At 48.1% G+C, this 144179-nt stretch overlaps 1 protein-coding gene across 1 annotated transcript; it reads right to left on the bottom strand.

Annotated features, from left to right (window-relative positions):
- Positions 1-26040: 26040 nt before the first annotated feature.
- olfml2a (olfactomedin-like 2A) lies at positions 26041-104822 on the bottom strand. The gene is made up of 8 exons (XM_038782067.1): positions 104332-104822; positions 62729-62992; positions 55222-55329; positions 51806-51985; positions 49079-49352; positions 30988-31224; positions 29645-29830; positions 26041-28556 (listed from the first exon to the last, which is right to left on the bottom strand). The coding sequence occupies exons 1-8, from the start codon at positions 104398-104400 to the stop codon at positions 27955-27957; spliced, it is 1920 nt and encodes a 639-aa protein (XP_038637995.1). The 5' UTR covers positions 104401-104822; the 3' UTR covers positions 26041-27954.
- Positions 104823-144179: the final 39357 nt, after the last annotated feature.

Genomic DNA, 144179 nt, shown 5'->3' with positions numbered 1-144179 from the left:
CATACTGCTTAGCCTTTGGGTTTCCCAACACTTGTAATCCATCAACCTTTGTACGTGGCTTTAGTGACTACAGGCGTATTAGCCAGAGCTTGACTTTACATGAATCGACAACAACACGTGTTAGAAATGCTCAGCAATATATCAGTGTGGTTAATGATGGCACCTTAGATAAATTCTTTGCAGCATCACTAATTAAAAGGAAAGAAGAAGTATTGAAGCAGAGAAGTATTGTCATGAGGATTGTAGACATCATAAAGATGTTAGGCAAGCAAGCATTTCCTTTTCGAGGTCACAGAAATGAATTGGCCTACACTCTAGATAATGAGGTTCTGAATCATGGCAATTTTTTAGCTACAGTGCAGTTGATGGCAAAATATGACCCTATTATGGCAGCTCACGTTTCTGCAGTGCAAAACAAGTCTAAACAAAGAATCACACGATTAGAGCAACAAGGAAAGGCTCAAAGTAAAGGCCGTGGTGGACTTGTTACATACCTGAGTAAAACAACTATAAACATGTTAATAAAAATTATGAAGAATATGATACAAGAAAGAATTAGTCATGAAGTTTCTCAAGCAAAATATTATTCTATTCAGGTTGATTCAACACAAGGTAATTCATCCATCGATCAGTTTAGCATTATTATTCGGTATGTGCCTAAAGGTATTATCTGTGAGCGACTACTTTCAGTTGTGCCAAGTAATGATGGTACAGGACAGGGACTTTTTGATCCAGTGATTGAAACATTACAGCATCTTAAAATTGACCCCCAAAAATGTTTATCTGATAGCACAGACGGCGCTGCAAGCTACCATGGCCAGTATAATGGTTTGCAAAGTAAAATTGCTGATGTGGCTGATCAACATGTTCATATATGGTGCTATGCCCATGTCTTGAATTTGGTGATAACTGAAACAACAAAATGTTGTGTGCCTGCAGTTTTTTTTTCAATTTGCTCCAGAATATAGCAACTTTTGTGAAAGCATCATACAAGACAATGGCTGTATGGATAGAAGTTGTTGAAAAACATCTAGGACAAGAAAAAATGAAACGATTAAAGCTAATTGGTGAGGCCAGATGGTCAGGAAAATCCAATGCAGCAACAACTATATTTGGACGTTTTGATGATGCCGCTGACAGTACTTTCGTAAATCTATTGACATGCTTATCAATGATACAAGATTCAGAAAAGTTTGATGCAAAAACAAAACATGAAGCAAATGTTTTACTTCAAAGTCTTCTAAAGTTTGAAACCATATTGACAGCATTTACTTACTTGTATATATTTGAAACTACAACCCCGTTATCAAGTTATCTACAGACAAGTGGTTTAGATATGTTTACTGCATGGAGTTTGGTAGATTCAGCTACAACAAAGTTTAAGGAACAGACAAGAACATTTGATAACGTTCACAGCAAGGCTTTGGAATTTGTAAATAAATGTAATGACAGGATTTCACAGATGAATATGGATGAAAATCAAACATTGGAAATTGATGCGTTGGAAACAGTATTGCCAGTTAAGAGGCAGAGGAAGAAGAAAAGAATGGCAGATGAGCTTATTGATGATGAAAGAAATTCCTCAGATTCTCTAGCTGATTTTCGAGTAAATATGTTTAACCTAATAATGGATCGCATTGTCCAGTCACTAGAATCACGCTTTGTACAACACAAACAGTTGTATAAAGATTTGTCCTGCTTGGACCCAGCAAAGTTTAAAACTATTGCAGAGAAGGGCCTTGAAGATGAAGCATTGGAAGGTATTATTAAGCTGTTTCCACAAATCAGCAAAGATCAAGTAATATTGGAATTGTTTTCTTTTGCTTCAAACTTTGATGTATTAAAGCTATTGCTTAATGATGGTGAGAATATGGATTCCAGTTGCAACAATTGTAAAATTTGCAGCACTTACCCATCGTGTGTACTAAAAATTCTGGCATCCAACAGACTTCATGACAAGGCATATGATAACCTTTATGAACTTTATAAAGTCATCTGCACACTATCAGTTACTCAAGTCCAATGTGAGAGGACATTTTCAAAGCTAAAGATCATAAAGACAAGGTTAAGAAATTCGCTGTCTGAGGAGAATTTGGAATCATACATGTTGCTATCCATTGAAAAGGAATTGTTAGATGAATTGGATGCAGAAGCAATTATTGGCAGATTCACACAATCACCTAGCGAACACAAACGATTGCTCTTAATATAGTGGACTGCATGCAACGCTCTATTGTGCTTTTGAACTATCTGTTAATGTGTAAATTGTGCAGTGAACTATTTAAAAATATCAACCAATGACTTAAAATTTTAAAAAATAAAGAAAAAATTCAATTATAACATTCTGTATTTACATTTGGTATCTACTGCCGGTAATATGTACAGTACATGTACACTGTAATTACTAAGAAATACACGTTTTTTCCACACAAATTTTAATTGTACCTTTTTTTCCACATGTATTTTTTGAAAATGTTATTTATTCATTATGAAAATTAAATGATAGCATTATAGTTGTGGGTGGGCCCCCTTTGTCTTCTGGCAACCAAAATTTTTAGACCCAGTCCGCCACTGCATGGCATTAAGGGTAAAGTAGTAGCATGGATAGAGGATTGGTTAATTAATAGAAAGCAAAGAGTGGGGATTAATGGGTGTATCTCTGTTTGGCAATTAGTAGCTAGTGGTGTTCCTCGGGGATCAGTGTTGGGCCCACAATTGTTCACAATTTACATGGATGATTTGGAGTTGGGGACCAAGTGCAATGTGTCCAAGTTTGCAGATGACACTAAGATGAGTGGTAAAGCAAAAAGTGCAGAGGATACCGGAAGTCTGCAGAGGGATTTGGATAGGTTAAGTGAATGGGCTATGGTCTGGCAGATGGAATACAACGTTGACAAATGTGAGGTTACCCATTTTGGTAGGAATAACCGCAAGTGGGATTATTATTTAAATGATAAAATATTAAACCATGCTGCTGTGCAGAGAGACCTGGGTGTGCTAGTGCATGAGTCGCCAAAAGGTGGTTTACAGGTACAACATGTGATTAAGAAGGCAAATGGAATTTTGTCCTTCATTGCTAGAGGGATGGAGTTTAAGAATAGCGAGGTTATGCTGCAATTGTATAAGGTGTTAGTGAGGCCACACCTGGAGTATTGTGTTCAGTTTTGGTCTCCTTACCTGAGAACGGACGTACTGGCGTTGGAGGGTGTGCAGAGGAGATTCACTAGGTTAATCCCAGAGCTGAAGGGGTTGGATTATGAGGAGAGGTTGAGTAGACTGGGACTGTACTCGTTGGAATTTAGAAGGATGAGGGGGGATCTTATAGAAACATTTAAAATTATGAAGGGAATAGATAGGATAGATGCGGGCAGGTTGTTTCCACTGGCAGGTGAAAGCAGAACTTGGGGGCATAGCCTCAAAATAAGGGGAAGTAGATTTAGGACTGAGTTCAGTAGCAACTTCTTCACCGAAAGGGTTGTGAATCTATGGAATTTCTTGCCCAGTGAAGCAGTTGAGGCTCCTTCATTAAATGTTTTTAAGATAGAGATAAATAGTTTTTTGAAGAATAAAGGGATTAAGGGTTTTGATGTTCGGACCGGAAAGTGGAGCTGAGTCCACAAAAGATCAGCCATGATCTTATTGAATGGCGGAGCAGGCTCAAGGGGCCAGATGGCCTACTCCTGCTCCTAGTTCTTATGTTCTTATGTCCCCAGCCCTTAACATAGACCTTGCTGCAGGTGACTTGCCACACACAAGGGCCCAAGGAAGGCTGAGGGCAATAGTTGGTGACACAAGGCCTGGCCATTTGTTTATTTAATGATCGCTCTGGAAGTTGGCCCTTGTATCCTGTTTCCATATATTTTATTTATTTCACTTCTCCAGCTTGTTAGTTTCTTCCTCAAGGGTTCGAATCCCAGAACGACAGACATTTGAAATCAATAAAAATCTGGAATCGTAAGTACAGTGATGATTGCCGATTATTGTAAACTTCCATGTGGTTCCATAATGTCCTTCAGGGAAGGAAATCTGCCAACCTTTCCTGGTTTAGCCTAAACGTGACTCCAGACCCACAGCAATGTGATTGATTCTTAAAATGTCCTCTGAAATGGCCGAGTAGGCCACTTAGTTCAAGGGCAATTAGGGATGGGAAATAAATGCCAGTGATGCTCACATCCCCTGAATGGATAACAAAAACTGACGAATTGAACTTAAGTGAAAATGAATTGAAGTTTTAGATGTGATTGCAAAGATATACTTTGGTTCTGAAATTTTTGGGCTTTGATCCTTGAAAAACTACAATTGACTTTTCCAGAAGGGGTGGGATTCTCCGATAATCGGCGCGATGGCTGGGACCCGGCGGCAAAAACGGTGCGGATCACTCTAGCGTCTGGCCCCCCCAAACGACGCAAATTCTCCGGCCCAGAATGGGCTGGTAGCGGCGTAACGCCATTCGCGACGGTGCCACCTGCCTCGGACATGGGGCATTTTTGACGCCAGAGGGCTTCACAGCACAAAAGACACCGTGTCCCCCCCACGCCGGAGATCCGACAAGATGGCCGCCCGCCGCGCAGCCCTGAGTGCAACATTGAGGCGCTCCTGAATGCTGTAGAGCAGAGGAGGGAGGCCCTGTACCCCGGACACGGCCACAGGGCTGCCTCACGTCTCAGCCACAGGTGCAACCAACCCTAACGCTAATGTGCTGCGTACCTATGCCAATATACGCACAACCGCTGGCCTGCATGTATATCCCTGCCCAACACTGTTGCCCTTTATCCACCCCCCCCCCCCCCCCCACAGGAGAAGCGCACACACAACTACAGGGAGTGTGAGAGGACCGGAGGGGGCCAAGCTGATGAGAGACCACTCACCGTTCATGAGGAGAGGGCCCTGGAACTGGCAGGTGGACACGAGGACTGGGAGGTTGCCGATGCAGAGGTTGGGGGCGCACCACCAAGTGAGACACCCCACGGCCCGTCCCCATTCATCCAATATCCTCCCTCCCCCATATCCCCCCCTCCTCTATTCCCCCAATATCCCCCCTCCCCATATCCCCCCATATCCCCCCCCCCCCCAATATCTCCCCACCCCCATTTGCCCCGATCAGCGAATGCGTGTATTGCAGGACCAAACGTCGAGGCACCTGTCCCCACGGATGCCGACCGCCCGCAGGACGCCCCAGGGCGGCCACGAGACAGGGACAGGCCCGGCCCCTCCGGCATGCGACACCTGCAGGACGCCCAGGGCAGCAACGAGACTGGGACAGGCCCGGAACATCACGGAGACGACGCCCCCGTCTCGTGCGAGTGCGGCAACACAGGCGTGTGACACCCAGCGACAAGGGGGGCAGCCACAGGCCCCCGTCGCAGCCGAGCCGGGACACCACTACCCAGGGCAGCCCTACCCAGGACACCACTACCCAGGACAGCCCTACCCAGGACAGCCCTACCCAGGACAGCCCTACCCAGGACAGCCCTACCCAGGACACCACTACCCAGGACAGCCCGACCCAGGACAGCCCGACCCAGGACAGCCCTACCCAGGACACCACTACCCAGGACAGCCCGACCCAGGACACCACTACCCAGGACAGCCCTACCCAGGACACCACTACCCAGGACACCACTACCCAGGACAGCCCTACCCAGGACAGCCCTACCCAGGACACCACTACCCAGGACACCACTACCCAGGACACCAACACACATGGCACCGAAAGACAGGACAGTGACAAACAGCGGACGGGTGGACAAAAACTGTTACCCCAGGGGACCATGGATTCTGGGTCGGACGTTGCTCACGACACAATGCCACTGCTATCTCCAACACCCTCCACCATCGCACTCATCTCGGTTGGGCACTTTAGTGATGAGGCTTCTGGTACACTCACTGGTGCGCACAACACAGCCGTACCGGTACAGCAGGTGGAGGTAGGGGCAGCAGAGGGGCTGGGAGGTCGGAGGGCATCTGCCGCCCCGATGAGTCCCGGGTTCCTGGAGTTACTACACCCACCCATAGACCCGATGCAGTCATGGAACCAGGGACGATCGAAGGGGGTGACGGACGGCTTGTGGCGCCTGCAGACGCAGGTGGAGGAGTGCACCCACGTCCAGGAGCTGGGAGTGGTGCTGGTCATGCGTGGAGGCAATGGGTGCGATGGTGTCAGACATAGTAGTATGCAAGGTGTGGGGCTTTCCGTGCAGGCGGCATCTGTGGCCCAGGACAGATGTCGGGGAGGCATCGGATGGCCAGTCCGTTCGCACCCCTGACCCATGTAGAGGCCTGGGGGCCATCGGGCACCCCGAGGGAGGAGGGGTGCTGGGGCCCGCCCTAGTTCCCCCTGTAAGGGAGGTCCCGGAACACTGCGGCACCTCGGACTCCACCTTCCCCCCCCGCCCCTTTCACCCCAGGTGCACCTGGTGGCCAATGGGCAGGACAGGCTGGCAGCTCGCCCGAGCCGCAGAATCACAGGAGTCCACCTCCAGTTCTGCTGTACCCGTTTGGGAAACCACCTAGACATAGTCAAAGGTCGCGTAAGGCCAAACAATTAGACACTGAGTAAGTTGGCATGGGTGCAGGGCACAGACGAGTTATAGGGGCTAGGGCACGTGTATGGAATGTCATTAAAATCACTTTCACATATACTAATCTGCCTTTGTGCTCTGTCCGAAGCGTGCGGGTGTGTGGCGTGAGATGAGCACCAGTGTGTGTGTGAGGGGTGGTATTATGTCAGCCCCATGTGAGTGTGCCCCTCAGGTCGCCCTCGCCATCCACCTGGGCTGAGGACGGCACCATGCGATACCGTGTCACGGCCGCGTGTAGGGATGCTCCGGGTGGAGGGTGGTACCGTGGCCATGGGTCAGGCATTGTCCAACGATGTAGAGCCAGGAGCTCAGTGCAGAGCGTGTCCACATCATCCTCCATGGCCTGCAATAGACTCGCTTCCACCGGCGACCGTGTGAGCCCGGCCCGTTGTGCCGCAGGTGGATGTGCAATGGAGGGTGGGGTGGGAGTGGTTGGTGGTGGGTGGGTGGCGGGAGGTGAGGGTGTTGGTGGTGGGTGGGTGGGGGGTTAAGGATGGTCGGCTGGTGCCGTGGTGTGCGGTCTGTGCCCATACTCGGTGATTCCCACGCCCCCCTAGTCAGTGAACCGGCCAGCTATCAGCCTGTCCCATGCCCGCTGGCCCAGCCAGTAACGGTGTGCAGCCTCCCGCCCATGTCCAGCCCGTCTGTCCTGACCATTGCCCCCATCCTCCTCATCTGGGGAGGACTGTGCCTCGCCCTGCTGCTCCTCCACTCCCCCCTCTTCTGCCAGCGGCACATCACCCCTCTGCTTGGCTATGTTGTGCAGGACGCAGTACACCACAATGATATGGCCGACCCTATCTGGCAACTGGAGGGTCCGTCCAGAGCGGTCCAGGCACCTGAAACGCATTTTTAGCAGGCCAAAGCACCTCTCTATCACACCCCTGGTCGCTGCATGGGCATCATTGTAACTGTTCTGTGTGTCAGTCTGTGGCCTCCGTATAGGCGTCATCAGCCGTGAGCGCAACGGGTAACCCCTGTTGCCCAGCAACCAGCCACTCAGCCGGGGTTGGCGTCCCTCGAACATGCCGGGGAGGTAAGACTGCGCTAATACGTATGACTCATGTACGCTTCACGGGTACCGGGCACACACATCATGCGATGGTCGCAGACCACCTGAATGTTCATGGAATAGGTCCCCCTCCTATTGGTGAACACAGCCCTGTTATCTGTAGGTGGCCGCATGGCAACGTGCAACCCATCGATCGCGTCCTGGACCATGGGAAACCCGGCCACGGCAGCGAAGCCCGCTGCCCGGGCATCCTGGCTGGCCCAGTCCATAGGGAAATGGATGTAGCAGTCTGCAATGGCATATAGAGCGTCTGTCACTGCCCAGATGCACGGGTGCACCGATGCCTGCGAGATGCCAGACAGGTCTCCACTCGGCGGCTGGAATTACCCCGTGGCATAAATGTTCAGGGTCACCGTAACCTTGACGGATATGGGGAGAGGGTGTCCTCCCCCAATGCCACGCGGTGCCAGGTGTGCCATCAGGTGGCTGATGTGTGCCACGGTTTCCCAGCTCATCCAGAGTCTCCTCCTGCATGCCTGGTCTGTGACGTCCTGGTACGACGAGCGGGGCCGGTACACACGCGACCTCCTCGGGTGTCTCCGTCGCCGTGGCGCAACCATCTCCTCCTCCTCTTCCTCGTCCTGTCAGGCGGGCGGCCCTCCAGCCTGGGCGGCAGCCACCTGCCTCCCTGCGGCAGCCTGCGCCGCCTCCCTGGCACGCTCCTCCTCCTTCTCCTCCTCCCACAGGGCAACATGTAGAAGTGCGGCTGCCGCCACGGCGGCCAACATCGCTGGCTGATCAGCAAACATAACGGCCTGCAGGGGGTGGGGGTGGGTGGGGGGAACGACGACATGTCATCATTGCCCATACCCGACCCCGCAGCCACGTGCCATGGGTTGCATGGGCGCAACTGTTGAAGGCTGGCACCTCCCCCGCACCCGCCTTCCCCCCCCCCTCTCCCCGGCACCCGCCCCCCCTCCCCGGCACTCGCCCTCTCCCCCTCCCGGGCACTCTCCCTCTTCCCCCCCAACCCGGCACTCGCCCTTTGCCCCCTCTCCGGCACTCGGCCTCTCCCCCTCCCCGGCACTCTCCCTCTTCCCCCCCACCCCGGCACTCGCCCTCTCTCCCCTCCCCGGCACTTGCCCCTTCCCCCCTCCCCGACACTCGCCCTCTTCCCCCCCTCCACAGCACTCGCCCCCCTCTCCGGCACTCGCCCTCTCCCCCTCCCCGGCACTCTCCCTCTTCCCCCCCACCCCGGCACTCGCCCTCTCTCCCCTCCCCGGCACTTGCCCCTTCCCCCCTCCCCGACACTCGCCCTCTTCCCCCCCTCCACAGCACTCGCCCCCCTCTCCGGCACGCCCCCTCCCCCCTCCCCGGCACCCGCCCTCTCCCCCTCTCTCCGGCTCCCGCCCCCCCCCCCCCCTCTCCCCGGTACCTGCCCTCTCCCCCCTCCCCGGCACTCGCCCTCTCCCACCCTCCCCGGCACCCGACCCCCTCCCCGGCACTTGCCCTCTTCCCCCTCTCCGGCACTCGCCCCCCCCCCCCCCTCCCCGGCACTCTCCCTCTTCCCCCCCAACCCGGCACTCGCCCCCTCCCCCTCCCCGGCACTCACCCCCCCCCCCCTCCCCGGCACCCCCCCCCCCCTCCCCGGCACTCGCCCTCTCCCCCCTCCCCGGCACCCGACCCCCCTCCCCGGCACTCGCCCTCTGCCCCCTCTCCGGCACTCGGCCCCCCCCCCCCCGGCACTCTCCCTCTTCCCCCCCCCAACCCAGCACTCGCCCTCTCAGCCCTCCCCGGCACTCGCCCCTTCCCCCTCCCCGGCACTCGCCCTCTTCCCCCCCCCCACCCAACCCAGCACTCGCCCTCTCTCCCCTCCCCGGCACTCGCCCTCTCTCCCCTCCCCGGCACTCGCCCCCTCCCCCTCCCCGCACTCTCCCTCTCCCCCCTCCCCGGTACTTGCCCCCCCCCCCCCCTCCCCGGTACTCGCCCACCCCCCCCCCCCCTCCCCGGCACTCACCCTCTCCCCCCTCCCCGGCACTCGGCATATTCCCCCTCCCCGATCCACCCAACCCCCCCCCCCCACCCCCTCCCCACCCCCACACACACACACAGACACACATACGCACACAGACTGTGGCCACGCCATCATTTCTCCTGCGGCCACCCCACGCCATGACCTACCTCCGCGCTGTCCGGCCTCAACCATCAGCACTGGTTGACGCCGTTATATAAGGTGGGGTTTTTTTTGGTTTTTTAAAAAATAATTTTATTGGAATTTTTTACAGAAAATATATAAATATAACAACAAGTAATAACATGCAACTAATTGCCCCATAACACCCACACATCCCCCCAAACCGTAACATCACATGTATCACACTCCCCCCACTCCCCCCAACAAGAAAACTTAACCATAAATTAAAATTAAATAAATCAAATTTAAATAAAATAAACAAACATAGTCATCGTTTCCCCCCCCCCCCCCCCCCTCCACCCTCCCGGGTTGCTGCTGCTACTGTCCCAGTACCCTATCGTTGAGCCAGAAAGTCGAGGAAAGGTTGCCACTGCTTAAAGAACCCTTGCACCAATCTTCTCGGCGAATTTGACCTTCTCTAGCTTAATGAAGCCCGCCATGTCATTGATCCAGGTCTCCACGCTTGGGGGCCTCGCGTCCTTCCATTGTAGCAAAATCCTCCGCCGGGCTACTAGGGACGCAAAGGCCAGCACACCGGCCTCTTTCGCCTCCTGCACTCCTGGCTCTACCCCAACCCCAAAGATCGCGAGTCCCCAGCCTGGCTTGACCCTGGATCCCACCACCCTCTACACCGTCCTCGCCACCCCCTTCCAGAACTCCTCCAGTGCCGGGCATGCCCAGAACATATGGGCATGGTTCGCTGGACTCCCCAAGCACCTGACACACCTATCTTCACCCCCAAAGAACCTACTCATCCACGTCCCAGTCATTGGGGCCCTATGCAGCACCTTGAATTGAATGAGGCTAAACCGCACACTCGAGGAGGAAGAAATTACCCTCTCCAGGGCATCAGCCCATGTCCCGTCTTCGATCTGTTCCCCCAGTTCCCCCTCCCACTTCGTTTTCAGCTCCTCTACTGACGCCTCTTCCACCTCCTGCATGAGCTTGTAGATATCGGATATCTTCCCCTCTCCGACCCAGACCCCCAAAAGCACCCTGTCGCTCACCCCCCTCGTGGGAAGTGAAGGGAATCCCTCCACCTGCCGTCTAGCAAATGTCTTTACCTGCAGATATCTAAACATGTTTCCCGGAGGGAGCCCAAATTTCTCCTCCAACTCCCCCAGGCTCGCAAACCTTCCGTCGATAAACAGGTCCCTCCGCTGTCTAATGCCCGCTCTGTACCATCCCTGAAATCCCCCATCCATGTTCCCCGGGACGAACCTATGGTTCCCCCTTAACGGAGCCTCCATCGAGCCCCCCACTTCTCCCCTATGTCGCCTTCACTGCCTCCAAATCTTGAGGGTAGCCGCCACCACCGGACTCGTGGTATACCTCGTGGGAGGGAGCGGCCACGGCGCCGTTACCAGGGCCCCCAGGCTCGTATCCCCACAGGATGCTCTCTCCATCCATTTCCATGCTGCCCCTCCCCCTCCATCACCCACTTACGCACCATCGACACGTTGGCCGCCCAGTAGTACCCCGAGAGGTTGGGCAACGCCAGCCCCCCCATCTCTACCCCGCTCCAAGAAGACCCTCTTCACCCTCGGGGTGCCATGCGCCGAAACAAATCCCATGATGCTGCTGGTCACCCTTTTAAAAAAGGCCCTAGGGATAAAGATGGGCAAGCACTGGAAGAGGGACAAGAACCTCGGGAGAACCGTCATTTTGACGGATTGCACTCTGCCCGCCAGCGATAGCGGCACCATGTCCCACCTTTTAAATTCCTCCTCCATCTGTTCCACTAGTCTGGTGAAGTTAAGCTTATGGAGAGCCCCCCAACTCCTGGCCACCTGCACCCCCAGGTACCTGAAACTCTTCACTGCCCTCCTGAAAGGGAGCCTCCCAATTCCCTCCTCTTGATCTCCCGGGTGCACTACAAATACCTCGCTCTTTCCTAAATTTAGCTTATAGCCCGAGAAGCCCCCAAATTCCGCTAACAGCTCCATCACCCCCGGCATTCCCCCCTCTGGGTCCGCCACATATAACAGCAGGTCGTCCGCATACAGCGATACCCGATGTTCCTCCCCACCCCGCACCAGACCCCTTCATCTCCCTGACTCCCTCAACGCCATGGCCAGCGGTTCAATCGCCAGTGCAAAGAGCAGGGGGGACAGGGGACACCCCTGCCTGGTCCCACGATAGAGCCTAAAGTACTCCGATCTCCTTCCATTTGTGACTACACTCGCCATCGGAGCCGCGTAAAGCAGCCTCACCCATTTGATGAATCCCTCCCCAAATCCAAACCACTCCAGCACCTCCCACAGGTACCCTCACTCAACTCTATCAAACGCTTTCTCTACTTCCAGCGCCACCACTATCTCCGCCTCCCCCTCCACTGCCGGCATCATGATAACATTGAGCAGTCTCCGCACATTCGTGTTGAGCTGCCGCCCCTTGACAAATCCTGTCTGATCTTTGTGAATTACCTCTGGCACACAATCCTCTATCCTGGTAGCCAGGATCTTCGCCAGCAATTTAGCGTCTACGTTAAGGAGCGAGATAGGCCTATATGATCCGCGCTGCAAGGGGTCCTTATCCCGTTTTAGGATCAAAGAGATCAGTGCCCGCGACATCGTCGGGGGCAAAGCCCCCCCCCCCCTCCCACGCCTCATTAAAATTTCGCACCAACAGGGGACTCACCAAGTCCGCATATTTTTTGTAAAATTCCGCCGGGAACCCGTCTGGCCACGGGGCCTTACCTGACTGCATTTGTCCGATCCCCCTGACTAGCTCCTCCAACTCTATCGGCGCCTCCAGCCCCTCTACCAGCCTCTCTTGAACCCTTGGGAAACATAGCCTGTTCATGAAGCTCTCCATCCCCTCTCTCCCCCTCGGAGATTCCGACCGGTACAATCCCTCGTAAAAGTCCCTAAAGACCCCGTTTACTTCTGTCCCCTGCACTACATTTCCACCCCCATCCTTCACCCCACCAATTTCCCTAGCCGCATCTCGCCTACGGAGCTGAGGCGCCAACATCCTGCTCGCCTTCTCTCCATACTCACATACCGCGCCCTGCGCCCTCCTCCACTGTGTCTCCGCCTTTCTGGTGGTCAACAAGTCAAAATTGGACTGCAAACTGCGCCGTTCTCCCAGCAACCCTTCCTCCGGTGTCTCCGCATATCTCCTGTCCACCTCCAGGAGCTCTCCCACCAGTTTCTCCCTCTCCTTCCTCTCCCTCCTTTCCCTGTGGGCCCGGATGGAGATCAGCTCCCCCCGGATCACTGCTTTCAGAGCCTCCCAGACCATCCCCACCTGTACCTCCCCCGTATCATTGGTATCCAGATACCCCTCAATGCTTCTCGAACCCTCTTACACACCTCCTCCTCCGCCAGCATCCCCACATCCAGGCGCCAGAGCGGGCGCTGGTCCCACGCCTCTCCCATCTCTAGATCAACCCAGTGCGGGGCATGGTCCGAAATCGCAATGGTCAAGTACTCGGCATCCTGCACCCTCGGGATCAATCCCCTGCTCAGGACAAAAAAGTCTATTCGGGAATAAACCTATGGACGTGAGAGAAAAAGGAATACTCCCGCGCTCTCGGTCTCCCAAACCTCCAGGGATCCACCCCTCCCATCTGATCCATGTATCCCCTCAGCACTTTGGCCGCCGCCGGTCTCCTACCCGTCCTTGAACTGGACCGGTCCAGTGTGGGATCCAGCACTGTGTTAAAATCTCCCCCCATGATCAGGCCCCCTGCCTCCAGGTCCGGGATGCGACCCAACAATCGCCTCATGAAGCCAGCATCATCCCAATTCGGGGCATATACATTAACCAGCACCACCTTCTCTCCCTGCAGCCTACCCTTCACCATAATATATCTGCCCTCCTTGTCCGACACCACCTCAGCCGAATCAAACGCCACCCTCTTCCCAGCGCCGGCCCTAGGGTTGCTGGCGCCCCGGGCAAGCTGAACTTCGGCGCCCTTGGGGGGGGCGGGGCCGAGGGGGGGGGGCCGAGGGGGGGGGCCGAGGGGGGGGGCGGGGGGGCGGACCTGAGGGGGGGGCGGGGGGGGTGGACCCGAGGGGGGGGGGGGAACCGAGGTGGGGGCGGGAGCGGACCCGAAGGGGAGGCGGACCCGAGAGCGGGGCGGGGGGGGCGGACCCGAGGGGGGGGCGGGGACCGAGGGGGGAGCGGACCGAGCGGGGGAGCGGACCGAGCGGGGGTGGCGGACCGAGGGGCGGACCGGGGGGGCCGCCCTGGGGAGGGCGGCCACCGCGCATGCGCTGGTTGGCACCGGCCCAACTGCGCATGCGCGGGACCCGAGTCTCTGGCGCCCCCTAGCACATGGCGCCCCGGGCGGCTGCCCGAGTTGCCGGTGCCATGAGCCGGCCCTGCCTCTTCCCCACCAGAATCGCTACACCCCGGTTCTTCGCGTCCAATCCTGAATGATAAACATGCCCCACCCACCCCTCCCTCAGACGAACCTGGTCCGCCACCTTCAGGTGGGTCTCCTGGAGCATAGCCACGTCCGCCTTCAACCCCCTTAGATGGGAAAACACCCTGGTTCTCTTAACCGGCCCGTTCAGCCCCCTCACGTTCCAGGTAATCAGCCGGATCAGAGGGCAACCCGCCCCCCTCCCCCACCGACTAGCCATAGCTTGGCAGATGTTCGCCCCAGGCCAGCACAGCCCGCTCGACCCGTTCCCCATGGCGATAACGACTCTCCTCTTCCCCCCCGGCCCCCATCGGCTCCTTCCTAGTCATTCCAGCAGCAACCCGGTATCCCCCCCCCCCCCCCCACCCCCCTCCCCCCCTCCCCCCCAGGCTAGGACCCCTCCTAGCCGCGACGCACCCTCCATGGTACTTCCGTGAGTCAGCTGACTTCTGCTGACCCCGGCAGCTCCCGCCAAAACCTATCCCCTCCCGGCATGGGGTTATCCGCCTCTTGCCACACCTCCTTGGCATTGCTGTAGCGCGGGAAAGAAGACCCGTAGAGGCCCCGCCCCCACCGCAAGCTCTACCCTCCCTGCCCCGCAGCGCGGGAAACCAGAGGAAAGCCCGCGCTTTCACACTGCCACACCCCACCCTTCTGACGCATTTCCCCAAAATCCAGTTTCACCTCAATCCCCAGCCCTGTACAGAAGAGAACATATAAAACACAAACCCCCAACACTCCCCACCTAACCCACAACCATGCCCAACAAACAAACCCACCCGTAAACAGAGAAAACAGAAAACAAGCATACATAACACACATGTCGTAGTTAAAAAAGTTGAAACAGTTGAAACAAAACAGCCACAACGGAAACGACGGCCAAAGTATGTCCCCAGGCCCTAGTTCGAGTCCAGCTTCTCCGCCTGTACAAAGGCCCATGCCTCCTCCGGGGACTCGAAGTAATGGTGCCGGTCCTTGTATGTCACCCACAGGCGCGCAGGCCGCAGCATTCCAAACCTGACCTGCTTGGCATGAAGCACCGCCTTCGTCCGGTTGAACCCGGCCCGCCGCTTAGCCACCTCCGCACGACAGTCCTGGTAGATCCTCACTACTGAGTTTTCCCATTTACTGCTCCTCTCTTTCTTGGCCCAGCGCAGCACACACTCCCGGTCCTGAATCGATGGAACCGCACCAGCACTGCCCCCGGGGGCTCACCTGCCTTGGGCCTCCTGGCCATCACTCTGTGCGCTCCCTCAAGCTCCAGGGGCAAATGGAAGGACCCCGCTCCCATCAATGAGCTCAGCATCGTGGTCACATACGCTGGGAGATCCGACCCCTCCGCCAGGCCCAGGATCCTCAGATTCTTTCACCTCGTGCGAACGTCCAGCTCCTCCAAGCGGTCCTGCCACCTTTTGTGAAGTGCCTCGTGCAACTCCACTTTCCCCACGAGGACCGCGGCCTCCTCCTCCCTTTCAGCGGCCTGCCGCTGCAAGTCCCGAATAGACACCTCCTGGGCCGCCTGGGTCCCAAGCAGCTTGTTCGTAGTTGCATTCATGGAGTCCAGAAGCTCAGCCTTCAGCTCAGCAAAACAACGTAGGAGGGAGACCTGTTGCTCCTGCGCCCACTTCCACCAGTCCTCGGGTGTTGCGCCGGCTGCCATTTTGTTTTCCTTCCCCCTTTTTTTTTGGGGGAGTTGCTGCAGTCTTTTTCTTCGTCCCACTCCGGGTGAGCACCATATAGTGTGGGGCAAGTTCTTCCAGGCACCTTCCCCCACCGGGATGCATAAGAATAGCGCCGTTTGGGGCCCTCGAAAACGGCCCAACAGTCCCTAAATAGCGGGAGCTGCCGAACGTGCAGCTTAGCTCCGCATAGCCGCAACCGGAAGTCTATATAAGGTGGTTTAATTTACGGCGGCATGACCCATGGTCACGCGGCACTAATTTGGCGCATCCAGCCGGGAGAATTCGGGCTGCCCCAGGGGATCCATAGTGTCGTGCCGGTCTCCGCCATTCTCCAAGGCGGGCAGTGCGATTTACGCCTCGCTGACTTTTGGGGGGTCGGAGAATTCGGAGGACTGCCGGGGTGGGATTCACGCCGACCTCCGGCGATTCTACCACCTGGCAGGGGGGTCAGAGAATCCCGTCCCAAGGTATATGAAAATGATGTTTTAAGACAAAATGCATGATCAACTTTTACACAACATGAACTTTTACACAGGTATATGGGGTAATATTCTAAAGATTAGGAGAAAAGTGAATACCCAAATTATCCTTACTTTACATGTGGAAGGCTGTGGCCTGCATGTTAGTGGTGATAGAGAGCCTCGCCATTGTTGTGAAAAAGGTGAGTGCATCTGGAAATCGAAAGTCATGCCCCCGAACATGACACTCTGCCAATGGGCCCAGGTAGGAGTTTACACTTTGTTATAACCCCCACGAGGCCCACGGGGCAACTTTACCGATCTCCCGTGGCTCGTGGAGTACAAGCTTTCCAGGTAGGGGGTGGAGGCCCACCCAGCTGTGGCTCGTTAAACTGAGCCTCAAAGCTGGTCTGAGCTGGGACCAGCAGGTTGGTTGTCCCAACGAGGACCGTGATTATCGATAGTTATTGCTGTGGGCTGCTTATTCTTAAAAGTAAAATCAATCTTTTCCTTCCTACCGCTGGCTTCCTTGGTCATTAAACAAATGCATGTTTCATGGAGGCAACTGCTCAAATAAATCAGCAGCTGCTTCCACTCAAGCTAGAATTAGATCTCGAGAGTGTCTGAAACACAGTGTGCGCTGAAGAGACCTGGGAGGAGCAAGTCTAAATTTTGTGTATTTATTTGGATAGATGCAGGTAACCTTTGTCTTAACTGCCCCAGAATTGGCCAAAACTCAATTCAAACTGTCACACTTGAACCCAAGGGTGAAAGAGGGTGCATCTCCTGGACTCACAGGGCAGTTTTTTTTCCCTGACTGTCTTTTGCACTCAGCTGCCAGGAAACGTTTTGTGCTTGAGAAGGGTGCATTGGACTTTTTGCGAAGGAAGATACAAGGGGCGAAATTCTCCGACCCCACGCAGGGTCGGAGAATCGGCCGGCAGCGGCGTTAATCCCGCTCCCGCAGGGTTTTTAATTCTCTGACCGGCCAAAAACCGGCGCTGTGCAAATCCCGCCGGCAGCCTCTGAAAACAGCTGGCGCCGGCGGGATGTCATTATATTTTTGTTTCCACAAATCTCCGGCCCGGATGGGCCGAAGTCCCGCCGACGTGGCCATGGGTCACGTCGGCGAAAATCACAGTACCTTTAAAACGGCGTCAACCATTGATGATGATTGATGCCGTTCAGTGTCGGGGGGGGGGGGTGGGGGGGGGGGCGGCATCGGGGAGGGGTTGCGGCATCGGGGGGTTGTGGCATCGGGGGGGGGTTGCGGCATCGGGGGGGGTTGCGGCATCGGTGGGGGGGGGTTTGCGGCATCGGGGGGGTTGCGGCATCGGGGGGGTTGCGGCATGGGGGGGGTTTGGGGGCAGCGGCGTGCAGAGACGGATGCCCGGGGCCAACGCACCGTCGCCCCCCCCCTCTGTACGCCGCTGCCCCCCCCTGTACGCCGCTGCCCCCCCCCCTCTGTACGCCGCTGCCCCCTACCCCCCACTAACGCCGCACCCCCCCCCCCACTAACGGAGGAAGGATGAGTATGGCAGCCTCATAAATAAAAGCAAATTACTGCGGATGCTGGAATCTGAAACCAAAAGGGACAATGCTGGAGAGAAAAGAGCTAAAGTTTCAAGTCCAGATGTCAAAGGGCTTTGACAAAGGGTCATCTGGACTCAGAACATTAGCTTTTTTATCACCTTACAGGTGCAGCCAGACCTGCTGAGATTTTCCAGCATTTTCCCTTTAGATGGCAGTCTCATACATAGACAACATAGAAGCCAGTCAACATGAGCAGTCAGAGGCCAGGTGAACAGCAGAAGGGTCTGGAGGCAGAGGTCCCTAAAGAGAGGCTTTTGCCATAAAGGGCCCTTAAAGAAACCAAATCCTATAACCTATGTACTCCAGAAATGATTTATCTTAGGATATTGCTGTCACTTTTGTTTGCTTCTGGAGTTTCTTATTTATTTTCCATTTTAGGCTGTAAATTCACAGTGCACAATATAATTTGTATGATAGCTTCCGGGAAAGGGGAAATAATCCAGTTCTTGAGTTAACGCCACACTGAATTTTTGTACCATGAATCAATTAATTGTCCCTGAAAAATTCAGATCAATAATTTAATTTACATTTTACCTGAGCTGCTGGTAGATGTCTGATTGAAAAATCCTGGGGATAGTGTAATTAACCTAAAAGGAGCAGGTGCCATTTATGGTATGTAGTGAGTTGCCACCAAATAAATCAGAATCGTATGCTTGTATTAGCTACAGAATTGAATTGTTTTGTAGCCACTTTCCTCACATCAGTTGATTCCCCTATGATTAAAAATCCTGAGAGAATCAGCTTTGAGCCTCCAATTTCACCATTGATTCAGTGATTCTGCCCACTGCATGCAGGTGTAATGAAAGAAAGACTAAACCTACATTTATGCAGCATCTTTCATGATGTCCCATTTTTCTTTACTGCCAATTAAATAATTTTGTTGTGGTCACTGGCATAATGTAGGCAATGTTATCAAAAGAGCTGGACTATTCCTGTACCTAATACGTATGTTCAGATGTCATTCTGGATGGGTGAGATGAGTTGGGCTAAATGGCCTTTGTCATTCAATAACTATCTTGCGAACAATTCCTCTTAAAGTCCTCCAATCTCATAATTACTATCAACCAGTCCCTGGTGAGCAACCTCCAAATAAAAAATATTTTACATTGATGCCACAACTGCTCAGGGGAATACCCCGACCTCAAATCAACAACAGTGAGGTTAGCTGAGTTACATGAGATTGGCTGAAACTCTCACCATCGTAACCATGGGTCTTAACATATTACAAACATACATGGTAAGAACATCTTCATGACCTGACCCCCCCCCCCCCCCTCCAATGTCTGTATGTGCCAGCAAACCTGCAGGTATGGCATGTTGCACAGGAGGAGCCCACAACTGTACAACAGCTCTTTGAAAAACTTACACACCATCCATCCCAGCCAATAGTCCAGTTTCTGAGGTGAGTACCTTTTGCAACATTCCAGACTTCTCTAACCCTTTTTCCTCACAAAACACATCCTCTGCCAAGGGGCAGTGCCGAGGGACGGGTGTTCCTTGGGGCGGGGGAGCTCCATGTGGGGTTGAGTTCCGTGGGGAGAGTGGGGGAGAGCTCCATGGGAGTTTTTGTTTTGATATATATGTTTTAAGTTGAGTGGGGTATGTCCCCATGCCTGCAAAAAAACGCGTGCGAATCACTCTGGACTTACCTGGAGAAAGTCCAGGGTGATTCTCCGATTTGCGGGGGGCTAGCAGGGCCCCGGAGTGCTCCTCAGCGCTCTGGCTGCCGATATGGGGCCCTGCATTTCCGGTCGGGGGTCCGCGCATGCGAACATGGGCGATATATGTCGGCCGCCCTCCGCGACATGGCCAACCCACATCGCATGGACTAGCATCAAAAACATAGGCCCCCTCCCATATCACGCGCGCCCATGGATCTGTGGCCCCCAATCGGCAGACTGGCTGTCCTGGAGGCACCCCTCCGGTGAATGATTCCCCCACCCCCACCAGGGCGGCCGTGGGATGAGTCCACAGCCGCCACGCCGAGCTCCCGCCGTATGGAAGCATGAGAGAACCACGCCGTCGGGAACTCGGCCAGCTGCACTCGGTGAATCGTCGCAGGGGCCTCTTTCAATGGTCCCCGACTGGTGCCGCGTCAACTGGAGAATCGCGGGAGCGGCGTTGGTCCAGACCGCGGGTCTGATGCACATACTCCGCTCCCGCGCCGAGCCCGATTTTGGTGTTGAGGCTTGGAGAATCCAACTTGGGGGCGGGATTCTCCGATCCTGGGGCTAAGTGTTGACGGCGTTGTAAACGGTGGAGCATTTTACGACAGCGTCATCTGCCCTCTAGGATCAGTGAGCATGTGCTGCACAGAGGTCAGCATGGCACTGGAGTGCCTCACGCAGCTCCAGCTGCCGATACGGGCGCCGACGCGAGTTCGTGCATGTGTGCCATGGCTGGCGCGAGTTCGCGCATGTGCGTGAGTTGCCTTCTCCGCGTCAGCCCCTGGGCAACATGGCAGAGCCCGACAGGGGTCTGGCATGGAGGAACATATTCCCCCCCCTCCCGGGATAAGCCCGCCCCCCCCCCGATCGCAGGTCAGGCCACCATGGAGGCTCCCCCGGAGTTGGATTGCCCCCTCCCCCACACCAGGATGGCCCCTGCTGCATGAACGGTGAGGTCCTGCTGGGTAGGACCACACGTGAACGTCGCCAGCGAGACTCGGCCGAACTCGGCGGGCACTCGGCCCGTCGAGCTTGGAGAATCGCTGAGGGGGCCGCGTTGAGTCGGCCAGAGAATCGGCGGACCGGCGTCAGAGCGGCGTCGATTGATTCGCCCCCCCCCCCCCAGCTATTATCCAACCCGGCGCAGTGTCGGAGAAACCCCCCCCATCTTTCAAAAGCCTAAGTTGCTGGTGGGGCAGGCTCAGTCAAAGCCTGTTCTGCAAGTATGATGTTGTGGGACCCACCCCTTCCATTTTTTTCACAAAGTTTGAAAATATGGTGGGGGAACCCGGCAAGGCAGCCAACGCAACACTTGGAATAAAAATTGGAAACTTCTGCCCCAAACCTTTACTTTGCACTCTTTCAGAACAAAAGAAATCTCGGGGGGGCTGGGGCAGGAGAACAGGAAATCATCTCTTCCTGGTCCTCTGACTGTGATGTTAGATTCATTTAACAAATGCAAGCACTGACTCAGATTCATCTGTTCCATGAAATACATTGGAGCATTATTGCCTCTGTTCAAAAATTTGACAAAGATTAAATGGAATTGGTCAAAACATGTGGATAAGGTTGATAGCATTGCCATTGAGTGGAAGCAAGCCAGGGGAACACTTTCTGACTTCCTTTTGGTAACCTTAAAAATACAAACCATTCAGGGCTATAGGGAGGAGTAATACATGGGGCTTTAGAAATCCAGAGGCTTAAAAATAAAGTAAGTATCTAGATTTATTATTTCTTATTATTCTCAAAGTTAACCTGATACTGTCCCACTAAAGCTAACCTTTTATTTCTGCTAAAATGTACAGCAACAGCATTTCATTTTGTTTTAGTCACACATTATCAAGGTCATCTATTATTCTGATTTATTTACTTGCAATTGTAGAACATCACAGACTGTTCCACTATATAGCTAAACCTTATTGTGTAACATACAGCAATCTGTTAGAAGCTCACTTCCCCAGTTGTCCAGAGCTCAGCTTTTATAAGTATGCATTTTAATTTTTAGTCACTTCAAAATGGTTCCATCCCCTTGTTACTATCACTGTGTAAATTATTCTGCTTGATTCAATACTAGTATGGGGTAGACGGAGTCAACGACAGCTGCATGTAGATACTCTGTTGAGTTCTCACCTATCTGGAAGTCTGTAAATTCCAGATCTCATTTGTAAGCAACATCAAGCGGAAGGTGGGATATTTGCCAAAGGAAGGGAGGAAAAATCAGGGACCAAGTAAAGCTGCATTGTTCTTATATCCTAGCATTCAACTTAAGGGTGATATTGATGCACAACAGATCTACCCTCTCATTCAAGCAATGCTGCCTGAAAATAATGGCTCAGAAAGTGAGTCAATAAAAAGGCACTTACTTGATTTTGAAAATTCCAACCACTCGATAGAGGTACCATTGTAATGAACGAAAAAACCCTCATATTTATCAAATGTAGATAATATTTTCAGAGCTTAAATTAATTAGTAAAGCTGGACATAATTGGCCACAGTTACACAAAATAATTGCTAAACAGTTGTAGCAAGAAGAAGGTGGAGGGAGGTGCTCAGCTAATCAGTAACCAAACTTTAATACCTGAGCCTTACAAAGGAGCAGTGTTTCATATGCCTCCTTGAGACGAGAAACAGTCATAGTGCATTGTCACCTATTGTAGCATCAATTAGAGCCCCACAGCAGTGGAAGCAGAATCTTTGAATATTTTTAAGGCAGAGTGAGATAGATTCTTGATTAACAAGGGGGTGAAATGTTACTGGGAGCAGGCAGGAATGTGGGGTTGAAGTTACAATCAGATCAGCCATGATCTTATTGAATGGCAGAGCAGGCTCGAGGGGCCAAGTGGCCTATTCCTGCTCCTAATTTATATGTTGTGGTGAATTCATACTGTATTGTAATTCACACTGTATTGCATTGCATTGTATTATGTCCTTGTGGGCTCTGTATGTGAGCCGTTGCGTGGCTCTGCCCATAGGGGGAGATGAGGAGCTTGTACAGGGCTCCACCCTTGGCTCCGCCCATGGCCCCTCCCACTACCGGAAGTATAAAGTGCTGCAGCCGTGAGCCTGCTCTCAGTTCCTCTGGTCGCAGGCAGGCTCAGTTGTAAGACTATTAAAACCACAGTTTACTTCCTATCGTGTCTCTAGTGAATTGATGGTCACATCATATGTTTGTACGTACGACTTAGTGGGCAGCACTGCCTTTGAGTGGCAAAATTACTGTGATTCTGAATTTCAATGCCACTGGTTAATACATAATATTAGTGATGTTATTAGGAAGGCCAATTGAATGTTAGCTTTTATCCCAAGAGGATTTGAGCACAGGAGTAATGAGGTCTTGATTTAATTGCATAGGAGCTTGGTTAGACCGCACCTGGGGTAGTGTGTCTAACTTTGGTCCCCTTACTTCAGAAAGGATATTATTGCGATAGAGGGAGTGCAACAAAGGTTCACCAGACTTGTTCCAGAGATGGCGGGACTGTCTTATGAAGACAGATTTGGCATACTAAGCCTGTATTGTCTGGAGTTTCGAAGAATGAGAGAGATCTCATTGAAACCTACAAAGTACTGAAAAGGAACAGACAGGATAGATGCAGGTTAGATGTTTCCCCTGGTTGTGAATCTAGAATAGGAAGTAACAATCTCAAAATAAGGGGGATGCCACTAAGGACCGAGATGAGAAGACATTTCTTTACACAGAGGGTTGTGAATCTTTGGAATCCTTTACCCCCTTGGGCTATGGAAGCTCAGTCATTATGTATAGTTAAAGCAGGGATTGAAATATTTCTGATTAACAATAACGTAAAGGGTTCTGGGGATGGTGGGTATAAAACGCATTGAAATGTCCAATCATCCATGATCATATTAAATGGTGGAGCAGTCTTGATGGGCTGAATGACCTACTCCTGTTCCTGTGTAACTCAGTGTTCTGCATGAGGGATGTCCTTAAAATTCTGTATTCCAGGAAGAATGACTTCATCCCTTTCCCATGGAAAAAGCAAAGCAGGATGAAAAACTAGGACATCAGTGTGGAAGGCAGGCTTCCCAAGAGTGCAAGGAATGCACTTTCATGTTTTGCATCAGGATCTGGACAAGTATATGAACAAGAAGGGATTCCATTCTCTCAATATGCAGATACTATCATGACAATCAATGAATCAGTCTTCTCCTGCCTTCCTGGCAGCAGTAAACTGTATCTTCCATCAATTCTTAATTTCACATCTATTCTATTCAGATCATCGTCTGTCAGGCTGGATGCTTGGGACATGGCTTAAGACACCTGTGAAGAACAATTCAAACTAATGTTTGACTTTCTGAAGCAGATGTTTTGTTACCTATCCCACTCTGGAGGAGATCTGCAGCTTAGCCCAGAGTCCCTGTATTCGTCATTTTCTGCTGTACATACTAAGACTTTGTTTGTTAATGGAACCGGCATTCGGAATTATCTGGGGATGATGGTGTGCATGAGCCTGAAGAAGATCATGAAAATGAAGATGACAAAGAAAAGTTGCCATGACAAATCATGTCAGCTGCAGAAGCTGTGAGGCAGCAATTAATTGAGGAGACCAAGATCCAACTAAAGAATCTCTCCCTTCCCATCTCTCCCTCTTACAATTTCACCAAGTTCCCTGCACTGATTATATTAAGGCCCCAAAAGTGTAAACCTTCCAATGTTTCATAGTATCACAATTGTGAGCATTAAACCGGCAGCATAGTTAATAAAAGACACTGAGGTAACTCATTCTAAAATTTATTATTCCACAAAATTAACTATAAAAAGTCAGTATCACCTAGAGAGCATGAGCAAAGCCCGGCTTCCTGACTGGTGCACTCATTTCTCACTTCTGCTGCTTTTATGTTTCTCCAGCAGTTGGAGCGTGGGAAATTAATGACTTCTGAATTTCCAGTGAGGTCACATCGAGGGAGCCATGGTTGAAAACCTCAAAAATCTATGCCCGCAGAGAGCTCTGATTCATCCAGGCAGTGGCTGGAGCAGCTTTTTGCTTGTATCAACAAGGATACTAGATGAGAGGATGGTGGGGTAGGTAGCACCCAGATCATAACATTTAGCTGCCTTCAGCAGTTCCACATCTCCCTCTGCTTATCCTTGCCACTAACTGTTCCTTCCTCAGGTCTCCCAGAATCTTCCTGGGTGAGCTGAAAAGGAGACGGGCAGCACAATGGAAGACAGATTATCACTCAACTTCCCCCTACACCACCAGCCTCTCAACTTGTGCTCGTGTTGGTGCCAAGCAACCAGGTTGGCCAAATACTCCAGTTTCTGCCTGGATGAATCAGTTTGTAGTGGGTCCCTCTGCATCCAAAGTGTTTGCCTACCATGGCGATCTCATGTGACCTCAATGGAAGTTCAGCAGTCATCAACCTCCCAAACTCCAACTGCAGGCACAACACATGATACAGGCATCAAAGGCAAATAGGGGAAAACAAGCTCAAGGCCCTATGGATGCCAAGGAGTCAATATCATGAGATTTGTTAGAAATCAAATCATAGCAACATTGGTGAGGTCAGTAAATGTGTAATATTGCAACCAGGTTTTAAGTGCTTTGTTCCTTGCATTGTCCTCCACAATTACTTCAGAACACTTTCGCCCCTTTCCCCCCCCTATCCAGTGGAACCCCTACCCAGTGGAAACAATCTCCACTTGGACTCCAAACTCAGCATTTAAAAATCCCATGGCTATCACAGTAACTGTTCCTGGAACCTATTAAATTTCTATGAAGTATAGCAAAGTGCACCTTCACTTTGAGAGGTATAGGCTACCTTAAATAACATTAACACACATCATATTCAAATCCCAGATTAGGCAAGGTGCCAATGAACAGCATGAGTAGTGCTGGATGCCTGCCTATTTGATACTAATTGAAGATGGAACCAATTTTGAAACTCAACAGCAGGACAATTGCCCTTCCAATGTTCAGAACCCAAAGATGTGGAGATGCCGGCGTTGGACTGGGGTGAGCACAGTAAGAAGTCTTACAACACCAGGTTAAAGTCCAACAGGTTTGTTTCAAACACGAGCTTTCGGAGCACGGCTCCTTCTTCAGGTGAATGGAGAACCCAAAGGAGATTGAAACATTGAATTTAATTTTTAAAATAAATTCAAAGTACCCAATTCTTTATTTTGCAATTAAGGGGCAATTCAGTGTGGCCAATCCACCTACCCTGCACATCTTTGGGTTGTGGGGATGAAACCCACGCAGACACGGGGAGTAACATTGAATTTTTAACAGTTGTAAGTAACCAAAATCCACTTAATTATTGGCAGTAATTCAATAAAGCTTCAAATGCGTACAAAAAATGTTGATATTTTGGGGTTTGAGGAGATGTTTTTTACTTCAGTGTTTAATGTTTGTAACAAGCAAAGTAGTAAACTCTAGTTTCCACTATAGCTTCAACAGACAAATTGAACAGAAGTTATCATGAATATACTCTTGAAAGGCACATGCTCCTCCCAGTGAAATCTTAAAAAAACATTTAATCGTAGTCAAAAGTTTTAAACGTTCTCAGCACAAAAAGGTCTCTAAAATACAAATGACAGACATTTGGCAATGATAGTTGGCAAACATTACTGTAGTTTATTGCATAGGCTCACATGATTTGGTCCACTTTAAACAGTCAATTCCCATGCAAACTAGGAACCAAACACTATTCCACAATACTCTGTTGTTGCATTGACCAGTCATCTGGTTAATTGTGACCTATTCACTTGTACTTGCGAAAACCTACATATTAAAAACAATTTGATCATTTAATGCTTGCAGTGATTGGGCACTTATTTAAGGTGTATATGAGAATTCAAAGACGTACAAACAATGCATTGCAGGGAACTGTAAGATTTTTATAACAATGATGGCCTATAAATCATGTGCAAAGTCACACATATGATCAGGACCACAAGTGGAATAAAATCATATCCTGCAATTCATCATAATTTGTGTTTACACCACATATTAAAGTTTAAAAAAACTCAATTCACACAAAAATGAAAATAAAAATGAATTTTAAATCTTTGATCAAAGATACTTGCAAAATGAGTTTTCTCAATTCATAGGAGACAAAAACTCATGGCAACATGGTCATGTTTCATTTTCAAACAATTGTAAATAATTAAATGTGCAGATTGAGCTCTGGTTCCAGTGGCATCGTCTCTTTTTATCAGTGCCATCTGTTTTCAAATGTGATATTATCTCCAAACAATGCAAAAAGCATATCACAAAAATGAATTGTGGTATAAACAGCAGCATTTTACAAATTACTGGATTATTCTACAGTATTTGTTTAAGACTAAAACATAAAGCTTTCAACTGAGTTGCAGTTCTGAATTAAAGTAGCTGGGATAAACTAATGAATTGTGAGTGAAGTGGTTTGAGTGATAGCTGGGGCAACTTGTAGTATTGTTGTCATTCATATCAATTTTATTACATAAAATTCTAGATTAAGCAATATTACTTTGACCTGCAAAATCCTGCTTGTACTTATTTCTTTCCAGACTGGTTGTTGCAATGCTGAGGCCTAACATAAAATAATAATCTGAAAAGTATTCTGAAATTACCTTGATAAAGTTACATTTATGTATATCCTGCACTACTGTAAAATCTATATTGCGTATTAAAAAAGCTTTTGGCCTATATAATTCCTTTATCCAAAGTCTACTAGCATAATTACATTGGTGGTTTATATTCATACAAGATTTCTACATGTTTTGCAATCAAAAGGCACTAGTTCAGTACTTGAGGCTTTTAGGTACAACCTGTAGTTTACACTTTATCCAGCAAATTGTATGACAAGATTATACAAACAGTGCAAGTTCTGACACAGTATAATACTAACTTAGTCTCGTGGGGGTAATTTAAGCTGATTTCTAAACTGTTGTAAACATTAAGAAAGATGGTCACATTCTCTATGGATTTAATCAAATAGTTGATCCTTGATGTAAATGTTACTGAGACAATCTTTGAAGTGCAGCCCCATGTTGGTGATGTTTCAAGGACGTGATATATCCAATTTGATTGTTCTGAAGAAATGCAGATGACAGTTTGAAATGCAGCTCATCCTTACTGATATCTGGTACAGTAATGCAGAGGAAGGAGCTTTGTTGTTTTCTCATTTGCCAGTAAATACTGGATGATGTTAGAATGAAATAGAAAGAAGGGAATGCAGTGGGTATGCTTAGTTCTTATTTGTCTACAATGCTCAGTAATAAGTTGTCATGCATTTTATAGAATTATTAGTTATTCATAAGAGAACGGTTGCCAGAGACATTCCAACTATTTAAACCTCTCTACTAGCCCAAGTGCAAATTCCCATTATATGTAGATGATCAAAATAAGACAACTTAAAAGTGCTTTGTGATAGGTTGAGCTTTTGTATAAACTCAGAATGCAAAAATAATTTTGTAGGTGACTTGATGACCATTATCCCATGCATACAGAACTTTCTCTTTAGGGTTGTAGTCAATCTGTGTGGTATAAGTGTATTCATTGATGAAGGGTAACTTTGGATTTATTTCAGTGTTTGTGTGAGTATCGTATGCATAAGACACTTGGCCTTCTTTTTCATTGTAAGTATCTACTGCATACAAAACACCACAAATAATGAAACAGTTGCCATAGGAATTGCGCTTGAGGCCTGTTTTCCAAGTTGTTTCCTTATTCATTGAAAGATCAATAGGATCTAGTTTACTGATGACTATGATTTCATGCTGGGAGTACTCATAATAGGTAGCAGGGTAAATAACCCACAAGCCACTTTCATCAACAGCAAAATCAATGTCTGAATGTCCTCGCCATTTCCATGGCGTTGTGTCTTCATATACCACATCATGAAGAAGGGTCCAGGCTGCCACATACCGCTGCTTAATACCATACTTGATTATATTTCTGGTAAAAGCCCTATTGTAATAGAATGACCCATTGTAAACAACATGGCCTGTTCCAATCCAGTTATAAGGAAGTTTGTACAGATTGCTCCAGCGCCCTAGGAAAAGAAGATACAAATGTTAAAACTGTTAACTAGTGAAGTTACTTAAAACCAAATTACATCCGCATTTAAAAGTAAATCCTTCAAATGGGTGCAATTCAGCGGACTCAAGTTAAATCCGCTGAATGGTACATTTGACGGTATGTTTTGGGGCTGTAGCGCCGAGAATCTTCCCGCTATCCAACTGCACACTTTTGGCCTCGGAGTTTGTTCCCGCCGAGGCTGCACTTAGATGGATTTCCTGTTGGCTGCAGGTTGCCATTTTGTCCAGCTGCCCTGATCTTTCCTCTCTATTTCAGGCCCCCTATGCTCTTTTCCCCTGCCCCCCCCTTCGGGAGGCTGCCAGGAACTTTCCCTCATCACCACCCCCACCCCCTCTGCCTGGCAAGACCCACCTGGGCTCAACCCCTGGCAGTGCCAACCAGGCACCTGCACCCCCTGGCACAGTCAACCTGGCACACTGGCAGTGCCAAGCTGCCCTGTCACCAACTACCTGGAGGTCAAGGGTCTGGCTGACCCCCCCCCCCCCCAGGTGCTGTCGGGACTGGTCCATGTTTGTGTGGACCAGTACTAAACGGCACCCTGGTTAGGTTTCCCAGGTGCAGTCGGTGAGTCCTGAGCACCGAGTGAACAGCTCATTTAAATATCCAGACCTGGATCTTGCCCAGCAAGGGTTTGCACTGGGAGGATCAAATCGGGTGACTCATGTGAGGTTTTGCACCCGGCGGAGCCCAATTTGGGGTTCACTTGTTGCTCCTGGATCAGTGCCGAGCGCGAGGGGGCCACTGAATCATGCCCATAATGTGCTGGATGGAGCCTGATGTGGAGAGATCATTGTTCCATGGATGTGTGGCCGTGTTGCTCCTTGAATAATGTATATCCACTAATGTGAACTTGGAAAGTTTAGCATACACTGATTATCTAAAATTTTCACAGTCAAAGGAGTTAAAACAGCAATCATCAGCTGATGTAACAAATAGAGAAAAACAATCTTAAAATTATGTGTGTAAAATACAAGGGTCATCACTAAGTTGAATGTTCCTGCTACACCAATCTAGTGATTTGTAAAACATGTTAATTCTCACCTTGTTTAAAGTTTTCAAGGTTCCTGAATTCTACCAGGTTGTTTCCATAGTAATAGTTTGTCACATAGATCCTGTTATCTTTGGCTATGGGATCTTTCATCCAGGCACCCTCATTACGGCCGTAATTATGATGTTTCTCAGGAGATTCAATCATTGACAATGTCCCGAAACACTCGCCTTCTCTGACTTTAGATAAGAAGAACAGCAGTATGAATACCAGGTACTTATTGATTTAAAGGATGTGCGACATTGTGCAGTATTTTTCTGCGCCCTATATGTCTGTATTATGCAACTTACAAATCATTTATTATTTGATAAATGTGAGGTAATAGAAATCTTTAAATCAATATATTTGTCCACACTGAAGCAACACAATTTGATATCATAGACACTCGGTATTCTCCATTTAATAAATTATTTCACGGGATATTAGTGTCGCTGGCTGGGCCACCATTTATTGCCTAACGCTAATTTCCCTTGAAAGGGCATTTAAGAGTCAACCACACTGCCATGGGTCTGGACTAGATTTCCTTCCATCAAGGACATTAGTGAACCAGATGGGTTTTTACGACAATCTACAATGGTTTCATGGTCATCATCTAATTCAAATTTCACCATCTGCCGTGGTGGGATTCTAAACCTGGATCCCCAGAACATTACCCAAGTCTCTGACTTACTAGTCCACTGACAATACCACTATGCTATTGCCTCCCCATATTGAGTTCCCAACCTTAGCCACATTATCATCAGTGGGGGTAGTGAAAGGGCAGAAAGAGGTACTCAGCAGAAGTTGGTTGCTGCTCCAAATGCGGAGTGGAAAAATGGAGCAGAGCCATCAACATTAACCATATTGCCTCTGAGCAGCTGATTTAAAGGGAATCTTGAATTCTTGTACTTTGTCTTCTTGCCTTCTCAACTTGGCAGTGTGCATGGCATAGGATGATCAAGAAAGGAAGAAAATAAATGAACAAAGCTAAACTCCAGATAGTGATTTTATAAATGAAAATAGATCAAACTAGTTGTTTTTAAGAAAAAAAATAACAAAACTAATGAACAAGTAAACATTCAATAGTTAAATCTAAATATGTGAAGAAGTGTTATTTATGTTACAATTTGTCTGATTATGTCTGATTCCTGCGAGGCACCTTGGAACATTTTACAATATTATAGGTATTTTTAAATGCAAGTTATTGTTACTCGTTGAAAATTGTATTATTTTCTGAGCTGTTGCTGCAAGTGGGATCTGGGAAACATTACAAAGGATTTTCCATAGAAAATTTATAACCAGGTTTGATTGAAAAGTTAAAACGATTTTAAAATTACTTTGTGCAATATAAATATACCTTTATGTGGCCCAGCTGACCGAGTGCGTGTGTTGGCGGTGAGTGTGGTCGTCTCTATGGTACCAGTGCTTGTAGTTTCTGTAATGGTTGCCGTGGCACTTCTGGTGACAGGGGCTGCAGTAGCTGTTATATTCTCTGTGCTCCTGCCAGCTACTTCGGATTCACGAGCAACTGGAGTCTTTCCTGCTGCTCTCGATTCCTTATCCTCAGAACGTAAAGTCCCTTTAAACGAATTATCTGAGAGTGGTTTAAAAAACATCAATTTGGCTCCATTTCAAACTGCGCAAAGGAAAAATGTCACTAACTGGATTAAACAAACTTACAGAGCATTTATTTCTTATTCCATTGTTACAGTTCACAGGTACTTTTTTCTAATGCACAGATAATCATTTTTCTGATTTTACAATCCTCAAGATACTGGCTGAGGTTTTCTGTTTCTGCGTTCATCAGGCTGATTTTTTGTCCATTAAAGTAAATGGGTGGAAAATTGAAGGCTGGCAGACATAGAAAATAAAACCCTGGCCAGTGTATTCAGTGCCACTGATTTACAATGACTTTAATCAAATTCCATTTTCACAACACGTAATTCTGAAAAGATTATGAGGAATGAATTACATGATTCTGTCCATTTTCCTATGAAAGTCATAAAAAAGCCTTTAGTTATTATTTACTTCTGAACTGTAGTGCATTGTTATAGTTTTGGAAGCATCCTCTTTGCAAATTTCTGGCTCTATAGGGTTTATAATTTGTGCAGTCTCCAAGAAAGAAAAACAAATGTTTTCAAAATGTGAAGGGCAAGGTACATTGGTCTTCTGCCTACGTGAATTTAAATCTAACATATAATAATGGGATTAGAGCTTCTCTTTGAGCAGGAGCTTCCTCTCCTTGGGATGGCAGGCTTGGAGGCCAGGAAAATAGAAAGAGTCCTTGGCAAGCCTGAAGGCAGCCAATTAAGAGGCTCACTCCAGTAAAATTGCTGAACCATTCCCACTGCCAGCAATATAGATCCTGGACCCTCATTCTATCCCAATGTTGGGGTCCCAAAGCTCAGGTAAAATTCTACCATTTTACTGTGGGGAACTTCTATGTGAAAATTGGGTCAATGGTTTCAATCCAACTCTTAATGGGCACGTTTGAGCATAATTCAGCATAAGCGACTGGCCCATAGAAATTCATGGACAATAAAATTGCTGAATATTGCAAAGAATTCTGTGTGCTTTGAGATTTTCTTGAAATTTACATGTCCTGTTCTTTTAATTTAAAAAATAAGATCAAACGGTAATATAACATTGTTGTAGTTTTATCAAATTCTATCTGAATTAGCTTTCACCCATAACATCTAAATCTCAGTTGGGGAGCTATTGGATGGGTCCAAGTCTCGACCATAGGGGTGCTGGCTGGGCCAGAGTCTAGGCCAAGGTGGGGAGGTGAGAGTGGATCCCACGGATGTGAGAGGGGGGTTGGGAAGAGAGGCATTGTCCATGGTGGAAGAGGGGCTGATTATAAGTTCATAAGATATAGGAGCAGTTTTAGGCCATTCAGCCCATCGCGTCTGCTCCACCATTCTATCATGGCTTATATGTTCCTCATCTGCTACCTACAATGTTACAGACCAAGAGCTGATTTGCAAAATCAGCCACAGCATCTCCTCCCTGGAACACATGACCTAGGAGCAGGAGATTTAGCCTCCCATTCTGGCCTCAACACCACTGTCCTACCCATTCTTCATAACCCTTCAACGCATTACTAATTGAAAATATGTCCAACTCCTCCTTAAATTTACTCACTGTCCCTGCATCCACCACACACTGGAGTAATGAATTCCACAAATTCAGAATCCTTTGGGAGAAGTAGTTTCTCCTCAAATCAGTTTCAAATTTGTTACCTATTATTCTAAGGTTATGACCCTTCACTTTAGAATGCCCCACAAGAGGAAGCATTAGCTCCACATCTACTTCATCCATACCTTTTAGCATCTTGTGTACCTCAATTAGATCTCCCCTCATTCTTCTAAACACTAGAGAGTATAGTCCTAAACTGTTCAAACTGTTAATCTCTCCTCATACGACAAACCCCTGATATCTCAAATCAATCTAGTAAACCTCCTCTGAACTGCCTCCAATACCACTACATCTTTCCTCAAATAAGGGGACCAAATCTATGCACAATACTCCAGGTGCAGTCTTACGAATGCCTCGTATAGTTGCAACAACGCTTCCTTACCTTTATACTCAATTCCTTTTGCTATAATTACCAACATTCCATTTACTTTCCTTATTATCTGCTGCACCTGCATGTTCGTTTTCTGTGACTCATGAGGATACCCAGATCCCTCTGCATCGGAGCACTCCAAAGTCCATCCCCATTTAGATAACAAGTAGCCTTTCCATTTTTCGACCAAAATGCATGACCTCACACTTATCCACATTAAACTCCATCTGCCACATTTTGGCACACTCCCCTAACCTATCGAAATCCATTTATAAGGTTCTTATTTCCTCATTGCAACTTATTGTTTGACCCTTTTTGTGTCATCTGCAAATTTGGCTATAGACCCTTCTATCCAAGTCGTTAATATAGATTGTAAATAGCTGAGGCCCAAGGACCGAACCCTGTGGCACCCTACTAGTTATATCTTGCCATCCAGAAAAATACCCATTTATCCCTACTCGCTGTCTCCTGTCTGTCAGCCAGTCTTCTATCCAAGCTAATAAGTTACCCCTAATTCCATGCGGTTACACCTTGTTAATTAACCTTCTGGGCAGCACCTTATCAAATGCCTTCAATAAGTCCAGATATGTTACATCTACAGGATCTCCATTATGCACTTTGCTTGTTACATCTTCGAAGAACTCAAGCAAATTAGTCAAACGTGATTTGTCTTCATAAAACCATGCTATCTGATAAATAGCGCTTTGGCTTTCCAAATGTCCGGATATTATGTCCTTAATAATTGATTCTAACAATTTTCCAACAACAGATGTTAAACTAACTGGTCTGTAATTTCCCACAGTCTATCTCCCTCTCTTTTTTAATAAGGGCGTTAAGTTAGCAGTTTTCCAATCCACTGAAACCTTTCCCGTGTCCATAGAATTTTGGAATATCATAACCAATGGATCCACTATCTCTGCTGCCACTTCCTTTAACACCCTAGGATGTAGGCCCTCAGGCTCTGGGGACTTGTCTTCCCTCAATCCCAAGAGTTTGTTGAGTACTGTTTCCCTATTGATGCTGATTGTTCCAAGTTCCACCCTTTCTATTATCTCTAAATTGCCCGTTCCTATAGGAATGGTACTCGTGTCTTCCACCGTGAAAACTCAGGCAAAGTATTGATTTAGAATCTCTGCCATTTCTGTGCTCCCCAGCATTAACTCACCAGTTTAATCTTCCAAGGGACCAACATTCACCTTAGCGACTCTCTTCCCTTTTATGTACCTGCAGAAGCTTTTGTTATCCTTTTTGATATTATGTGCAAGTAATTTTTGTAATTTACCTTAGCTCTTTTTATTACTTTTTTAGTATTCCTTTGTTTAGATTTGAAATTTTCCCAATCTTCCAGCCTGCCACTGGCCTTACAATATAATATAACTTCGTTTTTATCTTTATAATGTCTGTGTGTGTGTGTCTGTGAAGCCAAAGGAATAATGTTTATTTGATATGTTACCTGAGAAAATGCTTGGAATCATTCAATTCCTTTTTAATTGTTAGATTTTCAATTGGAGGCCGCATTCCTAATTCATTATTTTTTTAATATAAATTTAGAGTATCCAATTCATTTTTTCCATTTATGGGGCAATTTAGCATGGCCAATCCACCTTTGGTTTGTAGGGGCGAAACCCACACAAATAAAGGGAGAATGTGCAAACTCCACATAGATAGTGACCCAGAGCCAGGATTGAATTTATTGACTAAATTTGAATCTTTCAACGTGGGGCAGCACGGTAGCATGGTGGTTAGCGTAAATGCTTCACAGCTCCAGGGTCTCAGGTTCGGTTCCCGGCTAGGTCACTGTCTGTGCAGAGTCTGCACGTCCTCCCCGTGTGTGCGTAGGTTTCCTCCGGGTGCTCCGGTTTCCTCCCACAGTCCAAAGATGTGCGGGTTAGGTGGATTGGCCATGCTAAATTGCCCGTAGTGTCCTAAAAAGTAAGGTTAAGGTTAAGGGGGGGGGGGGGTTGTTGGGTTACGGGTATAGGGTGGATACGTGGGTTTGAGTAGGGTGATCATTGCTCGGCACAACATCGAGGGCCGAAGGGCCTGTTCTGTGCTGTACTGTTCTAAGTCTAAGTCTAAGTCAATTGTGTCAGTTCAGGTTCTTCCCAACATCTGAACCAATCAATCTCCAAAAATAGTACTTATAAAACAAATCATTAGAACTGCTTGACAACAGTAGAATACATACTATGATGAAAAATCCCAAGATCATGGTTCATTTTTAATGTGGGTACAAAGCGCCACAATTAATGTTCCTTTGGTCCCTCCAATATAAGTGCCATTAAGGAAACGTGAGGAGGTACATTAGCTTGGAAATGACGTTGAAATGCAAAGTATATGTAAATTAAACCATTTGTTAGCTGATGGTTAGCTTGGTGCTAGAGAATTAATTTGTATTAATTAATTCATCTGATTCTAATTTTTGGTTTCCTGAAACTGCAACAACAGCCCAAGTGTAGTTTGGCACCAATCCAAACCAGCCAACTAACCTTGACAAAGCTGTAGCAACAGAACTAAAAGGATCCAACAAAACATATTGTCACTGCAACTGGAAGCCAACAAAAAATATCACTCCTGGAACCAGCTTCCTCTGGAAGGCAAGATGAAAGGCACACTCCCAACACTTTATTTCTGTTTCCTGTATATTGAATCCCATATAATGTGCACTACACCCATGTATGAACGTATGACTGTGTTAAAGAATTGCAACAAAAATAGATTCAAGTGGGAAAATAATTGTTCGTGATCCCAGAAACAAAATTAACTTTCAGTACATTCGCTGTATTAATTTATGGACCATTTATTTATTTTTCAAGTGTTTTCAATAGTACAGATTATTCATTATCCAATTGAATTGGAATTAATACCAAGTAAAATACAAAGTTACCTCCTGTCACGAAACAAAACCAAACTCACTTCTCATAGGCTGCATAATTTAAATCACCCACAGAGTATTTTCTATTTATATCACTTTCTTAGAATTTAATTACTCTGAATACTTTTCCGTTCTCACTGATTAATGACACCTGGGTGACAGCAGTACTTTTATCCTGCAAATAACCACCAGTGAATTATCTTACTGCAGGTCAGAATTTGTCAGCTGCACTCTTTAAAGTATGTCCCTGATACAATAGAACTGAATTTAACCGAAGATCAATATCATTAATTTGTATTACTTATTTCCCAATTGCTAGGAAGGAAAAAGATTTGGTAACTTCAGTACCCTAACTAAATCTGCACATAATATTCTGACCAAAGAAATAAAACAGTTATGTAGAATATTTTACATATTTGATAGCGGCATGGTGACACAGTGGTTAACGCTGCTGCCTCACAGCGCCCACAGCGCCAGAGACCAAGGTTTGATTCCGACCTTGGATGTCTGTGTGAAATTTGTACATACGCCCTGTGTCTGCGTGAGTTTCCTCTGGGTGATCCGGTTTCCTCCCACAGTCTAAAGATGTGCAGGTTAAGTGGATTGGCCATGCTAAATTGCCCCTTAGTGTCCAAAGGTGGGGTCGCTGGGTTACAGGAATAGGGTGGGGGCGTGGGCCTAGGTAGGATGCTCTTTCAAAGGGTCTGTGTCAACTCGATTGGCCAAATGGCCACAATCTGTGATTCTATGATTATTAAATGGAGAGAAGAACAATAATACCTCAAATGAGTGATTTTACCAATAATGTTTTTGTTTTTTTTAATGTTGAATGTTAACTCCACTGTATCACTCAGGAATGAAATTTAAAAATCTACAGATCTTCTCTCAGAGTACATACTGCCTTGTTAAATATTACACTCTCAAACAAATGTCTCATTGTGCAATGTTAAAATCGAAGTACTGCATTAATGTGCTTGCATAATACCATTTTGGGTATAGAGCAATAAACTTCATAGCAACTTATTTAGTGTTGTTGGTGACTATCCTTTGGCAACCTATACATCTTTTGGTTGAGTTTCTGACCAATGTTGACCCCAGCCCCAGGATTTTTATGGTTAGGTCTCAGAAATGGTAATACCACGAGATATCACGAGGAGGAGGTTAGGCTTTTACTGGAGATGATTATTGACTGGCATGTATGTGGTACGAATGCTATTTGCCATGTACCAACCCAACCCTAGATACTGTCTAGGATTAGTATGTGCATGTACTTTTTCAGTAGCTGAGGCATCGCAAATGGGGCTGCACACTATGTAACCATCAGCAAACCGATGCAAGGAAGATCATTGAAGCAGTTGATAGTCGTTGGACCTTGAGTACTTCAGTGCTGAACTCCTGCAGTGATGTTTCGTGACTGAGATGATTAGCCTTCAAAAATTGCAACCATCTTCCTTTGTGCCAAGTAAAATGCCAAATTTTTTAAAATTTATTGAATAAAATTTTCTTTATAACAAAATAACACACTATACATTAAGGTACAACACAAAAACAGCACAATCATTACTTAACAACTCCACTAAACCTAATCCCTCAAATATATAACGAAAAACACCCCCCTAATAGATGTTGCTGACAAATTCTTTGAAAAAGTAAATTAATGGCTGCCATCTCGAGTAAAACCCTTCAACCGACCCCCTAATGATGTACTTGACCTTCTCCAGATATAAGGGGCGGGATTCTCTGATCCCCCGCCGGGTCGGAGAATCGCCGAGGGGAGGCATGAATCCCGCCCCCGCCGGCTGCCGAATTCTCCGTCGCCGGGGATTTGGCGGGGGCGGAAATCGCGGCGCGCTGGTCGGCGGCTGCTGGCAGTGCCCCCCCCCAGCGATTCTCCGGCCCGTCATGGGCCGAGTGGCCGCCCGTCTTTGACCGGTCCCGCCGGTGTAAATTTGAGTAGGTACTTACTGGCAGGACCTGGCTGTGCGGGCGGCCTCTAGGGTCATTGGGGGGGTGCGGGGGGATCTGGCCCCTGGAGGTTTCCCCACGATGGCCTGGCCCACGATCGGGGCCCACTGATCCGCGGGCGGGCCTGTGCCGTGGGGGCACTCTATTCTTTCTTCTGTGTCGGCCGCTGCGCATGCGTTGGGATGACACAAAACACGCTGGAGCTCCCGCATATGCGTCAACTCGCACCGGCTGGCATGGCGCCAAGCCCCTTTCCCACCGGCTGGCGCGGCGCAAACCACCCTGGCGCCAGCCTAGCCCCTGAAGGTGCGGGGGATTCTGCACCTTTGGGGCGCCCTGACGCAGGAGTGATTCACGCCACTTGTCGGCGCCAGAGTTGCCCGTCCCACCCAAGAACTCCATTAGGTTACCCAAACAGATCATGGTGGTTAGCATAAATGCTTCACAGCTCCAGGGTCCCAGGTTCGATTCCCGGCTGGGTCACTGTCTGTGCGGAGTCTGCACGTCCTCCCCGTGTGTGCGTGGGTTTCCTCCGGGTGCTCCGGTTTCCTCCCACAGTCCAAAGATGTGCGGGTTAGGTGGATTGGCCATGCTAAATTGCCCGTAGTGTCCTAGAAAATAAGGTTAATGGGGGGGGGGTTGTTGGGTTACTGGTATAGGGTGGATACATTGACTTGAGTAGGGTGATCATGGCTCGGCACAACATCGAGGGCCGAAGGGCCTGTTCTGTGCTGTACTGTTCTATGTTCTATGTTCTATCTCCACCCAAGCACAACCTGCCTCCGGGCTATCAACAAGACAAAGGCGAGGACATCCGCCTTCACCCCCGTCTGCAACGCAGGCGAGTTCAAAACCCTGAAATGGCCATCAGCAGACAAGGTTCCAGCTCGATATCAAGAATCTCTGACATTGTGCTAAAGAAGGACTCCCAGAAACTTTCAAGTTTGGGACATGACCAGACGAACGTGTGGGTATGATTCTCTAGCCCCCGAGAATAATTCCCGCACCTATCCTACACACCTGAGAAAAAAACAATAATTCTCGCCTTGGTCAGATGTGCCCTGTTTATCACTTTGAACTGAATCAAGCTGAGCCTAGCACATGAGGAGGAGCAATTTTTTTCTTAATATATAAATTTAGAGTACCCAATTAATTTTTTCTAATTAAGGGCCAATTTAGCATGGCCAATCCACCTATCTTGCACATCTTTGGGTTGTGGGGACGAAACCCACGCAAACACGGGAAGAATGTGCAAACTCGACATGGACAATGACCCAGAGCCGGGATCGGACCTGGGACCTCAGCCCGTGAGGCAGCAGGGCTAACCCACTGTGCTGCCCTATGAGGAGGTAGTAATAATTGATCCTCTAAACAGCCTCTCTACACAGCCCCCCCATCCAAAACCAGACTCAGTTCATCCCCCCACTTCCTCGTCACCTCATCCAACGGAGCCTGCTCCACAGGATCTGGCCATAAATGTCCAAAATCCTCCCTCCACCCAACATCAGCATTGACAGAGATAAGATCCTATTCAAGAGGGAGGGTGAAGATGCCAAGGGAAATGAAGAAAACTCTTAACCCATGAAATCACAATCTGAAAATATCTAAATAAATTAGTCCTCGGAATTGGAATTTGTCCAACAGCTCCTCAAAGCCTACCCTCTACAAACAGGTCACCAAACATCTCCAGATCCTCCTACCCCATGAGCTGAATATCGTATCTAAACCCGCTGTCATAAAGTGAGGGTTACTACAAATTGGGGCTAACAATGACATGGAGCCCAGTTTACAATGTTGTCTAAACTGCCTCCAAATCCTCAGAGTGGACACTACTGCCAGACTCAAGGTACATTTTGCTGGGGTAAATAGAAGTGAGGCAGTTACCAAAGCCCCAAGATAGAACCACTACAAATGTCTGCCTCCATCTGCTGCCATATAGAATTCAGCTCCTTGCTCACTCCAGTATTTTTTCAATATTAGCTGCCCAGTAAGGGCAGCACGGTAGCACAGTGGTTAGTACTGTTGCTTCACAGCACCAGGGACCCGGGTTCGATTTCTGGCTTGGGTCACTGTCTGTGCGGAGTCTGCACGTTCTCCACATGTCTGCGTGGGTTTCCTCCGGATGCTCCAGTTTCCTCCCACAAGTCCCGAAAGACGTGCTTGTTGGGTGAACTGGACTTTCTGAATTCTCCCTCTGTGTACCCGAACAAGCGCCAGAGTGTGGCGACCAAGGGCTTTTCACAGTAACTTCATTGCAGTGTTAATGTAAGCCTACTTGTGACAATAATAAAGATTATTATTATTAATAAAATAATGAATTAAGCCAGCTGATTGTCTCCCTCTCTCAAGAAATGCCCTACAAATCCCTTGGGTCTTGCCCCCCCCCATCCACCCAAATGAAGGAAGCTATCAATTTGTTGACTCTAACAAATAAAGATTTGGGGAGAAAAATGGGGAGACACCGACAAAGAAATACAAACCGTGGGAGGACATTCATTTTAATAGTCTGAACCCTGTCCGCCAAGGACAAGGGGAGGCTATCCCACTTCTGCAAGTCAGACTTAACCTCATTTACCAAACCAGCATAATTTAATTTATGAAGCAAGGCCCAATTGTGGGCCACCCGGATTCCCAGATAATGAAAGCTAGATCTGGCAAAGCTGAAAAGGCAAAATCCCCAGATCGGCTCCCCTCCCTGGGGGGTTCACCGGAAAGTATTCACTCGTCCAAATTGAACTTGTATCCCGAGAAGAGGCCAATGCTCCTAAGTAGGTTCATTATCTCATCTATGGTGGAGACTGGGTCTGTGATATAAAGATGCAGATCATCTACAAACAAAGACACCCTATGTTCCTTTGTGCCAAGTATGACTCCAACCATTGGAGAGTTTTCCCCGTAATCACCATTGCCTTTCAGTTTGTTTGGGCTCTTATGTTAATTTAGCAAAACCACAACAAGTGCCAGAATAAAGATACCACAAGAATATAATCCATAACATGCTTAAAAGATGATTACAGTCCTAGACCTACTATTGAAATGTCAGCAACCTATTTATACCTGTAAATGGAATGTGAAGGCGTACTACTGTATTCAATACTGCAGTATATAATACTTAGACTAATTCCCAAATTGATTTGATTTTTGGCTTTTCAAATCAATTTAGGCACTTGAAACAAATGGAAAACAGTTGTGGTTTTACTGCCAATCTAAAAGCTATCTCAGATCATGAGGGACTATGAATGCATCTTCCTTGCAAAACAATAGAAAAAACAGATGTACCACTAGACCACCAGGAATCAAGTGCAATACCTCTCTGTAACTACACAAATCACCGTTAGACTGCAAGAAAATTATTATAAAACAATGAAAATTAGTAATATACAATTTATTGAATGCTCTGAAATGCATGTACTGTTGTTATGAAGACAAAGGTGCTGGCCATTTTGTGCAAGGAATGATCATTCACATAGACATGAGATGAATGTCACAGAATCTGATACGGATGACATCATTAGAGGGAGGAATTTTGTAGACCTCAAAGGATCAAACATTTTGAAATAGAATCATAGAATCCCTACAATGCAGAAGGAGGCCATTCGGCCCATCGTGTCTGCACCGACCCCCTAAAAGAGCACTCCACTAAAGCCCATACCCCACCCGAATAACCCCCTAACCTAACCTACACTAAGGGGCAATTTAGCGTGGCCAATCCACCTAACCTGCACATCTTTTGAATGTGGGAGGAAACCGGAGCAGACACGGGGAGAAAGTGCAAACTCCACCCAGATAGTGACCAAAGGCCGCAATTGAACCCGGATCCGTAGCACTGTGAGGCAGTAGTGCTAAACACTGTGGCACTAGACTCTAAAAAAAACCTGAAATGTCTCCTGGACCCTTGCCTTAAGATCTCATTTGAAAAAGGATCTTTCTACCAATACTCTATATTGTTAGTATTGGGTTGGAACTGCAGCTTTTATTATGTGCCAAGTGCACCTCAACCTTAGCCTTGTATCTTACTGTTCAAATAATGGTAAGCAATGGTAAATTCAGACAAGTAGGATAAGGTGGTTCACCATAACACACCAAGCATACTAGAAGATGGATTCCATAAAGTATCTGGGGCGAAATTCTCCCAAAGGGAGACAAACAGCCGACGCCGTAGTGAAACCCAGAGTGTTTCATCCGGCGTCGGAGGCCGCTCCTCACCCCCTAACTGCCACACAACTGCCACCACCACCACCCTCCCCCCCCCCCCCCCCCCCCCCACCCCACACCCCCTCTCCGTGTACACTGCTCCACTTCGACATCACCCTTACCACTGCGGCACAACGGTATGGTACAACATTGATGGCTGGGTCAGCGGGTGTGATCAGTGCCATGTGGAATGACAGTAAGAAGTCTTACAACACCAGGTTAAAGGCCTTTAACCTGGTGTTGTAAGACTTCTTACTGTGCTCACCCCAGTCCAACGCCGGCATCTCCACATCATGTGGAATGACGACAGCCCGCTCTGCGATGAGCTGTGAGCTCAGAATCGTTAGAGAGAGTCTGGCCCATGGCAATAGCTGAACCATCCACCTTGGTGGCCGCTGTGTTTGTCACGGACACTCCATCACGTGCCCGCGTGGGCTAGCTGTGGGAGGGGGGGGGAGGGGACTACACACCCGGCACCGCTCGTCAACCCCAGCGACACTCGGTCACCATCACGATCCCTGTGGCTGTGGAACAATCACACGGTATTACAAGTAAGGTGGAACTGTGCGTTTAATGTTAATAATAATTTACAGGTGCCCTAGCCCCTACAGCTAAACTGTGCCCTTCACCCGTGCCAACTTACCCTGTGTCTCACTTTGTTGCCTTACGGGGCTACCACTGGTGATTCCCCAGATGATACAGCAGGAGTGGAGGAGGACTGCTGCGAATCGCCCCCTTCGACTTGTTTCTCCTTCGGCAAGCGTTTCCTGGGGCGACCCGGCCTTGATGGGCCAGGCTGCTCTGCGGGCGTCTCGGGTGACGTTGTGCCACCCTGCTCTGCCTGCTGCCCACCCGATGCACCAGGGATGGGAGGGGGGAGGCTGAGCATTCCGGGATGTCCCGTGATGGAGTTAATGGGACGGGCCCCGAAACCTCCTCCTTCCTCGGGGAGCCCGGTGGCCCCCGGGCCTCACTGTGGGACAGAGGTGCGAGCGGGGAGGTGCCCCGTCGCGCCACCGACACCTGGCGCTGCCAGTCCTGGAGGCCTGCAACGGTATCCACCAGGATCTGAAGGTTTGCAGAGACAGAGTCCAGGGAGTTAGACATTCCCGCCAGGGACTGTGCGATCTCAACCTGTGAGTGCACGACGCCATCCAGCACGTGTGTCAGGCGGTTGATGCTTTCCGCGACTGACTGCTGGGACTGTGCCATCGACTGCTGTGACTGTGCCTTGGCATGCTGCGACTGGGCCATGACCTGCTGAGACTTGGCCAAGGCCCGCAGCGCGCCGGCAATGTTGTGTTGGCTCTGGCGCATTGCTGCCTGTGAGAGGGCAACCCTGTCCAGGGCCGAGGATGACGCGTGCACATTAAGCCCAACGCCTTGCATAACCTGACCCATTGCCTCCCCCACGGATGCCACCCGTGCGGTGTCGGCCTGGGTTGCTGCCATGAGCGGCACCACTCCCTGCTCCTGGACGCGGTTCGTTTCCTTTAACTGCGTCTGCAGATGCTGGAAGACAGCCCTCATCCTGTCATTGTGTCCCTGGGTTTCTTGATCCATCGGCTGTGCGGGTGCGTTGAGAAACTCCAGGAACTCGGAAAACGTCTGGGAGCCAGCTGGATGCTGGGCCTGGCCTGCCCTCCGCCAGTCCGGGCCCTCGGCTACTCCGACCTCCACCTGCTGTACCTGCTCAGCTGTGATGTGTGACCCAGACTGTGACCCAGGAGGCTCATCACTAAATAGCCCAACCGGAGTGAGTGTCTCTGGGATGGTGGATTGTGTGGGAGATAGCTGTGCCGCAAGCTCGAGGTCATCTTGGGTGGACGCCTCCTCTATTTCATCGGGCCACTGAGAGGCCGCAGGGCGTTCGCGGGCCATTTCTCTCTCTCCTTCCCTCGCCGCCCTCTGGGTGTCCTGCTCCACAGATTCGGTGGGGGAGGATGGGACTCCCTGCTGATTGGCACTCTCTGCCGTGCAGCCCTAGGTGCGATGGGGGCAGATACCTGTCTCTGCCTGGAGGCAGACGGCCCTGGTCGTACGGCATCACGTCCTAGGGAAGAGAATGAAACGGGTTATTTAGAGATGCTCGGCCGGGCGCTGGACGGTCCCAGTGGGCAGAGTGTGAAGGGACAGAGGATGGGGGCGGTGTCCCAGTGGGCAGGGTGTGAAGGGACAGAGGATGGGGGAGGTGACCCAGTGGGCAGGGTGTGTGAAGGGACAGAGGATGGGGGAGGTGTCCCAGTGGGCAGGGTGTGTGAAGGGACAGAGGATGGGGGAGGTGTCCCAGTGGGCAGAGTGCGAAGGGACAGAGGATGGGGGAGGTGACCCAGTGGGCAGGGTGTGTGAAGGGACAGAGGATGGGGGAGGTGTCCCAGTGGGCAGGGTGTGTGAAGGGACAGAGGATGGGGGAGGTGTCCCAGTGGGCAGAGTGCGAAGGGACAGAGGATGGGGGAGGTGTCCCAGTGGGCAGGGTGTGTGAAGGGACAGAGGATGGGGGAGGTGTCCCAGTGGGCAGAGTGTGAAGGGACAGAGGATGGGGGAGGTGTCCCAGTGGGCAGAGTGTGAAGGGACAGAGGATGGGGGGGGTGTCCCAGTGGGCAGAGTGTGAAGGGACAGAGGATGGGGGGGGGGGGGGGGGGGGGGGGGGGTGTTTGTCATGCAGGGTTGTCTCTCTTGGTGCAGCTCCGCCAACCTCGCATTGCACGACCTCCCGGGTGGCAGATCCCCCAACAAGGTCCAGTGCCCTCTGCTCGAACATGGTGAGGGGGTGTAGAATGGGCAAACCCCGTCCAGTCTCGTTCCGCTCACGAGTGTTGTGAGCGGTCTTGTCCTGTTGGGGGAGGGGGCATAGGTAGATCATTACAATACGGCAGGTATCAGCAGTCCGTTCAGATACTGGCACAGGTTGGGGGTCAAGTTGTAACAAGACCATTGCATCTCTCCAGGGGGGCCAGAGCGCTGGGTCTGTGACTACTTAGTGAACCACCCTCCACTCACTCTGCCCCAATCCCCCTCCACCCCCCGTGCCAGGGGGAGAGGTGGGTGATTAAGTAAAGGGGAGGGGGGAGGGATGGTTGTGACTCGGGGGTACCCTCTTGGCACTTACCCTGGCAGCCCTGGTGAGGTCGTGCAGCTTTTTACAGCACTGCTCCCCAGAGCGAGGGGTCTGCCCCACAGCACTCACGGCAGCAGCCACCTCTCGCCAGGCCTGGCGCACCACGCTTGCAGGGTGGCGATGCCCTCTTCTCGGGCAGGTGATGCCCCTCCTCTGCTCCACCTCATCGAGGAGCGTTTCTATGTCGGCCTCAGCAAACCTCGGCGCTGCCCTCCGTGGCTCCGACATGTTTCCCGTCCCGTTCCTGTGCTCGCCCGCGCCTTTTTACGGCGTCGGGCGGCGTCACATGGGCATGTTCGTGGCGTCGCAGCGTTCCGACGTCATCTGGAACGTAATTGCCGCGGCCCCGTTCCTAGCCCATTTCCCGGGCGTGAATACCTCGGGAATGGGGCCGTGTCGGGCCGTCGGCAAATTCGGTCGTTTTCACAGCCGACTTTGCGATTTTCCGCGGGTGTGGAGAATCGCGTCCTAAGTTTCCCACAATGATTTTACCCCTCCCCCCATATGCACACTTGCCCCTAGCTCTATAGATTCAAAAAGTTTATAATCTGTCTCATTCTCACAGCTGGTTAATAATTTTAATTGTATATCACTACAATGCAAAGACTCAGTTTTGTGAGACATAAGCTGCCCATTTGGCCTGGTTGCTCAGTGGCCACGTTCATTGCCACCAGCCAGTTTTACCCATTGTCCCATTCCTGAACTTCTACCTACAGTGGGGCTGGGCATCTTGTTACTGGACTCCGGGTTGAGAGAGAAAGCCCCACGTAGCCAAATATGATGTAGGTTGAACAATGAAATGGGCTGGGATTCTCCCCTACCCGGCGGGGCAGGGGTTCCCGGCATGTCGGAGTGGCGTGGCGAGAATCCCGGCCCATGTTTCCTTCTTACATCACAAACCTTGAACTCCACTATTTTTGCCGCATATGTAATTGAGCAACTTAAGTTGTTGCACAATCAGCTGCTCTTTCAGCATGAATTGTGGTTGGAAATGCCAATGCTTGTTCCAAAAGCAGAAGCTTGGCAACATCATCTACATAATTAGTCTTTCTTTTACTTTGAGAAGAAAATATAGTAGGATAATCTAGTCCAGGGGTGGGCAAACTACGGCCCGTGGGCCGCAAATTTTTTTTAAATAAGGTTAATGGGGGGGGGGGGGGGCTATTGGGTTACTGGTATAGGGTGGATACGTTGACTTGAGTAGGGTGATTATTGCTCAGCACAACATCGAGGACCGAAGGGCCTGTTCTGTGCTGTACTGTTCTATGTTCTATATGAGGCGCCCAGAATCATAACCGGGTGAAGCGCCATTTTTGAAAAGTAGAGAAAAAGAGGGCTAAAGGCAGGATGCCGCCGGGGGAAGCGCTGAGGTATATGCCGCACGCTAATTGGTTACAACCGGGACTATTAATTAATATACTATGCGGCCCTTTAAAATTGTGAATTTCTGAATGTGGCCCTTGCACGGAAAAGTTTGCCCACCCTGATCTAGTCCTTATCAAAACATTTAAGAGGGGTTCTTTTAATGGCCAAATGGATAAATCACCAAAGTGCTCGTTCACTAATTTTTAATCCACTTTTAGACTGCGGTAAGATCAATGCCAACTTCCAATGAATGGTTTTCCACAGTTGTCTGGAAGTCAAGAAGAGCCATTGTTAATGAATTCTGACAAGCTTTTGAGTTGTGGCCAGTTGCGTAAGTCTTGCTTGTCAGGAGGCTGCCCCATACAAAGATATAAAAGCACCCATACAGACCAGGAAAAGATCTGTCTGAATACTTAGTTTGTGTTGAATTAACTTGGTCAGTGTAGCGCGGGAACTACAGTTGACTTCTTCAGCTTTTCATCTGAAGAATGGCCACTTAGATGAGATACTGGATATCTGCCCTTGCCAGTGGACTGATGCCCAACAAGAATTACTGCCTTCAGGAGAGGAGAATTCAGACTGGTGGAAGCGCTTTGAAGAATAACTTGTGTTTTTTTTTACTTAGGTAAGTTGTTTACAAAGCAATAACTTTATTCTGCCTGGAAACCCAGTTCATTTTCTTACTGATTAACCAAGGTGCATTGAAAAACAGTTTGCACTGCTAACATCTGTTAACTATTTTTCCTCCACAAATTGCTTCAATAAATTGTTGTGTTTGATAAATCCTCTTATCTGCTCCAAGCAAAATTTTACTAAGCTTTAAAAATTCTGATTTAGAAAGTAAATGGACTATAAATTGAATTTGTTCTGCTGCTGTTCACTTTACTTAAAGTGATTTGCAGGTTAAAGCTTTGCAAAGCTTGAAGACATCTTGAAGACATGCTTGAAGAAATTACGGCGACACAGTGGCAGAATGGTTAGCACTGCTGCCCCACAGCGCCAGGGACCCAGATTCAACTCTAGCCTTGGGTGACAGTGTGGTGTTTGCATGTTCTCCCTGTGTCTACATGGATTTCCTCCGGGTGCTCCGGTTACCTCCCACAGTCCAAAGATGTGCGGGTTAGGTGATTGGCTATGCTAAATTATCCCTTAGTGTCGAAAGATGTGCAGGTTAGATGGGGTTGCGGGATTAGGGTTCCGGAGTGGGCCTAGGTAGAGTGCTCTTTCGGAGGTCGGTGCAGACAACATGGACCAAATGGCCTCCTTCTGCACTGCAGGGATTCTAGGGATCTATTTCATTCATATTATAAAACAATTTTTCATTCTCAATAGCACATATCCTAATTTGGGGAGGGGTAGATGCTTCACAATGGATCACGAACGTGTAACACAGGTGTTTACTCATTTTCACTCGTAGTCTGGTATGTGAAGAAATAAAAATCAAAAATCTCAAAGCAAGATATCTGCTTTAAAGGACCATCAGCATATTTGAAAGCAAGCGTCGAGCTTCAACAGACTGATTAATCTACAGTGACTGTCAAGTCCAAAGACGTGTAGGTTAGGTGGATTGGCCATGCTAAATTGCCCTTAGTGTCCAAAAAGGTTAGGAGGGGTTATTGGGTTACGGGGATAGGGTGGAAGTGAGGGCTTAATGTGGGTCGGTGCAGACTCGATGGGCCGAATGGCCTCCTTCTGCACTGTCTGTTCTATGTTCTAAGTTTAGGAAGTTGAATATGAAATCAAAAAGATCATACACTAGAGCTGTTAGGTGCACAGATGTTTCAGAAGTTCCTTCACCAGATTTCCTGATAATGTTTGAAGTAAAAGTTCTAATTTTACAGGAAGGACACAAACATATAGGAAAATAATGTATTAAATAAAGTAATCTGGTTATAATGAGACAGTGATTCTAGTTGACCATGTTGGACATGGGAAATGTTCACATACATAAAGCTGGATAAGAAACCAACTGAATCTGGTTGAATGGCATCAATGACTTCAATGGAGAGTCGGTGGCTGGGTGTAAAACTAGCGGTGAGCTCAATTTCATCAGTTTTTTGATGGATGGGTTAGGTAAACATTTCCCTGGTAACTTGTTTATCTACTCAAAGTACTATTTATATGTTATTCACATGAAACAAATTCTCTTTTCTCTGTTATATAAGTAGAGATGACACAATTCAATTTGATGGATACTTAGCAAGTTTTACATCACCAAGAAAACAGTATCACTAACCTGTGCGTGTTGCTGAATCAACGTCTTGATTGAATTGAAGTTCATCCATTTCATTTGGAAAATGCACAATTTTCTAGATTAACAAGGAGCATGAAAATATGAAGAATTTGGCTTTGTTTATACTTACTCTTGCCACCATTGCCCATGTCTTCAAGCCTTCCTGCTTTGTAGTAGGTAATACCTTTTATAATAGCTGGCTGATGGATACCAGGCTTCGTCTTGATGGTGGGCTGTGGTAATTTTGGTGATGGAACTTGTTTTGTTTTTGTAACTGGCTTCTTTGTTTTAATTCCTTTGTCTTTCAGTACTTTGGGAGGAAGTTTTCGAACTGCTGTTTTTTTCTTGTTCTCTGCTTTATTTGAATACTTCTTCACAATCTTGGCTGGTGCTCCAGAGGTGTCCTGAAAATAAATGTCATGCATTTGGTTATAACTTAAAAACTTCACAATTGTCAGGGCTCTTTGCAGGTACTTGCTTTCCTCACAGTGCTTCTCTGTACATCCAACACACACAAGGGTCTGGGTCTCTGGCACTTACCAATTAGGATTACACATCCCTGCATCCTGAATTCTGGTAGATATTCTTCCCTGTTCTATCCCTGTGCCAGTTCTAATCTTCAGTTTCTTGGAATCTCACAGACATTCTCTTCCTTGGTCCCATTTTCCTGAACTCAGTTTGGTGATTCTCCTACATTTCCTTTCAGCCTTGCTGGTACATTTTTTAAAAAACTCTTGATTTTCTGCAGTCGATTTTCCACATTAGTTACAACCCACCCAGTTGGCTCCTATGCCCCTCTTTCCTCCTGTCTTCATGGCTTCTAGCTTTTCCTACCCGAAAAAATCTAAAAGCTAAGGACCAAAGTTAGGATTTAAGAATGTGGGACCATTCCAATTGACTTTGGCTCCATGTTAGTCTGGCTGTATCTTGGAAATATCATCCTTATGTAGAGATGGATTCTCTAAGAATTCCAGATTTTACAAATCATGAATCTATTCATCCATTATGCTTTTGCCAATGTTAATTCTTCAACTGGAATTATCTCACATTGAGGTTATCAGATGATTGCCTTTACCCTGTTTGATGGGATGCTTGTTGCTAGCCAGTGGCCTACATTCCCACAGTTGCAGTTAAATCAGCTGCTCCAAATTTTCCAGACCCAGTGAACACTCAAATCAGTCATCATGGCTCCCTGAAGCATGGGAAATCTGTTAATTTAACTACAAGTGTGCACAAAGTTGTGCAAATTCTGCCAGAAAATCCAGCCTGCATATATAAAAGTAATCTACTTCATCGTACCTTAATATTAATCATGGTCGACCTGGGAGTAATCAATACTGGGTCACAAATTGGAAAACTATTCCATTGTTTAGCACTGACGGTATGTCATGCCACTGCTCCACACATTCAACACAAAATGATCAGAGCATTAAAAATTTATATTTTAATTGCGTATCATAAATGCCAAAGAATAACTGACAGCTGGCAATGAACAACAATTTGATTCTCAAAATGCTCAGTTTTTAAATTATACTCAGTTATATTACATTAACAAAATAATTTGATCAGGGCAGCATGGTGACACAGTGGTTCGCAAATTCTGGCAACAAGTTGAGATCCCAGGTTCGATCCTGGCTCTGGGTCACTGTCCATGTGGTGTTTGCACATTCCCCCATGTTTGGGTTTCGCTTCCGCAACCCAAAGATGTGCAGAATAGGTGAATTGGCCACACTAAATTGCCCTTTAATTGGAAGAATGAATTGGGTATTCTAAATTTATTTTAAAAAAGAATAATTTGACCAAATTGCTGCCTTGTAATTCACTGTAAATCATCGACTATGATAATTGTGATGTCTACATTCACAGGGATACTCACAGCACAATATTTAAAATTGTTGTTGTCCTGTTTGTCTTATATGGTAACAGATGGACCATAAGGCATAAGACATAAAGCCATAACACATAGGAGTGGAATTAGGCCACTCAGCCCACAGAGTCTGCTCCGCCATTCAATCATGGCTGATATTTTTCTCATTCCCATTCTCCTGCTTTCTCACCATAACCCCCTGATCCCCTTATTAATCTAGAACCTATCTATCTCTGTCTTAAAGACACTCAGTGATTTGGCCTCCACAGCCTTCTGCAGCAAAGAGTTCCACAGATTCACCACCCTCTGGCTGAAGAAATTCCTCCTCATCTCTGTTTTAAAGGATCGTCCCTTTAGTCTGAGATTGTGTCCTCTGGTTCTAGTTTTTCCTAGAAGTGGAAACATCCTCTCCACGTCCAATCTATCCAGGCCTTGCAGAATCCTGTAAGTTTCAATAGGACTCCCCTCCTTCTTTTTTTTAAAAAATAAATTTAGTGTACCCAATCATTTTTCCAATTAAGGGGCAATTTAGAGTGGCCAATCCACCTAGCTTGCACGTTTTTGGGTTGTGGGGGCGAAACCCACGCAGACACGGGGAGAATGTGCAAAGACTCCCCTCCTTCTAAACTCTAATGAGTACAGACCCAGAGTCCTCAACTACTCTTCATATGACAAGCTCTTCATTCCAGGGATCATTCTTGTGAACCTCCTCTGGACCCTTTCCATGGCCAGCACATCCTTCCTTAGATATGGTGCCCCAAACTACTCACAATACTCCAAATGGGTCTGACCAGAGCCTTATACAGCCTGAGAAGTATGTCCCTGCCCTTGTATTCTAGCCCTCTCGACGTGAATTACGTTCTTGTGATGAAAAGCCCACCGTTGTATGGTTGCATAATAAAGTTCTGCGAGTTAACCATAAATTACCTTTGAAAAGACTCTTTATAAAATATTGTCTCAATTGTTTCAGGTTTATAAAAAAAAGACTACCTGTTGTTTATCTTCCACAGCTGCATCCTTCTGCAGCAGCTGCAGGCTCAGTTTCGAAATTTCCTTCTTTACACTCAGCATAATATCGGAGTAGTTTTCATACCGTTTCATTTGGTCAGAGAGGGTTTTCACACTTTCTTTCATGAAGTCATTCTCTCTGGTCAGATTTGATTTGATGGTCTGAAATGCAAAGTAACATTTAAACAGTCTGTTCAATCCAGAATCAAGTTAATCCAGTTTCAGAGTTGCAATCACATAAGCAGCTTCTTCAGAAGAACAGCTTTCATTACTTGTCCCAAGTTTATGGAGGAAGAATGATCTCAGGTTAAATTGACACCATTTTCATTTCTCATTAGTTACCACTTTCTTCGTGTGGAAATTGTCAATATCGGACATTACAATATTTTAAATGTGATTCATAATCATTTGCATAAATATGTTTTAAATCTAATGCATGTATACAGCATCAACCAAAAATGAAATTTGCTGGAAATACTGGACAACATTTTCTGTTCCCACTAGTGGTGGAAATTGTGGCCGGCAGGGGCACTAAATTTGGGGTGATCGAAAAGTCAATTTCCCGCCTGTAGAAGATTAGTTCGGAATTTTGTTCTTCCAACTTTGATGTCAGATTGACGGCAGCTCGAGTTTCCCGCTGACCTATGTCTCGCGGTTTGGAGATGCGGATCTGGGGAGGCTCCCAAATGCGGTCGAGGCCAGGAGGGATCTCCTGTTCCCCCAAGGGTCCTGGAGCGTGAGCCACAGGGCTGCCAGTGCAGCTTGGGATGAAGTGGCAGCGGCTGTCAGTTCAGGAAGTGTCCAGTACCCCAAGAAGGTCAATGACCTACACCGGGCCACATGCATGAGTTAACACCACACCTCCTCTCCCCAAACCTTCCCATCCCCATGCGGCCAGCCCCCCAACCCATACTTCATCCCCTCCCTTCACCCCTATCCATTCATCCCCTCCCTTCACAACCATCCCCAAACCTTCCTTTACTCCACCCCCTCCCCAACCAATGTGAACCATAGTTGCGGCTAACGATGCCCTTTCTGTCTCTGCAGGAGCTGTCCCACAATTGCCAGGAGACGGCCCAGACTGACGGAGGGGTGCTGGATATAAGAATCCTCATGACATTGTAAGAATGGACCCTGGATGTTACGGGGCTGCCGGAGGACAGAGCGGTAACCAAGGCGGAGATCGGCGCATGTTGCTGAGGTGAGGTTTTACTGAACACCACCCAGAGGACCTGTCAAACGTGAGTTGTTATTGCCATACAGACTGACCCATCCCTTCCACTGACTACATTCTCCTGCAGATCCTCCAGCTGAAGGGTTGACCCCTCCCCTGCCTCCCATGAGACCACCTTGGAGGAGAGTTCCGAGGATGCCACAATCAATGTGTCAAAGCTGTCATGCCCACTCTCCCCCAGCGCAGAGACACGCACCTTGTTGGGCAACGTTAGTGGTCAGGCATCTGGGGCATAATCTGATGAGTACCACACAGTTGCTGATGCACATCTGGTGGAGGCAGGAACCCCAGGCGAGATATCAATCGGAGTTCTGCTGCATTCCAGAACCCAGCTGGGTCCCAATCTGATGCTGAAGCTATGGAAGAGGTAAGCCCGGAGCTGATGGAGACGATAGAGAGCAGTCTACATTTAGAGGGTGATGTCAGGGATACTTCAGATCCATAGCCAATTGGAAGATTCCCAGAGGCAACTGGCGCAGGATATGTCGCTGGCAATGCGTGGCACCGAGGACAACACTGTTAGCGTGATGAACCATGATGCATTTTTGTTTAATAAATTTAGAGTGTCCATTTCATTTTTCCCAATTAAGGGGTGATTTAGCGTGGCCAATCCAGTGTGGCCAATCCACCTAGCCTTCACATCTTTGGGTTGTGGTGGCAAAACCCATGCAAACACGGAGAGAATGTGTAAACTCCACACGGGCAGTGACCCAGAGCCAGGATCAAACCTTGGACTTCGGCGCCGTAAGGCAGCAGTGCTAAGCACTGTGCCACTGTGCTGCCCTAGACCTATGGTGCATGATATCAGCAGCATTAGTGCAGGTGTCCAAGGAATGGTGCAGTTGGGGACGGCCATGGCTGAGGGCCTCAGCAGGATGTCCGACTAGCTGGGGGACCAATACCAGGCTGACCTTGGTGAGGCATTGAGGGACATGTCCCAGTCCCAGATGGAATGGCCGAGGTGCTGCGGAGCTTGACCCAGTCGCAGGTGGGCATTGCCGAGGCATATTGCAGAGCATAGCCCAATCATCGAGAAGCATCGCCGACAGCGTCAACACCATGGTGCAGACATTGGGAAGCCACCAGAGGTGGGAGAGCTAGATGACATAGGGGCTGCCGGAGCCCAATCCAGATGCCCCTTCATCTCGGGGTCCTATGGCCACTGAACGGGAGGAGACGGATAGAGTGGCAACCCGTATCCATCCTATGCTCTGGTGACGGTGGCTACCAGCTCCCCTGAGTTCCACGACTCTGATGAGACCACGTCTTGCAGCCAACAGCCAGAACAGGGCCCCAAGCCCACAGAAGACGCCTGCCAGGGGCATCGAAGGCCATGGGACAAGGTAAGAAGCTGACTGCCTCCACCTCTGATGTGCATCCTGAGGGTACACCTAGATGTAGCGGTAGAGCAAGGAAGGCCAACCAGGTGGAGGATCACAGAGAGGACACTGGTGGGAGGGAGACAGGGGGGGGCGGGTAAAGGAATGGAGTGTGCATTGGGGAGGGGTGTTGTGGGAGTCAAGAGTGGAGTGGCACCATCGGGAGAGTGGTGTACACATGTCTGATAAACATTAAACACCCTCACTACAACCAATATGACGCCTCTGGCTCTTTGTTCCGCGAAGGGGGCCGACCACCAATCCCATGCCCCATCCCCCAGACATGCACCCCCATCCGACGAACCCTGCCCACGCACGCCCAGTCATGGACATATGCTCGAGACTGGGGCCCATCCCATGGGTGATCGAAGGTTGGCCGCCGCCCCGTGTCAACTAGTTCTGCCAGCCCTGATGGCCCCCCAAATCTGCAACATGGTGCTGACCCCCTTGGTGGCGCTGCCTCCCACAGTGTTCAAGCGCAGTGTCCATGCATCAAGTTGTGATTGGAATGTTTTATTTAGAACATACAGTGCAGAAGGAGGCCATTCGGCCCATCGAGTCTGCACCGAGCCACTCAAGCCCTCACTTCCACCCTCTGGATTGAAAGTAATATTGCTTTCTTTCACTCAGCTTATAACTAGGCTGGGAATTTGTCTTATGTCTCCCTTTGGTGACTGCTGTTTGGTAATTGGGCACAAAATTTGAAATGCTAATGCACCACATTACCTTTTCCATGGTGTCACCTGTCCTAAAATTGATACTATAGCTAATTTATGTTATATCACCTCTTCAAGGTTGTTCATCTGTGTTGCCACTTTTCGTATGTACAAGTGAACTTTCATCATATCGATGCTATATAAGGTTCCTTCCAGCAGGTCAACCAGAGACTGTAACTAGAATAAGACCATAAAATGCTAGGTTAGACAATGTGGAGCATTTAGTTTTACAAAGGATCATTTTTAAAATGTTGCCCAATGAGCCATTCTTCATGCATAAAACCAGATAATGGTGTCAGCAGGCTGTTCTATTATAGAATCATAGAATTTACAGTGCAGGAGGAGGCCATTCAGCCCATCGGGTCTGCGCCAGCCCTTACAAAGAGCACCCTACTCAAGCCCACATCTGTACCCTATCCCCATGACCCCCACTTAACCTTCTTCGACACTAAGGCCAAATTAGCATGGCCAATCCACCTAACCCGCACTGTGGGAGGAAACCGGAGCACTTGGAGGAGACCCACGCAGACATGGGGAGAACATGCAGACTCCACACAGACAGTGACCCAAGCCGGGAATTGAACCTGGGAACCTGGAGCTGTGAGGCAACTGTGCTAACCAGTATGCTACCGTGCTGCCACCACTATGCTACCATGCTGCCCCACTATGCTACCGTGCTGCCCTACTATGCTACCGTGCTGCCCCACTATGCTACCATGCTGCCCCACTATGCTACCGTGCTGCCCCACTATGCTACCGTGCTGCCCCACTATTCTACCATGCTGCCCCACTATGCTACCATGCTGCCCCACTATGCTACCATGCTGCCCCACTATGCTACCGTGCTGCCCCACTATGCTACCATGCTGCTTGGGGGGTTTCATAGCCAAACCAAATCCTGTCCTCACCTGATGTCCAAATGTTCAACTTTCCCAAATAGGCTCTTAGCTAATGATCAGAAATAGGTGCCACAGCTACTTACCTTAGGCATGGGGAGTGGATGGACCATAAAGTTACAGGGGAACAGAAAGTCAGGACTCCTGAGCATGCTGTGGAGTTTTAACAGTGTACCTGTGACATCACCAATTGGTTCCCCTGATTGACTGACTTTGCTTCAAGTTCAACAGAGTTGATGTAGGCTACAGAAACAGGTAAATCCATGGGACATGGTGGGAGGTCAATTGAATGGGTTGCTAATTTGTCATAGAATTTACAGTGCAGAAGGAGTCTGCACCAGCTCTTGGAAAGAGCACCCTACCCAAGATCAACACCCCCACCCTATCCCCATAACCCAGTAACCCCAACCAACACTAAGGGCAATTTTTGGACACTAAGGGCAATTTATCATGGCCAATCCACCTAACCTGCACATCTTTGGACTGTGGGAGGAAAACGGAGCACCCGGAGGAAACCCACGCACACACGGGGAGGATATGCAGACTCCGCACAGACAGTGACCCAAGCCGGAATCGAATCTGGGACCCTGGAGCTGTGAAGCATTTGTGCTATTCACAATGCTACCGTGCTGCCCATCATGGGCTCCCGGTTGGAAAGCGGGTGAGGGGAGGATTGGAGGCCCCAAGGAGTAGATTGGAGGTCTGGTTGGATACGGCTGCTCTGAATCCTTATGGGGACATTGGAAGCCTGTTTGGGTGGTCGGGGAAGAGGCAAGAGATCATGCAAAGTGGGAAGAGAGACCTGGGAAGGAAGATCAGGGGCTTGGAGGGAAAATCGCTTAACTTGAAGGATGGAGGTCAGAGGTCGGATGCACGTAGTGGGGAGATCAGAGGCCTGGAGGGGATGGGCATGCTGGATGCAGGGAGTACATATAAAGGCACTGTCCTCCTGAATCTGCCAAGTCCTTACCTGGATGTAGTTGCCAGGACATCTGTGGCCTTGTGAATCGTGGCCAACCAGAGTTAGCATTCAAAGCTGAATTACTATGAGGATCCCGGTCTCATTATTGCATTTAAAATGCTTACCTACCTTCTTGGAGCAGGTTGGTTGCCTTCCCATCTTGCAGCCTCAATTAAAATGGAAAATGGATGGGTTTGGGTCAGGAATCATGAATTTAAGAATTTAACCCCAACTCCAACTTCACCTCCCCCACCCCCTCACCAAACCAAATCCAGGCTGTTAGTTTAGATTAAAATTCCACACCTTTGTAAATTTGCTGAAGCCTGGAATAAATTAGAGTCAAACTGTTGTTGCTGGAGAAAAGTCACAGTTTGTCAACAGTTTGCAAATATTCAACCGCAGGCTAATTTGCAGTTCCCCAGCAACAGCAAATAATCTGTCACTTTTTAATTGTTCAGATGTGATTTTTATATTTGGTATTATTATTTTAGGAATGTGATAGATGCTTTCAGAACATTTACATTCATGAACTGTACTACCCAACCATTTCCTATTTGCTGCAGGTGTTACTAGGAATTCACAGGAACATATCATTGATTCTTTTATATAAGATAGCTTTAACTGAACTACCACCTTTTTTATCCTCCACTGTTGCTAAATTATCAGAGTGCTTGCCCAACATCCAGCACTGGATGAACAGAAATATCCTCCAATTAAATACTGGAAAGACTGAAGCCAGTATTTTCAATCCCTGCTTCAAACTCCATTCCCGAGCTATTAACTAACCTACCAGGACATGGTGATGTAATGGCAATGTAAATAGACTAACAATCCAGAACCCAAACTAACGCTCTGGGAACATGGATTCAAATCTCAGCTTGTGGAATTTAAATTCAAGTAGTTAAAATCTGGAATACAAAGCTAGTCTTTGTATTTGTTCAGAGAGATAGTAATAGAATCTCTATAGTGCAGAAGGACGCCAATTGGCCCATCATGTCTGCACTAACCCTTGGAAAGTGTAACCAACTAGGACCATGCCCCAAACCTATAATCAGTAATCCCATCTAACCTTTTGGACACTAGGGGCAATTTAGCATGGCCAATCCATCTAACTTGCACATCTTTGGACTGTGGGAGGAAAGCGGAGCACCCGGAGGAAACCCACGCAGACATGGGGAGAATGTGCAAACTCCACACAGTCACCCGAGGCCGGATTTGAACCCAGATCCCTGGCGCTGTGAGACAGCAGTGTTATTACTGTGCCAGTGTGCCAGCTGTATTGGTGACCATGAAACTATCACTGTTTTTGCAAAGTCCCATTGGTTTACAATATCCTTCAGGAAATCTGCCATCCTTCTTGACCTAATCTGACCTAATATGTCCTTTTGTGACTTAACATCTTATTTTGTTTTTTAATGCCCCTGTGATGCACCTTAAGATGTTCTAAAACATTAAAGATAGTTTATAAATATAAGCTATTGTTGTAACTGCATTTATATTGCTTTAGATTGTAACATGGTAAATGTTATAAAGACCTGACTTTAAGCAACACAAGTTCACACAAATCGAAAGCTAATTTAAGATTATCAGTTAGGTTTGCAGTGTGGCCCACTTATGCATGCTAGAAGCCACACATATTTGCACAAAGTCAGAAGGAGTGGAGTCTGCACAGTCTCCCCGTGTCTGTGTGGGTTTCCTCCGGGGGCTCTGGTTTCCTCCCACATGTCCCAAAAGACGTGCTGTTAGGTAATTTGGACATTCTGAATTCTCCCTCTGTGTACCCGAACAGGTGCCAGACAGTAGCGACTAGGGGCTTTTCACAGTAACTTCATTGCTGTGTTAATGTAAGGTTACTTGTGACAATAAAGATTATTTTAATTATTATTATCTTTACTGTACAGAATATAACCCTTATAGTATTCATTTCAGACTTACCAGGCACAATAAAATTTAATTAATAAATTTGATGGCTCAAGGACCAATAGGAGGCCGGCAGCGGCAGAAGTGCTGAGGGGGTACATGGAGCAGATGGGAGGAGTAGACCCATGGAGGTTTGGTAGGCCGAGGGCGAGGGAGTATTCCTTTTTCTCCCACGTCCATAGAGTGTACTCCAGAATCGATTTCTTCGTGTTGAGCAGGGGGCTGATCCCAAGGGTACGGGAAGCTGAGTACTCGGCCATTGCGATCTCTGATCATGCACCGCATTGGGTGGATGTGGAAATGGGGGAGGCGCGGGACCAGCGCCCGCTGTGGCGGCTGGATGTGGGGCTGTTAGCGGACGACGAGGTGTGTAAAAGGGTCCGGAAGAGCATTGAGAGCTATCTGGACTTGAATGACACGGGTGAGGTGCAGGTGGGGATGGTCTGGGAGGCCCTGAAGGCAGTGATCAGGGGAGAGCTGATCTCCATAAGGGCGCACAGAGAAAGAAAGGAGAGGCAGGAGAGGGAGAGGCTGGTGGGGGAGCTATTGGAAGTGGATAGGAGATATGCGGAGGCACCAGAGGAGGGGCTGCTGGGAGAACGGCGCAGCCTGCAGGTCAAGTTCGACCTGCTGACCACCAGGAAGGCAGAGACGCAGTGGAGAAGGGCACAGGGCGCGGTCTATGAGTATGGGGAAAAGGCGAGCAGGATGCTGGCACACCAGCTTCGCAAACAAGATGCGGCTAGGGAGATTGGGGGAGTGAAGGAGAGGGGCGGGAAGGTAGTGCAGAAGGGGCAAGAAGTGAACGGGGTCTTCAGGGATTTTTACAAGGAGTTGTATCGGTCTGAGCCGCCGACAAGGAGAGGGGGAATGGAGGACTTCCTAAACAAATTGAGGTTCCCAAGGGTCCAGGAGGGGCTGGTAGAAGGGCTGGGGGCGCCAATAGGGCTAGAGGAGCTAGTCAAGGGAATAGGTCAGATGCAAGCGGGGAAGGCGCCGGGGCCAGATGGGTTCCCGGTGGAATTCTATAAGAAAAATGTGGACTTGGTGGGACCGGTACTGGTACGAGCCTTTAATGAGGCGCGAGAGGGGGGGGTTCTGCCCCCGACAATGTCGCAGGCTCTGATCTCCCTGATATTGAAGCGGGATAAAGACCCCGTGCAGTGCGGGTCCTACAGGCCTATCTCGCTTCTGAACGTGGATGCCAAGTTGCTGGCAAAGATCCTGGCAGCTAGAATAGAGGATTGTGTGCCAGGGGTAATCCATGAGGACCAGACGGGGTTCGTGAAGGGGCGGCAGCTCAACACGAACGTGCGGAGATTGCTGAATGTAATTATGATGCCGGCAGTGGAGGGGGAGGCTGAGATAGTGGTAGCGCTGGACGCGGAGAAGGCATTCGATAGGGTGGAGTGGGAGTACCTGTGGGATACGTTGGAACGGTTTGGGTTTGGGGAAGGGTTTATTAAGTGGGTGAAGTTGCTCTACTCGGCCCCGACGGCGAGTGTAGTGACAAACGGGAGGAGGTCGGAGTATTTCGGGCTCCACCGAGGGACCAGGCAGGGATGTCCCCTATCCCCCCTACTTTTCGCACTGGCGATTGAACCGTTGGCGATGGCACTGAGGGGTTCAGGGGGGTGGAGAGGACTGACTAGGGGAGGGGAGGAACATCGAGTATCGCTGTATGCGGATGATCTACTGCTGTACGTGGCAGACCCAGAAGGGGGAATGCCGGAGATAATGGAACTATTAGCAGAGTTTGGGGACTTTTCGGGGTACAAACTAAATTTGGGCAAAAGCGAGGTTTTTGTGATACACCCGGGGGACCAGGGAGAGGGTATTGGGAGACTCCCCTTCAAGCGAGCAGGAAAGAGCTTTAGGTACTTAGGGGTGCAGGTGGCAAGGAACTGGGGGACCCTCCACAAGTTGAACTTTTCCAGGCTGGTGGAACAGATGGAGGAGGAATTTAAGAGGTGGGACATGGTACCGTTGTCGCTGGCGGGGAGGGTGCAGTCAATCAAAATGACGGTCCTCCCAAGGTTCTTGTTTTTATTTCAGTGCTTGCCCATCTTCCTCCCTAGGGCCTTCTTCAAAAAGGTGACGAGTAGCATCATGAGCTACGTGTGGGCGCATGGCACCCCAAGGGTGAGGAGGGTCTTTTTGGAGCGGAGTAGGGACAGTGGAGGGCTGGCACTGCCCAATCTCTCGGGGTACTACTGGGCGGCAAATGTGTCAATGGTGCGCAAGTGGATGATGGAAGGGGAGGGGGCAGCTTGGAAACGAATGGAGAGGGCGTCCTGTGGCAACACAAGCCTGGGGGCCCTAGTAACGGCACCATGGCCGCTTCCCCCCACGAGGTACACCACGAGCCCGGTGGTGGCGCCCACCCTCAAGATATGGGGGCAGTGGAGGCGACATAGGGGGGAAATGGGAGGTCTGTTGGCGGCGCCAATAAGAGGGAACCATAGATTCATCCCGGGGAACATCGACGGGGGATTTCAGAGCTGGTACAGGGTGGGCATACGGCAGCTGAAGGACCTGTTTATAGAGGGGAGGTTTGCGAGCCTGGGAGGGCTGGAGGAGAAGTTTGAGCTCCCCCCGGGAAACATGTTCAGATATTTACAAGTGAAGGCATTTGCTAGGCGGCAGGTGGAGGGGTTTCCCCTGCTCCCCAGTAAGGGGGCGAGTGATAGGGTGCTCTCGGGGGTCTGGGTCGGAGGGGGGAAAATATCAGACATCTACAAGATAATGCAGGAGGCGGAAGCAGCATCAGGGGAGGAGCTGAAAGCCAAGTGGGAAGGGGAGCTGGGAGAGCAGATAGAAGACGGGACGTGGGCGGATGCACTGGAGAAGGTCAATTCTTCCTCCTCGTGTGCGAGACTGAGCCTCATTCAATTTAAGGTGCTGCATAGAGCTCACATGACGGGGACAAGGATGAGCCGGTTCTTTGGGGGTGAGGACAGGTGTGTCAGATGTCTGGGAAGCCCAGCGAACCATGTGCATATGTTCTGGGCATGTCCGGTGCTGGAAGGGTTCTGGAAGGGGGTGGCAAGGACGGTGTCGAAGGTGGTGGGGTCCAGGGTCAAACCAGGATGGGGGCTTGCGATCTTTGGGGTCGGGGTAGAACCGGGGGTACAGGAGGCTAGGGAGGCCGGAATACTGGCCTTTGCGTCCCTAGTGGCTCGACGAAGGATATTAATTCAATGGAAGGACGCGAGGCCTCCAAGCGTTGAAACTTGGATTAACGATATGGCTAGCTATATTCAGCTAGAAAGGATCAAATTTGCCCTGAGAGGGTCGGTACAGGGATTCGCCAGGCGGTGGCAACCTTTCCTTGACTTTTTAGATCAGAGATAGACGTTCGGAGTCGTGGCAGCAGCAACCCGGGGGGGGGGGGGAGGGGGGGGGAGGGGAGGGGGGGGGGGGGAGGGGAGGGGGGGCAGCAAGGGTCGTGGGGGGACATGCACGACTGTAACGCGGGCAAGTCGGCTCGCTGCTCATGTCTGAAACTGTAGGCTGCCTTGTTTGTTAAGGTTGCCTGGGGGGGGGGGGGGGGGGGGGGGGGGGGGGGGGGGGAGGACTGGTGCGCGCGAGAGGGCGGGCGAGGGAGGGACATTTGCCTAGAGGGATTGTGTTGTAAATAATTTAAAAATTAGTAGGGGTAAATGTCTGTATGGAAAAACTCTTTCAATAAAAATTATTTAAAAAAAATAAATAAATAAATTTGATGGACATCAACAGAAACTACTTTAAGATTTTCACATTTTTTAGGTATTCACTTGACACTGTATTTCTGGGATACCTTAAAGAATTCTGGAGCTTGCTTTCTGAGCTTGTCCATTCTCCACTCGTTTTCACAAGGATTGAGAGACGATGGGGGAGCTGTACAGGAACACTTACAGTCTGTCCCAGAGCTAACAGTTTCAACTGCGTAGAAGTCTTCAAAACGTAAACTGCCATTTCTGATGCGACTGCAAGCGTCCTTTGTCAGAGGTCTCATGATACACTTGCAATGGCAGTCAGAACCCTCAGAAATCATCTGAACTTGGTCATTTTCCCCAAACAACTGTGGAGGTAAAAACAATTGGGTTCAGCAAAAACGTACAAACCAAAGTCAATGAGGTTCCATGCTTTCTACAGGCCTATCTTCATAGCGCTAATAAAATGAATGTGTGAAAGAAAGAAATTCAACATATTTAGTGCCTCTCACATTCTGGCATGTCCCAATGCATTCCGCAGCTAATTAAGTATTTCTTGAAGGGTAGTTACTTTTATAATACAGGAATGTAGTGTCCAATTTGCACACAGCCAGGTCCACATACAACAGTGAAAGAAATGACCAGATAATCTGTTTTGATGGTGTTGATTGAGGGATAAATATTGGACAGAACACATGTAGAATTCTCCTGCTCTTCTTTGAAAAATGGGATGTAAACCCAAGAGGACTAAGAGGTTATCGGTTTTAATCTCTCATCAACAAGACGGTACCTCCAACAATGTAGGGCCTTCCAAGTGTTAGCCTGGATTGTACGCTTTATAGTTTTTGAAATGAGGCTTGCAATACTGAGAAACAAAAGTGCTACCAGGCAGGTACCTTGGCTGGAATTTTCTAGCCGTTCTTGCCGGCGAGATCTTCCAGTCCCGCCAAAACCGAACATCAGCGTCTTACATAGAACGGGAAACCCATTTGACAGCCAACCAATGGCAGGCTGCTCCAAGCCGGGCTTCCATTCCGGGCAAGGAAAAGCTCAGCCCTTGAGAAAACCCCAATATAACAAAAATGAACAAGTACAATGGGTGATTTGGAGCCCGCATTAGTTGTCAGCGTAAACGGCCCAAAATCCCGCGAGAGTCAGGAAAACTACCTCTGTAGTTTTGGAGGTCCTCTGTTTCCATGCGAGGGGAGGGGGGTTTATTTTCAGCACAGATTGGAGTGCCCTTGAAAATGGTGCCCCGTTCTCTGTGGGGCCAGCCTTGCTGGCTCATTCAGGCCCTGCCCTGCCAGAGTGATGGAGCAAACCACAGCCCTAGATTTTATGTGCAGAGAGAATGCCACAAAATCTGGTCTAAAAATTCAGCTGTGCATCTGGAGAGATACATACCACTTTTCAGTCAGAAGCTGACATGCTGACAAATTATGGTAAAATTCCACCTAATGATTTATTTAAATGCACGTAACTTTACAGGAATAGCACTATCATTCTACATTCAACATTTTAAAAGATAATCAGAAAATCTGCTTTTAAACAACAATATTGGCATTCATTTCTGGAGAATAAACAGACTTACAAGGTGCCAAAATAACCTTAATTAAAGGGATAATTAGACTGCCACTTTCACTTTGATCCAAAACTGGTTTTGGACCCACATCAATGTAAAAATTGGCACGGTGGCACAGTGCCAGGGATCCGGGTTCAATTCCAACTTGGGTCACTCTCTGTGTGGAGTCTGTATGTTCTCCCCGTGTCTGCCTGGGCTTCCTCCCCACAGTCCAAAGATGTGCAGGTTAGGTGGATTGGTCATGACGAAATATCCCTTAGTGACCAGGGTTGCGCAGCTTAGGTTATGGGGTTACGGGAATAGGGGAGAAGTGGGTATGACTGGATTGCTCATAGGGGCTGGTTTAGCACACGGCTAAATCGCTGGATTTGAAAGCAGACCAAGGCAGGCCAGCAGCCGGTTCGATTCCCGTACCAGCCTCCCCGAACAGGCGCTGGAATGTGGTGACTAGGGGCTTTTCACAGTAACTTCATTTGAAGCCTACTTGTGACAATAAGCAGTTTTCATTTTCATTTGAAGGGTTGGTGCAGACTCGATGGGCTGAATAGCCTCCTTCTGCATTGTAGGGATTCTATAAGAGGATAGTTCTGCGATATGAGCCACCTATCTTTCAGCAGCCCATCTTTATGTTCACCAATTTATGTTCACAAAGAATGCAGCATAACTCCAGCCTATAAGAACGTATTAACCCTGATTTTAACTCGGGGCCGAAATGACACATGACATATCAAATGGGCCTCAGCAGCGTGAGATTTAACTCCCACATTTAAACCACAGAGCCCTCCCCACACTCTGGCAGATGGTTGGGTGGGGGTCTCTTAAGATTTGAGTTGGGGGGGGGGGGGGGGGGGGGGGGGGGTTGGTGAAGCCTAACCAAGTAGGCTTGTCAAATCTCCCAATTTCTCTGAGTCTTCGGAAACGGAAGATCTGTTTCTGGTAATTGCTGATAGAAACCTTGGGCAAACGTATAGCTGTGCACCTGTGGTTTGTACTTGCTTACTTCATTCCTTGCCTTTGTCCGATCAACTGGTTTGTTAAAGGGAAGCAGAAAATCTATGTTTAGACTGTGGGAAAAATGAGGTAAATTCAAACTTTTTGTATGATGCAATGTTTCAACCATGTATTGATTTGAATAGGGACCTGCAGCCCTGCTGTAGCCTACCCTGGTAAATATGTCAAATGTTAGAAAATGTCTGAATCTTAAGTGCTCTTAATTGGATCCGAAGGAAATGGAAAGGAGAATTAATTTCATAAATAAAGCAACCAGAGTCAAACAGGCACCAGTGAGGGAAATGGAAGTAAATGGAGGGACAATGTTTTTGGCGGATCATTAAATTAAATAAACCTAATTTGCTGGGTATTTAGAGCAACATTCTTCAGTCATATGGACAGCTGTATGTTGTAGTATCATTGCTCAATGTAACAGTTTTATGCTCAGCAATGTTTCTCTGGTCTACATTGTTCAATGACGATGGAACTTCTTTTTAAGGAATGGTCAATAAAATGAGCTTTTATTTCTGAAGCTGCATTTTTAACACTGGTACGTCAAGTGATAGGCCCAAGGATATTGGGCAGGTTCTCTCAGCTCACGCCGGTTCGGAGAATCGCCAGGCCGGGCGCAATTCGGGCAACACCGCCCCGACGCCGGTCCATCGATTCTCTGGTGACCAGAGAATTGGCGCCGTTGTTGCCGCGCCCCCCCGGCGATTCTCCGCCCGGGATGGGCCGAGTGGCCGCAAAAAAGCCCAAGTACTGCCAGCGCCGTTCACATCTGGTCTTACCTCGCGGGACATCAGCGTCCATCCTGTTGGGGGCGGCCAGGTGGGGGGTTGGGGGGGGGGGGGGGCGACCCCGGGTGGGGCCTCCACCATGGCCTGGCCCATGATCGGGGCCTACCGATCAGCCGGCCTGTCCTGGTGGGGGCCTCTTTTACTGTGCGCCGGCCCCTGTGGCCCTACGTTATGTTGCGTCGGGGCCGGAGCGGAGAAGGAAGCTACCGCGCATGCGCACATTCGCTCCGGTCGCAGTGCCCATTTGACAGCGGTATCAGCAGCTGGGGCGGCATGGGTTGCTCCAGTGCCATGGTGGCCTCCTGTAGGGCAGAGGATCGTTATACTTAGCGGTCCGATGACGGCGTTGTTAAACTCTCTAGTTTTTGCAACGGCGTTAACACTGCCGTCAGAAGGGAGAATCCTGACCATTGTGCGCAGAATTCAGTTCCAACGATGCAGGTGTCCCCCCCAACTCCCTCACCAGTGAGAGCCTGCATCACTTCTGTGTGGGAGGCACAGAGCAAATAAGTGCACTTAGGATTAAGGTCCTCGGAGGGCAGAAATCCTGTCACCAAGAATTGGCAGCCAATCAGCTCCCCTTCATTGATAGCGCTAACTGGACTGGTAGCTGTCACTAGTAGTGTACACTGAGGATCAATGTTCGACATTTAAAGATAAGCCAATGGAGCAGAAATGGGGTCGGGGAAAGGCTATCGATGAGGGGTGGAAAGGGTTTTGGTTGCATGTACAGGGAGTGGTTTCCAGTGAACCCCTCATCCCAGATTGCAGGCCCCCCTATCAGGCATCGACTACCTGTTAATAAGAGACTACACTCACTACGAGGCCACAGGAAAATCCGACGGGTTTTGCTGGGTGGCTTTCATGTGTCACAGGAAATGTGAGTCTCTAAATCTCTGAGCCACCATCAAATTTTAGTGGGTCAGGAGAAAATTGGTATTGTGGCTCATTTATGCGCCTAATTCACAACCTGACGCCAGCACCAGAATTTAAGGATGTGATCTAACAGCCTTGTCATATCCGACTCAGGATGGGGTGAGGCCGGTAGCTCTCATGAGAGGTAAGAGAGAGGCAAAAATAGACATTGGACCACTAGAAAATGTGGTGAGGGAAGTAATAATTGGAAACAAAGAAATGGCAGACAAACTGAATAGTTACTTTGCATCAGGCCTCAAGGTGGAAGACGCCAGTGGGATGCCAGAGCTCCAGGAGAACCAGGGGGCAGAGGTGAGTGCAGTCACCATTACTATGGAGAAGGTTCTGGGGAAACTGAAAGATCTGAAGGTGGATAAGTCACCTGGACCAGATGGACTACACCCCAGGTTCCTAAAAGAGATAGCTGAGGAAATTGTGGAGGCATCAGCGATGATCTTTCAGGAATCACTGGAGGCAGGAAGGGTCCCAGAGGACTAGAAGATGGCGAACGTAACACCACTGTTTAAGAAGGGAGGGAGGCAGAAGACAGGAAATTATAGGCCGGTTAGCCTGACTTTGGTCATTGGTAAGATCTGTTATTAAAGATGACTTATCTTAAGAGTCTGTTATTAAAGATGAGATTGCGAAGCACTTGGAACTGCATGGTAAAATAGGACTGAGTCAGCACGGCTTTGTCAAAGGGAGGTCGTGTCTGACAAATCTGTTAGAGTTCTTTGAGGAGGAAACAAGCAAGTTAGAGAAAGAAGAACCAGTGGATGTGCTTTATTTAGATTTCCAGAAGGCCTTTGACAAGGTGTTGCATAGGAGACTGCTAAATAAGTTAAGAGCTTATGGTGTTCAGGATAAGATCCTGGCATGGATAGAGGATTGGCTGACTGGCAGAAGGCAAAGAGTGGGGATAAAGAGGTCTTTTTCAGGATGGCAGCCGGTGACTAGTGGTGTGCCTCAGGGGTCTGTGCTGGGATCACATCTTTTTACAATATACGTTGATGATCTGGAAGAAGATATTGAAGGCACTGTTGTTAAGTTTGCAGATGATACAAAGATCTGTAGAGGGACAGGTAGTATTGAGGAAGCAAGTGGGCTGCAGACGGACTTGGACAAGCTAGGAGAGTGGGCACTGAAGTGGCAAATTAAATACAATATGGAAAAGTGTGAGGTTATGCACTTTGGAAGGAGGAATCTAAGCAAACACTATTTCCTAAATGGGGAAGTGCTTTGGAAAGCAGCAGCACAAAGGGACTTGGGAGACCTTGTTCACGATTCTCATAAGGTTAATATGCAGGTTCAGTCGGCAGTTAAGAAGGCAAATGCAATATTAGCATTCATGTCAAGGTGGGCTAGAATACAAGACCAGGGATGTACTTCTGAGGCTGCATAAGGCTCTGGTCAGACCCCATTTAGAGTATTGTGAGCAGTTTTGGGCCTCATACCTAAGGAAGGATGTGCTGGCATTGGAAAGGGTCCAGAGGAGCTTCACAAGTATGATCCCTGGAATGAGGAACTTGTCGTATGAGGAACGTTTGAGGACTCTGGGTCTGTACTCGTTGTAGTTTAGAAGGATGAGGGGGAGTACAAGATACTGCGAGGCCTAGATAGAGTGGACGTGGAGAGGATGTTTCCACTTGTTGGGAAAACTAGAACCAGAGCCCACCATCTCAGATGAAAGGGATGATCCTTTAAAACAGAAATGAGGAGGAATTTCTTCAATCAGAGGGTGGTGAATCTGTGAAATCTTTGCCGCAGAAGGCTGTGGAGGCCAATTCACTGAGTGTCTTTAAGAAAGAGATCGATAAGTTCTTGATTAATAAGGGTAGCAGGGGTTATGGGGAGAAGGCAGGAGAATGGGGATGAGAAAATATCAGCCATGCTTGAATGCGGAGCAGACTCTATGGGCCAAGTGGCCTAATTCTGCTCCTCTGTCTTATGGTCTTATTGTCTAATGGGCATGATCCAGATTTGCATATTCAAGTGAGTAGTTAGTCTCACTTGAATATGTCTGTGCCGGGGTTCCCAAAGCCGGATCTAACGGCCTCGCCTTAAAGACCCCAAGTTGGTCTTTTAGCACTGGAATGCGTCTCCCAGGTGATCGGAGACCACTGGGAGGTCGGGCTCTGGACACGATGGTGCCTGGCAACTGCTGACACCACCTGGGAACCGCCAGCCTGGCAGTGCCACCCAAATACTGTGAAAGTTCAAGGTAACCAGGTGGCACTGCCAGGCTGGCAGAGCCAATTTGGCATTTTGCCTGTGCCAGGCCCAGGATTTCCCTGCCCTTATGAGGTGGGGTGCGGGGGGCTTGTGGTAAGTTGGGGCATTGGGAGGGGGTCTGGAGGCCACGGGAGGGCAGTCCAAAAATTGGGGTGCTATTTAAAAATGGTCCCCGATCTATTCCTGCACTGGTTAGCTGAGCTGATTAGTGCAGGAAATGAGCCTGTGTGCGGCCTCAGCAGGGCATTCCTTGCCAAGGCCCAAAAATGAAGCTGAGTCAGGCGGCATGGTGACGCAGTGGTTAGCACTGCTGCCTCACAGCGCCGAAGTCCCAGGTTCGATCCTGGTTCTGGGTCACTGTCCATGTGGAGTTTGCACATTCTCCCTATGTCTGCGTGGGTCTCACCCCCACAATCCAAAGATGTCCAGGGTAGGTGGACTGGCCACACTAAATTACCCCTTAATTGGAAACATCCTGTATAATAGCAGGGCTGTTCTTCATGGGAAACACCCCACTGAACATGCCCAAAACAGAACTCTGTTTCATTTCCATTAAATCACACCCCTAGTGTCGAGCCCTTCTCATCACAATGCCAGGAATTGGATGCAGGTGCTCCGGCCTGAGTCTCCCGCAACACTGCCCCCCCCCACCCCCCCACCCATCCCCCCACAAGCCATCCTAAATATCCCATTCTTCGAAGTGATGGGCATTTTGGCATTTTATTTTGGAGTTGCCAACTCTTCAGGATTGTCCAGGAGACTCGCAGCAACAGTGCAGCTTCATATCTGTGAATTTCCTTCACCTGCTGGCTTCCCAGTTCTCAGAATGTCTTGTGTGACAGCTGCTACTGCAAAATCACAAGCAAAGTCGGTTAACCACAGCAGATGCCTCCTTTATAAGGTAGATGCAATGTCATTTGAAAACTCAGCATGTCACATCACATCATCCATATGTGGTCAAACATTTTATGAGCACACCGAATTGGCAATCCTATCTTCCAACATGTAAGTTCTCCAGACTCCCCCTCTGTCTTTTGAGCCCTCCTGATTCCAACCCTTGTAAAAGGGCAAATCAGTTGTGGTGGTGAAGGCTGATATCATTGAGCTGGAAGCTTCTGTGCACTGACAGCTGGCGATGTTGCAGATGCTGCAGCAATAAATTTAAATGCCCAGGACAGCAGCCACAGCAGCAGGAGGGAGAGATGCAGACTCCATTCCAGGACTGTTAGCAACCCTATTGTTGATCAGTTTAAAACGTATTTTGAAATGTGAGAAAAATACAGGTTTCTGCTTCATTGTTTGATGTTTGGTTTAGTTGTATCATTTTCAAATAATTTTTTTAAGAAAACCCAGAGCCCCTGCTGTCACATTGCCTCAGGTGCTGACGGAACAATTGAAGCAGGAAAGGGGTTGTTTAATTTCTATGTAAATGTGTTAAAGAAAACAAAGAATACAGCTCTATAAACAAATGGCTACCTCCTGGCCCAGGGATCTATGGAAAATTCTCCTGTTGTAGGTAACCTCAGGCAGTAAGTCCTTCTGCTAGAATGGTGCAAATTAATGTTATTCTCTAAGTCTGAATAAAAATTGTAGACTTCCAGTTAACACAAATACTTTATTCAATGGGTTTGTTCTGTTTCCAGAGCCCAGTTAGCCCTGCATCAAAGAACAAAGGAAGAACAAAGAAATGTACACCACAGGAACAGGTCCTTCGGCTCTCCAAGCCTGCGCTGACCATGCTGCCCGTCCAAACTAAAATCTTTTACACTTTAGAGATCCGTATCCCTCAATTCCCATTCTATTCAAATATTTGTCAAGATGCCCCTTAAACGTCACTATCGTCCCTGCTTCCACCACCTCCTCCTGCAGCGAGTTCCAAGCACCCACCACCCTCTGTGTAAAAATCTTGCCTCGTACATCTCCTTTAAACCATGCCCCTCGCACCTTAAACCTACGCCCCCGAGTAATTGACCCCTCTACCCTGGGAAAAAGCCTCTGACTATCCACTCTGTCTATGCCACTCATAATTTTGTAGAGCTCTATCAGGTCGCCCCTCAACCTCCCTCGTTCCAGTGAGAACAAACCGAGTTTATTCAACCTCTCCTCATAGCTAATGCCTTCTATAACAGGCAACATCCTGGGAAATCTCTTCTGCACCCTCTCTAAAGCCTCCACATCCTTCTGGTAGTGTGGCGATCAGAATTGAACACTATACTCCAAGTGTGGCCTAACTAACGTTCTATACAGCTGCAACATGACTTGCCAATTTTTATACTCAATGCCCCGGCCAATGAAGGCAAGAATGCCGTATGCCACGACTTCGGTTGCGGCTATGCGGAGCTAAGCCGCACGTTCGGCAGCTCCCGCTACTTAAGGACTTTTGGGCCTATTTGAGGGCCCCAAACGGCGCTGTTCCGACGAATCCCGGTGGGGGAAGGTGTCTGGAGGAGCATTCCCCGCAATTTATGGTGCTCACCCAGAGTGGGGCTAAGGAAAAAGCTGCAGCAGCTCCCCAAGAAAAGCGGGGGAAGAAGGATAAATGGCGGCCGGCGGAACACCCGAGGACTGGTGGAAGTGGGCGCAGGAGCAGCAGGCTTCTCTTCTGCGCTGTTTTGCGGAGCTGAAGGCTGAGTTGCTGGACTCCCTGAATGCGACTACCAACAGGCTGCTTGAGACCCAGGCGGCCCAGGAGGTGTCCATTCGGGAGTTGCAGCAGCAGGCCGCTGAGAGGGAGGAGGAGGCCGCGGTCCTCGTGGGGAAGGTGGAGATGCACGAGACACTTCACAAAAAGTGGCAAGACCGCTTGGAGGAGCTGGACGTTCGCACGAGGCGAAAGAATTTGAGGATCCTGGGCCTGGCGGAGGGGCTGGAGGGATCGGATCTTCCGTCGTATGTGACCACGATGTTGAGCTCGTTGATGGGAGCGGGGTCCTTCCATTTGCCCCTGGAGCTTGAGGGAGCTCACGGTGCTGGCCAGGAGGCCTAAGGCAAATGAACCCCCGCGGGCGGTGCTGGTGCGGTTCCATCAATTCAGCGACCGGGAGCTGCGCTGGGCCAAGAAGAGAGGAGCAGCAAGTGGGAGAATTCGGTAGTGCGAATCTACCAGGACTGGAGTGCGGAGGTGGCAAAGCGGAGGGCCGGGTTCAACCGGACGAAGGCGGTGCTTCATGCCAGGCAGGTCAAATTTGGAATGTTGCAGCCTGCGCGTCTGTGGGTGACATATAAGGACCGGCACCACTACTTCGAGTCCCCGGTGGAGGCGTGGGCCTTTGTACAGGCGGAGAAGCTGGACTCGAACTAGGGTCTGGGCAACACTATGGCCGTTGCTGTTTTCGCTGTTGCTGTTTTGCAATTTTGACACGTGTTTTTTATGCTGGTTTTCTTTTTGCTCTGTTTCCGGGTGGGTCTGTCTGTTAGGTATAGTTGTGGGTTATGTGGGGAATGTTGGGGGTTTGTCTTTTATATGTTCTCTTCTGTACGGGGCTGGGGGTTGGGGTGAAACTGGATTTTGGGGAGCTGCGTCAGAAGGGTGGAGTGTGGCAGTATGAAAGCACGGGTTTCCTCTGGTTTCCTGCGCTGCGGGGCAGGGGGGGTGGAGCTGGCGGTAGGGGCGTGGCCTCTACTGGTTTTCTTTCCCGCGCTGAATGCGGTGCCAAGGAGGTGTGGCAAGAGTGGGATGACCCCATGCCGGGAGGGGATGGGTTTTGGCGGGTGCTGCCGGGGTCAGCAGAAGTCAGCTGACTCACGGAAGTACCATGGAGGGTGCATCGCGGCTATGAGGGGTCCTAGCCTTGGGGGGGCGGATCCCGGGTTGCTGCTGAAATGGCCAGGAAGGAGCTGGTGTGGGCCGGGGGGGTAGAGAAGAGGCGTTATCGCCATGGGGAACGGGTCGAGCGGGGCGCGCTGGCCTGGGGCGAGCAGTCGATAAGCTATGGCTAGCCGGCGGGGGAGGGGGGCGGGTTGCCCTCTGATCTGGCTGATCACCTGGAACGTGAGGGGGCTGAACGGGCCGGTTAAGAGAACTAGGGTATTTTCTCATCTGAAGGGGCTGAAGGCGGACGTGGCTATGCTCCAGGAGACCCACTTGAAGGTGGCGGACCAGGTTCGTCTGAGGAAGGGGTGGGTGGGGCAGGTTTTTCACTCAGGATTGGACGGGAAGAACCGGGGGGGTGGCGATTCTGGTGGGGTAGAGGGTGGCGTTCGAGGCGGCTGAGGTGGTGTCGAACAAGGAGGGCAGATATATTATGGTGAAGGGTAGGCTTCAGGGAGAGAAGGTGGTGCTGGTTAATGTATATGCCCCGAATTGGGATGATGCCGGCTTCATGAGGCGCTTGTTGGGCCGTATTCCGGACCTGGAGGCAGGGGGCCTGATCATGGGGGGAGACTTTAACACAGTGCTGGATCCCCCACTGGACCGGTCCAGTTCAAGGACGGGTAGGAGACCGGCGGCGGCCAAAGTGCTGAGGGGGTTTATGGACCAGATGGGAGGGGTGGATCCCTGGAGGTTTGGGAGGCCGAGGGTGCGGGAGTATTCCTTTTTCTCTCATGTCCATAGGGTTTATTCCCGAATAGATTTTTTCGTCCTGAGCAGGGGATTGATCCTGAAGGTGCAGGATGCCAAGTATTCGGCCATAGCAATTTCAGACCATGCTCCGCACTGGGTTGACATGGAGATGGGGGAGGCGCGGGACCAGCGCCCGCTATGGCGCCTGGATGTGGGGATGCTGGCTGAGGAGGTGTGTAGGAGGGTCCGGGGAAGTATTGAGGGGTATCTTGATACCAATGACACGGGGGAGGTCCGGGTGGGGATGGTCTGGGAGGCTCTGAAAGCAGTGATCCGGGGGGAGCTGATCTCCATCCGGGCCCATAGGGCAAGGAGGGAGAGGAAGGAGAGGGAGAGACTGGTGGGGGAGCTCCTGGATGTGGATAGGAGATACGCGGAGGCACCGAAGGAGGGGTTGCTGGGGGAACGGCGTAGTTTGCAGGCCAAGTTCGACTACTTGACCACCAGAAAGGCGGAGACACAGTGGAGGAGGGCGCAGTATATGAGTATGGGAGAAGGCGAGCATGATGTTGGCGCATCAGCTCCGTAGGCGGGATGCGGCTAGGGAAATTGGTGGAGTGACGGATAAGGGTGGGAATGTAGTGCAGAAGGGGGCAGAAGTAAATGGGGTCTTTAGGGACTTCTACGAGGAACTGTACCGGTCGGAACCTCCGATGGGGAGAGGGGGGATGGAGAGCTTCATAAATAGGCTATGTTTCCCAAAGGTTCAAGAGGAGCTGGTAGAGGGGCTGGGGGCGCCGATAGAGTTGGAGGAGCTAGTCAGGGGGATTGGACAAATGCAGTCAGGTAATGCACCGGGGCCGGATGGGTTCCCGGTGGAATTTTATAAAAAGTATGCGGATCTGGTGGGCCCCCTGTTGGTGCGAGCCTTCAATGAGGCATGGGACGGGGGGGCTTTGCCCCCGACGATGTCGCGGGCACTGATCTCTCTGATACTGAAGCGGGATAAGGACCCCTTGCAGTGTGGATCATACAGGCCTATCTCGCTCCTCAATGTTGACACTAAGTTGCTGGCGAAGATCCTGGCCACCAGGATAGAGGACTGTGTGCCAGGGGTGATACACGAGGATCAGACAGGATTTGTCAAGGGACGGTAGCTCAACACGAATGTGCGGAGATTGCTAAATGTTATTATGATGCCGGCGGTGGAGGGGGAGGCGGAGATAGTGGTGGCGCTGGATGCAGAGAAAGCGTTTGATAGAGTTGAGTGGGGGTACCTGTGGGAGGTGCTGGAGCAGTTCGGATTCGGGGAGGGGTTCATCAAATGGGTGAGGCTGCTCTACGCGGCTCCGATGGCGAGTGTAGTTACCAATGGAAGGAGATCGGAGTACTTTAGGCTCTACCGTGGGACTAGGCAGGGGTGCCCCCTGTCCCCCTTGCTCTTTGCATTGGCGATTGAACCTTTGGCTATGGCGTTGAGGGAGTCAGGGAGATGGAGAGGTCTGGTGCGGGGTGGGGAGGAACATCGGGTATCGCTGTATGCGGACGACCTGCTGTTGTATGTGACGGACCCAGAAGGGGGAATGCCGGGGGTGATGGAGCTGTTAGCGGAGTTTGGGGGCTTCTCGGGCTATAAGTTAAATTTAGGCAAGAGTGAAGTATTTGTAGTACACCCGGGTGATCAGGAGGAGGGAATTGGGCGGCTCCCGTTTAAGAGGGCAGTGAAGAGTTTCAGATACCTGGGGGTGCAGGTAGCCAGGAGTTGGGGGACTCTCCATAAGCTTAATTTTACCAGGCTGGTGGAGCAGATGGAGGAGGAATTTAAAAGGTGGGACATGGTGCCGCTATCGTTGGCGGGTAGAGTGCAGTCCGTCAAAATGACGGTTCTCCCGAGGTTCTTGTTCCTCTTTCAGTGTTTGCCCATCTTTATCCCTAGGGCCTTTTTTAGAAGGGTGACTAGCAGCATCATGAGCTTTGTTTGGGCGCATGGGACCCCGAGGGTGAAGAGGGTCTTCTTGGAGCGGGGTAGAGATGGGGGGGGGCTGGCATTACCCAATCTCTCGTGGTATTATTGGGCGGCCAATGTGTCGATGGTGCGCAAGTGGGTGATGGAGGGGGAGGGGGCAGCATGGAAACGGACGGAGAGGGCGTCCTGTGGAGGCACAAGCCTGGGGGCCCTGGTAACGGCGCCGTGGCCGCTCCCTCCTACGAGGTATACCACGAGTCCGGTGGTGGCGGCTACCCTCAAGATTTGGGAGCAGTGGAGGCGACATAGGGGAGAAGTGGGGGGCTCGATGGAGGCTCCATTAAGGGGGAACCATCGGTTCGTCCCGGGGAACATTGATGGGGTATTCCAGGGTTGGCACAGAGCGGGCATCAGACAGCTGAGGGACCTGTTCATTGATGGAGGTTGGCGAGCCTGGGGGAGTTGGAGGAGAAATGTGGGCTCCCCCCGGGGAACACGTTCAGGTATCTGCAGGTAAAGGCGTTTGCTAGGCGGCAGGTGGAGGGATTCCCTTCGCTTCCCGCGAGGGGGGTGAGCGACAGGGTGCTTTCGGGGGTCTGGGTCGGAGAGGGGAAGATATCTGATATCTACAAGGTAATGCAGGAGGTGGAGGAGGCGTCAGTAGAGGTGCTGAAAGCTAAGTGGGAGGGGGAACTGGGGGAACAGATCGAAGACGGGACATATACTGATGCCCTTGAGAGGATTAATTCGTCCTCCTCATGTGCGCGGCTTAGCCTCATCCAATTCAAGGTGCTGCACCGGGCCCATATGTCCGGGTCTAGGATGAATAGGTTCTTTGGGGGTGAAGACAGGTGTGTCAGGTGTTCGGGGAGTCCAGCGAACCATGACCATATGTTCTGGGCATGCCCGGCACTGGAGGAGTTCTGGAAGGGGGTGGCGAGGACGGTGTCGAGGGTGGTGGGATCCAGGGTCAAGCCAGGATGGGGACCCGCGATTTTTGGGGTTGGGGTGGAGCCGGGAGTGCAGGAGGCGAAAGAGGCCGGTGTGCTGGCCTTTGCGTCCCTAGTAGCCCGGCGGAGGATCTTGCTACAATGGAAGGATGCGAGGCCCCCAAGCGTGGAGACCTGGATCAACAACGGCGGGTTTTATCAAGCTAGAGGAGGTCAAATTCGCCCTGAGAGGATCGGTACAAGGGTTCTTTAGGCGGTGGCAACCTTTCCTCGATTTTCTGGCTCAACGATAGGGTACTGGGACAGCAGCAGCAGCAACCCGGGGGGGGGGGGGGGGGGGGGGGGGAAGGGGGGACGACGACGATGACTATGTTTGTTTATTTAATTTTAATTTATTTTTAAGTTCTCTTGTTGTTCACTGGGTTTGGGGGGGTGGGGGGATGTGATACATGCGTTGATACGGTCTTGGGGGTGTTACAGTTATTATGGGGTTATTTTGTTGCATTTCATTGTTTGTTGTCATATTTTCTGTAAAAAATACCAATAAAAATTAATTATAAAAAAAAAAGAATGCCGTATGCCTTCTTGACTACCTTCTCCACCTGTGTTGCCCCCTTTCAGTGACCTGTGGACCTGTACATCTAGATCTCTCTGACTGGCAATACTCTTAATGGTTCTACCATTCACTGTACATTCCCTGCCTGCATTAGACTTTCCAAAATGCAGTACCTCTGTGGCTATCTTTGTCTCCCGGTTCGGGTCGAAGAATGCCAGGACTGATACAGCGGTGAGCTTGGCTTTCAGCCTCAGCCACTCTGTCTGGTGTGCCGCCTTCTGCTCAAAGGCAGTTGACTTTTTCACCAGGTTGCGTAGGGCCGTGGTGTGTGTGGCCATGTTTCCAATGAACTTGCCCAGAAAATTGACCATACCCAAGAAGCGCAGCACTGCCTATTTGTCCTCAGGGACCTTCAGTGCTTCGATGGCCTTGATTTTGTCTGTATCCGGGCGCACACCATGCTGTGTGATCTGGTCACCTGGGAACTTGAGCGTCGATGTGCCAAAACAACATTTGAACCTGTTTAACTATAGGCCGTTGGCATGTACACGGCGGAATACCTTCTGGAGACGGGACACATGTTCTTCAGGGGTTGTTTACCATATGATGATGTCGTTCATGTACACATGAACCCCTTCAATGCCTTCCATCATCTGCTCCATGATGCGATGGAATATCTCCGATGCCGAGATGATGCCAAATGGCATGCGATTGTAGCAGTATCTGCCGAAAGGTGTGTTGAAGGAGCAGAGCCTTCTGCTGGGCTGTTCCAGCTGGATTTGCCAAAATCCCTGTGATGCATCCAATTTGGTGAAGAAGCGCGTGTGTGCCATCTCACTCGTGAGTTCCTCCCGCTTCGGGATGGAGGAGTGTTCCCGCATGATATTCTTATTGAGATCCTTGGGATCAATGCAGATGCGCGGGTCCCCTGAAGGCTTCTTTACGCACACCATCGAGCTGACCCAGTCAGTCGGTTCGGTGACCTTAGATATGATGCGTTTTTGCTGAAGATCCTTGAGTTGTGCCTTCAGGTGCTTTGTCAGTGAAGCAGGGACTCGTCATGGTGCATGGACCACTGGCTTGGCATCAGGCCGTAGCAGAATCTTGTATCGATACGGCAGCATGCCCATCCCATCGAACACATCTGGATACTGGGCGAGGATGTCGTCGATGCTGGCCTGAAGATCCACATGGGAGGTTGTCGTGGTATAAACCCTTTGAATGAGGTTCAGCTGTTTGCAGACGTGCGCACCTAGTAGGGATGCCCTGTCCGGCTTAACAATTTCAAAGCGTAACCGTGCTTGTGTGTCGGTTGTATATGTGCAGATGGCAGGATCCCAGTGAAGTGATTCCCGTTGTAATCCAGGATCTTGCAGGCAGCTGGAAGGACCACGGGGGAGCTTCTTAATGCGTCTGAAGTCTGCCTGTGAGAGGAGGTTGGCAGAGGCATCTGTGTCCAGCTTGAACTGGATGGGGCAGTGATTGACCTTCATCACTGCTCGCCATTCGTCCTCGGAATCCACATCTAGGATGGATTGGACTTGCGATGTGTCTGGTGTGGCATATTCACATGTTGTAATAATGCCCATTGTCCAGGCATTCAGCATCTGGACCCGTTGCACTGCCGGGTTCAAAATCCTGTCGGCGTTGTTACACACTCCGGATGAGCCGTCGTCGGAATTGGGAGCACTGGCTCCTGACTGGTGGTGCAGAACTGCACAGGACTGCATAGTGGCCTAGCTTCCCGCAGTTTAACCAGTGTCTGCCTTTTGCAGGGCAGTGTTTCCTTAAATGGGCGGTGCCACAGTTTGAACACGTCATGATGCCAGTGTCCTGACGCTCTGTGCGTCGTTGCACATGCGCAGTGCGGTTCTCAGACGTGTGCACATGCGCAGTGCGGTTCTCAGACGTTTGCACATGCGCAGTGCGGTTCTCAGACGTTTGTACCTGCGCAGTACAGGTTTCGGCAGCTTTGTTATCCCGTTCGCATCGCGCACGGGCCCCGGGAAGAGCGCACAAAATGGCCTCTTTCGTCAATATTGAGGCGCTGCATCCGGGAGATGGCCTGCACACACTCCGCCTCGTGGGAGGCTAGTCTATCATTTTCTGCTGTTTTGTATTGGGAATAGCGATTTTTAGCGTGCTCATGCACTGTGCATGTTTCAATCGCGACTGGCAGGGTCATGTGCTTGATCTTCAGTAACTGCTCTCTCAGAGGATCAGAGTGAACTCCAAAAGCGATTTGGTCTCTGATCATGGAGTCAGTGATATCACCAAAGTTGCAGGATTGCGCTAGTAGTCTAAGCTTAGTTAAATATGAGGTTAAAGATTTGTCTGTACCTTACAATTGCTGCTTGAATATGTAGTGCTCGAAGATTTTTTTGGTGTCCACCTCACAGTGGCTGTCAAACTTGTCCAGGATGGTCTGAAACTTTGTCTTGTCCCGGTCTTCGGTGAAGTGAAAGGAGTTGAATATTTCCAAGGGGTGATCACCCGCTGTGGTGAGGAGAAGAGCTATCTTCCATGCATCAGACAATTGAGGTCTGATGCTTCAACGTAAAGCTGAACTTTCTGCTTGAATGTCCGCCAGTTGGCACTGAGATTTCCAGAGGTCCTGAGCTGGTGAGGAGCCTGAATCTTTTCCACTGGTTGTCGCGGATCTTGCTGAGTTGAACTAACTAGATTGAACCCTACTTCTGGTACCATGTTGTGTTAAGTAATTTTGAATAACACAAGCTGCCACTTGATGCAGTTTTGAGTAAAAGATGCTCCAGACTTTTAAGTGAGATCAATGTGTTTTATTGTTCTATTAGCACAGTTCTCAATAAGTTCAACTCTCTGCTAATCTAAATGTAGTAACTCAGTCTAACTGAACCAGCCTTGCTCTAAGCCACGTGCTGGGGTGTGATGCTGAGGATACACCCTGTCTCACTCTGTAGATGTTGGTCTGTGGAAAGAGGCAGGGTGTGAGTGTCTCATCCCTTTTATAGTGAGATACCACCTCCCTGAGTGTCCTGACTGCTCATTGGTTGTGTCAAATTCTATGTGATCATTAGCTGCATGTTTACATATCATGACAACCCCCAGATGCATGCCTTTTGGGCAGGGTGGTACCAGCCCCCTGGCATTGCTAGCCTGACACCCTGACAGTGCCACTTGGGAGTCAGTCTGACACTGCCAAGGTGCCAAGCTGGCTTTTTTTTGTGTGCGATCAGATCGGGGGTATTGGGAGGGTGCAAGCGAGCCAGGGACCCTCCCATAGAGCTTTGGCATTTGAGGGGGTCTTGGAGATAGGATGCCATTTAAAAATGGCGACCCGATCTCTCGCTATACTGAGGTGTTCCATCCAGCAGAGCTCCTTGGTGTAGGAAACGGGGCTATGTGTGGCCTCAACTGCACATTCCCCGCTGAGTTACATTCCCCGCAAGTGGCATTTTATAGCCATGTGTTTCTTGATGCTGCGTAGGCCAGGGAACATGAGGCTAACCGTGCTCGCTACGGGACTTTGTTCCCATTTAGTTGAATCACGCCCATATGAACTGACTTGCCGACGACAATGTTACCTGACTAATGGAAGTTATCTTTTTACCTTCCTAGTTCAGGTTTGCAAACAAAGCTTCCTTCTGTTTTCTTAATGACTTATTTTAATTTTGTGGACTATATATCTGATGAACTTATACTTTTATGGAAGCAGATTACTCAAATGTTGTTGATTAGTAGTTATTTGGCTGCTGTTGTAGGGCTCCATAGTAATCACAACTCATCCAAAATGGTATTTTATATCACAATCCAATTTCATAACTCAGCATAAAAATAAGAGAAAGAATAAGCTGAAAATCAAGGAACATGTCCACAACAATGTCTGAGCTGTCCATCATAGAACATAGAGTTCAGAAAGAGGCCATTCGGCCCATTGAGTCTGCACCTACCTACTTAAGCCCTCACTTCCACCCTATCCCCGTAACCCAATAACCCCTCCTAAAATATTTGGTCACTAACGGCAATTTATCATGGCCAATCCACCTAACCTGCACGTCTTTGGACTGTGGGAGGAAACTGGAGCACCCGGAGGAAACCCAGGGAGAACGTGCAGACTCCGCACAGACAGTGACCCAGTGGGGAATCGAACCTGGGACCCTGGCGCTGTGAAGCCACATTGCTGTCCACTTGTGCTAGCGTGCTGCCGAAATAGTATTCAATTCTAATAGCAGATCCCGTGTTTATAACAGTTGGAACACTAAGTTGCGAATAAGCGACTTAGAGACTACTGCATGCACTTAATAAGTCATTAATCAGATTGATTAGCAGGTCAGTCAACATTCTGGCTGTATGCCAAGATACCAGCTTGTGTCTATTTCGTCAGTCGTAATGCATTTCAACTGATATAGCCTAAAATTTTAAAAGCGTGTTTTCATACAAATTAGCTGCAATAAAATTTCTGATCTGGTGACTAATTTGGTCATCTCCTTCTCCATTCTCACCAAAAGTATTTACTTCTGGGTTTCCAGAGAGTGGCGACACAAAGTGAATACTGTTGGTTTCTTCCCATGTTGACATGTGTCAGCCCTGTTGACTGACCTCATTTGATTGGTATTCCTCACCAACAAACCTGGCCTGGCTTCCATTTCACTGTTCAACAGCTGCATCCACCTCAGTCTCAGACTGCTGACCACTTCCTGACCAGTACTTCACATCGTGGGACTGCAAGCGGACATTGTGCCAACTGTTAAGCAGCTTAACCACGGACTTCAGGTCTCATACTGCCGATCAGTGGTGGGGGAACGAGCCGAGCAGCGTGCAGAAGGTGAGGAACTAAGCGGAGCTCCAAGCTGGGGCCACCAACATTAGCATCACGTGCCCACGTGGATGCCCATCAGCCCCTGTCCCTATCCCTCCTGTGCGTGCGGTGAGAAGCACATAGCCCAGTCTTGCTCCTCCCTACCCCCTAAAACACCGCAACCAATTGGTGACTGCCCGCGGCTGGCATTCTTAACAGCCGGTTACGCCTGTTGGGATGTTCCTCCCGTGATTGGGATCATCACAACCGATTGCTCTGCGACCCTTCTGACACCTGCCCGTAATCCAACCGCGGGTCGCGACCCTGATTTTGAAAAACCCTGGATTAAATGAATGTTTTCTAAATGATGTTCGATGTCTCTAGGTATTCTGTAAATCACAATTCATTTTGTTTTTAATTTACATTTTAGATCCTGATAGAACTCCATACAAATTATCTACTTGGGATTTATTTGCGAATAGCCGAATTTGAACCTTTGTGTCATGTGTGTTTGTCTCTTTTGTTGAAATAAATAACTACTGTGACTCCAAGTAGTATGTATGTAGAGAAACTAATTGTCTGATAGTGAATGGGTGCCAACATTAGTTTCCTGGCATTTGGGAGAGACTGTTCAACAATGCTTGCGACAGCATTAGCATATAAGCTAAATAGCTGTTAATTCACTTTTGTTTTATCTACTGCTCAAAATGTGGTTTGTCCATTTCTAATAGTTTGCTCGAGTGAACATGCCCAATTCCTGAAGTTCTTGTTTGAAAGAATTTCTCTATATTCCCTCAGGAAATGTTTCTTTGGCTTCAGTCTTTTCAAACTAAAGACCACAAAATGTCAAATGTTCATCTCAACATAACTTCTAGTCTCGTAATAATGTATGCTTCTCAGCTCAACACATTAGAAGACTTTGTTTTGATGTCCAATTTATCAAAAACATTTGAGTCAAATTTCATTAAAACACTGTAAACGAGAAATGCCACCATCATACCGATGCCAAAGAAGAACCAGGCAACGTGTCTCAATGACTACCGTCCGGTGGCCCTGACTTCAGTCGTAATTAAGTGGTTCGAGAGATTGATCATGAAGCACATCACCTCCATACTCCCAGAACGCCTTGATCCACTGCAATTCGCCTACCGTTGCAACCGGTCCACATCAGACGCCATTTCACTAGCCCTACACTCATCCCTAGAGCATCTCGAAAACAAGGACTCCTACATCAGACTCCTATTTATTGACTACAGCTCCGCCTTCAACACCATAATCCCAGCCAAGGTCATATCAAAGCTCCAAAACCTAGGACTTGGCTCTCCACTCTGAAACTGAATCCTCGATTTTCTTGCCAACTGACCACAATCAGTAAGAATGAACAACAACACCTCCACAATAGTCCTCAATACCGGAGCCCCCTACTCTACTCCCTGTACACAAAATTTGGTTCCAACTCCATCTACAAGTTTGCTGACGATATGACCATAGTGGGCCGGATCTCGAATAATGATGAGTCAGAATACAGGAGGGAGATAGAGAACCTAGTGGAGTGGTTTAGCGACAACAATCTCTCCCTCAATGCCAGCAAAACTAAAGAGCTGGTCATTGACTTCAGGAAGCAAAGTACTGTACACACCCTTGTCAGCATCATCGGGGCCGAGGTGGAGATGGTTAGCAGTTTCAAATTCCTAGGGGTGCAGATCTCCAAAAATCTGTCCTGGTCCACCCACGTCGACGCTACCACCAAGAAAGCACAACAGCGCCTATACTTCCTCAGGAAACTAAGGAAATTCGGCATGTCCACATTAACCCTTACCAACTTTTACAGATGCACCATAGAAAGCATCCTATCGGACTGCATCACAGCCTAGTAACTGCTCGGCCCAGGACCGCAAGAAACTTCAGAGAGTCGTGAACACCACCCAGTCCATCACACAAACCTGCCTCCCATCCATTGATTCCATCTACACCTCCCGCTGCCGGGGGAAAGCAGGCAGCATAATCAAAGATCCCTCCCACCCGGCTTACTCACTCTTCCAACTTCTTCCATCGGGCAGGAGATACAGAAGTCTGAGAACACGCACAAACAGACTCAAAAACAGCTTCTTCCCCGCTGTCACCAGACTCCTCAATGACCCTCTTATGGACTGACCTCATTAACACTACACCCTGTATGCTTCATCCGATGCCGGTGCTTATGTAGTTACATTGTATATCTTGTGTTGCCCTATTATGTATTTTCTTTTATTTCCTTTTCTTCCCATGTACTTAATGATCTGTTGAGCTGCTCGCAGAAAAATACGTTTCACTGTACCTCGGTACACGTGACAATAAAGAAATCCAATCCAATCCGTAAACATTGGGCTAGATTCTCCGCCCCACCACGCCAGATTTCTGGTTCAGCATTCTGGCAGGATGCTCCGTGTGGCCGGCTGGTCAATGGGGTTTCCCATTGTGGGGCAACCCCACGCTGTCGGGAAACCCCGGGCTGCCGGCAAAATGGAGCACCCCAACGCTGGAGAATCCAGTCCGTTGTATTAGCTGCAGCATTTATATGGGAGAGTGAATGTATGCATGGATAACAGATACGTTTGCTGAACTACTCTTATCTAAGGAATAATGATCATCAAAGATACATTTGAAGCAAGACAAGGGGACATCATAAACAAGAAAAGGGGATGTCTGAAACAATTATGAAAATCTTGTAGCGCAGTGGGTAGCATCCCTGCTTCTGAGCCACAATCTCCAGTTTCAAGTCCCAGCCCAGGACTTGATAGCCAAGGAGGGTGCATTCATAATGTGGCCAAACAAGTTGAGTATCAACCTGCAAATCCTTCTAATACATCCTAATGGCAGGCGGTAAGAGCAGGAGAGATTCCTGATCAGCCTTATGATGGTAAAAAAACATTGGAGCTTCCACCAAGACCATCCATAGCTCCAGACTACAACATGTTTGCAAATTAAATACACTTTGCCGCAGAACCTCAGACTTCCTGGGGCAACTGTAACTCACCACCACCAAAACAAGAATAGGGGGCTGGATTCTCCGGTCGCCGATGCCGAAATTGCGTTTGGTGACCGGCCGGAGAACCCGAGTTTTCAACCAAATCGGGGGCGGCGCTGCTTCCACAATGCTCCGCCCCCTTCAAAGCAGCGTACTCTAGGAATATGTATCAACGGCTTCAACACGTTACCTGAGGCTCCCGATGCTCCCGACCGGCTGAGTTCCCGACGGCGTGGAACACGTGTGGTCTCACCCGTCGGGAACTCAGCATGGCGGCTGCAGCCTCAGTCCAGCGCCGCCACAATTGGGGGAGGGCCAATCCGCGGGCAGGGGGAGACATTATTCGGGACTGGGGGCACGTGGTTTAGTGCGCGTGAGCCGGCCGAAGGGGGGACTATTGCGCGGTCCGGGTCCACGAGCGGCTGACGCCATGTAGCACGGTGCAGCTGCTGCAGGCTGCCGCCGTGCGAATGCGCGGCCACAGACCTGGCAATTCTCCAGGGGGTATCGGCAGCTAGAGCTGGGTGCTCTACACTATCGTCCTGCTAGACCCCAGCAAATGGGGGGATCAGTGGCCATTTTGCGCCATTCTGTTCCCACATCGGTGTGGAGATGTAGCCCTACAATTGGAGAATCCAGCCCAGGGATTCACTGAATAAATACCAACACCAAAACAAGAATAAGGTCATGTTGAATAAATGAGTATACAGGTCCTGACGACATTTTGTGATGACAGCTAGTATGTGGTTACCAAACTGTGGAAGGAACCCATGATTGACTTAATAACAAGTTCCTGTAGTCATCTGGTGAAAAATTTCAAAGCAATATTTGCATATGGCTAACACTTAGTTGGGAACTGGAGTAAGCAGAAAGCAACTTGAACGGTGATGGTAGAACTTCACGCTAGAGTATTTGTGAATGTAGATTTTAAAGACATATTATTTGGTAATATTCCACAAAAACCACTGTCCATAATTTTATGTTCGCTAAAACTTGGAGCTGGGAAATTACAACTTTTGAGGAATCACAAGAAGACAGTGAAGAGCTTAGCTGCAATTCATCATAGGTTGACGTGATACGAATCAAGCGCCATAATTTTACGTTGCTCGGACAAGCGCCTGCTGAACCTGGAAGTGCATGAAATTACGCAAGAAGCCGTTGAGCATTCGTCCTGACGTTATTCTGCACTCGAGCAATATGTGAGTAGGAGGGCGCATGAGTCAGAAGCGTGCCCACTGACAAACAAGCAGGCAATTTAGCCCATTAAGGGGCCATGGAGCACGATTTTATGTGACCTGTTGGCTTTATGGTTGGTCACGGGTCGAGTGGCCAGGCAGCCTTTACGCTTTACCTTCAACCTCGGCCCAAGGCAAGATGTGATGTCAGGACTGAAATAAAATCTAAAATTTTGTCTGGGGACTGAGGTTTGTTTTTCAATGTGGTGCCTCTACATTCTTTGCATAGTTTTTCCATCACTATTTATTTTTCACAGGTCACCTCCCTGAGACAATTCCACTGTCCTCCTGAGGAAGCACAATATAAACGCCAGCACGTATCCTCCCTTTTCCCTATGCCTGCCCTCTTCCCACCCTCCCTGACAGTGCCCAATCTTTCACCGCATTCCATGCCGGATAGCCGTTAACTGGCTAGTCAGCATGAAAATGCGCTCCGGGGTCGACTGTGGCTGGGAACATATTTCATGCCACTCCCGAGCTATCAAGTGCCCAAAATATTCAGGAAAAGAATTCAATTTGGGGTGGGATTTCCAGCTGTTACCATCGTTGGGATCTTCCTGTCCCGCTGCCGGCGACTCCCACCCTGTGCGGATTCCCCGGTAGCGGAGGGTGTGAACAATGGAAAATCCCACTGCGAGCGGCGAGACCGTAAGATCCTGCAGGCAGCCAATGGCAGACCATCGCCACAGCCACAGCACATGTCGGGGTGTAGGCGTCCTGCCCCTTGTTCAACAGTTGTCGAGTGCAAACATCAATAACACATTCTTTTGTACTCCTCAAAGGGTCTAGAGCTTCTTTCATGAAATTGAAAATGGGCCATGCAGAAACTGGATATAGTTTTTTTATAAAGTTGATTTTTATTTGTGTAGTTTTCTGTATAAATAAATACATGGCATCCTTTTGCACTGTAGGGATTCTATGTTTATAATTACTAACAATTGCTGTGGCGTTAGGGTGTCAGCTTAGCTCCAGTAGACATGATAATCGACTGAAGAAATGAAAATGAAATGAAATGAAATAAAAATCGAAATGAAAATCGCTTATTGTCACGAGTAGGCTTCAATGAAGTTACTGTGAAAAGCCCTTAGTAGCCACATTCCGGCACCTGTTCGGGGAGGCTGGTACGGGAATGAACCGTGCTGCTGGCCTGCCTTGGTCTGCCTAAAAAGCCAGCTATTTAGCCCAGTGTGCTAAACCAGCCTAATGATGGCTTGGTTCCCTGAAAGTAAATGTATTAATGCTCAAGTAGACTGAGCTGAGAAATAGCAGGACACATGGGGCTGACTCATGTAATTTCGCATATTGTGCATTTTGATCTTACATGTGTCATCAGGGAAAGAGTACAAATTGTGGTCAGGTTCTTCTCTACCAGGTTGAAAGGAATATCCAAATCCTGCTCCCTTATGACCTGGTCTCTTTGTTCATAAATATGACCTATTTCTACTTCACTAGTAAACTAGTAATTTTCAATTTACTGGAATAAGTTTGCAATCTGTTTCAGTCTCTCTTCCCTACATATATTTTAACTATTTGTCTCACTCTCTTTTTCTTGTACATACCTGTTGCAATCTGCCTCATTCTTTTTTCTGTATATGAGTTTGCAATTTGTTTTGTTCTCTTTTTCCTGCATACAATGTTTTGGCTGTTGTTTTTCATATAAATGGACTTGCAACCAGCAAACTTGGGGCTGGTTTAGCTCAGTTGGCTGGAGAGCTGGTTTGTGATGCAGAGCAAGGTCAACAGCAGGGGATCAGTTCCCATACCAGCCTTCTCAACCTTGCTCCTTGCCTGAGGTGTGATGATCCTCAGGCTAAATTACCACCAGTCAGTTTGCCCTGACAATGGGGAAAGCAGCCTACGGTCATCTGGGACGATGGCAACTTTACAAGTTTATAACCTGCCCCTATTACTGCATGTTTGACATCTGTCTGATCCACTTTATTGTATAAGATTTCACTCATTATATAAACACATTTTTCTTGTCTGGTAAGATTATATAATTATGACGTGTAATTGATATTCATGAAAATCGACTGATGGCTTGGCTAGCTTTAGAATTTAGAACAGTACAGCACAGAACAGGCCCTTCAGCCCTCGATGTTGTGCCGAGCAATGACCACCCTACTCAAACTCACGTATCTACCTTATACCCGTAACCCAACAACTCCCCCTTAACCTTACTTTTTAGGACACTACGGGCAATTTAGCATGGCCAATCCACCTAACCCCGCACATCTTTGGACTGTGGGAGGAAACCGGAGCACCCGGAGGAAACCCACGCACACACGGGGAGGACGTGCAGACTCCGCACAGACAGTGACCCAGCCGGGAACCGAACCTGGGACCCTGGAGCTGTGAAGCATTGATGCTAACCACTATGCTACCGTGCTGAAAGTAAATATAGTGAAAATCTGCTAATATTTCTCACTTTTTACATTCTTCTTGAAAATTACATGATATACTTGAAGTTAAGTACGGAAGGACATATTTTATTGAATATGTCTAAGAGCTAATTTCTTCTGAATAAGGACAAAGGACTTTGAACAAATGCATGGTCACATTAAGTTTTTTTAAAAATCTTCAGCGATCATTCGCTAACAAGTATGATTGCTCACCTAAGAAACTTTATGTTACTGGTTATGCGTTCTGTGGGTCCTCACATGGCTGGTGAGCCCAATCCTAGAGCCGCATCTTCGACTGCAAACTTGGCAGGTTTTCTGGGAGGTGGCATCGGTCCCTGGAGCCTTCTCTTGCCGTTGGGTGTCCTTGAAGAATTGTGTTCCTTCGATCAATAGGTTTTTCCACATAGGTCTCGTCTGAGCATGGGTCTCCCAGGTGTTGACATCAATGTTGCATTTCTTGAGGTACTTCAGAGTGTCTTTGAAACGCTTCCTTTGTCCTCCTCTTGTCCGGGATCCTTCCTTGAGCTAGACGAAGAAGAATTTATTTGGCAGTCAGGACTCTGACACCCTAAGTTCATATCCGGCTGAGTGGAGTAGGTTTCAGATGATCAAAGCCTCGATGCTGCTGCTCTTGGCTCTTTCAAAGACACTGATGTTAGTAGACTTGTCCTCCCAGCTGATGCAGGGAATCCATTTCAGACAGCGTTGATCGTGCCTCTACAGGGCCTTGAGGTGGCACCTGTGCATAGTTTAGGTTTCTGAGCCATACAGAAGAGTTGAGAGGGCCACCGCCTTGTACACGAAGATCATTGTGTCAGCACAGCTGTCACAGTCACAAAAGATTCTCGTCCTTAGGCATCCGAAGAAGGCTCTCATGGATTAGATACAATGTTGGATCTCCATATCGATGTCAGCCTCAGAGGCCGGGGAAATGTTTCGCGTTTGGTAGGGGTTCTACGTTGATAATAAGAATAATTTACTGTGAAAAGCCCCTAATCTTGATGGAGGGAGAGACCAAATCTTACCCTGAGGTGTATTGGCAAAGGACTGGAGTCTTCTTGTTGTTGAGGCTGGGACTAATTCTTTGGTACCCGTCCGAAAAGGTGTCCAGCATGGCTTGGCTTGGAGATTCTCTTCTGAGAGAGTAGAGATGGCAAAGTTCCACAAGTGATGTCAGTATCGTTTTCTTCTTGGATTTCAACCGGCTGAGGTTAAAAAGTTTTCCATACATCCTGTAGATGATGTCTACTCCACTGTGCAGCTTGCTCTTGACAAGGTGAAAGATGGTGATGAGGAAGGTGCAGAAAAAGGTGGGGGCGATGACATATCCCTATTTCACCCAAGTCTTGACCTTGAATATTTCTGTCTTATTTCCGTTCATGAGGACTGTTGCCAAGATCTTGTTGTGGAGGAGTTGGGGTATATTGATGAATTTCTTTGGACAGCCGGCTTTTGACAGGGTTTCCATTGCACGTCCCGATTGACTGAGTCAAAAGCCTGAGTCAATCAACGAAGGCAATGTAGAGTGGTTATGTTGTTATCCTGGCATTTCTCTTAAAGTTGCCAAGCAGTGCAAATCATGTCCACTTTTCCACAGTTTAGTCAGAAGCTGAACTAGCTTTCTGGAAAACTGGGAGAAGACAGCTAGCAATGATTCAGGCGATGATCTTCCCAACGATGGTGATTTATTGGTAGCTGCCACACTCCGCTTTGTCTACTTTCTTAAAGCTGGTGGCGATGGTGCCATCCCAGAGGTCAGCAGAAATTTCTTCTCTGTGGCAGATTTTCAGGAAAGGCTGATGGAGATGACAGATGATCCCATCTCCATGTTTGAAAATCTCTGCTGGAATCCCATCCACTCTTGGTGGGAGCCCAAGATTATCTTTGATGGGAGTTGAGGATTTCCTCAAACACATCCTCATCTATGCTTGTATCACGGTTTATGGTACTATCATGGCTTAGAAATTCTTTGAGGGGACCTCTCCATCTAAGGCCGATGCTTTCTCTGTCTCTCAAGAGGGTTCCAGCCTTACCCCGCATTGGTTTGAGGCCTAGGGTAATGGGTCCATATATTATCTTGGTAGTACTGAAGAAGCCCCCAGTGTCATGCTTGTCAGCAAGGAGTTGCATCTCCTTAGCTTTCTCAGTGCTCCATTTGTTCTTTTGTTTAAAAAATAATTTTTATTGGGATTTTTTGAAAAATATATATATATCAACAGAACAATAATAACAATAACAATAATAAACAATAAACACCCCCCCGCACCCGTAACAACGCATATAGCAAACCCCCCACCACCCCCAAACCCAATAAACAACAAAATAAATTAACAATACGCAAATTAACTTAAACACTATCCCCCTAAACCCCCCCCCCCCCTTTCCCCCCCCCCCCCCCCCCCCCCCCCCCCCGGGTTGCTGCTGTTGCTGACCTAGTACCTTATCATTGAGCCAGAAAGTCAAGGAAGGCTGCCACCTCCTAAAGAACCCTTGTACCGACCCCCTCAGGGCGAATTTGACCCTCTCCAGCTGAATGAATCCCGCCATGTCATTAATCCAGGTCTCCACGCTCGGAGGTCTCACAACTTTCCACTGCAGCAAGATCCTCTGCTGGGCTACTAGGGACGCAAAGGCCAAGACATCGGCCTCTTTCGCCTCCTGCACTCCCGGCTCCACCCCAACCCCAAATATCGCGAGTCCCCAGCCTGGCTTGACCCTGGATCCCACCACCCTTGACACCGTCCTCGCCACCTCCTTCCAGAACTCCTCCAGTGCCGGGCATGCCCAGAACCTATGGGCATGGTTCACTGGACTCCCCGAACACCTGACGCACCTGTCTTCGCCCCCAAAGAACCTACTCATCCTAGATCCGGACATGTGGGCCCGGTGCAGCACCTTAAACTGGATGAGACTAAGCCTCGCACATGAAGAGGAGGAGTTCACCCTCTCCAGGGCATCCGCCCATGTCCCCTCCTCAATCTGCTCCCCCAGCTCCACCTCCCACTTAGCCTTCAGCTCCTCTACCGATGCCTCCCCCACCTCCTGCATTACCTGGTAGATGTCAGACACCTTCCCATCTCCGACCCACACCCCCGAAAGCACCCTATCCCTTACCCCCCACGGGGGCAGCAAAGGGAACCCCTCCACCTGTCGCCTAGAAAACGCCTTGACCTGAAGGTACCTGAACATATTCCCCGAGGGGAGCTCAAACTTCTCCTCCAATTCACCAAGGCTCGCAAACCTCCCATCAATAAACAGGTCTCCCAACTTCCTAATGCCCGCCCTGTGCCACCCCAGGAATCCGCCATCCATGTTCCCTGGGACAAACCGGTGGTTCCCCCGCAGCGGGGCCTCCACCGAGTCCCCCACTTCCCCCCTGTGTCGCCTCCACTGCCCCCAAATATTGAGGGTAGCCGCCACACCGGGCTCGTAGTGTACCTCGTTGGAGGGAGCGGCAGCGGCGCCGTTACCAGTGCCTTCAAGCTTGTGCCTCCACAGGACGCCATCTCCATCCGTTTCCATGCTGCCCCCTCCCCATCCATTACCCACTTACGTACTGTTGGAACCAACAATTCTACGGACACGTGCTTGTAGGATTAGAATAGCGGTTTTAATATACTCACAACAGAGCCAGCCTGTTAGCCATTGAACTTTCGGTGAACTGGCCGGCTGACCATGTGGCACTGATCTTTATACAGCAGCTCCAGGGGGAGGAGTCCTGAGCGGAGCCAAGGGATAAGCCCAGTACAATTCTCAAGCATTCCCAGAGCTACTCCCCCTGGTGGTCAGGTAGTGCAACTGCACTTACAATATAGACACATGTATATACAGATTATAATCCGGTGTGAATCACATTCACCACACGTACCATCGAGACGTTAGCCGCCCAATAGTACCCAGAGAGGTTGGGCAGCGCCAGCCCCCCTCTATCCCTGCCCCACTCCAAAAAGACCCTCCTTACCCTCGGACTCCCGTGCGCCCAAACAAATCCCAGAATGCTGCTGTTCACCCTCCTAAAAAAGGCCCTCGGAATGAAAATGGGGAGGCACTGAAACAAAAACAAAAACCTCGGGAGCACTGTCATTTTAACGGACTGTACTCTACCCGCCAACGACAGCGGCAGCATGTCCCACCTTTTAAATTCCTCCTCCATCTGCTCCACCAACCTAGTAAACTTGAGCTTGTGCAGAGTCGCCCAGCTCCTAGCCACTTGAACGCCCAGGTACCTAAAACTCCTCACTGCCCTCTTTAGCGGGAGCCTACCAATCCCCTCCTCCTGATCTCCGGGTGTACGACAAACAGCTCACTCTTGCCCAGGTTCAATTTATATCCCGAGAAACTCCTGAACTCAGGGAGAATCTCCATCACCTCCGGCATTCCCCCCACCGGGTCTGCTACATACAACAGCAAGTCGTCCGCATACAGCGACACTCGGTGCTCCTCCCCACCTCGCACCAAAGCTCCATTTGTTCTTGATTTCACTGGTTCTTTTTTGTACGTCCGCCTTGGTTAATTCTTCCACTGCTTCTAGTGGACACAGAGGAGCGGGTGAGCCGGTGGTCTATCCAGCAGTCACCTGCACTGGTCATTGCTTCGATCATGAGGGGATCCTTTGGGTCTTGGGATTGGATGATGATGAAGTTGACCATGGTAACCCTGTCAGGGACTTAAGACTCCCGACAGCATTGCTCTCAGGATCAATGGAATGGCAAGGTGGCAATCCAAGGAAAGGTAAACTTAATGGGGAAGATTTTGTGGCCCCCTTTGCCGCGAACATAAATGGTAGGGGGGGGGCAAAATATTACGAGAAGCCAGAAACATGATTCACATTGCAATCGCCCCACCCCCTGCCAGTGACATTTTAGGTTTCCTACCATGCTATGAAGGGAGCACCATTTGAATACAATTTAATATCATTAGTGGGCTTCCCTGCTGTATTGTCTCCCCACATTCGAATCTCACCATTCACCAATGTGATGTCACTTCAGAGAGGTTTACAACATGTCTGAACCAACGTGAATGAGGCAAAAAATAACCCGCCGGAGGTGCACAGGTAAGTTCAGCCCCCAGGGGGAAGAAGGACATGTCTGGGAAGTTCCCTGGAAGTACCCGAGCACTGCCTCTTGGCACTGCCCCCCTAATGCCAGCGAGAAGGGGTGGTCGCTGTGTCCCCATGGAGGATCCTTGTTTTTATTTTACTTTCTGTTAGATTGGAGTGCCCTTTATAAATAGCATTCAATCTTTGGAAGGCTAACGTACCAGCAGGCAGGCTGCCAGCGTGATGGTGTGGGACCCATCTCCAGCAATTCCTTTCTCCCAAGTGTTTAAAAGTTCAGTGGGAAAAGACAGCAGTGCAGCCAACGGGCTACATTTCACTTTTTTCGCCTGTGACAACACTTTGAAAAAAATATGGAAAATTCCACCCAATGAGTTTTGAGCAGAAACTGAACTATGCCTCAAGTAATTCTATTTTCCTCACTAATCAATTATCTGAAGAACAGCGACATGACTTTTTGTTTATGTCTGTCATGATTGCATTCTAATTTGGGAAAAATATAAAATGTTTAATGGAAGGACTATGTTGCTGCGATGCAAAACTGGTTGAAAGTTCCTTGTGAAGGACTGAACAAGCTACAGCACTTTCCAAATGAAAGTATCATTCAGAGGTAGGGATCTATAAATTCTGGGGGCAGTCTCAGACTGCTTTCACGCGAGTATCGAATTGATATTCCCCTCTTCATAAATTTGACATTCGACGAAGGCTAATTTGTTCATAGGTAACTATTACCTTTTATCAGTTACATGTTTTTCCTCATATGGAGGGGTTACAGCAATATAATTACTGGACGTCAATTCAGTCAGTTTGATTGTCTGCCGCATGTAAAACTCTGATTTTATTTTTCTAGTGAATTGCATGTTATTTAAATTACTTTTTCTGCGACTCATTGTTATACCTCATTTGCAGCATTATTTAACACTAATTTCAGAATAAAGCTCCCCTAATTCACCAGTCCAATACTGCATTCCCATTCCCAACAGTAAGTGCTGATTTTCTGAATGAAAGCACAGCTTTCGTAGTGAATTGTGCAGCATCTTTTGCTGTGGATTTTCACCCACTGGAAACTTAATTGGTATCCAGAGGTAAACTAATTTCCTCATTATCTTCCATGTGATATTTGTTGTCCTGACTTTCTCCCTCGAGCTCTTTACCCTTCTTGTACTGTGCTTAAATAACCAGCTTTATTGATAGGTTGTGGCTGAGATCCCAACAACAATCATATCCAAAATGGAAAAACAATATTGTTCGGGCTGAAAATGAACTGGTTACAAAATAGATGCAAATACTTCTGGTTTAGAAAGTCAGCCCCCTGCACCAAAACAATATGGAAGCACATCCAGTTCAGACAGTATAAAAAGCAAATATGAATAAAACTACTTGCCTGTCGAGAAATGCCGATTCGGGGGAACTGCAGATTTGAGCCAGGGAGGTGGGATGGAAATTTTCGGAATTGGGAGGATAAGGGGATTAAGACACTAAAAGATTTGTTTCTTAGGGGTCGGTTGCAGGATTGAAGGAGCTGGAAGTGAAGTATGGGCTGGAGCAGGGGGAAATGTTTAGATATATGCAGGCTCGAGATTTTGCTAGAAAGGAGATACAGAACTTCAAGGAGGAGCCGGCCTCCACATTGCTGGAGGAGGTGCTGACGACAGGGGGACTGGAGAAGAGGGTTGTGTCAGCGGTCTATGGAGCTATTGTGGAGGAGGAGAAGGCACCGCTGGAAGGGATCAAAGCAAAGTAGGAGGAAGAGTTGGGAGAGGATATAGAGGAGGGGTTCTGGTGTGAGGTGCTCCGGAGAGTGAATGCCTCCACCTTGTGCGCGAGGTTGGGGCTGATACAGCTGAAGGTGGTATACAGAGCACATCTCGAGAGCGAGGATGATCCGATTCTTCGAAGGAGTAGAAGATGTGTGTGAACGTTGCGGGGTGGGAGACTCGAATGGCATCTGCGTTTTTCCAGGGGGTGTCAGTTGTGAGAATGCACAAAGAAATTGGTCCCTGCACATGATTGTTATACCAAAATGCAAGCTAAAGTTCTTTACATACAGTTTTGAAAGAATCTGCAGCTATATTTTCTTTCTTTTTTAAGTCATTCGGAAGGTTGCAGAACTACCAACTGATCATGACAATTACATCATAATTAAAATTTTAACCTGCAAATGTATTGCTTCCAGATTTCACAGATGTGGGCAGTGTACATTTACATTCCAGACTAGAAATGTGGTTCATCATCGCAAAAATACTAATTGAGTTTGATCTGTGGAGAAAAATAAATCTGTCTGAAATGTTGAAATACTACTCTGTTATTCATTCTCCAAAGCTACGACCTGGAGTTCCTAATACCAGAGATGTATTATTATTCTAATTCCAATTGTAAGCCAATGAATTGCTGAAAAAATTATGTGTAGTGTTTAACTTCCCTTGAGCCCAGGAGATTATAGATTACACTCATGTATAAATTAAGACAATCGAGGACCAGACAGCAGCATTCATAAAAAGAACGATATTCCACTCCATTCATCTCCCACTGGTCTGTGATCAACACAAAGTAATTATACAAGTCTGTGCCAGTTTCATAAGCAGCCTGTATAATACCTTTATTATCTGACAGCCAACCAACCTCCACTATTTCAACCTTCATGTAAAATTAGAGGATGGCTGGTTGGGGACAACAGCTACCTTGGCTGCTGAAACTCATACACAGCCTCACCATGCCTGAGCAGCTTAGGTATAACCACAGCCATGAGGCCACCAGGAAAATCTTTGAACACATTACCAGGACTCTTGAGCAAAGGCCCAGGTGGCTGTATAGGTCTGTGGAAAGGTGGATTTACAGTTAGTGGGCCCTGTGCTCACTTACATTTCTGCCCCCATCCTATCCCCCAAAACACAAAGGCCGAAGTGATGAAAATACACAAATTGATCATTGTTTCTATACTGTAAAAACATGTCTGTAAGAATAATTACCTTGCTGAAATCTAAGCTTATGGTGAAGATGGTCCACCATCTGCTCCGCTGCCCCACCTGGGGATCCTCCTTCCACTACGCTGCCTCGCCTGGAATCCTCCCTCTGTTGCCTCGCCAAAGGTTCACTGCCTCAGCTGGGGTCCATTGTTTTGGTCACCAGCAGCTCATTGCCTCTGTTTGAATCTTCCCTTTTGGTAACCATAGCACACCTTCCCTCCCAGTTGCTTCTCACTCAGTCAGTCTGTTTATGCACTGCATTTTCTCCTGAGAGGCTCACTTTTCAAATATTAGGCAGGCCAGCAGTGTTAAGGGACCAGTACCAGTGTGCTTCATTGCAAATCTGTCCCTGAGTCTGTGGGTTTCACGCCACTGTAGCACTGTTGCATGCTGCACAATGTTGCCATATTGAGGATTTTTCGTTTAGAGGAGGAGAAAGGACTGTTGTCATCTAACAAGGAAGACTTGGGTGAAGACATTAAGGAGAGCTATCACAATGCCAGAACAGTAAAGGTAGTTGTTCAGAAGGTGGGTTCTTTATAATTTGGATCAGCGGTTTCAACTTGGAATCAAAAATTCAATTCCTAAATGTGTAAATGAGACCAAATTGAGGGGGATACTCCATACTGAGGAGGACTGTAACAAATTACAGGCGGGCATTAAAAACCTGGAGAATGTGTAAATAATTGTCAGATTAAGTTCAAATGAAGAACAATGGGATCTCAGAGTGTTGTATAAGGGTCCAGCGCATACAGGGTTAGTTAACGTGCGACTGAGTGCAGTACCACCCACACAATGATGTAAGAGAGCACGTGACCCACACCAAGAGGTCAGTCTAGTATTGCACAGAGCCGATTGCACAAGTAAGCAAGGAGACAGCTCTAAGCTTGAACTCTTTAGTTCTTGTACTTAATAAATACATACAGTAACCGTAGCTAAGACTACAAAGATTTGATTATCTTAAGACCTACCAAGTGGAATCCAACACTTACAACACAGTAGCAGCAAATGGAAAAATCCAAAATCTCTCAAAATTGCAGAGACACACTAAAGTCCTGGAAGACTAAAGAAAAATATGAAGAAGCATTCTAACTGGTCACTGGTGAAATGCAAAATGATTGAAAAGTAAATTACAATCTGTGCATTTTGCTTGCTGGTTTTCTGTCTTTGAAAATTCTTCAGTCAGAGAATCATAGAATTTACAGTGCAGGAGGAGGCCATTCAGCCCATTGAGTCTGCAGCGGCCCTTGGAAAGAGTACCCTACCGAAGCCCAAACCTCCACCCTATCTCCGTAACTCATTAACCCCACCCAACCTTTTTTTTTGGACACTAAGGGAAATTTTGCATGGCCAATCCACCTACCCTGCACATCTTGGACTGTGGAAGGAAACCAGACCACCCGCAGGAAACCCACACAGACACGGGGAGAATGTGCAGACTTCGCACAGACAGTGACCCAAGAGAGAATCAAAGCTGGGACCCTGGAGCTGTGCTAACCATGCCCCCAGTCTGGTTGGTTGTCCAGCCTTGCTTGATGATTTCATTGTTGCCAGATGTCACAGATCCCTGTGGACAGATTCAACTTCAAAATCTTGTTGGGATGAGGGAAATTGATGAACAATTACTTCTTGATGTTTCCTTCGAGCTGATGCTGTGGTCTGTAAAGATCTGCAGGAGATTTTCTTCCCTTTGGCTGAAGGAACCTGCTTTGAGAACAAGGTGTGGCTGGAGATTGCAGAAGAGACTAGCGTAGGGTGTGCCATGCCACACTCCTGGATGCAGGGGCAGGAGAACGCAAGACATGTGAGCAAGGATTATCTCCATTTTAGGGGAGGGAAAGAACCGCATCCAACATCTCATCCAAAAGACTTCAGACTAGACAGTCCTTCAGGATTGTGCTAAGGGCGAAGGCTCTAATGCTCTTTTCCTGGTCTTTTCTGAAGTAATGTCAAAAACTCTTTGACTTTAATCCAATTTCCCTATAGTGCCATGATTATCAATTCTGCTAAGCCAGTTACCCCATTCAGAGAACCAAGAATGGTTACAACACAGAAGGACATCATTTGGCCCATCAGGTCTGCACCGGCTCTCTGAATGAACAAGACCTCATTGCCCTACACAATCTTCTTTTTTAGATAATCCAACTTCCTCTTAAATGTCTCGATTGAAGCTACGCCTACCACACTCTCAAGCAGTGCATTCCAAATTTGAACCAATTGCTGTGTAAAAAATATTTTCTTCATCTGGCCATTGCTTCTTTTGTCGATTATCTTCAATCTGTGCCCTCGATTTTTTGATCCTTTCACCAATGGGAACAGTTTATCCCTCTCTACTGTTTTCATGATTTTGAATACCCTTGTCAAATCTCCTCTCACCCTTCTCTTCTCCAAGAAGAACAATCTTAACTTCGATCCATCTATAAAATTGAAGTTCCTCGTCTTCTTGGGATTTTTTTCTGCACCCTCTCTAATGCCTTCATATGCTTCCCAAAACTAGGCACAATATTTCAGTTGAGGCTGAAGCAGTGTTTTACACAGGTTTAATAATTTCCTTGCTTTTGAACTCTATGCCTTTATTGATAAAGCCGAGTTAATAAAGCTTTATTAACTGCTTTCTCAACCTGCTCTCTGTTCATCAATGATTTATGCACACATGCATCCAGGTTCTTCTGTTCCTTCACCCCTTTTATTTTACATTCTCTTTCTACATTCTTCCTACCAAAATGAATCATTTCACACTTCTCTGCATTAACTTTCAACTGCTACGTTTCCACCACCTGTCTGTATCCTTGTGAAGTTACTGGGATGTAATGCCTTAGACCAGGCATTTGAGATTAGCCAATTGGAATACGGGTTCCCTGATTAGTGGATTGTATTTGTATATAACAGGGAGTGTCAGGTAGAAAGCAAGCTGAATGCATATGGTTGTACTGCTGTTGGTTTTGTTAATAAAAGGGAGTCTGGTGAAGAGACTGCTTCCTCTGTGGGCTTATTACATGGGGGCTGAGCTTTGTTTAAAGAGTGGTGCTGGCAACATTCTGCATGACATTTCACAAGACTCTGTGGCACCAAAAGGACTTTATATAAAATAAAAGGCTTTTCAGAAAATAGTGGGTGAACCGTCAGTAATTTTAGAATTAAATTGCTAGATGAAAAATCATTTCCAGCATACTCAGGATTTTTGATTTGTCACTCAGTGCAGGGAATACCCTTCCTCTGGTGCAGGATCTTGGAAGGTTTCACACTCTATTTTTGAATGTTAATTATATATATCAAGATATATTCAAACTGTAGAATTAATCCTATTACAATTCTGATATCTCATTTACACCTTTTCTATTTCACCAACCTGCTGTGCATTTCTAGCAATTTTTGTTTTTTATTTAAGATTTCCATTAGATTTTTATTCTTTAACTATACTCCGATATATATCTCAGTGTTACTATGAGGTTACCATTCTAAAAGTGAAAATTTAATGAGATCCCACAAAACCTCAAATACTGTGTGGCAGCATTGTTATTTTAATTTTTATCAGTCCCCAGCATTTTGTACACAGAAAGTCAAATTAAATCTGCCTGTGGTGCTGAGAGTTGTCAACTGTAATCATTTGGTTTAGCTACCGGAAAAATAATCTGTTTGTATTACTGCCAATCTGTAGAACATATTTATTCGGAAAGTCTTACCAGATGCTAAAAATCCAAAGTGGGTTAAGATATCCAGGCAACAGTGATGCCTTCTAAGGAACAGTCCAGGTTTTTGTGAACCGTTTTTGTAATGTATTATGTAATTTATTGCAAAATTTGTGAAATGCTAAATGCTTTTGAAGATTAAATTGCTCAGTTGATGTTTTACTTGTGGCAGAAAAGTAACATTATGAATTTTTGTTTTCTATTTAAAAGTAATCCATTAGACTTCATCCTTCAAACATGCTGTTAATTTTAAAACATTATTAAAACACAATCAATCTTGTATGTTAGCAGTGATCTTCACATTTTATGCAGCTGAAATAATAGACGAGCGAGGCCCTTTTTGATCATTCTTTGCTCTTTATGATTGTTATGGGTGGGCAGGTATCCTGCTCCAATAACTAGCTATTGGGAGATCAGCAAGACAAACCCAAGTGATTCTCATATTCATGGTGGCCAATGTCTGGGCTCTGCTTTGCATCTCATCCTTCAGAAATTCACTTTGAGGAATCAAAGGTACAAACCTTTTCCTACTGCATCACTTTCTGTTAAAACAGAAAAACAGAACTGGGCAATTCAGCCCCTTGAGCCTGTTCCATCATTGAATTATATCATGGCTAATCTGTTATCTTAATTCATATAAATTCCTTAGCTCCATATTCCTTAAAATCTTTGCCTAACAAAAGTTATTACTTTCAGGGGCGGCATGTGGGACTGCGGCGCTGAGGACCCGGGTTCAAATCCCGGCCCTGGCTCACTGTCTGTGTGGAGTTTGCACATTCTCTCCATGTCTGCGTGGTTTCACCCCCACAACCCAAAGATGTGCTGATTAGGTGGATTGGCAACGCTATATTGCCCCTGAATTGGAAAAGAAAAAAATAATTGGCTACTCTAAATCTATTTTAAACATTTTTGAAACTTTCAATTTTGAAATTGATGATGATAAACTTTCATAAAAGGTTAGCCCCCCACTGCTGTATTTTGTCCAATTGTGGGCACTGCACTTCAAAAAGGATGTGAAGGCTTTACTGGGGGGTGCAGTAAAGATTTACAATAATGATTCCAGAGATGAGAGGCTTCAGTTACACAAATAGACCAAAGCTGAAATTGTTTCCCTTCAAGAAATGGTTGAGAGGAGATTTGATAGAGATATTGAAGGTTATAAGGGGTCTAGTCAGAGTAAATAGGAGAAACTGTTCCCAATGGCAGAAGGATGAAGAACCAGTGGACATTAATTTAAAGTGATTAACAAAAGAAGCAACTGGATATGTGGAAAACCTTTTTACCCAGTGAGTGGTTAGAATCTGGAATTCACTGTCTGAGCGTGTAGTGAAGGCAAATTCAATTGTAGCTTTTCAAATGAAATTGGATAAGTGCCCAAAGAGAAAAAAAATACTGGGTTACAGAGGAAGGGCAGAGATGCAGGACAAACCATTGAATTGCTGTTTCAGAGAGTCAACATGGATATGACAGATTGAACAGCCTCCTTCTGTGCAGTAACCACTTTATGATTTCTAAATTTCGAATTGATCTAGCGTAAACAGTTTATTGGAAGAGACAGTGCTAAATTTCCATTGTGCTTTTGTGTAACGAACTGTTTCTTGATATCACCTCTGTACAATCTATCTCAAATGTTAAAGTAATGCACCCTTGTTCTGGACTGCCTCATCAGATGGGATAGCCTCACTCTCTCTGCACTATCAAACCTTTTAATCATTTTAAACACCTCAATAAGCTCACCCTCAATCTACTATACTCAAGGGAATATAGGTCTAGTTTATTTATTGATAGATGAACACACTGCATCATCAGATTTTTTTTGATGTTATCAAAACTAATGAATTTCAATTAATATTTTTCAATCATCTGACATCCGACATTCAAAGAACTGACCAGACATCAAACAATTTAGAAAAATTCCCTTAAAGAAATATGATTGAAACCTCATTCTAGATTAATATCAAGCAGGAGAAGAGTTCTAAAATGTCCATTACCTTCCTAGAGCAATATAGCAGGTTTATTAAATGGAAATATGTTTATTGTCAATCATCAAAAATATATTTATTTCATGCCTTTTCATTTTAATCCAGTGTTCACTACACCATATCATCAATGCTGAACTCCCAGTACTATCATTAACCTTGCTTTAGGCAGATGGAAAGGAATTGTATTGATTAAAACTGCTAATACAGTATTTCTTCATTTGGGAAAAGCAGTTTTATTGGTGAAGTTGAGGTCCTCATACGTTTGGGGTTGTGCAACAGAGGCTCACTCGATTGATTCCTGAAATGAGAGGGGTTGTCTTGTAAAGCTAAATTGAGCCGATATTTTCTGGAGTTGACCTTGCTGAATGCTGAGAAGGCTTGCCAGAGAAAATGCTGAGAGATTATTTCTCTTCGCTAGATAGATAGTCTAGAACTAGTGGTCATAATCTCAGTATAAAAGGTCAGCCAGCTATTTAGGATTCCAATGTGATGAAAGTTATTCATTCAGAGGCTTGTGAATCTTTGGAATTATTCATCCTAGTTTTTTTTCATTAAGTATGTTCAAGGCTGTAATAAATAGTTTTTTTTAGCTTCTAAGCGAATCAGGAGGGTATGTGGATTGGGCAACAAAGTGTATTTGAGGTGGAAGATCGGCCATCACCATGGTGGTCATTTGGCTGAATCGGCCTTTCCTAACAATTCCAAAAAAGGGTGTTATTTTTATCCTGATAATTTCATTGGGCAATGGTGGGCATGAAGTCTTGACAATTAACGTGAAACTGTGAATGCCATCATATTTAGTCAAATATTGCAGGTTTTGGAATTTGTGATCACCCCGCCCCCTTGGAAATATGTCCAATGTAACATATATGTCCTGAACATATGGATAATAAATGGATATGATGGGGAGCACGGTGGTGCAGTGGGTTAGCCCTGCTGACTCACAGCCCGGGGTCCCAGGTTCGATCCCAAACTCTAAATTACTCTAAATTAAAAATAAATAAAAGGATATGACAGAACACTGAATCATTACACCATTGCTGAAAAATCTTCTAATGAAAATCATACAATTAGGATCCCTCGACTGTCCTGACTTAAACTCTTACATTATTTATTATATATTTATTTGAGTAGGATTTTATCAAAGTCAAAAATAAATTTGTGAATGCTAAAAGTCTGAAATAATAGAAAATGCTGAAAATGCACAGCCGATTATTCAACATTTCGAAAAAAAAGTCTAAGCTCAAAATAAGAAACTTTTTCAGGTATTGATGGACCTGAAGCATTTGCATCATTTTCTACTTTTAAGATTTAAGATACAATTAGAAAGCGCAGTTGCCCCGATTCAAATAGTTTCAACACAAAGTGGATCCTGTCCTGAAGTTTTCCACAGACGCGTGGTCCGTCCGCGTTGTGGAAAGAAAATGCAACTCGATCATCAAAGCAAATGCAATCGGGGGACTTGTGATACATAAACTGTAAACAAAAATCCTGAAAAAGCCATGTGCTAGGAAACAGCACCGAACAGTTATTCTGACCCACCTGCTGTGACTTCAACGAACTGAATACAATCCAGATGTTCAGAGGGAACTCTCAAAACGTGTTTAGAACTCAAGCATTCTGTGATCGATCAACCCATACACAGAATAGGGGAAGGCCACTAACGAAGGCCCTTCAGCAATAATGCACTGAATGGTTGGAAACTGTGAAAAAAATCCCTTGTGCCATATATTTGACATGTAATGAATTAATCAATAAATATTGACTGCAATTTTAATTGTAGTAAAAACAGTATTGGAAGAAAGTTGTTTTGTACTTTATGTCAACATTTAACGGTCATGCACGTACTTTTATGAATAACGTTATTTTTTGAGGGTGGGGTGTATAAAACTCATACAAAACTTGCCCTGACAATCAACTCTGCTTTGTACTGAAACCCTTTGACATTAGAGAAACACTTTTAAAAAGGCCTTTTCCAAAATAAAACTTTGGTAAACGTAATTATTTGAATGTGAAGAGAATTTATTTCACAATAAAGTTTAATTTTAAAGCGTTTGGCCCATCAACAGTTATTCAAAAGAATGTTTTAAAAACTTACCTTACTGGTTGCATTAACTGCTCGTGAAAGGATAAAAAGAGAAAGAATTAATTTGGGAAGTCGCCGCATTTTTATTGAGCGTCTTTTATCTTCTCGATATTTGGAGAAAGCAATTTGAGCAGAAACGCTGCAACTTCAGCGGCAATTCGGTGATAACGCGGACCAAATGCATCAATCCTTCAACAAGAAATGTTCTCGACAGTCTCGCACTTTGCAGGATCTGCACAGTCTTGCACACAACTCCTCCTCTGAAACAACTGCGGCTGTGCAGTGCAGCTTTCAGATAACGAGTTAGCAGAAATGACTTTTAAACAAATTCCCACTGTGTATTGAACGCGAGGGAGGCACAATAATGACTAGCAGCTGAAAACCGTACCAATCCAGCGTCCACGCAAAAAGAGGACAAAAAGATCAGCCACGAAATCGTTGGTGCTGAATTCTCCAAAACTCGATTTACCGGGAAATATGTGCAATACAAAGGAGCGTTTTATTTGAATATATTATTGGCTTATCCATTCATTCCAGTGTAAATCAAAGGGAGGGGTTTAAAACGGCGAAATAGCGTGTGTGTCCACTTCCTAATTCATCAACGCTGGCCCAGGCAACCACTATGCCTGTATTTATTCCCTGATGTGACTGCGCCATCTGATGGCGAGAGCCCCCCCTCCCCTGGCCTGGATAGGGGCCGAATCTTTAAACTAAATTACTGCTAGATCCCCTATTTCAATTGCCAAATATACATTTCGAGAATGTGTATTTTTTATAAATGCTTACATTTTCAACGGGGATAACATTGCGGTGAAAAACCCCAAGTTCGCAACATTGGAAATTGGGCAAAGTTCTCCACCACGCGACACCGCAAAACCACGATCACCGGAAAATCAGGCGCCCTGCCAGAATCGAGGTCCGCTCCCGGCACCGATTCGGGTGCCAGGATCAGGTCCCTCGCTAGTGGCGATAACGAGGTTCGCGCCCTGCAGCAGCAGGTGAAAAAAAACATTGCATGCATTTAAATGTGATTAGACATAGACATAGAACAGTACAGCATAGAACAGGCCCTTCGGCCCTCGATGTTGTGCCGAGCATTGTCCGAAACCAAGATCAAGCTATCCCACTCCCTGTCATTCTGGTGTGCTCCATGTGCCTATCCAATAACCGCTTGAAATTTCCTAAAGTGTCCGACTCCACTATCACAGCAGGTAGTCCATTCCACACCCTAACCACTCTCTGAGTAAAGAACCTACCTCGGACATCCCTCCTATATCTCCAACCCTGAATCTTATAGTTATGCCCCCATGTTACAGCTACAACCACCCAAGGAAATAATCTCTGAATGTCCACTCTATCTATCCCCCTCATCATCTTATAAACCTTTATTAAGTCGCCTCTCATCCTCCTCCGCTCCAAAGAGAAAAGCCCTCGCTCCCTCAACCTTTCCTCATAAGACCTATCCTGCAAGCCAGGCAGCATCCTGGTAAATCTCCTTTGCACCCTTTCCAATGCTTCCACATCCTTCCTATAATGAGGTGACGAGTACTGCACACAATACTCCAAATGTGGTCTCACCAGGGCATAACCCCCCGGCTTTTAAACTCAAGCCCCCTGTTAATAAACGCTAACACACTGTAAGCCTTCTTCACGGCTCTATCCACTTGAGTGGCAACCTTCAGAGATCTGTGGACATGAACCCCAAGATCTTTCTGTTCCTCCACATTCCTCAGAACCCTGCCGTTGACCCTGTAATCCGTATTTACATTTTTCTACCAAAATGAATCACCTCGCACTTATCAGGGTTAAACTCCAACTGTCATTTTTCGGCCCAACTCTGCATCCTATCAATGTCTCTTTGCAGCTTACAACAGCCCCCACCTCATCCACTACTCCACCAATCTTGGTGTCATCAGAAAATTTACTGACCCACCCTTCAGCCCCCTCCTTCAAGTCATTGATAAAAATCACAAATAGCAGAGGACCCAGCACTGATCCCTGTGGTACACCGCTGGTAACTGGTCTCCAGTCTGAAAATTTTCCATCGACCATCACCCTCTGTCTTCTATACGATAGCCAGTTACTTATCCAAGTGGCCAAATTTCCCTCTATCCCACACCTCCTTACTTTCTTCATGAGCCGACCATGGGGAACCTTATCAAACGCCTTACTAAAATCCATGTATACGACATCAACTGATCTACCTTCACTACACACTTAGTTACCTCCTTAAAGAATTCAATCAAATTTGTGAGGCAAGACTTGCCCTTCTCAAATCCGTGTTGACTATCCCGGATTAAGCTGCATCTTTCCAAATGGTCCTTTTCCATTTCCATTAACTTACCGACCATCGAAGTAAGACTAACTGGCCTATAATTACCAGTGTCATTCCTATTCCCTTTCTTGAACAGAGGAACAATATTCACCACTGTCCAGTCCTCTGGCACTATCCCTGTGGACAGTGAGGACCCAAAGATCAAAGCCAAAGGCTCTGAAATCTCATCCCTTGCCTCCCAAAGAATCCTTGGATATATCCCATCTGGCCCAGGGGACTTGTCGACCCTCAGTTGTTTCAAAATTGCTAATACATCCTTCCTCAGTCAGAACATCTACCTCCTCCAGCCTACCCACCTGTATCACACTCTCATCCTCAAAAACATGGCCCATGTCCTTGGTGAACACTGAAGAAAAGTATTCATTCAACACCTCTCCTATTTCTTCTGACTCCATGGGCTGACTAAGTCCCCATGCTGGTGTGAAAACGGTGGTGTTTTAGGCCATGTGGCCAAAATGGCCACCGATTCCCTGGGGTGGGGGGGAGGGGGGGGGCGGGATGCTATTAGTCAGGTAGTGTGGAGCTCCCAGCCCTAGCTGCTGATGCAGCCTGCAGAATTGCTGGGACTGTGTCTGCGCATGTGTTGATGCCACTCACAGACCCGCCCTGCAAAAATAGTTCCCCCCTCTTCGGCCGGCTCATGTGCTCCCCCTGAGCAAAGATGGCTACTTACCTCCTTAGCTCCCCTCAGAAGCCCTTCCACCAGGTTCACATTTTTCAAAACGAGAACTGATCAGCGCCAGTGAGCACTTGCTGGGGAGGCCGCTGAATGACAGGAGGCTGTTGGATATCCGGTGGCTCTCAATACTTGAATGGAAATTCGGCTGAAGTGGTGATACTTGGTTTCTCGCCACGTTACGGCGAGATCCCAATTTCACCTTCGGGAACGGGGCGGTTGCTTCACAAACTGCCTGGCGCATGGCGTGGTTCTTGTGTGAGAGTGTAGCGAGGTCGGAGAATCGCGCCCTGAGCGTGGGCTAAACCGGTGAGAAACTCTACAGGACCCAAAAAAGTGACTGTCATTGAATAGTGGTGAGGAACTCGTCGGCAGAGCCGGCAGGAAAAACCCTGAAACAAACTCCACAAATCAACTTAGATATTTTTTGGGAGAATTGCACCCTAAGTGTTGAAGCTGGGACTGAATCCCAATTGTTCCCTGGTTCCGATGGGCGCGCCAGTGCCGGAGACATTCAGGACGTGCTAATGCACTCTCCTCAAGTGAAACTAGTGCAATTCGAACTGACGCCAGCAATGGATTCACTGGGGCTGGGATTGGTACTGGAGAGCTTGACAAGCTGGGGCTGCATTTAAGCACTCCACTCCATTCTTTCTCATTCCAGCCAAGAAGATGGCACCCTGAAGTGGAGCACCACACTTCATTGAATCAGAGTTCGGAACATTGCTGGAGGGAGGAGGGACATCGGGGGCGGGATTCTCCTTTCCGGGGATTAAGTCCCCACGCCGGCAGGAAAACCAGCGCGAACTGCTCCGGTGTCAACAGCCCCCGAAAGTGCGGAATTCTCTGCTCCTCTGGGGACTAGGTGGACACCGGAGGGGTTGGCGCTGCTCCAACCATGCCGAAGGGACTGCACAGACCGGCCGGCGTATTCTGGCAGGGGGTTGTCTTCTCCTCGCCAGCCATGGCGGAGCCCTACATGGGCCGGCGCGGAGGAAGGAGTTCCACCACGACACAGGCCCACCCGCAGATCAGTGGGCCCCAATCGCGGGCCAGGCCACCGTGCCCCCCCCCCCCGGGGTAGAATCCCCCCCCCCCCCTCCGAGGACCACCCCAAAGGACTTACCTGCCAGGTCCCACCGTGTGGGACCATACCTAACCCACGCCGGCGGGACTGGCCAAAAATGGATGGTCGCTCGGCCCATCGGGGCCCGGAGAATTACCGGGGGGGCCGCTGCCAATGACCCCCGACCGGCGTGGCGTGAACCCCGCCCGAAAACCGGTGGGGAGAATTTGACAGCCGGCGTTGGGGCGGCAGGGCGGAATTCGCCCCCCCCCCCCCCCCCCCACGGGGATTCTCCATCCCGGCAGGGGGTCGGAGAATCCCGCTGTCTGTTCGCTGGGGTGGAAAGCAGGCTGCCATCCACTGTTGCAGTGGCACCATGGGCCCAACCACACGGACCATAAGACCATAAGACATAGGAGTGGAAGTAAGGCCATTCGGCCCATTGAGTCCACTCCGCCATTCAATCATGGCTGATGGGCATTTCAACTCCACCTACCAGCATTCTCCCCGTAGCCCTTAATTCCTCGCGACATCAAGAATTTATCTATCTCTGCCTTGAAGCCATTTAGCATAAGAGCAGTCAGCAATGCTGTAAGAAGCTGCACAACCTCCTCAGGTCGGCCTAGGTGAGTTACCACATCTGCACCCCTGGCAGCACCCCCTCCCCACACAGTATCCCCCCCCCCAACCCTCCCACCTTCCCCCCCCACCCCAATGTGGCCCCCATCAGGCGGACACGTAGGCATTGCTGCATGAGGATTGGTAAGCCCAGGCCAGCCAGTATGAGTCACCACCTCTGTGTCCTTGGAATCACCCCTGTCCTGCACACCCCCATCCCACTGCATGGGGCGCTTCATTGGGCAGGACCCAGATTTGCATATTTAAGGGAGCTATTAGCTTCACTTAAATATATCTGCGCCAGAGTATCGCAAGGCCCGGGAATGAATGCCCGTGCCTACGACACCTCGCTGTGACACCGTTTAGCATTAGTTCCCACAAACATGGACCCGGTGTAACAGCACTTGGGGTGTCTCCCAGGTGATCGGAGACACCCGGGTGGTCGGGCTCTGGGCAGGGTGGTACACTGGCCCCCCCGCCCAGTGCCACCTTGGCACTGCTGTTCAGACACCCTGGGGGCACTGCCAGGCTGGCCGTGCCAAGATGTTAGGTTGCCCGTGCCGGAGATCGGCCCAGGGGTGCCCTGCCCTAATGAGGTGGGGCAAGGGAAAGGCTCGCGGACACCCTAATTAGTAAGTTGGTGGAGTCTGGAGACTGTGGTGAGTGGCCAAAAGATCGCATTTTAAAAATGGTGCATTTATCTCTTCCTGCACAGACGAGCTCAGCTCATTAGTGCGGAAATGAATGCAAGTGCGGCCTCGTCGGGGCTTTCTTCGCCGAGGCCTGAGAAAAAAAACTGTCCCATTCAATAGCAGGGTGGCAGCACCGAAAAGCACCCTGTTAAACATACCCAAAACAGGACTGTTTTTTCCTGTTAAATCACGCTCCAGAGGTAAAACAGAATGAGATGAAATTGCCACACAAGCCTGAACACAAGGGGCATCTTAACCAATTTATTTTAAGTTCAGTATGTATTCATAGCATAAACTGAATAAGCAATGTAAAGTATATGAGATTAATTAAGATTGTCCGCAAATGAGTAAGACCATCATAACTCAGTGTTCACTTCCCTACTGATCTGCTGTGGGGTTTCCCCTGCACCTGGGGAACATTATACATTCTCGATCTGGATAACATAAAGTGAAATATAATGAAAGGAAAATTTATTTCCAAAGAATATTTGCATATCATAATTTTGATTAATTACTACTGTAAGGTGATTCATTAAAATTTTTTCATAGAATAGAATCCCTACAGTACAGAATGAGGCCATTTGGCCCATCAAGTCTACACCGAACCTTTTGAATGAGCTACCCATTTACACTCCCCCATCCACCCCATCCTATCTGGCACATTGCGCAGGGGACATAACCTACACATCAAGGGGCAATTTAGCATGGCCAATCCACCTAACCTGCACATTTTGGGACTGGGAGGAAACCAGAGCACCCGGAGGAAACCCACACACGCACAGGAGAAAGTGAAAACTTTTCATAGACAGTGACCCGAGTTTGAAATTGAGCCCGGGTCCCCAGCGCTCTGAACCAGCAGTGCTAGCCACTGTGCCACCGATGTTTAATAATGGATAACTTAATGATGAAGAATTTGAGCTTTAAACTCTGTTAGAAAATAATTGTAAATGTGTTATTTCAGTTAGTCAACGGCAGTATTTAATTGTTTTAGCATGCTATAGCAAATTAGTTATGTGGGATCACTTGCCAAACTAATTAAGTGGTAGCATTAAATGGATATTCACGCATAAATCCCAAAAGACCTTGAAATGATCTTGCCTGTATGATTCATTATTTATCATGAGTAATATAAATTAATGTTAACTAACATTTTAGTATCAGATGTACAGAAATCATTTGTATTGACAGATAAGACCATTAATTTTATCTTTGAATGCTATAAGTATGAGACTGACTTTCTAATTTTCTGGACAGTGATAGAATTTTTAAACATATTAAAAATGTTGATATTCGTTATTCCGACCTAAAGCTATCCCAAATAATTCTAAATCTTTGGCACAGTACATTGAACAAAATCAGAGGATGTAAACTACACAATACCATATAAGATATGTTCCCAGTCTCGGTTATGACACAAGGGGGAGCCATCAAGCAGAGATAAACACTCGTCTGAAAGAAGGAATTGAGAAACCAGAAGAAGCTTATCCCGATGCACACCAGTGCATTGTCTGGTAACTCGGAAGTATAGTTCGTTTCACACATCATCAGTGAATTGTGCATGACTTGGAACACATAAAGGGAGAAAAGAATACTGGGCGTTATTCTCCGTCCCACCACACCAGATTTCTGGTGCAGCGCGCCCGGGATTCTCCATCTCGTCAGCTGGCCAAAGGGTTTCCTATTGTGGGCAGCCCCACACACAGTCATGAAATCCCAGGGCTGCCGGCACAATGGAGAATTCTGCCCAATATGTTTTCAAAAAACCTAAAACATGCAGCGAGTTTTAATTTTGAAAGAGACATAATGGGGGAACATGATGTAAGAGCGGAAGCAGCTGTGTTTTTGTGAGCTCTGGCACCACCCATCTTTTAATCCTTTTTATATCCTAATGTACATCTCATAATTATTTGTTTCTGGTGTTTATGTCTTGTGCTATGTCCCTGGAAGATCCTGGCTATATTTTGGCAATGAGGAGCCGAGTTAAGTCAAAAGATCCCCGTTTTAGGTGGCCGGGATAGGGCTCAGTTGGCAGTGGCGGTTTTGTTGGTGAGTGGGCCTGCGCCTTGGCGATACTGTCAGCATCGAGATGATGGCTGCCATTGCGAATGATGCTGTGGACGATGGTCTTGGCTTCTTGGGACAGATTGTTGGTGCTCACTTTGAACTATGAAATATCCTTGAAAGAATAGTTGATGCTTTGGTGAGAATCCGGTTACTTGAGAGGGCCGTCTTCCTGGTGGGGGTTTGCCTTTTGTCCTTGGAAATCCTGTTGCATGGTATGTCAAACATTCTGGTTGATTTGGGGAGATGGAGCCGGACAGGGGATGTTCCTTCTGAGGGGAGCAGGGGACAAATTCCTATCTGAATTTGAGAGTTGGCTTCCATGCTTTCACAATCTTGATTTGAACGCTGGGCGTTTAAAGTTCAATGGAGCACACTGTCTCTGATCTTCAAGGCCTCGTGTCGGTTGGAGACCCCTACCACTGCTGGTATGCTGTTTTGTCCTTGATGCTTGTCGAGAGGGGTTGGAGGTGTCAGGTTGTCGCCTCCCGCTGGGGCCTAGGTTTCTTGTTGCCTGGGTTTTAGGATGATGACATGACAGAGGTGCAAGCGATTTGATGGAATTCTGAAGGGATCCTGAATGTTTCTCAACAATCCTGTCATGACTTTGGCCTTTCCAGGCCCCATGGATGGTGTTATTATCCTACAGTCCATCGATATCCTGAACTTTATTCCCCAGTGACTATGCTGCTGATTTTATTTTATCTTATTGTCTTTTTTCCTGACAAGGGTGTACAATAAATGAGCACAGAGGCGGTTGTCACCTGTTACCCTGTAATGGCGAAAACCATATTGAGTCAGTAGTGTGACATGAGGTTTGTGCAGTATCTGCCATGTTTATCCCTTTTATGCATTGTTGAATTTTGCTGTAAAGTTTTATTGCTTCTTAAATTAAAATATGTAACAAATGATTATAGAACTTCATAAAATTTACCTGAAGGTTCATTTAATCCTTGCCTTGCAGTGATATCACAGATATGATAGTGGTTAGCACAGTTGTTTCACATCTCCAGGGTCCCAGGTTCGATTCCCGGCTTGGGTCACTGTCTGTGCGGAGTCTGCATGTTCTCCTCTGCGTGTGTGCGTGGGTTTCCTCCGGGTTCTCCAGTTTCCTCCCACAGTCCAAAGAAGTGCAGGTTAGGTGGATTGGCCATGCTGAATTTCCCTTTGTGTCCAAAAATGTTTGGTGTGGTTCCTGGGTTACGGGGATAAGCGCGATAGGGTGGAGGCGTAGGGCTTATGTAGGGTTCTCTTTCCAAGGGCCAGTGCAGACACGATGGGCTGAATGGCCTTCTGCACTGCAAATTCTATGTGCTGTATTCCATGCATTTATAAAGAAGAAGCACATTTTAGATACCCCTCACTTTGTTCATAGAGAAGATGAGTAGCGCCACGGTAGTGTGGTGGATGGATGGTTGTGGGTTGTATGGGCATGCAAGTCCTCACTATGGGTAAGGAGAGTCCTGGTTAGAACTATCTGTGACATGTTTTTCTTTTGTATTTTTGTTTTTTGGGGATTATAGAATCTGTGGTTATGTCCTGTGAAGGTCCGCACAGATTACGTATCCTAGAGAGAACTGGGTTCCTTGCAATTCTTCTATGTGGTTGGCAGATCTGCAGTTGTTAAAGTAGGAGGCAATGTGTAATATGTAAAGGTGGATGCCTGGGTGTGATCAGTTAATCCTTGATTGACTTGTCTATTTCAATATTCTCTTGAATGCGTGGGTAACGGCAATGGTTGCTCGATCGGGGCAGGTTAGCGTAGAAGTAACTGTGTTTACCTGGATCTGGTGGAGGGTTTAATGGGTGGTGGAATGGGTTTCCCTTCCCTGAGTTACCCCCTTTTGGGGGCTCCTGGTCTGCTCTTCCTCTCGAGATAATGTTCCATTGGGAAGGTAGTAGCCTGTGGGTTTGAGGGTTTGAGTGAGTGTTTGAGTGCTGTGGATCAGCATTGTTGGAGCCAGAGGCGGGCTCACACTTTTGGAGACCCAAATCTCTCTCTCTGCAAGGGCCCTGCTGGCTATAAGGCCTGGCCTCTGCCTTCTCCCTCGCCGATGTCGTTTCTGCCCGCCCTGGTCTCTGATTGAGTTGCTCTGCTGCTCCCCAAAAACCATGACAATGGTGCCTGCCTGGCCCTCACACCGCCTGACTGCTCACACCCCTCACTCGGGTGGCCAAGCTGGGTGTTGTGCAGTGGCTGCGGTCAGGGTGGGGGAGGGGCCTTTGACACATGAACAGCCCACATCCCTTACACCCTCACCGAGAAGTAAGGAGCAAGATAAGGGAGTCGTAGTGTGACCCTGCCTTGTCTGGTAACATCCCCAGTGAATGAGCCCTAACCATTCACCATCTCCCGCAAACCCCAACCCCCCCTCCCCCAGCAATATATTTGGGACCCTGAGATGGAATCAGCAGCACATATGCAGGGATCATCTAGATGGACAGTGAGTGGTATGTTATCTTACAGACAGGAGTCAGACTTTGTCAGACAATGAGGAGCAGCAGAGCTCATTTCACATTATCCTCCATCCCACAGACAGTATCCAGTATCCTCCATCCCGCAGACAGGATCCATTAACTATGCCAACCCAGGGCCAACACCCTGTTGTAATGCTGGTTTGATCCTTGGAGGGGAAGGGGGAGGTGTAGAAGTGTGAGGGAGTGGAAGGCTAGGGGTAGGAAGGGGTAGAAGAGCTAAGGGAGAGGGAAGGGTTGAGAGGCTCAGGGGTAGGTGGATTTTGGGTGGGGGGGTGAGTGTTGAAGTGGGGGGTGTACCACCATTTGGCACAAGTGGTCTCCCTGGTAAGCGGAGTCGGCGGCAGCACACGTGATCCAGCAGCTCCTTGAAGGACAGGCAGCAATGGTATACACGATGCCTGGTGTGGCGCTGCCTTCACACCTCCAACTCGGCCCGGTGGACGACCAGCACTTTCGCCTCACTAGTTGGCCCTGCTCTTCTGGGGCAGGCTCCTCTCATGGAGGGTCTTCCCTGGGCTGTCCTGGTGCTTTTGCAATGGCACAGTGGGCAGGCAGACAACTCGCATTGTCAGCTGGAGACCGAAATCCATGCCTCTATGAAGGAAGGGGTAGAGATAGAAAATGTTAGCACGGTGAGGATTCCCTTGATCATCCAATGCTACCAGGTTACATAATCACCCTGACGTGCTCTGTGCCACCCTCAACATGCACCACCTCCCCTGGCCCCTTTGAGATGATGTAGTCTGCACTGCATCCCTGTCCCCTTCTGTGACTGGCACCCACCTGTGATGTAGGGAGCCTCTATCTTCACCACCCATCCCTGCCAACTCATTGTAGGGAAAGAAAAGAAGCGGAAGGTTTAAAATCCTCAGCTAAAGCTTGGAATCGATTGTAAAACATCCAAACTTCCTTCGACATCACAGGGAGACCTCAGAATAGGTCATTGAATTAATTACTGCACATAGCTAAAGATAAAGAGGCCATGACCACCAGCAGGAGCCCACTAAAATGCAACAAAAGCGAGAAAATTCCAGAAACATAGCAAGACTCTGAAAAAATGGTTACTGTGGCACCGTCTTTAAAAGCTGCACAGCATTTAAAGCTGTGCTCACCTGAAATTTAAAGCAAATATGGAAACAAATCGACATGACCAGATCAATTTGGACTGATCCTAGGGCCAGACCAAACACAAAATTGAAGACTTTGGTGGAAAAATTCTTCAGTACATGATAACTTCAGGATTAGATACAAAGACAGAAGCTGAACAAGTAAATACGTTGCTTTATTCACTAGGTCCGATAGTCGATGATAGTCGATGATATCACTGCAAATCAAGGATTAAATGAATCTTCAGGTAAATTGATGAAGTTCTATAATCATTTGTTAGATATTTTAATTTAAGAAGCAACAAAACTTTAGAGCAAAATTCAACAAAGCAATCAAACAGCCTGGAGAACTGGTTGACTCTTTTATAAACTAATTATACAGATTGGCTGAACTCTATGATGATGATGACCTCAAATCAGAACTCATAAGGGATAAAATTACTCTCAGGGTGGCTGACGATCCCTTTCAGACATACTACAGACAAAGGAAGATTCGACTCTTGAAAAGGACATCCAAATAGTCAGGCAGCCTAAGATCTGCCAAAGCCACTGATCTTATTTACAGGGTGAAAGCAAGCCATGGTACATAGCATGGTACATACTGTCCAGCTAGTAAAGCAAGAAAGTGACAAAGAGACTCCATGTCAGAGAAGGCAATACCCAAACTGATCACAGGACAGTAGGAAATCATATTGGCGCTGTGAAGCCAAACAACCTCACAGGTGAGAACAATGTCCAGCAACTCCAGTGCAGTATTTCACCTGGGAGACTTTGGAAAACTATGCAAAGCTATGACACCAATATGGCCGGAGGATGCAAAGAGATTGAGATTGAGATATCACAGGAAGAGGTCCAACCATGTTTCTTGGATGAGGTCAAGGATCCTGGATTCTCTTTTTGGAATGTGACCATGTCAGTAACCAATCACTTCACCAACTTCAATTTGGACATAAGAGCCAGTGTACGGTCCTCTCAGACAGGTAACCATGGCTGGTGTCACAACACCTGATACTACCCAAGACAGAGCTGAACAGGGCAGGCGGAATCAAGCTCCCAGTTCAAGGTACATTGCAGGTAACACTCCAACACAAAGATAATCGTACAGTATTACATTAAGAGAGGATGCCAAGCCCCTGTGTGTTTGTTCACACCACGGAAAGCACTGTACCTGCTCAGAAAGCAACTGCAGCAACAACTGGACGATATGACCAAAGTGGGGGTCATCTGCCTCATCACTCAGCCGACCAAATGGTGTTCTGGGATGGTCCTAATTCCAAAGCCAAAGGGGTCCACCCGTGTCTGTGTCAACCTGACATAGCTCAATAAGGGAGTGGCGAGAGAAGTTCCCCAGTATCCCCAGTGGACAACAGCCTGGCCAAGCTCTCCAAAAGCACACTGATTTTAAAGCTCAATGCTAAAAGCTGACTACATATATCAACTTTATTGGCAGATTCTGTTTCAACTGCTTGGCATTCGGCACCTCAGATTTTTCAACGCACAATGTCAGCCATTTTGCAAGGCCAGGGCGTGTCATCTGCCAAATAGATGACATTTTGGTCCAGAACGCAACCTTGAAGGAACACAGCAAGAGGCTCATGGCTGTCCTAGAATGCTTGTAGGAAGCAGCGTTGACAGTAAAAAGAAATGCAAGTCCTCCAAGACCTTAAGTCAGTTTTTTGGACACAGTATCAGCAGGAATATCCTCATGGCGGACTCACAGAAAATAAAAGCTATCAGCGAGCTCCCACCCCATCCCCAAATCCAAACCTCCAGAAATTCCTGGGCAATGGTGAATCAGTTGGGCAGCACGGTAGCATTGTGGTTAGAACAATTGCTTCACAGCTCCAGGGTCCCAGGTTCAATTCCGGCTTGGGTCACTGTCTGTGTGGAGTCTACATATCCACCCCGTGTGTGCGTGGGTTTCCTCCGGGTGCTCCGGTTTCCTCCCACAGTCCAAAGATGTGCAGGTAAGGTGGATTGGCCATGCTAAATTGCCCTTAGTGTTGGGTGGGGTTACTGGGTTACGGGGATAGGGTGGAGGTGTTGACCTCGGGTAGGGTGCTCTTTCCAAGAGCCGGTGCAGACTTGATGGGCCGAGTGGCCTCCTTCTGCACTGTAGATTCTATGATAATCTATGATAAAATCGCGACACAATTTGGCACAGGTCATGAACCCCTGCAACACCTTCTCAAAAAAGAACAGGAGTTTTGTTGCGTTATGCACCAGGACCAAGCATTTGGCCTGTCAAAGACATGCTGCTCTCACCTGTCAGGTGGATGTACCTTTAAGAAATGGGTGTTTATCAAATAGCTGCAGTGATGTCAGTGAGTGGGTGTAGCTGGGTTGTCTGTCTTTCACTTTCCTTTTTGTGCTGGCAGATGCAGTGTATTTGTGGTTTCGTTCTCAGAGGTGGATAGCTGCATTCAAAGCAAGCAGCTGTATAATGATCTCTCTCTCTACAAGCTAAGGAATGTCTCCAGATCATTGATGATTTCAAAGTAATACCTGTATGAAAGCAGGTTTGTACTTCTGAGGCTTTATAAAGCACTAGTTAGGCCCCATTTAGAATACTGTGAGCAATTTTGGGCCCCACACCTCAGGAAGGACATACTGGCACTGGAGCGGGTCCAGCAGAGATTCACACGGATGATCCCAGGAATGGTAGGCCTAACATACGATCGTGGGATTATATTCATTGGAGTTTAGGAGGTTGAGGGGAGATCTAATAGAAACTTACAAGATAATGAATGGCTTGGATAGGATGGACGTAGGGAAGTTGTTTCCATTAGCAGGGGAGACTAGGACGCGGGGGCACAGCCTTAGAATAAAAGGGAGTCACTTTAGAACAGAGATGAGGAGAAATTTCTTCAGCCAGAGAGTGGTAGGTCTGTGGAATTCATTGCCACAGAGGGCGGTGGAGGCCGGGACGTTGAGTGTCTTTAAGACAGAAATTGATAAATTCTTGATTTCTCGAGGAATTAAGGGCTATGGGGAGAGAGCGGGTAAATGGAGTTGAAATCAACCATGATTGAATGGTGGAGTGGACTCGATGGGCCGAATGGCCTTACTTCCGCTCCTATGTCTTATGGTCTTATGTTTCTGTAGAGCATTTAAACCTGCTGTCTTTATTTTAAAAACGTTTTAACTTATGGATGTTGTTTGGAAAGTTATTAAGTGTTATCTACAGTGTACAGTATCTTTTGGGGGGTGGTCAGGATTGGTCGTTGATAAGCTGTTTACTGTGTGTTTCTAAAATGTTAACTGGATTCATAGAATAAACATTGTTTTGTTTTAAACATACTTTAGCTCTCTGTTGCATCACGCCTGTACTGTGGGCCCTTGTGCTCCCCATAACCAAAATCTATTTAAAGTGTGGGTCAAGTGAACACCATGATATATTTTGGTGTTCTTTAAACCCTGGCCCATAATACACACAATATTCTGACCCATCTATGTCCACTACTGTAGCTGTGGATGCTTTATCCACAGGCCGAGGGACAGTTTTATTTCAGTAAAAACTGGTTGAATGTCACCAACCAGTACATTACGCATCTGGAGGACCGTCAAATACAGATATACTGTATGCCTTTATCAAAAAGGAAGCGCTTACAATCATTTGGGCTTGCAAGAAGTTTTCTGGCTATACTATCATTACTGAAACAGATCATAAATCACTGGTCTCACCGTTCAACGAGAAGGAATTTGCAAAGATGTCCCCTAGAATTCAGAGATTCTGTTTGTATCTCATAAGTTTTTCATATGAGATGGTGTATTTTAAAGGGAAACATCAAATGATAGCAGACACAATCCAGGGCCACAGTCGACGTTCCTGTGACATAAGGATGCCAATTTGGTTTTGGAGCTCCAGCCGTATTCCCATCTGGTGAAGTGATAACTTTCAGCTACCTCTGGGAAACTTCAGCAAATCCACCGGGAGCAAATGTGAGATGAGGAGTGTGCCCGAATCCGTCATTACTGTCAACAAGAGTGGCCACAGCAGAGGCCAGATGGTAGCATTGTGAAAATTTGGTTTGAACAGCAGAAACATTTTACCATAATACATGGTTCACTAGTATACAAGGAGTTGGTCATTATGTTGCCCTGCAGCTGAAAATTCTCCAACAAATTTAACAAGACCGCCTGGGCATTACAAAGTTCTGAGTGCAAGCCCAATCTGTGGTTTGGTGGCCGGGCATATAAAGGTCATTAAATAAATTATTGCAAATTGCCAGGCATGTGCACTGTACAAGCTGGACCAGGTAGAGCCCCTCACCCTCACACAGTTTCTTCCAGACCATGGGAACAATTGTAAATCAATTTATTCATCATTAATGACAAATCTTTCTTCATTGTGGTTGATGGATCAATGTGAAGCAGATACACACGACGGTCACCGAGATGGTTGTGAGATCCTTGAAGGAAATGCTAGTGAGCTGTGGCATCCTGGACCAAGTGGTGTCCGCTAATGGCCACAATTCATAAATGAATACTTCACCCAATTTGCCGTCAGTTACAGGTTTCAACACCATTCCAGCTTCCCGAGGTATCTGTGGTGATATGCATCACTGTAGATACACAAGGGGTTAATGTAAGTACACGTAGACTAGCTAGACACTAGAGGGAGCACCAGAGACATGACACACAGGCACTCAACCAATAGGTCAGTAAGATAGGACACGAACAATGGGCATTCACGATACACACAGAGGTGACACTACCACAGGGGGGCATTACACCAACCCATATATAAAGGACACAGCACACATGATCTTCCTCTTTCCAGTGGAGACACTCATTGAGTACAGACACAGGGTTGATTCAACATCACACCCACCACGTGGATTGTAGCAGACTGGTTTGTCAGTCTGAGTAGCTATAGAAGGATTAACAGTAGAGGCGAATCCCAGTAGGAGAATTGTAAATAGTTCAATAAACGTGTTAAAGTTATCTCCACGTCTGAACCGTCCTTTGTGAGTGAACATCAAGGAAGCAGCTTATGCTACGCCAAGAGCATAACAAAACAGTATCCATGATCGACCAGTGAGGCAGTAAGGGGCATCCATACCATTAAAGCTCATCTGAGAATAACGACGCCCCTGTGGCATGTTTATTTATAGATCCATCCCACTGCAATGTCAGTTAGCCCCATCAGAGATCCCGATGGGCAGAAACTCTCCACATCCCAATTCCCAAAGAAACTAATCCCAGGGTTGGCAATGAAGGTTTATCAAAACATTCAGGATCGAGAACAATCCTACAGGTAGCAGGAGACAGCCATCTGCAATAGAAGGCATCACACTGGAAACCTGCCACAATTGCACATCGGGGACTGGATGTGAATCTGAAAGAGGGCGTCATTATCTGGAGAGAAAATGACCAGCCAAGGTCATATCCCATCCATACACTGGAAGGTACACTCAGGAAGAGACTCTTCCTCATCCTTCAAGGCGAATGCCCTACAATACACCAACAAATTAAAAGAAGACAACTAAGTTCCAGAAACACAGGCCATTACTTAAACGCTGTATCAACAAAGTTTTCCCCAAGGCAGGGATATCCCCTCTCTCCACTGTTGTTTGCCTTGGCTATAGAGCCATTGGTGATGGCGCTGAGAGCATCAAAGGACTGGAAGGGGCTAGTATGGGAGGGGGTGGAATACAGGGTCTCTTTATGTGCAGATAATCTACTCCTATATATTTCTGACCCATTAGGTGGGATGGGAGAGATTATGCAGCTCTTAGGGGAATTTAGCCGGTTCTCGGGGTACAAATTGAATATGGGTAAGAGCGAGGTTTTTGTGATCCAGGCGAGGGGGCAGGAGAGGAGACTGGGGAGTTGCTGTTTAAAGTGGTTGGAGGGAGTTTTCGTTACTTGGGTATTCAGGTGACACAGTGATGGGAGCAGCTACATAAATTAAATTTGGCCCGGTTAGGTGGGCAAATGAAGGAGGACTTTCGGAGGTGGTTAGCCCTGCTGCCTCATGGCGCCAAGGTCCCAGGTTTGATCCTGGCCCTGGGTCACTGTCCATGTGGAGTTTGCACATTCTCTAAATGTCTGTGTGTAACTCACCCCCACAACCCAAAGATGTGCAGAGTAGGTGGATTGGCTCCACTATATTGCCCCTTAATTGGAAAGAAAATAATTGGGTACTCTAAATTTAAAAAAAAAGGAAACCTGAATTGAACTTTTAAAAACAGACTGTTTTTAAAAACAGAGAGACTAAGGTGACTTGAACTCACTGCTTAAGATGGCTAACCTTAATTTAAATCACTAACATTTCACATTCCAATTCATTGGAGCGGAGTCAGTCTGTCTGCAAAACCCTTCAAAGGCAATGATTTCAGGAGACTTTGAAAGACTCACATCTCCTGTCTCATTAACAGGTCATGTGTGGCAATAACCTCAGGTATTCAACTGTTGGAGATGGACCATTAAGAGAAATTACGTGGACAGTGGAACCTAGCTATGTTAGCTTCCAGGAATGAGCCAATCTTTGTCGACAGGAATAGTGCCGGAAGACTGGAGGATAGCAAATGTTGTCCCCTTGCTCAAGAAGGGGAGTAGAGACAACCCTGGTAATTATAGACCTGTGAGCCTTACTTCAGTTGTGGGTAAAATGTTGGAAAAGGTTATAAGAGATAGGGTTTATAATCACCTTGAAAAGAACAAGTTGGACTTCCAGTAGCGGCAATGACCAGCTGAGCCGCACGTTCGGAGGCTCCCGAAAAAAACGGACTTCGGGGCTTTTTTAAAGGCCCCCAACGGAGCTTAAGAGGCAAATCCCGACGGGGGAAGAGGCCAGGAGTTTCCCCAGAGGTCCCATGGTGCAGACCAGGAGTGGAGCAGGGAGAGAATCGGGAGGAAAAACTTTTGAAAAAAATTGGGACCCGCAGGACAAAATGGCGGCCGGCGAAAGTTTTGAAGAACTGAAGAAGTGGGTCCAGACGACTCTGCTGAGCCTCTTCCAGGATCTGAAAGTGGAGCTGCTGGAGTCCATCAAGGTAACCAACAGGGAACTGATGGAGACCCAGACAGCCCAGGGGGCTGCGATCCGGGAGCTGCAGCAGCAAGCCGCCGAGAGGGAGGACGAGGTCGTGGCCGTGGTGGGGAAGGTGGAGGTGCACGAGGCGCTCCATAAAAGATGGCAGGAGCGGTTCGAGGAGTTGGACAACCGGTCGAGGAGGAAGAATTTACGGATCCTGGGCCTCACGGAGGGGCTGGAGGGGTCGGACCTAGCGGCCTATGTGGTGATGATGCTGAACATGCTGATGGGGGCTGGGTCCTTCCAGGGGCCCCTGGAGTTGGAGGAGGCCCACAGAATTCTGGCTAGGAGGCCCAAGCCGAACGAGCCGCCGCGGGCGGTGTTGGTAAGGTTCCACCGGTTTGTGGATCATGAGTGTGTGCTCCGGTGGGCCAAGAAGGAGCGGAGCAGCAAATAGGAGAACACGGAGGTGCGGATCTTCCAGGACTGGAGTGCGGAGGTGGTGAGGCGGAGGGCCGGGTTTAACCGGACGAAGGCGGTGCTCCACAGACGGAAGGTGAAGTTTGGAATGCTGCAGCCGGCACGTCTGTGGGTCACCTACCAGGATCGGCACCACTATTTTGAGTCCCCGGAGGAGGCGTGGGCCTTCGTGCAAGCCGAGAAACTGGACACAAACTGAGGGTCCCCCGGATGGGGGATGCTGTGGAATACTGTATTTATTTATACTGTATGTGTATCTGCGGGGTTTAGGGTATGATGTGGGGTGGCCGTAGGGTGGGTGGGGTGATGCCGTACGGGTGTTTTCTTTATGGGTTTTCTAGCAGGAGTTGGGTGGACGGGTTTGGACTGAGGGGTAAACGGGGTGTTTGGGGAGCTGGTGGGGGGGGACTGACAATGGGAGTGGCCCTGGAGGAGGCGGGGCCCAGCAGGGCGAAAGCGCGGGCTTTCTGCGGGGTCCCCGCGCTGGGAGAGGGAGGGGGTGGGGTTTTCTTTTCCCGTGCAGGAGCGGGGGAGGGTGGACTGGTTGAGGGGCACTATGGGGAGGGGCAGTCCCACGTTGGGAGGAGCCGAAAGAAGTGCGGGAGCCGCCGGGGTCAGCAGAAGATAGCTGGCTCATGGGAGTGCTGTAGAGGGGGGGGGGGGGGGGCGGCTAGGAGGGGTCCTAGCCTGGGGGGGGAGGGGGGGAGGGGTTACCAGGTTGCTGCTGAAACGGTCAGGAAGGAGCTGGAGGACTCAGGGAGTGCTGGAGGGGGGGAGGTGTCGCCGTGGGAAACTGGCAGAGCGTGGGACGCTGGCCGGGGGTGGGCAAGGGATGGGGTGTGGCTCATCGGCAGGGGAAGGGGGCAGGGAGCCCTCGGATCCGGCTGATAACTGGAATGTGAGGGGGCTGAATGGGCCGGTCAAAAGGGCCCGAGTAGTTGCGCACCTGAAGGGACTGAAGGCGGATGTGGCCATGCTCCAGGAGACACACCTGAGAGTGGTGGACCAGGTCCGGCTAAGAAAGGGGTGGGTGGGCCAGGTGTTCCACTCAGGGCTGGATGAGAAGAGTAAAGGGGTGGCAATCCTGGTGGGGAAGAAGGTGTCGTTTGAGGCGTTGAAGGTGGTGGCTGACAGTGGCGGGAAGTACGTGATGGTGAGTGGCAAGCTGCAGGGGGAGCGGGTAGTGTTGGTGAATGTTTATGCCCCAAATTGGGACGATGCGGGGTTCATGCGGCGAATGCTGGGCCGCATTCCGGACCTGGAGGTGGGGGGCCTGATCATGGGGGAGACTTTAACACTGTGCTGGATCCCCCATTGGATCGATCCAAGTGCCGGACGGGTAGGAGGTCGGCGGCGGCTAAGGTGCTGAGGGGATTTATGGACCAGATGGGGGGGGTGGACCCTTGGAGGTTTGAGAGGCCAAGGGCCAGGGAATACTAATTTTTCTCCAATGTACATAAGGCCTACTCGAGGATTGACTTTTTTGTCCTGAGCAGGGGGCTGGTGCTGAGGGTGGAGGAAGTGGAATACTCCGCCATTGCCATTTCGGACCATGCCCCGCACTGGATGGACCTCGGGCTGGGGGAAGAGAGGGACCAACGTCCGCTCTGGCGCATGGAGGTGGGGCTGCTGGCAGAGGAGGAGGTGACCAGGAGGGTCCGGGGTGTATTGAGAGATACCTCGAGGCCAATGATAACGGGGAGGTTCGGGTGGGGACGGTCTGGGAGGCATTGAAGGCGATGAGGGGGGAATTGATCTCCATCCGAGCCCATAGGGAGAGGGGGGAGCAGAGGGAAAGGGAAAGACTGATAGGGGAGATGGTGCAGGTGGATAGGAGATATGCGGAGGCCCCGAAGGAGGGATTGCTGGGGGAGAGGCGTAGCCTACAGGCCAGATTTGACCTACTGACGACCAGTGGAGGAAAGCACAGGGGGCGGTGTATGAACACGGGGAGAAGGCGAGGAGGATGCTGGCGCACCAGCTCCGGAAGCGAGACGCGGCCAGAGAGATTGGGGGAGTGAGGGATAGCGCTGGGAAGGTGGTGCAGAGGGGGTAGAGGTCAATGGGGTCTTCAGGAACTTTTATGGGGAACTGTACCGCTCTGAGCCCCCGGTGGAGGAGGGTGGAATGGGGCGCTTCCTGGACAGGTTGCGTTTCCCGAGGGTGGAAGAGGAGCGGGTGGAGGGACTAGGGGCACTGATCGAGTTGGAGGAGGTTGTCAAAGGGATAGGGAGCATGCAGTCGGGGAAGGCGCCGGGGCCGGACGGGTTTCCGGCGGAATTTTATAAAAGGTATTTGGACCTGTTGGGCCCCCTGTTGGTTAGGACCTTTAACGAGGCATGGGAGGGGGGGGCTTTGCCCCCAACTATGTCGCGGGTGCTGATTTCCTTGATCCTGAAGCGGGACAAGGACCCTCTGCAGTGTGGATCATATAGGCTGATTTCGTTGCTGAACGCCGATGCCAAGCTGCTGGCAAAGATCCTGGCCACTAGAATAGAGGATTGTGTGCCGGGGGTCATACATGAGGACCAGACGGGGTTTGTGAAGGGAAGGCAGCTGAACACAAATGTGCGAAGACTCCTCAATGTCATTATGATGCCGGCGGTGGAAGGGAAGGCGGAGATAGTGGTGGCGTTGGACGCGGAGAAGGCCTTCGATAGGGTGGAGTGGGAGTACTTGTGGGAGGTGTTGGAGAGGTTTGGGTTTGGGGAGGGGTTTATTCGGTGGGTGAGGCTGCTCTACGAGGCCCCGATGGCAAGTGTAGCCACGAATAGGAGGAGGTCGGAGTACTTTCGGCTGCATCGGGGGACGAGACAGGGGTGCCCCCTGTCCCCCTTGCTCTTCGCGTTGGCAATTGAGCCCCTGGCCATGGCATTGAGGGAGTCAGGGAACTGGAGAGGCCTGGTGCGGGGTGGGGAGGAGCATCGAGTGTCACTGTACGCGGACGACCTGCTGCTGTATGTGGCGGACGCGGTGGGGGGGATGCCGGAGGTGATGAGGAACCTTGGGGAATTCGGGGGTTTCTCGGGGTATAAGCTGAACCTGGGCAAGAGCGAGGTGTTTGTGGTGCATCCGGGGGATCAAGAGGAGGGGATTGGTAGGCTCCCACTGAAGCAGGCAGGGAAGAGCTTCAGGTACATAGGGGTCCAGGTGGCTGGGAGTTGGGGGGCCCTGCACAAGCTCAACCTCACAAGGTTGGTGGAGCAGATGGAGGAGGAGTTTAAGAGGTGGGATATGTTACCGCTGTCACAGGCGGGGAGGGTGCAGTCCGTTAAGATGACGGTGCTCCCGAGGTTTTTGTTCTTGTTCCAGTGCCTCCCCATCTTTATCCCAAAGGCCTTTTTCAGGAGGGTCAACAGCAGTATCACGGGTTTTGTGTGGGCGCAAGGGACTCCAAGGGTTCGAAGAGTGTTCGTGGAACGAGGCAGGGATAGGGGGGGGCTGGCGTTGCACAATCTCTGTGGGTACTACTGGGCGGCCAACTCAGCGATGGTGCGTAAGTGGGTAATGGACGAGGAGGGGGCAGCATGGAAGAGGATGGAGGCGGCGTCTTGTGTGGGCACGAGCCTGGAAGCGCTAGTAACGGCGCCGTTGCCGCTCCCTCCGAGGTATACCACGAGCCCGGTGGTGGCGGCTACCCTCAAAATTTGGGGTCAATGGAGACGGCATAGGGGAGAAATGGGGGGCTCGATGGAGGCCCCGATACGGGGGAACCATCGGTTCGCCCCAGGGAGCATTGATGGCGGATTTCTGGGCTGGCACAGGGCAGGGGTTAGGAGGTTGAGGGACCTGTTTGTGGAGGGGAGGTTCGCGAGCTTGGGGGAGTTAGAGGGGAAGTTTGGGCTCCCCCCGGGGAACATGTTTAGGTACATCCAGGTGAGGGCGTTTGCCAGGCAGCAGGTGGAGGGGTTCCCCTCGCTGCCCCCACGAGGGGTGCGGGATAGGGTGCTCTCAGGGGTGTGGGTCGGAGGAGGGAGGATCTCGGACATGTACCGGGTAATGCAGGAGGTAGACGAGGCCTCGGTGGAGGAACTGAAGGGGAAGTGGGAAGAGGAGCTGGGGAGGAGATTGAGGAGGGGACGTGGGCGGATGCCCTGGAGAGAGTGAATTCCTCCTCTTCCTGTGCGAGGCTTAGCCTCATACAGTTCAAGGTGCTGCATAGGGCCCACATGACTGGGACAAGGATGAGTAGGTTTTTCGGGGGCGAAGACAGGTGTGCTAGGTGCTCGGGGAGCCCAGCGAACCACGCCCATATGTTTTGGACGTGCCCAGCGTAGGGGGAGTCTTGGAAGGGGGTAGCAAAGACGGTGTCGAGGGTGGTGGGATCCAGGGTCGAGCCAGGCTGGGGACTCGCAATTTTTGGGGTTGCAGTGGAGCCGGGAGTGCAGGAGGCGATAGAGGCCGGGGTCCTGGCCTTTGCGTCCCTAGTACCCCGGCGGAGGATCTTGCTCCAATGGAAGGATGCGAGGCCCCCAAGTGTGGAGGCCTGGATCTCGGATATGGCGGGGTTCATTAAATTGGAGAGGGTGAAATTTGCCCTGAGGGGATCAGTACAAGGGTTTTTCAGGCGGTGGCAGCCCTTTCTGGACTTCCTGGCGGAACGGTAGGGAAACAGGCGGACAGCAGCAGCAACCCGGGGGTGGGGGGGGGGGGGGGGGGGGTGAGGGGAGGGGGGGGTGGGTAAGGATTGGGGGGAGGGAGAACTGTGCACAAGGGTTTGTGGAGGGTGCTATCTCTCTCCTTTGTTTGTTTTTTTTTCTTTTCTCTTTTTCTTTGTTTTTGTTTCTTCCTTTTGTTTGAAGTTGCTCTTGAAGCTGGGGGGGGGGGGGGCATTGTTTATGGGGTGTTACCGTGGTTGTACGTTAATAGAGTTAAGGTGTTTATATTTTGTATTTTGTAAAAATTTCAATAAAAATTATTTATAGAAAAAAAGAAAAGAACAAGTTGATTAGCGATACTCAACACGGTTTTGTGACGGGTAGGTCGTGCCTCACAAACCTTATTGAGTTTTTTGAGAAGTTGACCAAACAGGTGGATGAGGGTAAAGCGGTTGATGTGGTGTACATGGATTTCAGTAAGGCGTTTGATAAGGTTCCCCACGGTAGGTTATTGCAGAAAATACGGAAGTATGGGATTGAATGTGATTTAGCTGTTTGGATCAGTAATTGGCTAGCTGAAAGAAGACAGAGGGTGGTGGTAATGGCAAATGTTCATCTTGGAGTTCAGTTACTAGTGGTGTACCGCAAGGATCTGTTTTGGGGCCACTGCTGTTTGTCATTTTTATAAATGACCTGGAAGAGGGTGTAGAAGGATGGGTTAGTAAATTTGCAGATGACACAAAGATCGGTGGAGTTGTGGATAGTGCTGAAGGATGTTATAGGTTACAGAGGGACATAGATAAGCTGCAGAGCTGGGCTGAGCTGTGGCAGATGGAGTTTAATGCGGAAAAGTGTGAGGTGGTTCACTTTGGAAGGAGTAACAGGAATGCAGAGTACTGGGCTAATGGCAAGATTCTTGGTAGTGTAAATGAACAGAGAGATCTCGGCATCCAGGTACATAAATCCCTGAAAGTTGCCACCCAGGTTAACCGGGCTGTTAAGAAGGCATATGGTGTGCTAGCCTTTATCAGTAGGGGGATTGAGTTTTGGAGCCACGAGGTCATGCTGCAGCTATACAAAACTCTGGTGCGGCCGCCCCTGGAGTACTGCATGCAGTTCTGGTCACCACATTATCAGAAGGATGTGGAAGCTTTGGAAAGGGTTCAGAGGAGATTTACTAGGATGTTGCCTGGTATGGAGGGAAAGTCTTACGAGGAAAGGCTCAGGGACTTGAGGTTGTTTTCGTTAGAGAGGAGAAGGCTGACAGGTGACTTAATAGAGACATATAAGATAGTCAGAGGGTTAGATAGGGTGGACAGTGAGAGTCTTTTTCCTCGGATGGTGATGACCAACACGAGGGGGACATAGCTTTAAATTGAGGGGTGATAGATATAGGACAGATGTCAGAGGCAGTTTCTTTACTCAGAGAGTAGTAGGGGTGTGGAACGCCCTGCCTGCAACAGTAGTAGACTCGCCAAATTTAAGGGCATTTAAGTGGTCACTGGATAGACATATGGATGAAACTGGAATAGTGTAGGTCAGATAGGCTTCAGATGGTTTCACGGGTCGGCGCAACATCGAGGGCCGAAGGGCCCGTACTGCGCTGTAATGTTCTATGTTCTAAGTCACCTTTAGAATTTTATTTTGAATCCTCCTGGCAGTTGGAGAAGGAAGGTCACATGACAAATCAACTCTATGTATGTTTTAACCACAGCTTTCCTCAGCAGAATTGAAGACAAGCAGCTTAGGGAGAAGACCTGGTATAAGTATAATCACCTCTTTCTTTGTTAAAATCAATAAAACCTGTCTGCTTGGTTCTTTTATGATAACAGCATGTAAAAAGTTAAGTCCTCACTGAATTGTCAAGAATACCTTGTCAAAAAAAACCTGATGTAGTCAAATGTGGAGAGGAGGGAATCAATTTGCACCCCTCCTCATCTGATCCAAACAAGATTAAAAAGATAGAGAGAATAGAGCAGCATAATGTACTGATCATTAGATTAGAGACTTCACTTTATCAGGGTTCAAAGTTTAACGGTTAGTTTGTTCATTGTGTGGATGAGGTATAGCATTGGGCCATTCTTAAATCATGTAGCTTTACGTCTTAATTCAATTATAAAAGCAAAATATGGCAGATGCTGAAAATCAGAATTAAAAACAGAAAATGCTGGAAAAACTCAGCAGGTTTGGCAGCATCTGTGGAGATAAAAACAGAGTTAATGTTTTGAGTCCATATCTTCAGAGCTAAAAAGGTGCTGATATTATATCACTAGTCAAGAAAAGGAAGTGGGAAATACTCGGAAACGACAATCCAGTGTATTGAACATTGCTGGTGCAATAATCAGTGGGAACAATTATCAGAGACAAAATAAACTTCATTTGGAAAGGCATAAGTTACTAATAGAGAACCAGCATGCATTTGTTAAAGAAAAATTGTATCTGACTAACTTGACTGGATGATTTAACAGAATGCTGATCCCCAGAATTTAGTAGATTCTGTACATATAGATTTTCAGAAGGCATGTGACAAATGCCACACAGGAGGCTTAACAAGATGGAAACATAGAACATAGAACAGTACAGCACAGAACAGGCCCTTCGGCTCTCAATGTTGTGCCGAGCCATGATCACCCTACTCAAACCCACATATCCACCCTATACCCGTAACCCAACAACCCCCCCTTAACCTTACTTTTATTAGGACACTACGGGCAATTTAGCATGGCCAATCCACCTAACCCGCACATCTTTGGACTGTGGGAGGAAACCGGAGCACCCGGAGGAAACCCACGCACACAGGGGGAGGACGTGCAGACTCCACACAGACAGTGACCCAGCCGGGAATCGAACCTGGGACCCTGGAGCTGTGAAGCATTTATGCTACCCACCATGCTACCCTGCTGCCCCTAACCAGTGGAATTAAAGGGAAAGTGGCAGCCTGGATACAAATTTGGCTTGGTGACAGAAAGCAAATTGTAGAGGTGGATGAATGTTTAGGAAGTCTGGGAAGTGACCTGCTGTGGTGTTGCCCAACCATCAGTTTGAGGTCCTTTCATGTCCAATTCAGATGTAGGGTTTGTAAAGTTTTCCAATAACAAAATATTGGACAAAGTAGTAGAGAGTGATGGCAATAGATATAGGTTACAGGATGACATAGTGAGGATTATGAAATGGACAGAAGCATGGAACATGGAATTCCAAGTGTGAACTGATGTACTTTTGGAGAACTAATATGGAAAGACGATATGCTATAACTGGCACAACTTTGAAAAGTATAGATAAGCACAGGGAACGTGCCCAAGATGGCGGCTGTGAACCAGGGCCTGGTCCCGGGAGAGGGAGCTGACCGGCGGTGGTGTGGCCTGGGGGTCGTCGCACCTCAGGTGGGGGGCCAGGTTGGGAGGGTGGTGCCTTCAGGAATAACTGGGAAGGTGATGTTTGGTCAGTTGCTGCAGTCTGTGTAGTGAAGGTGCTGTCACAGTGGTGTGAGGATATTAGACAAGGAGGAATTACAGACAGAAATCTCAAACGTGACGTCTTGATCTGACAGAGTCACTCGATTCCTTAGAACCTGAATATCATCAGGACTTTGAATCAAGAAGGTGAAATGTTTACCAGAACTGTCAGCTAAATTTTCAAACATCAGCATGACTGGAAAAGCACCGAGACCCACACAACACACACCGGGTGAGAGTGTTCCAGTGAACTGACTGTGGAAAGAGCTTTAACCAGTTACACAGCCTGAAAAAACATCACACCATTCACAGCGTGTAAAGACTGTACCCGTGTTGTGTGTGTTGATGAGGCTTCAACTGATCATCCGGCCTGGAGAGACACGAGAAGACCCAAAACATGGACAAACCGTGGAAATGTGAGGACTGTGGGAAGGGATTCCGAGCCCCATCTCAGGTGGAGATTCATATACACAGTCACACTGGGGAGAGGCCGTTCACCTGCTCTCGGTGTGGGAAGGGATTCACTCAGTTATCCAGCCTGCAGACACACTAGCGAGTTCACACTGGGGAGAGGCCGTTCACCTGCTCTCGGTGTGGGAAGGGATTCACTCAGTTATCCAGCCTGCAGACACACCAGCGAGTTCACACTGGGGAGAGGCCGTTCACTTGCTCTCAGTGTGGGAAGGGATTCAGTGATTCATCCGCCCTGTGGAAGCATCAGCGAGTTTACACTGGGGAGAGGGTGTTCACCTGCTCCCAGTGTGGGAAGGGATTCACTCAGATATCCAACTCGCAGTCACACCAGCGAGTTCACACTGGGGAGAGACCGTTCACCTGCTCTCAGTGTGGGAAAGGATTTACTCACATTTCCCACCTGCGGAGCCACCAGCGAGTTCACACTGGGGAGAGGCCATTCACCTGCTCCCAGTGTGGGAAAGGATTCACTCAATTATCCACCCTGCAGACACACCAGCGAGTTCACTCTGGGGAGAGGCCTTTCACCTGCTCCCAGTGTGGGAAAGGATTCACTCAATTATCCACCCTGCAGACACACCAGCGAGTTCACTCTGGGGAGAGGCCTTTCACCTGCTCTCAGTGTAGGAAGGGATTCAGTCAGTTATCTCACCTGCAGACACATCAGCGAGTTCACACTGGGGAGAGGCCATTCACCTGCTCCCAGTGTAGGAAGGGATTCAGTCAGTTATCTCACCTGCAGACACACCAGCGAGTTCACACTGGGGAGGGGCCATTCACCTGCTCCCAGTGTGGGAAAGGATTTACTCAGTTATTCACCCTGCGGAGACATCAGCGAGTTCACACTGGGGAGAGGCCATTCACGTCTTAATGTGAGACAGGATTGCATGTTTCACCACACCTGCTGTGACACCAACAATTTCACAATTGATTACAGGGGCTGGATTCTGCTGTTATTGTTTCTGCTCTACACCCAGGACTGCATTTTGTTTATTCTGACAGGTGGTCAGTGGGGATGGTCGGAGGGTTTCTTTCTGCTGGACTGGCCGGTCTCACTACTTTGCCTCCAGTGGGCTGATGCTCTTTGAGCCTTGTTGCTAATACCTGGCTTCAAATTGCACAAGGATCTCAGAGTGAAAGGGGGTTTGGAAGTTGAAGATATTCAGTTCCCATTTCTGTTTGGAACCCCCCCAAAGCCATGTTGCCATGGAGATGGGCCCTGGTGGTTACATGGTTCATTTGTTTAATTTATCTGGATGTCCCTCACAGAAGAAAACTATCCAGGTATGAGGGGCAAGATGTCTGAGGTGGACTAGGAAACTGATTGGTACAGGGAATACCTAATGGTTAAGGAATTATTACATATTTAACAGGGGTCGGTTAGCTCAGTTGGCTGGCGGCTGGTTCGTGATGCAGAGCGAGGCCAACAGTGAGGATTCAACTCCTCTATTGGCTGAGTTTGTTCGTGGAGGCCCCGCCTTCTCGGCCGGGCCCCTCACCTGGGGTGTGCTGACCCTCGGGTTGGGTCGCCTCCAGTCAGCTCTCTCTCTGTCAAAGGCGAGAGCAGCCTATGGTCCTCTGGGATTTTTGCAACTTTTATTTCACACATATACAACAAATATAGATTCCTTTAAGGAACAAAAATCCAACAAGAAGAATGATGTAACCATGGCTAATAAAAAAAGTTAAAAGATTCCATGAGATCCATTAGAATTCAGCAAAGGAGGACCAAGAAACTATGAGAGCAAACTGGCGAGAAACATAAAAGCCGACTAGAAAAGCTTCTACAGGAGTGTGAGAAGGAAAAGATTGGCAAAGACCAGTGTGGGTCCGTTCCGGGCAGAGACGGGAGAGTTTGTAATGGGGAGTAAGGAAATGCAGAGAAACTGAACAATGTGTGTCTGACTCCACAGAGGAAGATACAGAAATTGTCCCCAAAACACCAGAGAACCAAGGGACTGGCAGAGATTAGTATTGGTGAAAAAGTAGTACTGGAGAAATTAATGGGCTTGAAAGTTAATAAATCCCCAAAAGCCGATGATCTACATCCCAGAGTGTTGAACGAGGTGGCTGTAGAGATCTCTATTCCTCATTTTGGATTCTCCTGACTGTCTGGAGTGGACAAACCTTTGACTGAGCCGGACGTTTCCTTTTTACGTAGCCACAGAAGCTTCAGCAGTCCATTTTTATGTGTTTTGCTCGTTCACATTCTATTCTATTCTCCCTTTTTTTCCTCGGTGTCTTGGTCGAAGAACGGAAGTAAATCCTCAGGAATTAATCATCATTTTGGACAGATTCTGAGACAATTAAGTTTCGACTTATAGGGCAGAGTAACTATAATCGTGGAGTGTGATTTTAGATTGTGCAAAAGGGCAAAGTTCTAGTTTATAGTTTAATGTGTAGGTTTCTGAGTTAAAGTAGCTTCTAGTTTGTTTGTTTGTTGCATTAAAATCATAAAACTTGAAAAAAAAGCACAGAGAACATGGACTCCCAGCCCATTAGGTTTTTAAAATGTATGGGTTATTTTGGTTTATGAATAAAGAAATAGAATATAAAAGTAAAGAGACCATGCTGGAACATTTTTAGGCCTTAGCTGGAGAATTATAGATAATTCTTTGGACCACACTTCAGGAAAGTTGTCGTGGCCTTAGAAAGAATACAGAAGAGGTTTACCAGGGCGTTACTAGGGTTGAGGGGCTTCAATTATGAGTAGAGTTTAGAGACACTAGGATTATTCTCCTTCGAACAGAGAAGATGAATAGGTGACTAAACATATGTTTTCAAAACAATGAGAAATTTTGATAGAGTAGACAAGAGGACCTATTCCCTCTGCTGAATGGACCAATAATCAGATGTCATAGATTTAAAATCATTAGCGTAAGATCGAGGGGGGCGATTAGGTGAACTTTTTCATTAAAAAATAATTGAATAAAAAAAGAAACTATTCAATTTCGTCAAGATGAATGAAAGTTCCTTCACCTTCTCTGATGTTCTATTGGTCCTCCTTCTTGTCCTTTAAGGCACGGAGTCTCTCCAGGAGAGGAGATCTGTACATTCCACCCAAAAAGGTGGTGGAAGTTCATTCCATAAATCATTTTGAAAGTGAATTGGAAAGGTAAGAAAAGAAGAGGAACTTACAAATTTATGAACACAAAGGGTATGTGGAACTAAGCACTTTTAAAAAGCCAGCACAAGTACAACAGACTGAATGGTCTCTTGTGGTTTAAATGTAGTGAAGTGTAATCCACATCAGAAATATTTTGGCCCTCCCACATGTATAATAATAATCATCTTTATTGTCACAAGTAGGCTTACACTGCAATGAAGTTACTGAAAATCCCCTCGTATAATTTGAATTTAATAAATGTCCCTCCATGGATGTAGAGTTAATGGGGGCAGTGACTGGATGTTATTTTTCAGGTTTATGAAGGAAACACTTATGGTTATGGTTTGCATTCTTGTATTTTAAAAAACATGCACTTTTTTGGTTTAAAAATGCTGATATACTGTGCTAGATAAATGTTTAAAGTACCTGAAGCAAATTACTTACAGAAATAGTACATTTTAAAAAAACTTTTAAATCAAATTAGTTACGAAGAATTCATATTTTATATAGGATTGTTTATATTCTTTATGTCGATGTGATGCCTTGTATTCTTGTCAATGCTTGTATCAGTAGCAGACCATATACCATTTGGCATGTGTCATTTATCACTGTTGTATAACAGGACTAAGTAATACTTAACTTTCATTATCACAAATTTTAACTACAATGCAAAAGAAAATCAAACACTAAGACTACATGGTGGATTGCAGAATGGATTATTGGCTTAGCAAAACATTTTTTATACTCAGCAGAACCTCAATTATTTGTTTTCCTGATTATTCACAGAATTGTCACAGGACAGAGCCTTGTAAAAGACATTGAACCTACATAATCTGTTGGACTTTGTCATCTCCTTTGCTTAGTGTTTTTTTAAATTTCTGTTGCACTTGCCCTCATTATTATTAAACATAATACCAACATTTTGGGACTCTGGATTTAAAACCAATTTTAATTATCCATTCTTTTGAGATGCAAATTGAGGCTCCATTCTATATTTGAACTCCGTAAAAACAGGCAACACACATTGCACAAATATACCCAATAACCTTCACAGGAGATTTATTCTAACAGATAGGGTTTGTTATAAAAACATCAATAAACACTGCAATATATTGGAACCTTGGGCCTATCATTGTCATAAAGTTTTGCAATTCATTAACTAAAGTGTGAGATGATGATTGTTTTCATTGGGATTACAGTGGCATTCACTATGTGTCAAATATTTATTTAACTACCTTCCTCCACCCTTTTGAATGAAGAAGGGTTTAACCATTATTTAAACTCTGGATAAGGTATTTTCTGATTGTGCAGGTAATGAATTTTGTTACCTGGAATGTGCTTTAGCAAACTGCTGATGTCATTTTATCTCCATTAAATTTAATCAGCAACTCCTTTGCTTTGACTTTCAGGGTTACAGTGTTAAGATGAGTTATGATATCATGGGATTTCTGGCTTTATTCTCTTCCCTATTTATAAAGATATTTTCTCCTTTGTCATGCATCATTCCTTTACTAAGAAGGCAAGAATATTACTTACTCACAGGTTTCTGCTAAATTGTGCATGGGAGTTACTCGGTGTCTTGACCAGGTATTACAGGTGAAATGAGACACTGTTCCAGACAGTTCATATTTTATTGCTTCTAGAACCGCTACTTGACTTTCTTATTGCATCTCATGGTTTTGGCTGTTGGATTTTGAGAGTAGAGAAAGCTTTGCAACTTCAGTCCTGGTCCTGTTCCTAAAGGCCAACGATTGTCAATTACCAGTGCAGATAGGTTCATATTTTTAACATTGTATTGGGTTTCTGCCTATCTTGTGTATCTGGATGTAGCATGATATAGACACAGCTAAGCAACCCTACCACTAACCAATCAGAACAAAGCTCTGCAGTCTGTCATATTCAATTGTGAATGGTGGTGGACCATTGGATAACTAATGGGAGGAGAAGGCTCATGAATATCCCACTCCTCAATCATGGTTAAGCCAGCATGTGAGTGACAAAGAAAAGGCTGAAGTATTTGCAATCATCTTCATCTAGAAATACCAAGTAGATGATTAATCTCCGCCTCTTCCTGTGCTCCTTAACATCACAGGAGCCAGTCTTCAGCTAATTTGATTCACTCCACATGATATCAAGAAACAGCTCAGTGCACTGGATGCAGCAAAGGCTATGGGTCCCAACAACATCCTGGCTGTAATGCTGAAGACTCCAGAACTAGAACTACCGGTGCATCTAGACAAGCTGTTCGAATACAGCTACAATCTCTTTGACAAAGTGCAAAATTGCCCAGGTATGTCCTTCCCACAAAAATTAGGACAAATCCAATCTGGCTAATTGCTGCCTCATTTGTCTATTCTCAAGCAACAACAAAGTGACAGTGCTATCATGGAGCATTTACTTGACAACACCTCACCTTTCTGGATCACACAGATTACTTGACAACACCACACCTTTCTGGATTACCAGATCACACGTCTCCAAAACTAATTGTAGCCTTGCTTCAAACATGGCATAAAAAGAACCGAATTCAAGAGGCAGGGTGAGAATGATTTCCCTTGACATCAAATAAACATTTTACCGAATGTGGCATCAAAGAGCAAAATTGAAGTCAATCGGAATCAAAAGGAAAACTCATTACAGCTCAGAATCATACCTATCACGAAGGAAGGGTGGGCACGGTAGCGCAGTGGTTAGCACAGTTGCTTCACATCTCCAGGGTCCCAGGTTCGATTCCCGACTTGGGTCACTGCCTGTGCTGAGTCTGGATGTTCTCTCCGTGTCTGCGTGGGTTTCCTCCGGGTGCTCCGGTTTCCTCCCACAGTCCAAAGTGTGCAGTTAAGGTGGTTTGGCCATGGTAAATTGATCTTAGAGTCCAAAAATGTTTGGTGGGGTTACTGGGTTACGGGGATAGGGTTGTGGTGTGCGCTTAGGTAGGGTGCTCTTTCCAAGGGCCGGTGCAGACTCGATGGGCCGAATGGCCTCCTGCACTGTAAATTCTACGATTCTATGAAGATAGTTAACATAGAACAGTACAGTACAGCACAGAACAGGCCCTTTGGCCCTCGATGTTGTGCCGAGCAATGATCACCCTACTCAAACCCACGTATCCACCCTATACCCGTAACCCAACAACCCCCCCCCCCAACCTTACTTTTTAGGACACTACGGGCAATTTAGCATGGCCAATCCACCTAACCCACACATCTTTGGACTTGTGGGAGGAAACCGGAGCACCCGGAGGAAACCCACGCACACACGGGGAGGACGTGCAGACTCCGCACAGACAGTGACCCAGCCGGGAATCGAACCTGGGACCCTGGAGCTGTGAAGCATTTATGCTAACCACCATGCTACCGTGCTGCCCCCTAAGTTGTGCTTGAGTATTGCTGAAAAAGTACATTTTGCCAAAACTTTTCATCTTGCACTCATCAGGACAATCTTGTGATTGACTTGATGAGTGCAAGACAAAAAGTTTCAACAGAATATCTTTTTTCAGCAATACTCAATTTCTGTACTACCAACTGACTATGGTTGTGCTTGTTGGAGGCCAATCATCTCAGCCCCAAGATATTGTTGCAGCCATTCTTTAAGGTTGTGTCCTTGGCCCAACCATTTCAGCTGCATCATCAATGACCTTGCCTCAATCTATGTTCAGAAGGGGGCATTTTTGCTTATAACAACAGTGTTCAGTTTCATTTGCAACTCCTCAGATAATTAAGTAGTCGTGTGTCTGCAAGCTTCCAGGGTCCATTAGTAATCCAGAGTAATTTGTGTGTTATCAACATTGTCTACCGGCAGTACGGTGGTGCAGTGGTTAGCACAGCTGCCTCATGGTGCCTAGGTCCCAGGTTCAATCCCGGCTCTGGGTCACTGTCTGTGTGGAGTTTGCACATTCTCCACGTGTTTGCATGTTTCGTCCCCACAACCCAAAGATGTGCAGGGTATGAAATTAATGAAAATCACTTATTGTCACAAGTAGGCTTCAAATGAAATTACTGTGAAAAGCCCCTGGTCGTCACATTACGGCGCCTGTTCGGGGAGGCTGGTACGGGAATTGAACCCGCGCTGTTGGCCTGCTTTGGTCTACTTTAAAAGCCAGCTATTTAGCCCTGATTAGCCCTGATTGGCCCCTTAATTGGAAAAAATGAATTGGGTACTCTAAATTTATTTTAAAAAACATTGTCTACCGGCCGAATGAGATGTGAAGCAGTTTCTACGGATGATTCACATCTCTATCTCAAATTAGACATTCTATTCTATGAGATATGATGTAGGTTCATGTCATAACTTGGAGGCTGGACGCAATACATGAGCACATTGTATGGCAAGTTGTAGTCTCGGATTAATGTAAAAATCCTGTCACATTATTCAAAGAGTAGAGAAGTTCTTGAGCAGGTTATATGACAACTGCAGGTTTGTGCTGCTGCTAGGCGGACAACTGGCATCATGAGTCCCCAATTAACTACTTAGGTAGTTCCTTGGAATCAGGGATGATTCCACTCTGGTTCGATGCATTTCAAAATGGCTGATAAATCCAATTGCCGATTTGACGACTCTACCAAATGCGGGACAGGTGGTGCTTGAATGATTGGGTGGGTGGGTTGCTTCAAGCTTCGTGTGCTTCCATCGATGTCTTGACTGCACCTTTATGTGTTCCCAATGAAGTCTATCGATGTGTTCAGTGCCCTCCCGGATGAGCCTTCTCTATTTAGGTTGGTCACAGGCCAGGGTCCCATGAGATGGTAGGGATGTTTGATCTCTCCAGAATTGCTTTCAGGACACCCCTGAAGTGTTTCCAGTGCCATTCTGGCAAATGGCATGATAAATAACAAAATAGCCATAACCTGCCACATTATGGGTGCAATTCAGTGAACTTCAACTAAGTCTGCTGTCAGGCACGTTTAGCGGGGTGTTTCTTGGGGGCACGTTGCCATTTCTTTGGCTTTGGGGAGTTTCTCTCCACTGAGGCTGCACTTAAGAGAGATTTCCTGCCAGTGAGCTGATCTCACCAGCAGGAATGGCTGTCTGCAGATCGGGGTGCCATTTTGACTGGCAGAACTAAACTTTCCCTCCTTCAGGCCCTCCTGCTTTATGCCAGAATGCCTCCTGAGCAGTGCCACAGTTCCCAGATGGCAGGGGCTGCCAGATACCACCCTGCCCTATTCCGAACACCCGGGGGATCACCAATGGCCTGAAAGACCTCCCACCCGAGGTGCCGTTATCCCTGGTCGACATTTGAGTGGATCAATACTAAACGGTGCCGCGGTGAGATCTCCGGGTGCGGCTGTTGACCCCCAGGCACCGGGTGAATCCGACGTCCGGATATCTAAATGAGTCATTAGGCTTATTTTAATGTTCAGATCTGGATCTCGCCCAGCAGAGCCTGATTTGGGACTCTCCCGGTATCCACCTGACACACCTGTCTCTACACCTGGTGCACCAGGATCACTAAATCGCGCCCTAAGTGTGCATTACCAGACAACTAAATACTGTATATTTAATCTATTCTCCAATCTGCATATGTGTGCTCATGGAAAGATATGCTGGCTATAGGTAATATAACAATAGTTGAGAATAATGATCTGGGATCAACTATTAACATTGTATCATGGGCGGCACGGTAGCACAGTTGTTTCACAGCGCCAGGGTCCCAGGTTCGAATCCTGGCTTTGGTCACTGTCTGTGCGGAGACTGCACGTTCTCCCTGTGTCTGCGTGGGTTTCCTCCCAAAAGCCCCGAAAGACGTGTTGTTAGGTAATTTGGACATTCTGAATTCTCCCTCAGTGTAACAGGTGCCGGAGTGTGGCGACCAGGGGATTTTCACAGTAACTTCATTGCAGTGTTAATGTAAGCCTACTTGTGACACTGATAAAAATTATTATTGTTATATTAGATTTACTTTCACTGGATCTGCTGAGTGATCCTAACACTACCTCTACTTACATTTCTACAACCTTTTTTTTTTTTTTTTTTTTAAAAATTTTTTTTATTGGAATTTTTTGCAGAAAATATAACAAAAAGTATAGCAAAAAGCGGTAATATGCAACTAACAGCCCCATAACACCCACAATTCCCCCCATACCGTAACATCACATGTATCACATTCCCCCACCCCCCCCCCCCAAACAAGAGAACTTAACCATAAATTAAAATTAGATAAATCAAATTTAAATAAAATAAGCTAACATAATCAACGCCCCCCCCCCCCCCCCCCCACCCCGGGTTGCTGCTGCTACTGTCCCAGTACCCTATCGTTGAGCCAGAAAGTCGAGGAAAGGTTGCCACCGTTTAAAGAACCCTTGCACCGATCCTCTCAGGGCGAATTTAACCTTCTCAAGCTTAATAAACCCCGCCATGTCATTGATCCAGGTCTCCACGCTTGGGGGCCTCGCGTCCTTCCACTGTAGCAAAATCCTTCGCCGGGCTACTAGGGACGCAAAGGCCAGCACACCGGCCTCTTTCGCCTCCTGCACTCCCGGCTCTACCCCAACCCCAAAGATCGCGAGTCCCCATCCTGGCTTGACCCTGGATCCCACCACCCTTGACACCGTCCTCGCCACCCCCTTCCAGAACTCCTCCAATGCCGGGCATGCCCAGAACATATGGGCATGGTTCGCTGGACTCCCCGAGCACCTGGCACACCTATCTTCACCCCCAAAGAACCTATTCATCCTCGTCCCAGTCATGTGGGCCCTATGCAGCACCTTGAATTGGATGAGGCTAAGCCGCGCACACGAGGAGGAAGAATTTACCCTCTCCAGGGCATCAGCCCATGTCCCGTCTTCGATCTGTTCCCCCAGTTCCCCCTCCCACTTCGTTTTCAGCTCCTCTACTGACGCCTCTTCCTTCTCCTGCATAAGCTTGTAGATATCGGATATCTTCCCCTCCCCGACCCAGACCCCCGAGAGCACCCTGTCACTAACCCCCTTCGCGGGGAGCGCAGGGAATCCCTCCACCTGCCGTCTAGCAAATGCCTTTACCTGCAGATATCTAAACATGTTTCCCGGCGGGAGCCCAAATTTCTCTTCCAACTCCCCCAGGCTCGCAAACCTTCCGTCGATAAACAGGTCCTTCAGCTGTCTAATGCCCGCTCTATACCATCCCCGAAATCCCCCATCCATGTTCCCCGGGACGAACCTATGGTTCCCCCTTAACGGAGCCTCCATCGAGCCCCCCACTTCTCCCCTATGTCGCCTCCACTGCCCCCAAATCTTGAGGGTAGCCGCCACCACCGGACTCGTGGTATCCCTCGTGGGAGGGAGCGGCCACGGCGCCGTATTTCTACAACCTTTAACAACAACTTGCAATGTTACACCCAAAAAGCAAAGTCCCGGTTTGGGCGTGAGTGCCAAGAAAACCCCGTTATCAAACGGGATTCTTGGTTTTTTTGGACTTGGCGAGGAATGCCCAGCCAAGCCTGCACTTACCTCACTTCCTGTACTAACGAGGTCAGGGGACACCCCACCACAGCCTCCAGGCCTCCCTCAGCTTCCTATTTTACTTTTTAAGGGGTCCTCGAGCTCTCCTCACCCCACCCCTTAAGGGCAGGGCACCCTGGGCCCAATTTGTGGCACGGCCAACCTGGCACCTAGCCACCTTGGCACTGCTGGCCTGGCACTCTAACAGACGTGCATATGCCAGCCTGGCAGTGCCATCTGGGTATCCTCACACCGTGGCACTGTCAGGGTGCTGGGTGGCAGTGTCAATGTGCCAGACTGGGTGGCAGTGCCAAGGTGTCAGACCATCCGGGGGCCTCTGATGGTCTGGGAGACCCCCACAGATGCCGTTACACCTGGGCCACGTTGGTTTTATTTTGATTTCTCAATAATTGATTACTTTGAAAAAAGTTACTGTGAAAAGCCCCTAGTCGCCACATTCCGGCGCCTGTCCGGGGAGGCTGGTACGGGAATCGAACCGTGCTGCTGGCCTGCTTTAAAAGCCAGCGATTTAGCCCAGTGAGCTAAACCAGAGATTGGGGTGCTCCGTTGCACAGGGATCTGGGAGTCCTCGTTCATGAGTTGCAGAATACTATCATGCAGATACAGCAGATAATAAAGAAATGGAATGTTGGCATTTATAGCTAAAGGAATTGAGTATAAAGGTGGAGCAATGGTTAGCACTGCGGCCTCACGGCGCCGATGACCTGGGTTCGATCCCGGCCTTGTGTCGCTATCACATTCTCCTTACGTCTGCATGAGTTCCAACCCCACAATCCAAAGATGTGCAGAGTAGGTGGATTGGCTATGCTAAATTGTCCCTTAAATGGAAAAAAAAATTGGGTACTCTAAATTTATAAAAAAAGGAATAGAGTAGAAAGATAAGGAAATGTTCAACCATACAAAGCATAGGTGAGACTATACCTTGAGTATTGTGCACAGTTTTGGTCAAATTATTTGAGGAAAGATGTTGTGGCATTGGAGGCAGTTCAGAGGAGGTTCACTAGGTTGATTCCAGAGATGAGAGGTTTGTCGTATGAAGAGAGATGAAACAGTTTAGGCCTACACTCTCTAGAGTTTAGAAGAATGTGGAGAGATTAAATTGAGGTATACAAGATGATAAAAAGTATGGATAAGGTAGGTGTGGAGAGGATGCTTCCTATTGTGGGGCATTCTAGAACGAGAGGTCATAGTCTTAGGATAAGAGGTAGCAAATTTAAATCAGCATTGAGGAGAATCTACTTCTTCCAAAGGGTTGTGAATCTGTGGAATTCGCTATGCCAGAGTGTGGTGGATGCTGGGACAGTGAGTAAATTTAAGGAAGAGTTAGACAGATTTTTAATTGGTGATGGTTTGAAGGGTTATGGAGAATGAGTTAAGGCCAGGATGAGATCAGCCATGATCAAATGGCAGAGCAGACTCGATGGGCCAAATGGCCTAATTCTGTTCCTATATCTTTTAACCTATGAACTATTATTCTGTGTGATTGAAATGGATTGAGAGCTGTATATTTATTTCCTTTATTGTTGTTTAATTGGGAACAGAAATAATAATTAAGGGTATTATATTTACTGTATTAAATAATATTGTTTCAGGGGTAATTGAAAGCTATTTTCAGGTGTGATATTAAAGAGTTTAATATTGTGTTAATAATTAATTTTTGTTTTAAAATATCAAATCCCTATTTCTTTGTGCAGTAACTCCTGGAGCGAAGTATTCTTTTTGCGAATTCTTACAAAACAAACTAGTATTGGGGTTTCACCCAGTATCCCAGCCACTGTTGAAGTTGTTATGTTCTGTGTTGTGGCCGTGGTAAAGATGCACACAGAACATCTAGTTCTTTGACCGGTATGATAGTTTATTAACAAAATTAATACGTGGTAAGATAACTAATGAACTATCATACAAACAGTAACAAATAAGTGAATTCTCCTGGAGCTATTTCTAAAGCGACTGTTCTCTTCTGCCGATCTGTGGAGTCACATGGTGGAACACCGTTCCCACTAGCTGGTCGGAGGTCATATATCCAACTATATACATTGCTATATGCATATGCATATTACCACAGGCAAGGTCTAGGATCATAATACACTTAAGGGGGGCCTTGTTTAACGTGTCATCTGAAAAATGGCATTGTTGAGTGCAGCACTCACTCCTTCGGTAATACAGTGCAGTATCAGCCTAATTTTTTGTTCTCTAGTCCTGGAGTGGGACTTGAACCCACAAGCCTCTGACTCAGAGGTGAGTGTGCTTCCAATTGAGGCACAGTTGACAGAATTTCACACTTTAGGGTCGAG

The sequence above is a fragment of the Scyliorhinus canicula genome, chromosome 21 (genome assembly GCF_902713615.1).
Source record: "Scyliorhinus canicula chromosome 21, sScyCan1.1, whole genome shotgun sequence".
In the NCBI taxonomy this organism is placed as follows: Eukaryota; Metazoa; Chordata; class Chondrichthyes; order Carcharhiniformes; family Scyliorhinidae; genus Scyliorhinus; species Scyliorhinus canicula.
The sequence above is the reverse complement of the archived record's forward strand: the minus strand, read 5'-3'. Positions and strand labels throughout refer to the sequence as shown.

Bases quoted from the DNA above. Each gene is read 5' to 3' on its own strand.
- olfml2a (XM_038782067.1), bottom strand. From the start codon at position 104,400: ATGCGGCGACTTCCCAAATTAATTCTTTCTCTTTTTATCCTTTCACGA. The intron at 51,986-55,221 runs GTGATATAACAT...TTTGCATTTCAG, and splicing joins AGATGAACAACCTTGAAGAG to ACCATCAAATCAAATCTGAC. The intron at 31,225-49,078 runs GTAAGTATAAAC...AACCACTCTCAG, and splicing joins CATGGGCAATGGTGGCAAGA to ATAATTCGTTTAAAGGGACT.